This window comes from Phaenicophaeus curvirostris, chromosome 4 (assembly GCF_032191515.1).
Source record: "Phaenicophaeus curvirostris isolate KB17595 chromosome 4, BPBGC_Pcur_1.0, whole genome shotgun sequence".
Lineage (NCBI taxonomy): Eukaryota > Metazoa > Chordata > Aves > Cuculiformes > Cuculidae > Phaenicophaeus > Phaenicophaeus curvirostris.
Window position 1 is genome coordinate 24,053,009 of NC_091395.1, and position 124,396 is coordinate 24,177,404.

Sequence of the window (124,396 nt, forward strand, 5' to 3'; positions counted from 1 at the left end):
TGACCCATGATGGTCATAGACAAAGAAAGGAAACCATATTTGGTAAGAGTCAGGCTTTGTTGCTAATGAAAAGGTTTTATTCATATAAATAATATATTTTATTGCTATAAACTATTGGCTAACAAGATAGGCATCCGCCAACAACAGAACTGTGAACCAGACCTAGAGGGTGTAAGCAAAGGAATGGGGTTGTTTTCATCCCGCATCTTTAAATGGATTCCTGAGATTATTTGGCGCTCTTTTAGCCACTAAAGTTCCCACTGGCGTCTGATTTGTCTTGATCTGGTCCAGTCCAGGCATTGTTTCTTAATCTTTTACATATTCCAAGATGTCACTTGGATTACTAACCAGACTCTGTTATGTTGTCAGCCATAATTTCCCATGGAATAACTACCTTGCTGCATCCCGATAACAATCTTCATATGAAGATCATTTGTTGTTGCCCAACATGGATGAATTCCAACTACTATTCAAGTTGGGATGATGAGATTTTTCCGACAGCAGTAGTAACCCCTACATAGAGGACTTACATTAGAAACATATTTATAATCTCCAGATATTTCCTATGGAAAGGGGGTTTTTGGACTGATGTTTTTCTCTAGGTAGGTGAGCCCATCAAATAAGGCTGAAATATGTTTAAGCCAGCAGCTAAGTGCACAGCTGAGCCTAGCCTACCTGAAGAGGGAATTCATGGAAGTGTACAGGTCAAGAGTTATTGGCTGGAAAAGATGTCAAAGCCTAATAATGGGAAAATACATTTGCTATGCTGCTTCTTGGTTTTAAAGCTGATAGCCTGACAAAGTAGTGAGTGATAGTCACTTGGACACAGCAGTTCTTATTTGTCACAAAAATATTCAATTAACATTTCAAAAAGGCATTTTATACTTCTCAAATGATGCCGGCATTATAAATTCAATATTTAATCTGTATATCAGAGGCTAATTTTCCTGATGTATTATGTCATTTATTGAGCATATCTAGAGAAAACTAATTATTATTGAACTTCTCTCTGTTTTTTTTTTGTTCTTGCTTTCAGAATTATTGTATAGTGTAATTCTTTTTAAATTATGGAGAATGATATACATTATCACAAAATAGGAATCACAAGTTCCATTCATCTGTAACTTGTGTGAAGTGAAAAGGACACTTCATTATTAGCTCTGGAAATAACAACAGCAAGTATTATTTTTTTCATCAGGCAAATGAATGATGCACTGAGTGGGCATGAATGAGCAAAAAGGAACGATGGCAAGCTTTGGGTAATCTTGTGTTTGAATCTAATCCTGTAAAGCTTTAAGTGTATGGTAAACTACACTCATGTGAATGGTGAAGCTGTTGATTGAGACCTGAATTACCCAGTCAGGATGAGAGAATTGCTTTAAAGCGAGAGCTGCCAGGCTGTGGTATAGAAGGCACACGTGGCCCATGAAACATTTGGATGTATTTGATGAAAGCCCACTGAAGGGGAAGGCTAAGTATCCAGCAGCCAAACATAGCATAATATAAACCTGCTGAGAACACTTTTTCCTCAGTACCAACGTGGCTCCATTTCCAAAGGGCTACTGTGTAAGAGGACAGATGATCTTGTCCAAAAGGGCATGGTAGAGAAGATCCATGCTCAGGGCCTCATGCTAGGAGATGTTCAGAGGTGTGCTTCTGTCTGCTTCACTCAATAGTGTGTAGGTAGAGAGAACTTATTTCCAAAACACAGAAAGCGCATCCACGCCGTAACAATACTGTGTGTATTAGTACCATTATTACAAGCTTCTGAATCAGTAACATCCTGTGCTTTTATTTCTCGGGTTAGGATTTGTTTTCCCCCAAGTGATATGAAAACTCTTATGAAAACAGTCTTCTACATTAAGCCTTTGGTACATAGCTGGAGCAACAGGACTTCTGTAGTTCCAAAGCTTAGATTTGCTTTAAATGTTTCTCGCTGGACTAGGTATTTGTGTTCCCTTATTCAGCAAATTTTGTTTCCTGTCCTCCAAAACAGGCAGTCACAGAGAACTATGAACAGATTCGGGAGGCTTGAGCCCAAAACACACCGAATACTTTTGAGAGAAAAATAGCACGTGGTAGTGCAAAGAACCATCCCTTAAATTAGAGGACAGTTCTCCACCTTGCAAGATGTAGTTGCTGTGGAGCTCACTAGAGGGCATTTGACCGTACTTTATAACCCCGAATTCTGATTTAAGGTGGGGTGGAAAAGGGAAGGAAAAAGGTAGAGGGAGGGAGAGGCATAAAACAGATATAGCTGTATTGCAAGTAGAAAATGTTAGACTTTCAGTCCACTTACGTCATTTACTCATTTGAGGACACTGGAAATGAAGTTTAGATTAGTTTTGTAGTATGTTTATAGTGCCTTTTCTTCACTAGAGAACAGACACAGAAGTGTGCTCTGCAATTCACTCTGAATTAATTTTATCCAGTTCTTTGCTCTTACATTTTTTTCTCTGAAGGAAAAAAAAGAAGTAGATAACATACTGATCCATTTTTATGAAAGCTGCCAGAATAATCATCTCGGATATTTGCTATAAGTATTTCAGAATATCTAGCATTTCTATTTGTAACCACTTAATCTTATACACATGTTAAAGGAAATCAATTTTGAAAAACAATTATTTTAGATTTAAGTTTTCTGTAGGCAATAGAACCTAAAGGACCTGGTTATTTTTAATATATAAACTATTCCCCTACCTTGGAGCTTTAAAATACAGAGGCATTTGGGTCAGTTGTTTTCATCTGCTGTGTAAACAATCCCTAAATCTTCTGAATTTCCTAAGTATTTCCAGTTGCTTTCAATTTTGAGGTTAAAAAAAGGCAGAATCAAATAAGTCTAGCAAACCTGGTTTGCCCCTCATATTGCGTCTCATATTATACCTGAGTGGAAAGCTATTCCTGTACTTTACAACTGTAACAACCTTGTATTTGCTTAAGTGAGAGGGCATAGGTGTGTTACTGATTGGTTAAGAATAAATGATGGATTAAACATGGCAGAAGACATTGTTTTGGGAGTCCTGGGCCAAATTCCAGGCTTCGTCACTTTTGGCTTCAATTCAAACTCCTGTTGGTACAAACAGAACTGGTTAAGCAGTATTCCATGCTTTTCCAAAGCATTGTTCTTTATCATCTCCTAGCTTCAAGAGCTACAGTTAAAAACAAAAATAAAATTTCAGTGATTCTCTTGGACTTGGCAGGGAAGAGCCCTGCAGAGAGACTCTATAATGTCATTGTTTGCTGAGGCTGGTTGTTGCATCTCCTACCCATGTCTAAAGAGGCAAGAGGTGAAATGTTTGTGTGGTCCATGAATGGCTGCAGAAACCTGCCAGCTCCCGTCTGGCAGGCAATTCTGTTGAAACACATCTGCTGTGTTTTGCTGTCTGACCCATGTCACTGTTCATGGCATTGCAGTCTCAATTTTTCTTTTGTGTGCTCTGGGTATCAGTTGTCTGGTTAGCATCCAGACCCACCTGGACTTCCAAAGCTCTTCATTTTTCCTCCCACCCCGATGTGTACACTCTTTTTTTCTCTGAGCTTGCTCCTTTGTTCAGCCACTGAGTCACCCTGGATCTGCCTTCATGCAGTTTACGTGGGTTTTCTCTCCTGCACTGCCAGTATTCCCTTTGTGAACTGAACACCACACATTTTAGGCGGAGAAACCATACTACCTCAGTGTAGAAAACGTTAAAACAGATAGGGCATAAACAGTTGCTCTTTGGACACATAATAGCTAAAAATTAGAATCAGTTATCCTCTTCAGCCATTCCTCGAGATTCTCTTTGGCATCGGTTCCTATGAAAAGCCTCTGAAAGATGATATGGCTGAGGCTCTGGGGGGACTAGATAACGCTATGGATCTAATTAAAGTGTAAAAAGCTGTAGACCATAAAACATAAACATCAATGGCAATATAATCCTTGCTTACCCTTCATCTGTCATTTTAAACAGTCTTCTGTTTGGGTCAGAACCCATGGTGATGTCTGCCCTGCATGCTGCAGCCTAGTGTGCAGAGGTGGCTTTGAAACAATGAGTGCAAGCATCAGTCTGGTGCTGCTAGCCATCTAGGTGGGGCAGCTGTCAGCCCAGGCAAACCACAGAACCACTTGTATAGCAGGCCAGGTTAACCTGCTGTCTTCTGCAGCCAGCACCCACCCAACTTGTTTAAAAATAGCTCTCGTAATTCGATATGAAACTACTGTGTGTTTGCTAAGTCACATCCACCATCCGTAGAAGGGATGTGAAGCTTATTGCTACTGCCAGGTCACATAGTGGCAGCAACATTAAATAAAAATCTACTCTTTGAGATGGGGACAATTGCTGCAGAGACTCTGTGAAAGCTGGTTTGTCATGTAAGGAAAGTCCCTCAGTACAGTCTCTGTCTCATCTGCATTGAAATGGAAAACAGCTGGGGTTAAGAGGATGCATTTCAAAATTGTATTTTAAGTCAAATAGTTACATTAATGAGGTATTGATACCAACCTTCACCCTAAATTATCAGATATTTTGACTCTGTAAACACAACAAACAACTCTGTTCATCCATAATTAAGAAAATAAAAGGTTAAAACCAAGAAATTGGCTCTCTACTTAAGAAAACCAAACTCAATATATCAAACCAGCAAGAAACACTTTTTTCAACATTGCTTCCTTTATTAAAGAACCCTATTCTGCATCTACCATGAAAATTTGGATGGTGGGTTGAGATCACACTGAAAGTCAGGGTGGCCTACATCAGAAAAGCTGCATTTCACAGAACATTTGCTATTGATATGTTGGGAAAGTGTCAGACTTGTGGGAGGACTGGAGAGTATTTGCATGATAAATTAATAAGAAACAGTTTAGTATACTAGATTACTAAAGCATGGTTAATTCTGAAGCCAAAGCCCACACATTCTTAACTTTTTCCCAGCTGAAGAGCCAATATAGTCATGTATTTTACAGGAACTGTAACATTATTCTTTGAAAGCAAACCCAGTGTTCTGAAAATCCAAAACTGAGCTAACAGCACAGCATATAAGCATCACACAGGATGTTATTTTAAGCTGTAATACAGAAATGTCAGCACACTTGATATCTTTATTTGCAGCAGTGTGTTTTGAGAATGCAGGTTACATACATTCTTGCTTTACAAGTCCTGTGAAACTGAGATTATTTAATTTGTCTTGGGAAGCTTGGTGTCTGACAGACTGACAGGAGGTCTACTCAGAAGTCCTCAGGGGTTTCGAAAGATGCAGGGACACATGTTCCTCTCCCTCAGTTTCGAGAAGTAGCTGTTTTTTAAAACTGCTCTCCTCATCCCAGGAGCATTTTGAAATACCAGGTAGTTTCTGAACTGCAGAGTTTAACTGAGTTTAACTCAATTTAACTGATTTGGCTGTACAACATCCGCAGCTACCACACTCGTCTTCTGGAAGCTTTTGTCTTCTTTCCTACCTTGAAAAGAACAATGGACCCGACCTATAGGAATATATTTCCTCTAGAGCTAATTTTAAATGTTGCCCTACTAGGCAACTCAGGAAGACTATAAGGATGTCGTGAGGTTATGCAGGGAGCAAATCAGAAGGGCCAAAACCCAACTAGAACTTAATCTGGCCACTGCCTTAAAAGACAATAAAAAGTGTTTCTGTAAATTCATTGGCAACAAAGAGAGGGCTAAGAAGAATCTTCATCCTTTGTTGGGTGCTGGGGGAAACACAGTGAGAAAGGCTGAGGAAAAGGCTGAGGTACTTAATGACTTCTTTGTCTCAGCCTTTAATAGTAAGACCAGTTGTTCTTCAGGTACCGATCCCTCTGAACTGGACAACAGGGGCAAGGAGCAGAATGAAGGCCCCATAATCCAGGGTGCTACACCACTTAGACACACACAAGTCTATGGGGCGAGATGGAATCCACCCAAGAGCACCAAGGCAGCTGGTGGGAGTGCTCATGAAGCCACTTTCCATCATTTATCAGCAGTGCGGTCTAACTGGGGAGGCCCCAGTTTACTGGAAGTTGACAAATGTGACACCCGTGTACAAGAAGAGCAGGAATGAGAGTCTGGGGAAGTACGCATCTGTCAGTCTGACCTCAGTGCTGGGGAAACACTGGAGGTGGAGCAGATTGTCTTGAGTGTCATCACATGACACGTACTGGACAACCAGGTCATCAGGTCCAGCCAGCATGGGTTTAGAAAAGGAAGGTCCTAGTTGGCTAATGTGATCTCTTTCTATGACAAGATGACCTACTTAGTGGATGAGGGAAAGGCTGCAGATGTTGTCTACCTGGACAGTAGTGACAGTAGTAAAGCCTCTGACATCATTTCCCACAGCATTCTCCTGAAAAAGTGGCTGTCTATGGCTTGGATGAGCGTAGCCTTCACTGGGTAAAAAGCTGGCTGGATGGCTGAGCTCAAAGAATTGTCGTGAATGGAGTTAAATCTCATTGATGTCCAGTTGTAAGTGGTATTCCTCAGGGTTCAGTATTGGGGCCAGTTCTGTTTAATCTCTCTGTTGATGATCTGGATGAGGGGATTGAGTGTACCCGCACTAAGTTTGCAGGTGGCACCAAGTTGGATATGAGTGTTGGTCTGCTTGAGGGTAAAAACCCTGTAGAGGTATCTGGACTGGCTGGATCGATGTGCTGAGGCCAGCTGTATGAGATTCAACAAGGCTAAGTGTCAGGTACTGCACTTGGGTCACAACAACTCTATGCAATGCTACATGATTGGGGAAGAGTGGCTGGAAAGCTGCCTGGCAGAAAAGGACCTGAGGGTGTTGGTTGACAACCAGCTGAGTAAGAGTCAGCAGCGTGCCCAAGCAGACAAGAAGGCCAATAGCATCCTGGCTTGTGTCAAAATGATATGGCCAGCAGGAGTATGGAAATGATTGTTCTCCTTTACTCAGCACTGGTGAGGCCAGACCTTGGATATTTTGTTCAGGTTTGGGTCCCTCACTACAAGAAAGACATTGAGCTGCTGGAGCATGTCCAGAGAAGGGCAACAAAGCTGGTGAAGGGGCTGGAGAAAAAGACTTATGAGGAGTAGCTGAGGGAGCTGGAGGTTTTTGATCTGGAGAAAAGGAGGCTGAGGAGACAACTTATCACTACCTGAAAGGAGGTTGTAGTGAGGTGGCGTCAGTCTCTTATTCTAGTAACAAATGACAGGGCAGGAGGAAATAGCTTCAAGCATCACCAGGGGACATTTAGATTGGATATTAGGAAAAATTTCTTCACACAAAGGGTTATCACGCATTGAAACAGGCTGTCCAGGGAATTGATTGAGTCACTGTTTAAAAGATGTGTAGATGTGGTGCTTAGGGACATAGTGTAATGGTGGACTTGGCAGTACTGGGTTAAGGATTGGACTTGATGATCTTGGAGGTCTTTTCCAACCTAAATGATTCTGTGTGATAAAGTAGTCCTATTTCCTAAGATCATGTGAAGAATTACAACTAGAGCAAATTAAGTGTATTCTCAGATTAATCAGTGCAATCAAAAAACAAACACAATCTCCATGTCAAAAGTAGGCATCTAGACCATCTAATCACCTCGAATTTTTTTTTTTTGGAGGGTATTTTGTCTCTTTGATAATGAATGCATGGTAACATGCATAGGCTTTCACTGAAGCAGCAGAGCTCCACCTCCCAGCCACTCTGGGTTGGACACTTGCCTTACGGTTAATTTCACCATTGGTCCCATGAGAATCTCTTGAGCCACTGATGGTGTCCTCTAAAAAGTGCCCTAGATTCTTACCCCTTTTATTTTGTTTTGTTTCTGAAGAATACCTAAGTCTGATAGTAACCATCTGGATTGCTTTGATGGTTTGTTACTGACAGTGTGGGCTGTTTGTGGTAACAAATAAAAAGAATAGTCTCAGCCTTTAACTGGGTAACAAAAAAATGCCATGCAATTTGGGAGGGGGTAATTTCCACAGAGATACTCCTCACTCCTGCCACAGAGGTGCTGTTGATAATCCTTTGTAAACCAGTGGGAACAGAGATACCAAAAAAAGACATGTAGCTAGACAATATGTGTGTAAATAAAAGTAATAAAGCAGTATTAATTTCCCTTTGATTACTTATAGAATCACTGTGAAGAACCTTCTCTCAGAGTTTCAGATAAAATATTATTGTGATGCGTGGAGACACGGATATAAAGGACCTTTTTTCAGTATGTTTATACAGAATTCAAAAATTAATATAATATTTGATTCTTTGCTTTAATAAGAAGCCATACATAGATGGTCGCACTTCATTTTTCTTTCTTTTTCATTCCCCTCCATTTCAATATTGCAGACTATATACTGTTATTTTGTATATAAAACAAATATTTTTGTATATTTTTATTATATAAAACATGGGGTAGAAATGAAGTAATCTTTGCTCATTGGCAATCAAAGCCAAGTTTAGGTAAATACATAGAAGTAAAAAAATTTGAGATTTTAAAATGTATATAAAGTGTCCTAAACTGAACACACTGGCAAATGAAAAAAAGAGTCAAGGTAATAAGCTACAGGTTTAAAACTTTGGGTAAATACTTATTAAATAAAAAAAACCCAAAACATTCGTAGATTATTATCTTATTTAATTCTTCCTGTTGTCTCTCTTATGTCTTGCTCCCTTTCCCTAATAGTTTTGCTCTCTTCCTCATAGTTTAAATTCCAGTGTTCTGACAATGTAATCATTCATTCTTTCACTACTGCTACCTTATAAAATTTTGAGTTGGCTAGTAGCACCTTTTGTTGCAGTCAAGTACTTCTATGGGCAATATGAGCACTTTTCAGAGGACATCTACTGTGTCAGGATACAAGTTAATATTTTTGACTATGAACTAATGCTTCAAGCCTCTAGAGAAGCCTAAAAGATCCAGCCTTAGACTGAAAGAATCAGAAACATGAAATGAGAATAATTCTAAACACTAACATTTCCATGCTTCCATTAATTCATTATGTTTTACTTTGAAAAAAAAATGGAAAATCAAATTCAAAGATCAAAATCCACATAGCTTTCTACATACAAACTAGCATTTCATCTAGATTGCACATGTAAGTAAAGTTGCAGCTTGCTCCTAAGATATAAAAACCAAAGGTCAGATGATGGAAATAAAGGGGAAAACATGCAAGACTTTTTTTCTGCCTTTCTTGGCAGTGAGTATGTTCAGTATCCTGGTATTTGTTATGCAGAAAAATAGAGCTGCCTATGTGGGTAATAGGAAAAAAAGGCAAAGGACCAGTTCTGTTCCCCTTGTAACTCCACTGGTGTCAATGGACTTGCACCAGGAATTTATTTGGCAGGGGTCTTCAAGTCACAGCTTGAGGTTCAAGCGCTAACTTCTTCCCAGAAAAATTATGCTGAGTAAGGCTGGTAAAGGGTCCAATTAACACTTTCAGATGGAATAATCTGGGGCAGAGCAGGCCCTGGAGCACTAGTGGTAGCAGAGCCAAGCTTTGGGCAGCAAGCTCAGGCTGAGGTTTGCATAGTTATTTTCTTTGAATTACCAAAGGCCAGAGTGGGGCTGAGTTACCCAATGCCAGAATGGGAGTAAATTTAGATGCTTCCTGAGGCATGTGTGTTTTGAGCAGTGAAGCAAAGCACCCTTCTCTCTATCACACTGGCTGGACACTGCAGAGAAGAGACTCCCCTTCCTTCACCTTCTGATGATCTTTGTCTCCTTCTTACACTGAGAGAAAAATGGAGAAACAACTGCACTGAGGGAACAGAGCATAAACATACACACAAAAGAGGAAAATGGCAATGCGCTGTTCTTACTTGTAACCCTTGAGCTTCACAGTTGCACTCCATCACCTGTGCAAGTAGCTGGAGTGCAGCCTGCATAGATCGTTGAATGGCTATCCTAATTTCATCCTCTTTGAAGATTTTGGGAGGCAAAAAAGTCCCGTAATTCTGGATTTTGCTGCCAATTTATTTAGGAGCCATATAGACAGTGACTTTAAAACAATATGGATTGAACCTCTCTTTTTCCATTCACTTTCAACAACAGATAAAGAGAGGTGGGATTTCTTCAGCGCTAGCTTAAGATTCTTTTTCTCTGCTATGCAAGGATGGGATACTAATTATTTTCTTTTCCCCACTTTTGTGACAATTGCATACAGAATGTTTCTCTTCTTTCACAACAAACATCATGTCCCCTCAAAACATACCTTTGTAGGTCATTAGAAAACAGTCATTAAGTTGGCTTTTCAATGGTAAAAACGTTTAATTGAAACAATCAGAATTCTAAAAGGTCACAGAAATTAAATCAAATTGCAAAACAAAATATTCCGATTTTTTTTTCAAAATTACTTTTTAGTTAGACATTTATGTTATTTATATTATATATTGCCAATTATTGCAAGCATATTTGAATCAAAGAGCTAAGTTGATCAGGAAGAACATTTAAAACATTCTTTCACTAAGAAGAGAAGTGAGATATCCCTTATTTTGGACAATTATTTATAAAGTCTATTTTTTTAGAACATAACCTAATTGGAGAGCAAGCTCATAAGTGATCAGTACCAGATTCTTGTTTAATCAATTGGAGTCATATTAGCCTGTAAGTAGGACAGATTTTGACACTATTTAATAAATTTAACCGTTCAACATAAATTCTTATATTGCAGATAAGGATTTTTTGCCATGTCATATTATCTCCCGATTCTACAGCAATATACTTGTGCTAAAAAAGCCCCTCTGTGTGTGTGTTTAATTTCTAAAAGACTTATCTCTCCATCTTTTAGTTGTTTTCTTAAATACAGATGGTGAGTAAAATTGAGCAGTCACACAGAGCAGGCAGCAACCTCCCTAACTCTTTTTTTCTTGCAAAAGCAGAGGCTTTACTCTTTCTCTGAGAGTGGAATATTTATTACAGCCTGTAGATACGCTATCCTAGTTCCAAAATAATTTATTTAAGGTAGGTTTGCAGGCCAAAGCAAGTGATTGAAAATAATTTTAAGTGTAGATGTTTTATACCATCTTCAGATGTTTATCATAAAATGCGAGATAAATGTAATAAACAGCAATCAGCTTTTCAGTACTTATTATAGCTAAGGTTGCACAATGATTTCCATTCTAACTCCTTTTTCAGCCTCATAATTTTCTGCTGCTTTCATTCCCAAGAAGGGAATTTTCCTTACGGTTATTTTTCTTTGGAAAGTTTGAGTAACTTGGCTCCAACATTGCCAAGAATATTGCAAAGAAAATGGGTGTATGTAGACTTGCTAATTATAAGTATTTTTATTGTTTTAACAACTCTTCAACATATGTAGGTGGGAGAGGAAGGCTAAAATTTCAGCTATTCCCATATCAAGTCAGCCATCTTTCTGGGCTACCGCGAATTTGTGGTTTGTTTTTTGTGTTACAATCTTCTGGAAAACCACTTGCTGTGCATGAACAGCATAGCTCGCATATGTCTTCCTTGTGGTGCATTGTGCTGGGGAGTTCTTTGAGAGGGCCAGCAGCAGTCCTGCATGAGGACACAGAAGGAGAAAATACTGCCTGACCACTGCTGCTTCTCTCACTCTGCCTTTGTGACTCGCTCCAGTCAGGGAGATCAGAGGGCTTAACTTGTGGCCTCCTGGGCATGAGACCCACACTTTTGCTGTGTCTTGCTGAAACCTTTCCTTTTGGAAAGTACTTCTTTCTTGGACTGACATTGAAATGTATACTGCTCTGGGAGTGGGGTCAGGCTGAGTTCAGTTCAGTGACACAGTGAAGATATTTTGGAGAAAATAATGAAGTGGCTTAAAATAATTTAAATTGACTGGTTATTACGTTCGGCTTTTGAAGAAACATTTGTTGATGATTATTAATTTGGTTGGGCTGGGAGTGTTTCCCTTCGCTTTCATCATCCGCCCAAGAAATTGGTGATTCCTACTCCAAAGGGTTAATCATTGTCAGAGGGGCCGATTTAAATCCTGAACTTCGAGCAACCAAACCAGTTGCAGCACACTGTGTCATTCATCAACTGTGACACCATCCTGGACTGTTTTAATCAGAAAAAGGAGTTATTTATGAGGAATAACAGTAACATTCAGTACTTGTCTTTTTGAAAAAAAAAATAAAAATCATCAGGACAAAAATCATAAATACAGACTTCAAAATAGTTTTATTGCATCATTTGCCTTCCTGCTCATGAGGAACATGGCATTAGGAATTAGACTCGAAAATACAAAAATCAAAGGATGTGATATTTCTTCTCCTGTTTCCGTGACTGGGGTTGCACACTGCGAGCCTGCCTTTCTCTGGGCTGCGGTCATGCCTCCTGCTCCGGCTGCAGCCGGGGCTGCCTGTTGTGTCTCAGCCAGGCCAGGCAGTAATTACACCAGCAGCTGCGCTCGATGACAGTTTTGGGGAGAGAGTAACCTTTAGAGGGAGAGGTGAGCTGGGACCTCTTGATGTGGCCTGACTAGGCAGGCGTGGCGTCAGCCAGTGGATGATCCGCAGCAGGCGTCAAACCCCTGCCAGGGGTTGTTTGTGGTGGCAGCCCAGCGAGTGCTGCGCTAGCTTGTGCTAATTACTGGGTATGCCAGCGGTCCTGAGGAGTGATGCTGAGACACTGCTGCCAGAACTTCGCTCCGCCATCTCCACAGTGAGCTGGCAGCGTGTCCTGCAGCACAGAGCTGTCAGGGATGAAGGCTGAGGAGAATAGAAGAGCTTTACCTGCCTGGTATCCTGTCCCAGCAGCTGCAGAAGGGGCTCTCCTGCATGTTTGATTTGCAGGGGGAGGACTGCAGCTTTCACGTGTCTTCAGTCAAAAGGAAAAGAGGAGGAGGTGTGGGCCACCCATTAGGGCACTGGTCACATCTGCGGACTTCAGTATTGGTAGAAACATGGCATAAACTCTAATGAGTGGCTCCCCTGATGCTAATACAGAAATACTACCTGTGGAAAAGAGTTTGGTGGTGGCCATAGACTTTCTTAGCATGGATTTCTGGAACTGACACCTACCTGTCATGCTTTCAGGTATCACAAACACCAGCCTGTCCTCTGGGTGTTTTGCTGAGGCTGCCATCACAGCACATGGAGCGTTTGGTGGAAATGCCAGAGTAAGAGGATTCCCTTACCCTTTATCCCCATCCCACAACCAGTGCCTGTGCTTTCTTGCTCTTGTACTGCCATGCAAAACCTTCTCTCTGTGCGTGTGTAAGTGGGTTGGACGTAGGCTGGATACAAAAGTGGTGAAAAAGGAAAGAAACTACCCCAATATGTGTCCCTACAGAGAGCTGGAGGACAGAAGGGAGGGAGGAACTCCTAAAATGTGCTTTTTAAAAGAAAATGTTGCATTGTTGAGCTGCAGCGTTAGCAAAACTAGGTATTGCTTGATGGTCCTGATTGAATGTTTTTAGTCAGAAATAAAATAAATGACAGAGTAGACCCGAGGGGCAGTACTAAGGGAGATTTGGCCATATCCAAGTTGTGAGAGTTGCTGTAATGGGCAATGGAAATTCAGCGCAGCTGGTGAACTTAAAAAATAATAACAAAAAACAATACATCCCTGTGTTATAGAATGTATTTCATACAACAAGTATCCCAAAATGCTTTGTACAGAATTAAAAACAGATTTAATTTGAGGAACAGGTAATTTTGTTTATTTAAGGGAAAGAAAAACATAGGATATTAGACTGGACTAAAGCTGGTATAAATAAAAACATGGCTGAACTGAAGTCAAGTGTCTTAGCATACAGATGCTTTAAAATACACAGGATTATACTCTAGCACACAATGTTTTGCATTTAGAGTATGGCCCTTTGGAGGAGGTCAGGTTAAAGGATCTCCTCATTTTCTTTGTGTTTCCTTTTTGTCCTTAAATTGAACACATTATTTTGTCATGTTCCTCTGTTTCTTGATTTGTTTCTGGTAAGCTTTGGTTTTTCCAAACATTTCCTCATTAAAAAAATTTGAAGACAAAAAGGGGGAAAAAAAGCAAGAGGGAAAAAAAAAGAGAATACTCCTCCATGACTTTCCTGCCCTTATAAAATCCCTTTTTCTCCACAAAAACTAAAAAAAGGGCTACAATGAACCTGGTGGAAATCCCTGGCGAAGAACAAAGGGGAGGAGTACACACAGAAAAATAAAAAAGATAGTAGAAAATCAATTAAAATGTCAATATTTTTCAGTGGAAATGCTAATATATTGAGTTTTCTTTTGCCCATTTTTTATTTTGGCAAGGATAGGCCTTGAAATTAGAAAAAGTCTGTGAAAATCTTTGTTTAAGGCCACAATTTTTTTTTTGATTAAATTTATAAACAAGCATAATTGGATGAAATGCCAAAGGATTTGTAGAACAGAAATATGTGTTTAGAACATTTAAATCTCCAATATTTATTCAGGGTATAAAAACCTGTTTTAGAAATAAATACAAGCTTTACTACTTTGTTGTGAATTTCCTCTTTATGGGTGCAAATAAGACAGAAAACCCTGCTTTCTTACATAAAGCACACTAGCTTAGACTCAAAGAGCATCTTTCTGTACTGAAACATATATATTTTAAATATTAAATCAGAACTGAGTACTTGTGGCTCACTGATGTAGTTCTCAGTGTTTGCAGCTGGAGGTCTCACTGCTGTTTAGTGAATTTTTACCCTCGTGTCTGTTGAGCTTTGTGCACACAGGCTGTCACCAGCACAGGCTCCCCTTCTGCCATCCAGAAATCTGCAGGAGAAAGTAATTGTTAAAGCTGAGCGTGGGGGTCTTCAGACAATCTGCCTCCCAAAAGATGGTCTAAGTACAACCTCTGGAGGATCCCAGGAAGATCTGTGGTTATGGATGCAATGAGGAGGTTCGATCTCTGCAATATGGAAATTGATAAGAGATTTCTAGTGACCGTCCCAATTGTTATGTAGCATTGACCCCTGACTGATATTAGGGGTAATTCTTCTTCCATTACTCAGTCTGGTTAGCTGCAAAACATTATTTTAGGCAAAAGACTATATTGCTCTGAAATGTTTAATTAACCATAGGCACGCACACAAAGTATGTGGTCCTCAGCTTCTCCAAAGAGGGCACCTAAACTTAGTGGGGAACCTAGTGATAAAGTCCCTTTCAACCAAATTTTTAGTAGAGTGACAGCCTCTTCTTAGTGCGCTTCATGCATTTAACAACAACTGGGTTTTGTAGCTGGTTCCTCTGTTAGGTCCTCCACAGCGCTCAAGTGTTTAAGATATTCTTGGTGTTTGTCAAAACCTAGGATGCAGTGGAATAGTCATAAATCTGTAAACCAGAGATGCTTCTTGGCATTTTTGCCTCTATACCATCTTATCTGAGTAAATATTGTGAAGTAAATCTTGAAAGGATGTAAAAGTTGCTCCAATGAGGAACATAGGAAATCTGTACCTAGATTTGGAAGTCTATATTTGATCATTTTGAAGTACACAAAGCATGGGCTAAATGCTATTTAAAGTGGAAAAAAAAACCCCAAAACCCCAAATAGCTTGTTTCTCTACAAGTATATCTATATATCATGTGGGGGAGTGTGGGGGAGTTCCTCCCTAACACAGGTTTAGTGTTCTGTCCATCTGCTTCTGATTTCGTTGGTCTGGCAGCAGTTGCCCTGCAGTGAAGTTGGTTGTTGCTTCCTCTGGAGGGAACCATCTGTCAGGGTAACAAGGCAAAACCTGTTTCCATTTCTTCAGAGATGCTGCAAACTGTCTTCAGAGCAATGAGTTACACAGTAGGTCTTGCCCTGTTGGAAGGATACTGACTTCCATTCCCACTAAATTTAAATTAATGGCTGGAAACTCAGTTGAATCCATCTGACTGATAAATTTCATGTTTAGCTGGATCCAGACTGATTTGAAAAAATTTAGTTTGGGCACCTGTTCTTAAATATCTGAGAAGCTTTGAGAATTCCTCCCTAGTTTTCTTCAAATTTCTAGAGGTTATGAAGATACAGGGACTTTATCATTTACATAAAAGAACTTGGAATGTGCCTTGCTTTTTACATTTATTAATTTAATTAATAATTTTAGTAATATTCATTGGTATATATGTAACTAATTTAGACAAAATCTCCTTACAGTCTGGTCCTTTAGGTGCTGTATGCCTTTAATAGCACATAGGTCCATTTATTTCAAGAAGAGCTGAATGATACATGAGATCATCATATTGTTCTTTTTTATTGTCATGGATTCTTTTTGTACATCTCACAAGTTTATTTTGTTCTGTCTGTAATCCTCCCTTATTCAAAGCGACCCTGGTGGAGAATACTTCACCAATGACTTATAAATTTCTCTTCCTTCCTGTGTAAGAGAAACACAGGTGGATATTTTTTGTGGGGTTTTTTATTTAAAAGAGTATCTGTCATAGCCAAACACTAAAACAATACACCGTCTCACAGCCCTCAGTGGAGCAAAAGACAAGTGGGTGGAGGTCTTTCTTGAGTGCACACAAGAGGTAACATCCAAAAAAGTTATGATTTCAGGCGGGTTTCTATTCGGAGCCCAGTGAAGCCATTCCAAGTGCTGCAAAATATTTTGGAGAAATGGACTGTTTGAAGTGAATTGATCAATAGTTCAGACCCACCTTTAATTTTATCAAATGTCTCAGGAGTGAGGAAATGTTTGCCCAATTTTTGTGTTAATCTTGCAAAACATGTTGACTTCATTTTATACAAATTTAATACCATCCACGCAGCAGGACTGATCAGGACTAAGGCTCTGTAGCGGCATGTATGGAGAATACCAGGAAGAAAGATGTGAAATGTAACTTAACTGTTCTCTGCAGTGTATTCATATCCAGCAAGAAAACTAAATGTGACTAGGGCAGTCCTAATCCCAACTGAAAGAAGAAACTCAGGATTTATTTGTCATTAGAAATCAGGGAGCTGTTAAAGGTTTGTGTTTCTCCATCTCAGCGTGATCCTATGTGAAAGTGTAGGTGGACATCAGCCGCGCTCTGTTTGTGTGTGAGGCTGCCTGCACACGTCTATATATACACCATGTATGTACGTCTAATTCTGTTAGTGTATGGTTTTGTATGGTGTTCATGTGGCTTGCAGCCAACTTCCTATGAAATTATCTGTTAGAGGTTTTCCTGTAGCACTAATACCTGTTTGCTTTCTGGTTTGGGAGGTGAAACACCAGGAGGGCTGGGTGTCCAAACCAATTAAAAAGTACTGGCTATTATCAGTTTCTTGTGAAACCACAGTTTGTTTTCCAATCTTTTAGAAACATTTCCTTACAAGTGTCTTCAGGCATCATCAGTGATGAAGACAGAAAGGTAATTTTAATTTATTTAAGGCTGTGAAAAGATGGATAAACGGAATGCTGTAAAGAAGGCAAACACTGGCTTTTGTTTTCTGTTTGTGTTGTTTTTAACCTAATTTTCTGAAATAAAGTGCTAATAAAACTGCTTCTACTTCAAAACCAGTAAATGTGAGCTCAAGTCAGAGAAAATGCCGCGCTCCATAGAACAGCTTAAAATCCAGCCTTGCAGGTTGATATGTCTTTTTCAGTTGTTACTTTAGAAAAACCAACTTTGCCTATGAGAAGGGATTAAACACTGCCCTCAAAATTCTAAGGTTTTAGCTGTGGAAAAAGATTTAAGTTAATCTACTCTTTACAAGATGCTGTGTTTAATACAGTGCAAACACTAACATTAGGACATGCTGCTAGCAGTTGTGTGTAAATAGATAATACTTTAAAACCCTTACCCAAGGTGGTGTGGCTTATGGCATATTCCCTTCAGAGAGCTCCTGCGCCTTAGGAAGGATTCTGCTCACTGGGAACAGGAGCACTGGGGGACAAAAGAATGCTCCTCTCCTCTCTGGTAATTCTTGCCCTAACAAATTCCTTCTGTACAATTGATAGGTTAAAAGATGAAATTTCAGGTAAGCATTTATTCTTCACCCCTTCTGCTGTATAAAGATGTAGAGTAACATAAAAAGACTGATTGCTTGCAGGAGGTACACCTCAGAAGAGGGGTAAACAGGAAAGTTCTCTGAACTCTTCCCAGACGAGGTAATGTTTGTACATGAAAATGTGGGGCAGCAAGAGAGCTGTTCCTCTCACCCTCTTTTCATCCCTCCACCATGTCAAGGGGAAAGACAAAGGCTTGTAGATGTTACGCTGCAGTGCCCCATGGTGATGTTCGCTTCGCTACATCTTTTGCAGATAGCAAGGAAAAGGGAAGAGCTACCCCAGTTCAGCTAATTTTTACAGTCCGTGTCCCCATTTACCTTCCTTTTTCTGAAACACAGTGTTTTGGTGTTGCAGCAGGGAGTGTCTAGAGTGTGGCTGGAGTTAGCAGCACCTGGATGTTTCACAGCAATTGGGTGTGTGCTCCTGCCAAGGAGGTGGAGAAGATGAACACAAATTAAATCTCTCGGGTTGCTTATGGCACTGTGGCACTGAGAGGCTAGTTTAGGACTAGTGCGGTGCATGCCCTTTACCCAGGCCGTGGACTTCAGAGGCTGGATGAGGGGGATGGAGGGGGCAAAAGTTTGCAGGGCGCAGGGCAAGGACATCCACTGCTGGTGGCTGTGCTAATGAAGGGTGCAATGAGAGGCCACCGGAGACCCCCAAGTGCAAGGGGCAGCAGCACAGGGGTCCTGCTCCTCTGCCTGTGTCCTGCAGGAGCAGCTCAGGCCTCCCCTGTCCTGCCCACAGAGCCCCTCGCCCCGCACCAGTGGGGCTGGAGGAGGAGGAGACAGAGCACTTTCGCTCCCGCTGGCTGCAGAGACTGAGGCAAAAGACAGAAAAAGGAGGAGGAGAATAAAATGTAAAGAGAGGGGGAGAGAGAGGGTGAAAGAAAACTAAGCCCAGCTTTTGCCGGTGCTGCTTGGATTGGATCTGGTTTGAGTTTCCTCTCTGCTGGCTTGTGCAGCAAGAGAGGAGGAGTGGGGGGAAGTAACTCGCTCACTCTTCCTCTGAAGCTTAAGCAAACGTGTTGGTGACTGCACTGGTGGGAAGCTGCCCTGGGTGCAGTTGCCTCGTAGCTTATTGCTCTCAGTCACTAAAGACTTGCCGGGACTTCTCGAGGACCTGGAAGAAAAAGCTGTGACTTCTCAGACCTGATAGTTACTCAGTGCCTATAGACTTGACACAGTTTCTTCCTTTTTTTTTTTTTTTTTTCATTTTTTAGTTATTTTTCTCCTCCTGTGTCTCTCAGAAGAGCAGCTCCTTGAATGTGTGGCATTGAAATCTATTGCTTTGTTAACAACTTTAGGAGATATTTTTAAATAGTTATTTTTTTCCCTTTCTTTTGTTTTATTTGCCTTCAAAAAAAAAAAGAAAAAAAAGAAAATCCTCTTGGGGGGAGGGGAGATGATCGTGCTGATGTGGAATAAGTGCTCCTGCTGTCTCCTCTTACTAGCCGCGGTCCTGATCGTGGAGAGCTCCCAGCTAGACAGCTCCAGCTCCAAGGTGAACTCCATCAAGTCCACCCTGATGGGGGAGGCTCCAACTCAGGCAACCAACAGATCTGCAGGCATCCACCAGGGATTGATGCTTGCTAGCAGTAAGAAGGGCAAAATGCTAGAGCAGATGGGAAAACCTCCCAAGCACTATCACCGCCAAGGAGAGGTAGGACATTGCTTCATTGCTCAAGTGTCTGTCCGTCTGCATGCTATATGCAAATAATTCTTAGTCCTCCCTTCACATTGTTTGTAAAGATTAACTCTGCTTAATTATTTAATTTACTTCATTGGGGTTGTCTGGGATAATATAATCTCATAATTGAGTTAAGAACTGTGCAGCTGGCAGTTGGAAGGTTTAAAACCTTTCCTTTTTCTTTGTAGGATTAAAAACTGATGGAAGAAAGAGTAATCTAAAAAAAAATATATATATATAATCTTCAGGATTTCTTGTTTTGAATCCTTCAAAAGGCTATTAGAAGAAAAGGAAGAAATTTCTTGGTAATTCCCAGACGCTAAATGAATTGAATTTGAATAGGTGAGGAAAATTTGGGCATGAAGCGAAAACTTTATTAACAGTGGTGAAACAAACTCTAGCAAGCCGATCTCTGATATCTTTCTCCATGGTGAGAATGAAAAAACATGCAATCCTAGTTTTATAGTTTAAGGTAATTTCATTTGCTTAATATAACAGAAAATAAATTCTAGGTTTATTGTCCAGAATATACTCCAGTGGTTGTGAAAGTTTTTTTTGGCTACGTCCAGATGAGATAAGCAAGGAGTAACAGCCCTGAATACAAAGTTTCAGTGTAAGGAGGGAAAAAAAAGGTTATAGAAAATTTATGAAAAAAGATTGCTGACTTGCTTATGCAGTCTTTTCCCCTCTGCCCTGCTTGGAATCTCTGAAGTCTGATAGAAAATTGTCTTCATTCAACTATCTTTGTGGTAAACTATAAAGCAGCATTTTAAGTTATCAGTTCTCTACTTCCCTATCAAGTCTCAACTTGGAGGGTATAAATGTTTTGCATTGTGGTGTTGAAGGAGGTAGACTACTTCAGAAAATATAGATTTTATACTATTGGCTATTACTAGTACCTCCAAATACAGCTGCTTTTCATAAGCAACAAATAGTGTAACAGCAAGGGAGCTGCCAACATTCAGCACCAAAAAGGCAAAATACTCAGTGCCTGAAGGGTCTGTATCTTGCCTACATTTTCCTAAAAGCAGCAGAGAAGCTGCAAATACATGCAATCCACAGAATTTGCTAGTGTTGCAAATCAGCTTCCTAATAAATCAATATTATCATTTGGTTTTGTGTGCAGGCGTAATAACAGTAGGCTAGTTTTGGTTTTGTATGTGAGAAATTTGTTTTTAAACTCTTCCAAGATTTCTTTCCCTAGCCACTCAATTGTTTTATAATTTAGCCAGAATTTGGTTGCCTCTCCTTACCTCTGAGCAAAGTTTAGTAACAGATGCTGTACTGAAGTTTCATATTACTGAAGAACTGTGTTCTTTCCTAGTGCACATTGTAATAATTACTATGTTAAATCACCTTGAGGAAATACAGGAGCATGATACGCTTTCTTATATGCTCTCCTTGGGTTTTCTTTTGTTTTCTGTGTATTCAGCATCAGTATGTAGGACCTACTTTCTCACCAAGTGTTATCTCAGTCTCATGAGTTTTAATCCAGGCTGCACTGTCCAGCCCCAAAGACAATATATAATTTTTGCTTTTTGAGGAAGTCTTGCTACCTTTATCTATGAATAATATCCGTAGAACTTCAATGTGTGTTCAGTGCAAAGTTGTGAATGATTATATTATAATTCACTCAGTTTGTGGAAAACAAGTTGCAGTGCTCACTGATCGTATTGGCAAGATTTCCCCCTTATTTGCTAACATGAATTGTTTGCCGGGGGGCGTTCTCACTGGTGTGAACCCACAAGGTGCACTTCAAGTCAGAGACAACACTGTGTAAGTATCTGTACTGACAGAAGAGGTGGCAAGCATGTTAAAGTGTCCTGTTTGTAGCACAAGCAAAGACCCCTTGAGATTCTGTGAATTTGGCTTCCAGGGAGCAAAGCCTGACCTCCTGTAGAAGGCTGTCATTGATGGTTTCACTTTCTTTCCCTGGGACTCCATTCCCAGCTCCTGCATGGTCTCACACCAATGTAATCCCTGAAAATAACCCAGATTTGCTACCAATAATTGTAGATGTTACTTTCGGCCACCTTCCTGAAGTAACAGAGTTAATGCAGAATTGCAGTAAAAAGAAGACACAGAAAAAAAATAATTTAAAAAAAATAGTATTTTTGTGATAATGCTTTACCTTTTCGGTACTTCCAATTGCAGGGTGAGTAAGCTGCTTTGTTTTTTATGGTGGTGTCACACATCTCAAACAATTCAGACATGGCATTTTCTTTTTTTTTTTAAAGCACTCCCTTAATAGATTAGTACTTGATTTATTTACATTATAGGAGTTTTTGCTGAAGTTTTGCATGCCATTTGCTAAAAGAACAAGCCTTTGCTTTTCTTTCTACAACAATCTGTTGCATCAGTGCAATATATAATGTGTCAAAAGTAGCAGTACCTTTTATATCTTGTAACATTAAATGTGGCTTGAATGTCTTGTTTACAACTATGAAATAGCATTAGTGAAAACCAAGGACATGCAGCTTAAAGAACAGCTAACAGAATTTTGTTGTTGCAGTTGCAACAGCTATGAGTTGCATCTTCGACTGTTTGCAGATGCACATAGTACAAATTAGAACTCTCACCAGCACTGATGAAACGACTGTCAGGCAGCAACCTATTTACTTATTCAGCTTGGTAGAACAACACGCTTCCAGAACATTTCTTTACTATGTTAATATAACATTTTCAGTTATGTTAACTCTCAAGACTAGAAGCAACTTGGGAATCTTTAATCAGCAGTAAAACGTAGAATCATAGAATAGTTTGGGTTGGAAGGGACCTTAAAGATCATCTTATTCCAACCCTCCTGCCATGGGCAAGGACTCCTCCCACTAGATCAGGCTGCCCAAAGCCCCATCTAGCCTGGCCTTGAACACCTCCAGGGATGGGGCATCCACAGCTTCCCTAGGCAACCTGTGCCAGTGCCTCACCACTCTCATCGTGAAGAAATTTCTCCTTATGTCTAGTCTAAATCTTCCCCCTTCCAATTTATACCCATTGCACTTAGTCCTATCGCTACAAGCCTTTGTAAAAAGTCCCTTCCCAGCTTTTTTGTAGGCCCCTTCAGGAACTGGAAGGTTGCTATGGGGTCTCCTGAGAGCTTTCTCATCTCCTCCGAGACTTCTCTTCTCCTAGCAGAACAACTCCAGCTCTTACAGCCTGTCCTCATACTGGTGGTGCTCCAGCCCTCTGACCATCCTTGTAGCCCTCCTCTGGACTCGTTCCAACAGCTCCATATCCTTCTTATGTTGAGGAATCCATAACTGGACACAGCACTCCAGATGAAGTCTCACAAGACAGGAATAGAGGGGCAGAATTACCTCCCTCAATCTGCTGGCCACGCTTCTTTTGATGCAGCCCAGGAGAGGGCTGGCCTTTTGGGCTGCGAGCACATGTTGCCAGCTCATGTCAAACTTCTCATCAATCAGCAGAGAATGAGGAGGAGATTCCACTGTCTTTGCTCTTCCTCACTGGCTGTTTTACACTTTCTGCAAAGTGTTAATGTTTTCCCAATTTCACCAAAAATCAGAACGTCTACAGCATTTGCACTAGGGAAAAATATGCTCAGAAATAGGACTGTACAATGCATGTTAGGTTAACTTACTGTTTGGGGGGGGGTGTCAGTACTATACACTGTCTGCTATCAATTTCCTTTCAAAACTTGATTTAGAGAAAGGCCTTCTAGGAACAGCTAGCACACCAGCCTCTCTAGGAAATTGTTCTGGACATATTATCTCTCTAAATGTATACAACACAGCGGTTAGAATAATAAATTCAAAAGACCAGAGTAGCAGTGATGGTGGATTAACTTTTCTGCATGTTAGATACAACTTCCACCGAGTTAGGGCAATCTCTCTCACGTGAATGGTCTCGCTGAACTATAGGGATTCAACTTGAAAGGAAAAATCCTGCATATTTTAACTGATTGATACGCATAGCCATTCCATAGATTTCTGTATTATGGTTCTGTAGCCTCTTTAATTCACTTCAACAGCTTTCAACTTCCTTGCCCCTCTGCTTTATAGTCCGCACTCTCCTCTGAGCCGTGTTCCCTCTGTAAGTGCTAGGGTTTGCACTCCTTTACACTCAACCGCTGATAATAGTCTGGTAGCTGAGACCCACCAAGTTTATTTCCAGCCATTTTCCTTCTTTATAGGGCACTATTACCTTCTGCCCTTCCAAGCCCTGGCAACAAGCCATTCTTTCAGCTTTTTTCCACAGCAAATTATGTCTCTCATTTCCGGTGATGCTGTGTGGCTGGTTAGGTTTGTGCTTCCCACTGGGACTGTCTCCCAAGCTTCCCCCATGCTCATGACAGAAGCAGCAGCAATAAAGGGAAGAACTGGGATAGCCAAGAAAGGAGATCAGCACAGCTATGGGGCTGAATAAGAGATAATGAAGTCTGGAAGATGGAGGGAGGAGTGAGTGAAAAGCTAGGACAAATTTTAGCATTTCAGAGGCATGGTAGACCAATAGCAGCTAAGGCTCTGTATTCCAAATGTACTTGGTTTAATTTAAAAAATGTGGTTTGTTTTTTTTTTTTAAATCTATCACAACTCGAGCTAAGAGGCTTGAGACCACAGAAGCCAAACCAAAAAGGCATTAATGCACTGGCTAAGTTGACACTGATCTCATACTTATCAGCGCATGGGCATCCATGTGTTTCTTGAACAGGACTTAGTTACCCTCAAGAACTTGCTAGAAAATGCTTGGATGATGTTTTGTTGCAAGTAAAACAGCATGAGATGTAGTAATTGGCTGCAGTGCCCTGAGAATGTTACAATAAATTGTACCAAAGACACCAAAAAAGTAACTACAATATCTTGAATATCTAGTAGCCAGCATGGTATAAATGATTTCTCCATGAGATTAAAAATTAATTACAATGCCTACAAATTACATACAGCAACAACTTTTTTTTTTAAGTAAATAAAGTACTGCTGAATCTGCAGAAGTCACCAGAGAATGTGTTCTTTGCTTTTGCTGTTAGGAATCTGGGGGAGACACTGGTTTACTGGCAGCGGTCTTGCTACACAGCTGAGTGGCTTATTTCTTGATTGCAAAATTGAGATGCAGAGTTTTATCTCCTTCCTGGGTCATGCTTGGTATCCCCTTAAATTTGTTGTTTATTTGACTAAATAATGTAGAGCAAAAGTTCTGATAAAGGGTCTTTATTACAACTATACCCTATAAATATTGCAAAAATACCTAGGAATCTTCCAGGACTCTGATGAGCTATCGGGTGTGCAAATACTTAGGAAGAGCTGGTTTCTGTCTGGCAAGTCTAAGGACAGCACAAAAGAAGATGACTACATTTTGCCCTCAGAAAAATGAGTCTGATTTACTCATTATATTTGATTAACTGACGCTTTGCAGATGCAAATGTAGGATAAGTTTAATTTTTATTTCAATTATACCAGCACCGTATGTATCTTGAAAGCACTTCATATCTGAGGTATTGTCCTTTGTCCTTTTACAGCTGTATTTACAAATGCTTCACCCTGGAAATGTTATTCAGGAGGAATTTAGCTCCACAAAGGAGAAGCCCCATAAAGCTTCTGCTTCTGTTTGTTCTTCAGGCAGTTCTTTCCTCTTTGGGTTTTGTTTAATGTATATGTAAAAATGTTAATTTGGAGAACACCTTCAAAGCAGAGTCCTTCCCTTCCCACTCTGGATTGCAGAAGTCCCTACCAAGCTTATGCTACCCCCACATGCACAAACTGATCATGGCTGGCAAGAATCAGAGTGCAGTGGGCCAGATTTGGAGCCAGCAGCCTTGACTTGGCCCATTGTTGGTATGTGGCTTGTCAGCATGACCTGCTGCAGCGCTGGGGAGTTTTGTGTCAGTGTCAGCACTGCATTTGTTAGGCTTTTATAACAGATCTGAGGACCTGAAGTTTGTATGACACTACAGAAACAGGGAAGAAAGATAGAAGCCACCTCTCTGCTTTTCCTGCATCAGTGAATCTCATAGTGTGTTTAGGGTTTGGGGGTTGGGGTTTTTTTTGAAAGAAAGTTTTCTTTGGAAAACTTTGTGTTTCAGTGTCATGTTCTAGGCTCTGTTTCTGGTACCTTTAGGTTGAAATCAGCTTCTATGAGCTTCATATACTTGGATATGAAAGGCCCATACAAAAGTCGAGATGATCAGGTTTGTCATTGTTTTAAAATTAAATTTGCTTGTAAAAGTCTTTATTTCCATTACAGAACATGAACATTCATCTCTTCTCTTTTGATCAAATATAGGATGTTCACTGACATCCCTGACTGAAGGGCAGATATATTTTAATGGAAAATTTCATGAACACAAAGCAATTTTCAGATCACAATGAAATGTAAAAAAAGGTGAAGTTGTGGTACTTCCAAGCTCATTGCAGAATCCTCTGCTATAGAATGAGCTACAGGGAGAGAGATGATCTAAAAAGATATATATGGTCGGGCTAAATGACCAAAGCACAACAGTTTTCAAAAAAGAGAGTTTTGTTCATCTTAGTTTCAGTTCCTTGGGATTGGCCCTAAGTACATCTGTGATTTACACATTTGCATTCACACAAACAGAACTTCAGTTATGAGAATTAAAAAGGATAAAAACACACAGTGGGAACATGGAGTTCACTCATTTAGCAGCTATTTTGTTCTTAGTAAAGGAAAGGTTGGGACAATGTTACAGAAAAGAAAAAGAAGGTTGAGTTGTTGTATTTTCACCCCTCACAGCACGTAAGCACACAGTTTATCCCTTAAAGCTAAGCTTTGATATGATTGAATTTTCATGTGCACAATAATGAATCTTGGAGACATGCATGTTGCACATATGTACTGCAAATGGCACTGGTTTAGCATTTTTAGCAATAAATGAAGGTGGACTGTTCTGCACATGCTCGGAAATGAGGTGTTGCTTCACTCTGCAAGCCCTCTGCCTCATTCCCTGTGCATCATGTAAGTGTGAAGCTGGGTGTGCATGCTTTTAAAAGCGTATTTATCGGTCCAGTGAATGAGAGGACAGGTTTCAGTTCTATGCATTTTGGCAGATTGCATTGAGTGAAGCAGTGACTTGCTGTCGGTGAGATCTCCTCCCTGCAAGTCTGAAATGCCTAAAGTGGAGATCTCTTAAAAGGAATTGCAAATAGAATATGTTTATATTGCAGCAGGAAAATGTTATTCTTGGAATCTTACTCTTAACTAGAACAGCATCAGGGAGACTAATGTATCTGATGGGGCAAAATCTCCTTTAGTTTTCCTTTTGCACAGAGCAGGATAGTTTCCACAATTGTTACTTTTGCTGTGTATTCCTGCCGAAGATGGCGCACCTCCTCTTAACAGCCTGCAAAGATGCTAAAGCTGCACAATTTTCTGTAAAACAAGATCTCTGGAAGCAGAGGAGAAAATTGTAAAACCACAAACAGAAATGCAATATGTTAAGCTAAATAATCTCATTTGCGTTAACTTGGTTTGATTCATTTTCAGAAGTATCAAAACAATTTAATCTGTCAAAAAAAAATAATGGTAGTGACAGATACCACCTTGTATCTAATCTATGACTTCCTCCACTACTTTTGGTATATTTTTTTTAACAGCAAAACTCTAATGTTTCATGAAGTACAGCCACTGTATTCTGGATGGCCAGTGTCAAATAATCATACCAACTCAAAAGAAGCCACAGAAATCCAGGGCCTGTGTGTTATTGGGATTTGGGTCCCCTCTTAAAACCTATTGCTTTCTGAAGTCACTACTGGAAATAGATTTTGGGCTTCCCAATGTTGCAAGTTTTAAGGAAGAATCCACCTTTTGCATGCCCTTACAGCTAGATTTACTGGTGTGCTGGAGTGATTTCTCTGATTTTCTTACCATGTGTTCATGTGGAGTGTAACACAGAGGTGCTTTGGCTTGTATGGTCACTGTTCAGGGTGAGTTTTTATGGAGCATGGGTTTAAAAGGAGAAAAATCTCTGCCCATTTTGACATAGAGCAGCAGGCAAGCGATGGTGTTAGAGAGCCTTGGGCTTGGCAGTTTGTCTTAACTGTGTGTCTTCAGTAGCAGCTGAGTGAAAAATGGTCAAAAGAAACTTCTGTCAGCCTGAGCTGGCAGGGCTAGTACAGACTGCACGACTTGCCATATTTATTTGTTTCTTCTGGTTTGGCTTGAAAATGAGAAAGCAGAGCCTGCCTCCCATCTGATTCATTGTGAATTTCTTGGGACACTCAGGATCCTGTTTTCTATCTTAAAAAAAAATAAAGTTTTTGTTTCTCTCTACCTTGTGGGGCATTAGGTTGTCCAGAGCACAGAGACTGATGTGTGAGTCTCCTGCTTCTCTTTGGTAGGAGGAGTACTGGATGGATACTTACTCTCCTATACAAACATCATCTCTCCTGTCATTCTTCAAGTAGGAGGGAAGGAGAAACATGTCAAATGGCCATTTCCTCTTTTAGATTTAGATAGGACAATGGCATTCCTTACTAAAGAAGAGCTACAAATTGTGATGAAATTGTTAACAGACAGCTTCACATAGAGAAAGACCATGCGGGGCAAGTAACATGAAGGGATAATAGTTGAAGAAGCAAAAGGAAAGAAAAAACTGTGTTTACACCAGGATGATGACCATTTGTCATGCTAGAGAAGGTGGCATGGCTGTTGTGTTATCTGATGGTAAGTTCACAAGCATTTATGGAGATAAACAGTCTGGCATCATTAGTATTCTCTTTGCAGGGGGACTGGTTCATTAACTCCTTGAGATAATGGAAGCCACCAAGCACATGTGAAGACTGTTTTATGTATTTAGTGTCGCCCAAACATTTTACCGGAACTGTCTTAAATTTTGACTTGTCACCTACTCAGGTACTGATAATGGTGCCATCTGACCCACATAACCAAACACATACCATCGTCATGTAAACTGAACACTATGGGGTTGCCCAGTGAGACTGAAAGTTGTTCTTCCAGACTTTCAGATTACCAGTTACTCCCAACAAAGCTAAATTTGCAATGTATATTATTGATGACCAAGTAGTTGAACCAACTGCTGTGTTGAGGAGAGTGAGTGGGTGTGGGTCAGAACTGAAGAATGGATACTCTGTGAGGATATGGAAGGACTGGGAAACCAGGAGGTTGCCATCCTCTCCTTGCAGCTTCTCCAGTGTAAAGCCAAATGTTGATGTTGCCTCCTGTGTTGTCTTAGGGGGAATGAGGAAAACTGCCTATCAACAGTTAAGCTTAAAAGTCTATTTTATATTTTGATGGAGGGGCTAAACTGCTTAGCTGCACGAAATGTTTTTGTAATTGTTTAAATAAATACAGGGTTTTTAAAATGCTCTTCAGGAATGCTTGTAAACTTCTGTGCCTGGTTTTGTCCCTATTACTATCTTCCAGACATCCCACTCCTCGCCAAGGAATGGCTTTTTAACAAGAAGAATCCTCTGGAAATTACTTTCTGAGGGGGTCCTTGCCACAGCAGCTGCAACAAATTGCAACTGAACTTCAGTCCCAATTGTTTTTCATTACTAAAAGGATAAGTGACCAAGTTAATACTTGTATTATATCTCGTTACAATTTATTAAGTATCAAAATTGTAGTCTGTGGTGTTGTCTAACCAGAAGATTAAGGTTTTCTCTGCGAGCGAAATTTCTCTCAGACTTTGTACCAGTGCTTAAACTCAAAGAGGCTGGGAAGCTTTGCCGATCCCAAACTGTCCTGTGGTTAGGCCAACATAGGGTTTTTCTTCCACTGAGACCTCAGTGCTGGGGCCGGGGACTTGCCAGTAATGTCAGTGCAAGCGGAGCATAACCAGCATGAGGCAGCTGAAAAGAGAACTCACGGCACCGCAGGCTAATGCATGCTGATCCACTGCCTGCTGTGTAAACAAGTCTCCAGGGGACATTTTTTGAGCAAGCTGTTTTTGGAGTAACAGCATAGCTTTAGCATAGCTCAGATTATGCTAATTAGGAAGGATTTTTTGGCAAAATTTTCAAATAAGAAACACAGAGTCCAGGGAGGTCAAGGAAGGATGGAGCGAAACCTGGCATGGTGCAGGCTGCTTCCTTGTGTCTTTGAACAGGGTTTGCCAGCTGTGAAGGAGTCACAGGTCTGCTCGCCTTCCCCTCAACCTGTCTGTTCCAACTTTGGAGCCAGCAGGGAGGATAAGGAAGATTGTCCCTTCATTTCTCTAGAGAAGTAACTGGAATGGGAAAGAAGATGAATCTTTTATTATGTGGGAAATAGGGGATTCTATGTTTTGGTATTGCAGAAGTATATAAAGTGCTAAGGAGTGCAAAATATTCTTAGGGTTTCAGAGGTAGAAACTTCAGCTTTCTTAGCTTCTGTATTTGTCTATATGCATATGAAGAACTTGGTTTCAGTATTATCTAAACCACAGTGATAAACAGACACAAATGACATATTAAAAGGTGTTATTATTATTAAATATGAAAGACCTTTTTATTTTTTTTTATCTTTGCATTTCACTGGACATGTAGAAGAAACAACTGGCTGGAGGACTAAAGAGGGATGGTTATCAGGTGGTTGGAAGCGTGAGCTTGAAAATCAAAGTTTCATATTTAGCTTTTCCTTGCTTACTTTCCATATTTGCCCGTCTGGGAAGCACATATTTGGCCCTGTGACTGACAGGTATTTTGGATGTCTTTATTAAAAAAATACTTGTAAAATGTATAAAGACCTTCAGGCATGGAGATTCATGATAGGCAGAAGATGTTAATTTAAAATACGGTGTTAATTTAAAATACTATTCGTGCACTTCAGTGAACTCAGGTTGCGGAGGGCTTAAATACCAGACAGCAAAACTAGAGGCACTCCTCAGTCCTTGGGAAGCAAAATTCTAATGAGCTTCGTGGATCAGGTTCCCTCTTTCTCTAAGCACACTGCCACTGGCCTTACTGTCACTGCTGTAGGTTTGGATTTGGGGTCTGGTTTGTCCATTACAGTCACAAGGATGGTACTTTTTCTTAAGCACTGTCCTTTTAAGTTATCAATGAGGGACAAATAAGAGAAGCACACATGTGCACTGCAGGTGTGAAAGGAACTCTTAAACTGTTTATGAGTGCACAAAGCCCCATGAACAAAGAGGGTAAAAAAGAATGTTGTTGTTTTAAGGAAATATATGTTTGAAGGCCCTGTTAAAAATACAGCCCAAAAGGACTAGCCAATGGGCTGCAGATTGTCTATGTAACAGGGATTAGCACTGCGAAAATATTTCATTTTTCTGAACAGGAATGTACTGCAGACAGGCCTAGCTAGCTGAGATACCATTCAACACTGGAGGGAGTATCCACTTTCAGGTTCTTGTCTCAGTGAGCTAGCTACAAAATCCCCCTCCAATAGGAACAAACAGACAAAGAGTAGGATAGCACTGTCTTAAGTCTGTTTTAAAGGTTTTTGATGAATAGAAGCCAGTGCATGCGTTGTGCAAACAGATATAATAGCAATGTATGAGTTCCAGATCTGAGGTGCAGTTGTCACTCATGAATTTGGTGGCTGAAGTCTACTTTGCAGCTAAAGGGTCAAAACAGAAGGATCAAGGATAGGGAAAGTGAAAGAAAACCCGTTATCTTCTGTAAGAGCCACACAATGATGTCTTCACTTGTTCCAGAACAGCTTTCAGGTCCACTGAGGGGAGTGTCTGTAATTGTGGTGACAATTCAGTTCCCAGAGAAGTGATGTAATTCACTCCCCTCCAGCACAGTTTCCCTGCAGATGCACCAAAAATAATGTGGCCACAGATGCAAGTTCATGCTGGCCAGAAATGACAGACTTTGTCTCTTTACTCTGCAAAATGTGCTGTCTCATTGCCTGTTATCCAAGAAGTGCTTCATGATTCTATGTAGAAAGCCATTTCAAAAGTTAGATCCTGTTTATTAAAAGGATGAATTTAGAGGCTATTTACATAGTTCCTCTGGCCCTTTTGTGTGAGTTTTGATCTCCATCTAGAGACATTCTTTTCTTAAAGTGGTGTAATTACTTTTTGTTGTAAAACTGGACAAGGATGCAGAGATGTTGCAACCAGAGCTGTAGCATTTCTTTTTAATGAGCCTCTTCCTGACCGACCCTGTGTAACGCAGTTGACGCATCATGTGTTGTGCAGCTGGGATGGCTACCCTGGCACATGTATCTGACACATGAATTGTGTTGACTTTGGCCTTTTGGAACCACTGGACCCACACTGTTCTCCAAAGATGTGTCTAAGTCACTTCCCAGGTACTGTGGATATAGTGACAATGGGGGCAAAAGATGAAGTGGAATTCACTAATTCAGATTTAGCTGATTCTGTGAAAACAGATTGCTCAACAGAGACTGACATTCAGTTTCTGGATTTTATTTCCTCTTGGAGGTCTTGAAGTGCTGCATAGTTGATGCAAGGCTGAATTTCAGCTAGGGTGATCCATGCTACTGAAATAGCGTAAGCAGATAAGACCAGCCGTGAACACAGTTCAAGTGCTCTCAGTAGTGTGACATGTGTCTCTGTTACTGCAGGACAGGTTGCTCAGCTGCTCCTGATGCTGTTGGCTTCGCTGGGAGTCTTTCTGCTTGTATGCATTGACTGCTTTCTAGTAAAATTTCACACTGCTTTTACTTTTGATCCCCTTCTCTCCTAAAAATCCTACTGGCAGGAAATTAGTTTAAATGGTAGCTACTAGAAGACATTTTGTGAACATTCGCTTCTCCTAAAGTTTTTTTATAGTATGTTTCACCAGAATTATTTCCACAACCAAAAAACTTTAAATGCTCTGCTGTCCGGATAACATGTGTGAGGCTGAGGGTTCCCTCTTCCTTCGTCTACCTCACAAAATACTCTCTTAATGTTCAGTATTAATCATATTTTAAAGACAATATAAGGTGAATGTTTCAAACAGCACTTTCTCACTAGGCTAATGACAAATCAAAATCAAATGAAAACCTTCCTGGCAAGTAATTTACCACCACTCTTCAGATATCTGAATGAATGGAGCTATAGCTCAAGTACAAAAACTTCAAATAAACAGAATTGCCAAGGGATAACCCATTTCATAACTGATTAGAATAACTAATAACTGATCAGTAGACATGAAAAAATAACCAGGACTACACAGCCAGCTTTCACAATGCAGGGACACTCTAAGCAAAGTTTCACACAAATCTTTTAGAGACTGGTTCTGTTCATCTTATTGGAAACAGGGTTTAGTGAGGCACAGAAGTTTTTGATGAAATGTATTCAGAACAGTAAGAACTTAAATGGGCCACAAAGAATTGTAGTAAATGTCAGTGTAGTGACCATCTAAGAAGTAAAACCCACAGGTAAAATTCCATTTCTACAGGTATAAAGCAATGGGCATGGCATACTGTGGTGTCAATCAGGCATGCACAGTGATAACTCCTAGGTTAGAGTCACTTTAGCTATCAGTTAATGGTGAAGCAGCAGGAGAGAGAGACAAAAAATGAATATTAAAATAAAAAGCCAAGCAGAATATCAGGAACTGAGAACAAAACAAAGGGTAATTTTACACTAGTTCTAATTTTATGGTGCTCAATAAAAATATATAGAAGCAGCCGGGACTAGATGGAGGAGGACAACAGCAGGGAAGAGAGCAGCAGAACTGCCTTAACGTAGGAGAAGTTAAAGAGGACACGATGTCCCATTTTGGAAAATGTATGCCCATGGGAGGAGAAGAGAGTGAGCTATAAAATAACAAAGAATGAGTGGGGAACAATCACTCAGTATTCGCCCTAGAAGAAGAGCCAAGAGGAGACAGTGTGAAATTATCAGACAGCCAGGAACTAGTTTTTCATATTGTATATCTCATTGCCACATGATGCTGTGAGGGCCATATGGAACTGCTCAGATGGAGATGAGACAGATGCAGAGATGAGCGATTGCACTGATAGGTACTAAACACAGTGGTAAAACTTCCAGCTTCAGATATGTCTATGATGCTGTTGCCTAAAGCTGGGAAAATGTATCTGGAAGGAATATTTCTATACTTGCGTAAGTTCTTTCTCCTTGGAGTATTTGCAGCTAACAGGACACTGGCCTAACTGCTTTGCTCTGGTATGTTATGGCAACTTTTATGTACTTATGTAGTTTATTATTTATCAACTGCACAGGAACACTTCCAGGCAGGTATTAAATATATCCAGAGGAGGAGATTTCACAGCCTCCCTGTGCAGCCTGTTCCAGTGCTCTATTACTCTCACAATAAAGAAGATTTTCCTCATGTTGAGGTGGAACTTCTGGTGCTCCAGTTTGTGCCCATTGCCCCTTATACTGTTGCTGAGCACCACTGAGAAGAGCTTGGCCTCATCCTCTGGACATCTGTCCCATAGGTATTTATAAGCACTGATAAGATCCCTTCTCAGTCTTCTCAAGGCTATATGGACACAAATCTCTCAGCCTCTCCTCATAAGAGAGATACTCCAGTCCCCTAATCATATTTGCGGCCCTCTGCTAGACTCTCCTGTACTTCCGTGTCTTTTTGAACTGGGGAGACCAGAACTGGACACAATACTCCAGATGTGGCCTCACTAGGGCAGAGTAGAGGAGGAGGATAATGTCCCTCAAACTGCTAGCCACACCCTTCTTAATGCACCTCAGGATACCATTATTCTACTTGGCCATGAGGTCACATTGCTGGATCATCATCAGCTTGTCGTCTACCATGACTCTCAGGTTCTTCTCTGCAGAGCTGCTTTCCAGCTGGTCAAACCCTAACCTGTATTTATGGTTGCCTTTGTTGAACTTCATTAGATTCCTCTTTGCCCAACTTTCCAGCATTTTCAGGACTTGCTGAAAGACAGCACAGCCTTCTGGTGGATCAGCCACTCCTCCCAGTTTTGTATCATCAGTAAACTTGCTGAGAATACACTCTTTCCCCTCATCCAGGTCATTGATGAATACATTGAACAAGACTGGGCTGAGTACAAATACCTAGGGAACACCACTGGCCGCCAGCTTCCAACTAGATTGTGCACACACACTCTGAGCTCTGCCATCCAGCCAGTTCTCAATCCATCTCATTGTCCACTCATCTAATCTACGCTCCCTAAGCTACCTGCATCCTTGCAGCTCCCTCAACATTCAGCATCCCATTGCGGCCTATAGATTTGTGAGTGTCAAGTTTGTCTAGATGATCCTCCTAGACCAAGAGACTTTCTCTCTTTCCTCCGGAGTCTAGAATTCCTGAGGGCCAGCCTTAACAGCAAAGCCTGAAGCGGAGGTGGCCATTCAGCACCTCTACCATCTCTGCAATACTTGATATCGTACTTGATGTCCTTCTTGCGGTCCTTTGCAAGATTTAATTCCAAGTGGGCTTTAGCCTTCCTCAAAGAGAAGTAAATACTTTCACCAAAGGGTCGGATTTTCAAGTCATTCATTACTCAGAATGAGGGGGTTTTTTTAGGGCGTTATGTGTGCTCTTTTTGCTTTCTTATGTTACTTCCTCAAGCTCTTTTGTGCTTGTGAGTAAATTTTTCCCTCCCAAATTATCTGTATAGGTAGGACTAAGTATCTTCATACTTTATGGAAACTTCATAAATACATCCTACAATTTTGTTATGACCTTCTATGGTAAGTTCTGTATAACTCAGTGAATTGACTCAAATTATCCTTCAGAATCCACCTTCTTTTTTTCTGCTCAAATCTCTCAGCCTTTCTGTACACACAGTTTTCTTTGAAGGCAGAGTTTGCTATAGATCAGGTCAACAACTTGGACTGGATAGCAGAGTGAGTGTCTCTTGTGGGTTCATAGCACAGTCAATACTTCTTCCTACCTCTTGGTGGTTTACTTTGCTGACGAAAATATGCAATTCAGGAAGGCAAAAGAGATTTTTCTCCTTTAAATACTTTCTGTATTTCAGTGATGCCTTTATAGAACACTTACTAGTGCAAATTATACAACTTCTGCTTTCTGAAATGTCTACCAGTATTCCAAAGCTGCTACAATTTTGATGAAAACTACTGTCACACCAGACAAGTATAGGTTTGATTTGCTCCATTGACAAAAAGATATAGACAGCTGAAAGAGAGAAAAGAGAAAGAGCAGTGCAGGATTACAGTCAAACACAAGAATCTCTTACTTTATCTTTCAAATGGATTTGACCAGAGATTTTCAGAAGCCTCAATAAAAGAGATTTTCAGAAGCCTCAATAAAAGCCATGGCATTACAAGTGCTGAGGAGGTCGCTTTCCTGCTTTCACCGGATCTCTCTCTGTATCAGGCAATAGTGGGAATTTATACTATGTAAAAATATTATGTTCCCTTCACTGCTTCCGCAAGCTGCAGTCTCCAGTTACCAGCTCTAATTTAATGAATATTCTTAATATTAAAAAAAAAATTAGAAACTGTCCTTTGATTCACCCATGAGTGTAAACCTACTGATTTTACTCCAATATTTGGTCTGCTGATGTTTTTTTATGCTAAACTTTTATGGCATTGATTCCAAAATTCGTCATATGCTGTCTGAATTTCCCCCTTATGTGGAAATGGTTTTCTCAGAAAAAAAAATATTTGATATTTTAAGGAACTCCAAACATTTGGAAGACTGTAACCTAAATCCAAACATTTACACAATGGGAAGTAGAGTATTTTTCAGAGAAGAAAGATGCCAATGAAGTTAATACAGATTGACGTTAAATGTCATAAAGTTTAGTAGGAGGTACACAGGTTGGAAAAGATACTGAAAAAGATTCCCCTTAGCATCAGTTTTTCTAAACTTGCCTTATAAATATTTGTTTTAAAAAGATGAATATCTAACATAGTTTCTACTTTTGTAACTCCATTTTTTTACAAAATATTCTGGTTCCAGAATTCCTGGAAATCTCAGAAATTACTGAGAGCTTTTCATGCTTAAGAGAGAAAAAATTCAATGGAAACTGCAAGATTTCACTGGGTCTGCTCCATTTTCCCATAAAAATTCTTCAAATAAAAAGCTGCTTTTTTTTTTTTTAATCATTCAATGAAAAAAATGTGCTGCATTCACAATTTGTACAGATTCTAAGCAGAAGAACATCAAAATTTATTGCAGATATGAATAGTATTTGCTTTGGGAACCTGTGTTTTCTCTTGAATCTGCAGGTTACGGCTGCATTTGTTTTCCATCCTTCTCAGCTTTCATGCTCTATCATCCATCTCCTTGCAAAATTATATAGTTCAGTTTAGTAAACTCTTGAGTGTATAGGAATCTAAGTTCCCAGGACTCTGAATTAGACTGGAACTCAATTCATCTAACAGACTTTTGAAACTGGGGCTGCAATTCCCATTTCATTTAGATATTTAATGATCATCTAACCCTACTCCCTGCCTGTACTTGTACTTGCTGACTCATTGCTTTTTAGGCAGCAGAAGTTAGACAATCTTCAGATCAGAAGCACATGGTGCCCCTCCAGCAGACAAACATGTCTCACTAATGTTTTGAAGAGAATAAAATTCTAAATAAATAAATGCCAAGGTTGAAAAGCACCAATTAACCAACACTGGTAAAGTAATTCTGCAGAAAAAATAAATTTTCAGCAAAGTGATCTTTCATTTGAAAATTGGATCCAGGTTTTACAAACTGAGAAGGGTGAACAACCGTGTCAAATGTAGAGCAATGCAGTTTGTCCACAGTGTTGCCACAAGGTACTAATGTTCTGCTTATGGAGAAGTGCAATCTGGGCAAAGAAGTGCATAGTTTGTTTATCAGCAAACTGTTGAAATCACTGTACTGTGAAAGCCATTCCTTATGTGATATATACAATTCATGTGTATGTACCACCTCCCAGCTAGTTCAGAATTATATAATTCTGGACAGATTCATCTGGCAACCCATAATTTTGAAAATGAAGCTTTCTGTTCTTTGAAGAAAGATGGTAAAAAAGTCATTATGTCCCAACAACAACAAAAATAGATCACAAAATGAGACTTTTTGGAAAGTGAAGCATTCCACTTTCTGTTTATCTTTTGTTCTGTCATAGTTGTTCCTTATTTAAATTCATCATTGCCTTTATATTCTCCTTTCACAAGGAAAAGTATTCACTTCTACCAAGGAACTAAGTGTAGTAGTAGTAGTAGTATGTTATCCAACCATGAAGTGTAGGGACTTAGCAGCCAGTTAATCCTGTTAAAATGAAGTGTTGGATCCCCTCGCCTGTTCAAGCAGCCACACATATTGGAAAAATCACTATAAGGAATTATAACATGGAAAACCTTTTTCTCTCTTAATAGTACTGATTTTGTTCCACCTGCAAGTCCTCTGAATTGAAAGAAAATTTTAGCAATGCAATGCTTGTAAGTTTACAATATTTGTAAGAGCTAAATCCAAAGTCTTCGTGCTCCAGGATAAGGTGAGTTTGTCCTGCAGTTGACTTAGCAAGTGATAAGGCAGGCTGTGGAAAAAGATTTTTATAAAGCAACTAAAGCCTTTCTGCATTTAAAATCCTTCCAGGACTTTAGCCAAGAATATAATTTTAGGGATGATATAGTAAGGAGAATGTCTCTGGCTTTCTCACTGTAATAGCATATCCTATTTTGGACCCATATATTATTTTTTACATTATATCTGACATATATCTGCATACACATGCATATGTATACTATTTATGGTATGTCAATTAAGCAGGAAAATGATAATTTATTTTCTCTCTAATGCTATTAGAACTGTTTTTGCAATTTCTAGTTCCAGGAAAAGGGAAAACACCATAAAAGAATGTTTTCCTGAGAAGTTTTGATAAAGATATAAAACCTTCAGTTCTTGTTAGGGGGAAAAACCTTCTAGAAATCAGGCATCTTCAAAACTTAGTTATTCACAATTCTAATTTTCATTATTCCATCTTGTTCACTGCTCAAAACATAGCAAATTTCCTTTTCTAAATAGCTTTTGAAGACAAGTTTAAAATTCATAATTAAAATAAAATTATAGTGAAACAAGATTTTTTAGAAATGGCATAGTGCACTTTTATGAATATTGTTTATGCTTAACTTTAGTCAGTTCACAAACAGAACGAAGATTATTTTGTCTGTTGGAGATGAAACCTTTCCTGGGATCAGACTGTGCACTTTTTCTGGTTCACTCATCACCAAAATTCTTTTGGTCAAGAACTATGCTGGTAATGCACATGCTAGAAGTGATTTTGGTTACTTTAGCTGGATCCAGACTAACAGAAGTGAAATATTTACTGTATGAAGGAAATTCAGAAACCATCTGGTTCTAAATGGATCTGATGGGACACAATCCCTTACTTCAGCAACCTGATTACAGGTGGAAAGACTGAGTTTTTTAGTGCAGACACTAGCGTTTGTGACACCTGTGACAACAGTTACGGCTTTAATCTTGGAAAAACATTGTTGTTAGTATGATGCCAAGGAGAAAAATTAATATTTGAATATTTGCCATTCCATTTCCCCTAAAATGTTTGTCTTGCCATCCTCCTCAGTTTTGTGGGCTGGCCTTGTCTTCCTTCTGTAAGGTGGAGTTCCTTCTGTATTGTGTTCTTTGTTGTAGCTACGGGGTTTCAAGTGTAGACTCTTAAATGGGGCTCGCTGGAGAATAGGTCATTTTCTCTGCATTAAGGTTTTGAGGAAAACCAGAAGCAGTCGAAGAGCTTCCTCAGCAGTGTTGAATCAGAATATGATTTGTATAGAATTGCAACTTATTATACTGCCTGCTGTTTTCGAAGAAAGCTAGCACAGGTGAGACTGAAGATCTGTGAAATATGTATGCTCTGCCCCAAAGCTTGTTGAAGTTAGCCTAGTGCCAACTGATCTGAATTTGCAGGGACGACTTTGACTAAGATCTCCCAAAAGAGATTATTATTATTACCACAGTAATAATAAATGTAACATTGCTCTTGTACAGATATGCAAGAAATCTGGAATGTGAAGTAGAATCTACAGACTTACTACAACTTGACATACTTCTGTGGAAAACAGTGGAAATAAATTTATCTTCTTCTAAGTCCCTTCAGTCTTGAATTGTAATGCCACAAACCAAATCTGCATCAATTATTTCCTCATGTAAGTGTGTACCTCAGCATATCTGACACAGAACAGTAGTTAGGGATATAAACCAATCTTCAATGTTTCAATTTTTTTTTAAGTGTGTGTCAATTGAACTTGCCATACAAATACATGTTGTCTTTGTCCTATTCCTCAGCTTTGGAGAAAAATTTTAAAACACAGCTATGATGCTTGTTTGCTTGAGTAGATCTCTCAGCTTTTGTTGTTTTGGTGTCATGTTAGTTACAAGTACACACTGAGAAACACAGTTGTTGCTTATATAGAATTACTTCTAAACCTCTTCCAACTTGTAAAGGTAAGGGTGGGATGGTAAAACAAAGAAATATCCATTTGAAATGCGATGTGACTCACAACATCTTATTTGTGACTTATTTGTGTGGTGTGACATCATTAGGTTTTCAAACTACATCAAAGAGGTATTAATCAATACTGTTATTTTTCTGTGGCACTGAGAAAAGAATAAATAAGTGTAATGAAACAGCTTTTTAATGTTCTTTTAAGAGAATTTAAATTCCATATTTCCCAACAAAGTGATTGTGGCTAATTCAAATGGTAAACCAGAAAGGTTTATAGTACATATGGTACCCATTTCGATTTTTTAAATGTCTAATTTCTGCTGTGGAAATGGAGGCCAGCTTGCATTATTTATTGTGGGATGCAAGAGGAAATCACGACCCTTTGCAGGGACACTTTAGAATCCCTGTGCCATTCAGCCAGTTTTCTCCTGTCACACCTACTTAAATTTTCAAAAAGATACTTTAATGTATTGAGTGTGCTCTAGATCATACTAGTTCCTCAGCACTTATGACAGCTTTCAGGGTTTGCTGGTGGCTCCCAGTAGATTGTAATTCTAGAAACAGGAGCCTGATGTTAAGCATCACCACCTGTTCTCCATTATTTTTCTTCAGAAGAAAACAATGCAAGGATAAGATTACATACTAATGGAACCCATTTTCGCTAAATAGGTACATTTGGTCACATGTAATTTGGTGGCCCATAAAAGAAAAAAAGAAAATAGTAAGCTCTTTTCAAAAGGGAAAAGCAAATAAAACTTAAATGAAGAGTTTCCTAACTACGTTAAGTAAACCCAAATCTTACATGGCAGGTATACCAATATGCAGTACGCAAGTACATACAGATCCCTTGTTGGAATCGCTGTGTTTTCAATTTGATTTGTTGACATATCCTAAAAGACTCTGGACCTCATTCAGCTCTTTGTAAATCCACTACAGAGCTAGATTTGAACCCTTCTGGCATTTACGCTGGAATTCCTATTTCTTCTTTGCTTAGAACAATGCAGCTCTTGTCTGTAACCAAGATTCCGCTGCTGCATCTCAGTAGAAAAAAACCCCAAAACACTGTTATAACAATACTTGCAAATTATGTAGTTGTTTGTAATATTCTGTTACCATTTGCCATATGCCAGCATGGTTCCATATTGCATCTCTGCTTTACATTTATGTGACAGATAACTAGGTAAGTGAAAGTATTTAAAAAAATAATTCGATAATTCAACATGCACCTCTATATAAGTTTTAGCATGTGCGTATGGTAAAAGTAGGTGGTACAGTTTTCAGGCATGAAAGCATACATATGTCTCGTACTCCCAAAATCCTGAACACAGTAGAATCCATATAGAATCTGGGATAGCCTGGCTCATGGCAGTCACTAGTCCTGTTTATTGACTCAGACCATTCTCTCGGTGGTACCTAAATATGCTGCTTAGTACTTTTTGTTGTGTTTTTTTTCTTTTGCCACTATGTTCTTACTAAGACTGTTATAAAAAAGCACATTATATTTAAAAAATGTTTAAATATGTATATTATACATATATACATAGATACATATATAAAATGTGTAAATATGTAAATATGTATATTTAAATATATGTTTGTGCTGTGTGGTGATTGTTCTCTGAGAGCCCACGTCAGACTGCTGGTAGCCTTTCAGTAGCACTGCTTCTCGCAGACTTCTTAGTAAAAAGTGTTGAGGTTTTCTGAAATAACATTTGTTTTCTGAAGTGTGTTAGTTCCTGAATTTTGAAAGCACAATTTAGCAGTTAATTTAAAGGCAGCAGAGGAAAGGTCACTGTACTTTACCCATGGCTTTGCGCTTTTGGGGAAATAGTGTTATTAGCTATATTTGTTTACTGTGTGCCAGCTTGGTAGGTGCTCTCTACTAGTGCAAGCCCTGTTGCCTGTAGTGTTATGCCCTGTCACCCTGGTCTGGAGCAGCTCCAGAGCTCCTTTGCTGGAGGACAAGGATAAGTTTAACTCCTCCCAAACAACGATAAAAGTTTTACCTGCCATTTTAGGGCAGGAGAACTAAAATGTTTGTAGTCAAGACTTCCTGTGTGATCTGTGGGAAGGAATCAATCAGGGACCTGTGGAAGAACAACACCATGAATGGAAGTTAGGAGTTACAGTAGATGGTAGAGATCCACCACTCTTCTCAGTTGGGGCTTAACTTCAGACCTGTGAGTCCTTTCTATTTTCCTGTAAGCAGCCTGATATTCAATGTATAGAGCTCCTATATTCACTCACTTAGGGCAAGACTTCCAGTCAGTAATCCCATCAGAATCTATGGGGCCATGTATACTTTGTAGGACACTTTGTAGACACTCAGACCATTTTCTACTGTAGGTTTGGTGGCCTTATGGAGCAGCCTAAATGTAAATGTTGTCTTACCCATAATTACCAATGGTGAAAGGCTTAGAATCAAAAAGTAATCTGATTTATGCTCTCAGATGTGTCTTTTTTATAATATCGAATTAGAGTCTTAACTCTGAAATTGGAACAGGTTTTGCTCGGAGAAAGTAGAAAAAGTAGATGTATGGAGTGTTCTACAGCTGCTTTTTCTGAATGTAATAATCTTTTTTAAAGTATTTTTAGATTTGCAAACATGTCTCATGACTTAAATATTTATTGACTTGTTTGGTCTACAAAAGCAGATTATTTAAGCTTTGAGACAGTTTCATTTCAGATGTACAAAATGCATTTTTGAGTGTACTGTCAGACCACGACACTACCATATGCATAGGTGAGTGGATGAGATGTTTCAGAAAAATTGACACACACAAGTCTTAGCTTTTCTGTGAACAAACCAGACTGTTTGCATGCCTCTTTTCAAGAGTTTGGCCAAGTTGCTCTAAATTAACTTAAAGTGAATGCCTCCAACTAACGCATCCTTAAATTTCATAATTTTATGATGTCATGCATTGATGACCTGCAATTCAAATCTTTACTCATATGCTAAGTCTTTAAAGACTAAATCCATTTTTAAATCCAGCCAAAATATGGGATTATATATCACAAAGAGGACTACTTGCATTAGATAAAGATTGCAAGATCATTCCTTTTTTAGCTTTTTGATTTCCTAAATAAATTACAACCTTTGTCTGATTTTGGCTGGGAAAGCCTCTTTGTTGGCCAGCCACAAAATTTCCATTCATTTGCATCAGGTTTTTGTTGTTTTTTGGTGGGTTTTTTTCCCTCACAGAGCAGATAACAGCAGTGTCGGATTGAACCGAAAAGATGGCATGCTGGAAGAGCTGGAGCATGCAACCGAGCAACAAGCAGTGCACAAATATCTTTGCTGTTATTCACGTAGCTTGCTAATGAAAACAGTGATCCCAGAGAGTCATGAACAGAGTTCTGCCTAATGGAGTTTCGTTAAAACAACAGTTTGCCTCTTTCTTTTGAACCTTTGAAAAGTCTTCCTTGACTTACACCCAATAGGAATGATAAGGGTACTACTACACATTCCTCAGCAAATCTGTTACGTACAGGCGTTTTTCCATTCAGATGTGTGTGTATACTTAAAAGATGGGCCTAAGAGACTCTCATTTCCAAACCAGATGTAGTTTGATTTGAAGACTTTAAAATAATTAACTTGAAGTTTTTGCTATATGATAAACAACTCTGGCTTAGCTGTTAGTAAAAAGAAGCTGACACTGAAAAGAAGCAAGGAAGGGAGGTCAACAAAGGTTTGTATAAATAACTGAATGAGGTGCTGGGGAGGATCCAGGCATTTGTATTTTGCTCCTGGCATGCAGTCCCTACTGGCCATCACTCTATGAACAGCTGGGTTTTCTCGGTGTGACAGATGGCTGCACTGCTGCTAATGCTGATATTTATCAATGCCTTCGATCTCCCTTCGCTGATTTTTTTAACCAGGACTTAAAAATACAGGAGAGAAATAGTGAAGTCAATGATTCCAAAAGAGTGCGCATAGACAGACTTTGTTTAAAGAAAAATGGACTAAATACATTAGCATGTGCTTCTTCCTTTATTTTCCAGATCCTATGATCAAGCTTTTTAAATCTTGTTAATAGAAAAGGAGAAATGAGAAAAGATTTGGAGAGGGATGTTTTGGAACAGAGTGATTATGTTCTCTCAGAATCTCCTAGAAAAATGTCATAATAGCAGTGCAGTTGTATTTTAATGTGCAAGTATTCTCAGGTATGCAGAGGCCTGACTACTGAGAAGTACTTGTATGATAAGGCTTACTGAGGGAACTCATTGAGAAAAAAATTATTCTATTGAATAAACCTAGATGAAAGTACTTAAATTAGATTAAATCTTTGTAAGTATGCTATATGCTATCTAAAATTTAAGTACTTAGTAATTCATATCACCTGTTGTTGCAGCTCAGGATAGCCTGACACCCTCAAACTAAGAACTTTAACTGATAATTTTCATAGAATCATAGAATCATAGAATAACCAGGTTGGAAGAGACCCACAGGATCATCGAGTCCAACCATTCCTATCAAACACTAAACCATGCCCCTTAGCACCTTGTCCACCCGTGCCTTAAACACCTCCAGGGAAGGTGACTCAACCACCTCCCTGGGCAGCCTGTGCCAGTGCCCTATGACCCTTTCTGTGAAGAATTTTTTCCTAATGATATTCATGAAAATACATGTTTTTCCTTTAACAACAAAGCTTACCTCTCTACAGTATATATCTTAATTGTGAACTCCTGAAGGTAGAGCGCTGACTTGCTTTTGGGACAAGTCTCGAAGTGTGACGTTTAATTCTGTTGATTAAAATGAGAACAGTGCACCAAAGGGACTAAGTATAGGTTTTCAGGATTAAAACCAGTGTTTGCTATGCACCATGCAAATCTATGTCCAAAAAAATATAACTTGTAACAACTAACACTAACAAGGCCTCAGAGTAGAATAACACTGCATGCTGGCTTCCACACGCGGAACTGGGACTCTGTAGCAGCATTTCCTTTCCCTGCAGGTACTGGGGTGGACAGAATCATTTCTCCTTCCTTTACCCTTTGCACCCACACTCAGGATGTAGAACATCAGCACCTGTAAAGCAGGCTGCAGTAGAAGCTTATTGCTTCTGTGCCATGGATACCAGGAAAGATGAATAGCAATGACAGTGATACTTCTTTATTTTCTGTGTGTTTTCACAAATGTTGCAAACACTTGGGTGAATTTAAACACTTGTACACACAAAGAGCTGCCCAGTGTTTTTTTGCAGGTCTTTCAGTACAGTAGGTGTGTGACCACTGCTGATGTAACTGTGGGTTCAGATACAGGTGGAGAGAAATCAAGCCTGAGCTCTCTTCAGAGCACAGTCCTAAAGACATGGTGCAAAAAGCACTCTACCAGGGAACTGTGTTGTCTCACTTGTTTCAAATGAAAAGTATTCTGCACAGTCTTGTCTCACAGAGAACTGAAGAGCAAGAAAATTAAAAGGAATTGGTTGACTTGGGAAATACCCTTCCCATGACCAAGGAAAGCCATCTAGTGTTACTTCATTACTTTTCTGTGAGGAAGTACTTTTCATTCACGTCAGTCTAGTCTGCTTTTCTGCCTCCTCATGATGTAACTAGAAAATAATCTCTTGCCTAAGAGGTGAGTCATGCTTTGTGTACAGCAAACTATTACAAATATATTTTTGCAGGTGTAAACATATAGATAGCATCAATAATTTGAATAATTTAGCTGCTGCTTTTAGAACGATCCAAGACTTAGTTATAAATATTTTTATCTGCTTAATAAAAACTTCCACTTTTTTTTTTTAACATCTGGAGTGGCACATGAAGTACATGGAAAACAATAAATCACATCTTCTTTACACCTTCCAGCAAACACTCTAGCAAAAACGCAAGGAAGGAAAAATTCTTTTGTCATAATCACATAGCATGGTTAATGATTGGTTTCAGCAAGGAGTTTAAAGAGAGCTCTGCACATATCCATACTCCAATAATTTTTTTGGCATTTATTAAGTAGGCTGAGCAAGTTCATCAATAAAACATGCTTTAGGTAATCAATTTATTTATGTACTTCTGTGGGTATGACTACAAAGGGGGACTACTTTTTTCATAGTTGACTGGTACATGTGGCCACTTTGATTTGTGTTTGTATTGTGTTTGAGAGGATAATTGTTAAAGTACATCTTATATTTAGTACATCTCAAAGGAAGAGTACAACTGCAGAAAAAGAAAATACACAGTTAAATGGATGAGGGTTGGAGATAATTACTTGTTTACTGTGTACTTTGTACCTGGCCTTGACATAGCCAAGCTATTTAATCTCCACTACCTTGGGTTCATCTGTTTAAAAAAAAAGAAAGAAGAAATAAAAAACATAGCAAACAAAACCAACCAACAAAATCCCTTAGACTCTCATTTGCCTTTGTTTGGTCTTGCTTATGTAGGCTACCTAGCAGTTAAAGAACTGATCATGTAGAATTGTAAGAAAGTATTGCATTTAGACACTGCTTTGGGCATGGTTATGATGAATAATACCAAATAATACCAACAAGAGCAGTTCAAATATGGGTTGACTATGTGACAAATGCCTGTTAATGAAGCATGCAGTACCCTGGAGGATCCAGCTCATGCAGAATAAAAGTCGTCAAGAAGATGGTGCAATATTACCATGATTCCTGTTTCTTGGTTTTCCTAACAAGTATCAGATATTCATGGAAGTTTTCATTTTACAATAAAGTTGCATGAACTAAAGAGTAGTATCAGGTTGCTGCATCTGGCTTAGCTTTAGAAGTGGAAATATAGTAACGGGATAAACGAAAGGGCCACCCACTTTAAAGTGTGGGTGACCCATATAAGGAAAAAAAAATCTTTAATGGATATTTATTCCAAAGGCTGTTACAAAGAAACTGCTCTCAGACTGATGTAGTGCCAAGCATAGAGGATTAAACTTTTTAATGACTTTTTGTTGATCAACATCCAAGACATCTAGGAACAAAGAAGAGATTCCATAACTCCACATTAGGAATATTCTTTTCAGACAAGAAGAGAGTACTTGAAAACATAAGTTCAGAAGATAGAATAAAATGTAGCAGGGAAGAGTATAAATAAAAGTCTCAGCTGCAGAACAGCTTATTTTGAGGGTGGAGAACGGATTTATTGTAAATTCAATGTTAAATGACAGAATCCCAGGTAACTGCATGCTGACAAAGACTAAAATAGGGCAATGTTCATTTTGGCTTGATTCAGAAATTGCATAGGATTATTCCTGTTTCTTTGGACTTTTTTGGGGGGTACCATTTTCAAGAAATGACTGTCCTTTGTAGGTAGTGCATCTGAGTGACTTTTTTTTCCTTTTTTTTGTTTTGTTCATTTCTATGATATGAAGTTCTTTTTTTTTCTATGAATTAGATATTTTTGGAAATCTTGTTGTCCTTTTTCTTCTGTGTTATGGTGCCTAGCAATGAAGAAAGTCTTGCTTGAAAATACAAAGGGGCCAATAATATTGAGAAGAGGGTGTAGTCAGAATACAACGTCTGGAATGAAAGATGGTCCCTCAGTGGCTATTGCAAACTGAAACTAAGACCAGTCCCTACTAACTCAGGAGCTGCAGACATAAATGTAGTCTGAAGCCACTCTGTTCTTGCCTCCTGGACTGCATGTGCTCAGCTCACTCTTTTGAGAATTGGGGCATGGGTTTGTTTGAATTAATAGTGAAGTCATTACACTATGTAAATATGTTAGTGTTCATCTGGTTTTACTCATAAGTTATTCTTGCCTTGCTGTGTTGTTCCTGTTTTCTTGTTTGTGCAAAAATAACCAGGAGCATTTTAAAAGAAAAAGGAAAAAAGGGTAAATAGTGTTGAAAAGTTGATTGCTATGTTATTTACTACAGGCTGAAGTTGGGTGGGCAGCTGTAACTTAATTGTATAAGAGTACGACAACTCTTTTTAATGATGTTAGGGGTCCTTTCCTTTTCTGCTATGTTTAGCCTCCTTGGCTAAAGTGTGATTATATGCCTTAATAGCCTATAATTCTAATTTTTCCTTTTACTCTTACTGAGAAGTCAGCTGAGCAGCAATATGAGTTTAACCACTTCAAAGAGGTTGCCTGTGCCCTCAGGGGGCTGTGACCAAGCCCTTTCCCAGGACAGCGGCTCTTTTGCAGGTAGTCCCACTGCATGAGCACTGCTGGCTCCTTGTGCAAGCATAACTGCTCCTTGAATGAGTCAGGATGAGGAGCTGTGCTCTCCTATTGTAATTACTCCTGTTGTTATGAAGGGGAAAGACCCAAGTTGCCTTATTGACTCATCCCATTTCTCATTTACGCAAACTAAATGCAAGAACTGAAGAAATATCACCCATTCCTGCTCCCTCTCCCCCACTCCCCCTCCCCCCTACGCTCTTCCCTGTCCTCAAAAGTCATGAACTTCTGTGGCTGCATCTCTGAATTCTCTGTGGTGCATGAGACTGGAGAGTTCAAGCTGGTGCGGGTGCCCCAACATTGTTTGCTTGTTTCAATATTAAAGTTAGGCTGGCTGATTTCTTTAATTTCAATGCTCTGTAGGTACTTTGAAGTTCAAACGATGTGGTCCTTCTCAGTTCCCCTCACAATGGAACAGTCACAATCATCACGTTGCAGAGGGGCTCATGTAGAGCAGGAAAAGAAGGGAAGTGTTTTGAATGTCACATGACAGTGGTGGTTCCTGATGCATGGAGAAAGAACTGGGGATTGGAAAAGGCATATGAGCCAGGTGTTCTCACATAAATGACCATCAGGGAGACAAACAATAATGCTGACATTCAGTAACAATGTTAGATTGCAGTCAGCAGACTGCTGAGGTGGAGACTGCGGTTCGTCGTTCTCAGACATACAGCATCTGGCTGTCTCTCCAGCTGACACGACTCATGTTTTCAGGGACATCCCTTTAAACATGAGGGCCAGAAAACCTTCATTTTGAAAACTAGTGTCTTAAATGCTTTGTATTCTGCAATGCAAAGCATATTGTGAAAGAAATCACTAGAAGTCATTTCAAGGGTGGGGATCACAGATGCTGCACAAATGTTTATAACCTGGAAGCATTCTCTCTCCAGGCACTGTAGCAGATAATGGGAGTTTCTGAGGTTTTGTGCTGACTTCAGTAAGACAGTGTTTCCCCCATGCTTTTTCTAGATTTTGTGAATGTTTAAAAGCAAAGGAAGCTTATTTCCTGAAGCTGGCATCTTATCTTTCTTGCTGTGAATACATACTGGCAGAGATGGCTCCCAGTAAAAGCTTCACCTTGGAAGGGCACCATGATTTGGTGATGTTCAGATCTACATGTTAGAAGAGTAACCTACTGACAGTTCCTAGCAGTTTCATTCTACTCCCAACCACAATATCTGAGTATCTACCTGTGGTTTAATGTTTGCTGCTTCGTAAGCCATAGGATCTGCTAGCTGTTTCCAATTGGATAGTATTCTTAGATAAATAAAACCTCCATATTTCTAAAGTTAATAGATCCAGAGGGAAAACTGGTTTTGGCAACCTACTGTTCATTCATTGCAGTAAACATGTTGATCAAAAAGCCAGAAGAATCTTACTCTGGAATAGACGATAAATAGCCAATTAGAGACAAAATTAAAAAGCAAACCATCAGAAAAAAGGAGGGGTAAACACAGAGATAAAAGGGCAAGAACAGTCTGCTGAAAAGGCTGGACATACAACAAAGTCCATGTTAACAAACCTTTATTCTTTGAGCAGTCTTTAGTGATGCATTCAAAAATGGCATAAAATTAAGACCTAAAGGCTTAATGTCACATTGATTTACAACTACATTGTTTACTTCAAAGATTACCTAACATTGTTTTGATGCCCTCTGTTGTAATGCTGCTGCTGGCAGTTTACCAGACAATATGAATCGTACACATTGAGACATAAAATTTGGGGTGAAATTGACTGTCCCTCAAAACTTCTGAACATTCTTTAATTGTGATTTCTGTAAGGTAGCAGTTCTGTAGAGCAAGAAGCTTCCTTCAAAATCAAGCAGCATAGGAGGCTCATGGTCTCTTCAAATGTTGAAAACAAAGCACTGATGTATAGTCCCATGGTCATGGTATATGGCAGGGAGGGAAAAATTGAACACCTGTGTTGCACAGTATGTGGGGGGCAGGAAACATAGTATGGTTCCTTTGAAATGACAGGATTCAGCAGAGTGACATCAATATGGATCTGTGGTTGACAATTTACCTTACAGGTGTGATAGAACCAGAAGACCCATAGCTGTGCTGCCTTGGGAACTACAATGTATATGCTGCATCCTGGTGATAGTTTTGTGCTCTTCTGTGGTATAAGCAACATACATCTGTGCATATTTTGGCCATTGTGTGCTGCCTTTTAAGTAATTTGGAAATATAACTCAGTCCAGGTTTTACCTAGATGAAGAACTGAAGGTGAATCAAGCTGAATAAATTTATAAGGTGGATTACTTCAAATGCCTTACAACTTTGAGTTTATACTTTCATAATTCATATAAAATATGCTAAATTTAGTCCCATTTAATTCAGATAATAGTATCTACCCAGGAATTTAATTGATGCACTTGCAGTCTTTAAAATTTCCTTCTCTGTATGTCTCCTGAAGCCAAGGCCAGTGTTAAACAGACACTGCCTCCACCCATTTGGACTCAAAATGTAGATAGTTCTGTAACAAAAGGTGTTGAATTGTAAGCTGATGAATAAGAGGTTCTGCTTTAGACCTAAAATGCTCATTGGAATCTACCCTATGAGCCAAGAGATCACACAGGGCCACAGTATGATTTGAGACTTCATACAGGAAAAGACTTTGGATGTTTTCTGCCTGCACTGGAAGAGATTTCACACGTGCTGGCTAGTTCTGCATGCAACAGGGTAATGCAGGTTCTGTTTTAATTTTAAGATGTTTGATTCTCTTTCCACCAGGTGCAGCTATATGCTCCCCCTAAGCACAACTCCCCACACAACTGCCTACTGCTTGCAGAACGGGAGGTAGTTTTCCATGACATTTTTGCTGAGATGAGGAAAACTTGATTCAGGACCCAAGTGTGTCCTGCAGCGTTGTCAGTTCAGAGAGATCTCAGTGAAGTTTGTTTTTTGGTTAAGTCTGTTAAGCTTGTCTGAGTTTTCTTTGGCCCTAGCAAATCATGAGAGCTGGACTACTGCACGTTTTAGAAATCTTCTTCCCTTGGTGGTCTAGCAGTGGGTGGAGCATTACTTTGAAACATGAATATTTATTGTCTTAATAATGCAGGCTTCAGGGACTATTAGCCAAACAGTTTGAAGGAGTTATCTTTGGAGGCTGCAGTATACATATCCACGCTGTAGCACTCTGTGAATCAGACCTCGTGAACAGCAGTGTTGTTTTAAGCTGAAGAGTTAAAAATAAGTTATTGCTAGAAGAAAGTGCCTGTTCTTAATCTAGAGGCAGAAGATGGTGCTTTTCTCTCTGGGTCTGGCAGAGAAGTGGGTGAGAGATGTATTATTTTAACAAGAAGCATGCTCAGTGAGAAAAATTGAATCATTAAACTTGTCATGGCAACTGAATGAAGTAAATCTGTTTCATTTGCAACTACTGGGAGTTTTGCTTTGAGGAATGGTCTGTGCCACAGCAGTCACTGAGAGTCAAGAGTTTCTGGTGAGATCAGTCTGAGACAGGATCCATGTCTGGAGCTGTCTGAGAGCACAGCGTGATTTCCTCCATGGGATAAATTAACCATGGCTTTCTGTTCGTGCACAGCGAGATCCTTTGCTATCATCTATGCTTGTGTTGAGCTAAGAATAGAAAAAAGCAACATCAGCAATGCTGTGGGAAAACTGCATTTCTCCAGATGGTGCCTGATAAACTCTTTTCTCATTTGGGATTAAAAACAAAATAGAAGTAAATGATCGTCATTTCCCATCCACATCTTAATGTACATGTTTTCTTAGCAGCTATGAGAAAGATAGGCTGAAGTTCGTCAGTTAGATGTGGATTTGTCTGAATACACATTAAGAGCTATCAGAAAATATTTTAATTCCCTTGCAAGGAAAAAAAAACCAACCCACAAATAGCTAAGAGTTTGTTTGGACTGCTCATTTGTTAAAGAGATTTGACTCCCCTCCCTTCTGACCTCCATTTTGCTTTATCACATTAATGGGGTTCTGAATGAAGAGCTCTCATTTCCATTGTTGTGAAGGTTTGTATTATTATTGAGATTGTGTTAGGTCTTCTCCTTGACTTTCAAAGAGGATCTTCATTGTATCTCCAAAGAGGTGAGTGGGACTAATCTCATGCCTGACATATCTGTCTAGCCCTACAGCCCACATGTTGCGTGCTACTGTCCCACCAACGTTGATCTGCTAAAAGCCAAGATAAATTTAAGATCTCAACTCAGAATCAAGCCCAACCAAGGAGCCAAACAATGACTTGCATTCTTTGTAATTAGTCTTGACAGCAGGCTGTTTGGTTAAGGCATGTTTGCATTTTCTAATAGATTGTCATGCTTTTACTTTGGATGAAGTAATTCTTCAGAGAGAGAGAGAAAAAAAAGCAAAAGCAGACCTGGCACCGTGTGGCTATTTCATATGTTTGCTCTATGGACAAGTCCTTGCTCAGAAAGAGAGTTCTTTCCTGTCCAAAGCAGGATGGAAAGGAGAGGCTTTCACCATGATTAATTGAGTTTATTGCTTCATTATGTCTGGTGGCCGTGGAATATTAAGCAATATGCGCAGTCCGAAGATTGAAGGACAAACAAGCTTTCTTATTCCTCTCTTATATGGAGGGTGGAAACTCTGTCCTCTTGCCTATAGTTGAGCCCAGATTTGGTCATCTAGTTAGCACACTGGCAGTAGAGAGGTCAACTTCCTCCTCCTTTACAATCTTTCTTTTAAAATTTATAAAAGTATAATTAATTTAAATAGAGAAAATAAACTTCTTTCCTTAAGAAAGTGAGTAATAAACTAAGTTGCAGTACCAATTATTTTGTGGTGAGCTGTCTCATAGGCATGGTGTGAATATAAAATTTTATATAGTTGTGATATACAAAAGAAGCCTTTTGAAAGCGGAAGAAAACATTTCTGCTGGATGTGATAGCATAACATAGTGGGACAGATATTTGCACAGGGTATAAATAACTAGGGATTCGATGAGTACAAGATTGTGAGTAGCAGCCTTAATTTGATTTCTAAGACACTGGTACCGAGACAGCAAGACATTCCTGGGGTAACACGTGTCTATTTTCTTGAACAATTTGTCTCACCATTGCAATAGGTGCCAGGTGAGAGAGTGCTGAAGGCATGACCTGGCAGCAGTATAGTACTCTTACTTTCTGGCTGTACAACTAGCTGTGGCTTTTGTCTTGTTCTTCAGGTCAGTCCTCAGTACTGTCATGGGATGCTTGTATGAGACAGAAGCTGGCCAAGTGTCTAGTACAGTAAGATCAGTGATATTGTCATTTATGTGGTGTATGAGACTTTAGTTCTCTTCTTGAGTGCTGCTCAGCTTCCACAGTAAAAGGGTAATGAATTACCTCCAGGCTCTTTCTTCTGCTGTGAGTGGTAGTAGCCATGATCTCCTGTCAGGACCAACTCTGTGCTTGGACTTTATGATGTGTTAAAAAAACCCCACAAAGTTAACTGCTTCTGTGGGAGTCACTGCTGATATCTGTTCCACCAAATCACTTATTTAGGTACAGCTTCTCTCAGTGTTGAAGGTGGGTCTGGAGCCAGTAGTGTTTAGGACTGCTTGTGCTGGACAAATGATGACAACCTAGGTAAATAAGCCAGTAGCTCTTCTTTTCTTTCTCTGAAATAGTTAGCTAGTACAGCATGGAGTTAGTCAAGCATAAAAACACATGAAATGTAATATGAGCAAATGAGAAACCTGGTGACTAAGACACTGGCCGAGAATATTGTCTTCAAATATTTGCCGGATACCACACTGAAATTCAAGCCCTTATCTCCCAAAGCTCAATAAAGTGTCTGCCATCAGTCTACTGTCTCACCCTCCAACACACTACAGCATCTGTCTTACTCTCCCTCTCCACTGCTTCTCCATTACATTCTACAGTGCCAGACAGAGAGATCTGAACTGACTGACTTCATGACGCAATAGTCCCACTGCTTAGTATTGCTCCAGCTTGAGGTGAAACTCTTTCCTTCAGGATGACTGTATTAAATACACAGGATAGTAAATGACTGTAGCAAAAATATCAAGAAAACCTCATTGTACTGAGAAAAGTTGCTGAATTAGATCTCCTCTGCCAAAAAGAGAAGATAGAGGTAGAAATAAATTCCTGCACAGTCCTCAAATCAAGGATTTGGCATTTAGCCACTTAGTCACAAAAGTCCAATAGTCAGTCCCTTTCTAAGCCTCACTGTGAAGTTGATAAAAAAGGAAAAGCCTCAATAGTACTCCTGGAAGGACTTGTTCAGCTACAAAACCCCCAAACTTTTCTCCTCTATCCTCTACAGAGTTTTCCTTGAGTATTTCTATCATGCATTCTTGCCATTTTGAATATAAATCCAGGAAGGGCAGGAATAGAGATTCATATTCTCTGTCTCAAAAAGAAATGTTTACCATTTATGTGTTGCTATGACCTGGCTAGCAAAGGTTAGTCTCAGTGGACTCATGAAGGGGGCATCCTGGAACAACATGAGCAGCATCCATTTAAATATTTAGCCTGGAGACTCCAACAGTGCAAAAAATCCAGTACATCTTTGAGGTGTATTTTAGAATCATAGAATCATAGAATAACCAGGTTGGAAGAGACCCACAGGATCATCGAGTCCAACCATTCCTATCAAACACTAAACCATGCCCCCCAGCACCTTGTCCACCCGTGCCTTAAACACCTCCAGGGAAGGTGAATCAACCACCTCCCTAGGCAGCCTCCACCAGTGCCCAATGACCCTTTCTGTGAAAAATTTTTTCCTAATGTCCAGCCTAAATCTCCCCTGGCAGAGCTTGAGGTCATACCTTCTTGTCCTGTCCCCTGTCACTTGGGAGAAGAGGCCAGCACCCTCCTCTCTACAACCTCCTTTCAGGTAGTTATAGAGAGCAATGAGGTCACCCCTCAGCCTCCTCTTCTCCAGGCTAAATAACCCCAGCTCTCTCAGCCATTCCTCATAAGGCCTTTTGGACATGCCTTCAACAGTACATTTTATACAAAGATACAAAAGTAGTTGGAATGGCTGACGAGAAAACTGCTCAGTGAGAAATGCTCTTAATCAGACAACACATTCTGAAAACACAATTCATTATCATAGACAAATCTAGTTTATGTCATGCTATGGGTGAGTTGATTGCCTATACTCTGGGCTAGCAAAATTAAATAAGATTGTTTAAAATACAGCTTCAGGGAGTGCTACATATTTTATCTTGGTTTCATCTGGTTTCCAATGATATCAAAGCTGTGTTTAGTGGATAGAGATTTATGACCAGAAAATGATATGTATAGCTGAAGAATGTGAGGGGATGATGTGCCTTGTAGAATTAGTTATCATTGTTGGGGAAGTTGAGCTGGTTTACAGCTTGCTTTTTTCCCTCTCCATCTGGGTCTGATTTGTGTCTTTGCAGTGTATATAGGAAATGTTCTCTGCAATTCTCTAAACATAAAGACTGTGTTTCAGGCACTATGGTGTAGGAAATTCTGAAAACCTTGACTTGTGCATAGACAATTGTTAGCATGAATATTTTTACATGTATGTTTTCTTTATCCTGTATTTTAGAAAATACATATGTATTAATACATAGATTAGCTCAGCTACTGCCAACAATGGGATGATTATGAATACATTTTCCCTGCTGTTTTCCAAGGTTATGCACACTATATTATTTTATTTTTGTGTTTTAATGCCAAATGCTGCGCAGCTATAGAAATTACTTTCCTAGGAGCTAGTCCAATGAATGTCTAGTGACTAGAAGACAGACATAAGAGTATGTAGGCATTTTACCAGTTGTTCTTTGAGCTACATGCAACACAAAATTATTTTTTAATGTGCTGCAGTTATATGCCTTAGGTAGGTGAATGGCTTTTTTTTTTTTTTCATTTCAGAAGTGTCCTCTTTATTCAGGATGAGGCTCTAGGTTGAGACAAAAGGCTGAGTTATTATACTTTTCTTGGCAATTTTTAATGTGAAAATTGTCTTTGATTACTTTTGCCATTCTTAAAGACAGGACTGAGAGTTGGCAATTAGATGCCTATCTTAAAACATCTTTTACATGTCACTCAGCCTAAAAGCCAAAAGTAAACCAGACACTAGATAGGGTATGTAAGAGCATTCATTAGCACCATTCAGGATCAGGGAAATCTCTCTTTTTTTTTTTTTAAAAAAACCTATTTGAGAAACAAAAAAGCCGTGCAAGTAGGCTTCTTGCTGACAACTTGCAGGTGTAAGCCACATGCCCATATTGGAAAAAAAAAAAAAAAAAGATGCGGTTATGAAGGTCTTGATGACAGACAAGGGTCTAAAATGCCTTCATCTCCAGGTTTTAGCTAATTCATCTGGTTTTTATTTCCATTTCCGCCAGTTAGCAGTGTTAGTATTTTCCAGATTCACCATAACCATGCACAGGTCTATATAAAATCACTATTCTGGGTTGTTAGATCCTGAGTTTAGTAAGGTCTCATTTAAGTCAAGGAAGCCTTACTTTTATGGTAACTATATCATAAATTGTAAGTCAGTCTTAATGAGGGGAAGGAGTGATGACATTGAGGGGGAAGGAGTGATGACATTGAGGGGAAAGCTCTTTAGTTTCACTTTGTTAGAGTAGGTAGAATCCATTTATGCCTTCAAAGTATGAAACAGGTGAGTATTTGCATTTGTGTCTTACTGCTACTCCTGGCTAAAAAAGCTGGTCATCTTTGATGTTCATCCTCTCAAGGTTGAACTCAAGAGGAAATGTTTATTTTTAAGAGAGAGGGACTTATACATACATCAGGTTACACCAAGCAGCTGTAGACTCAAATCATTCTTCAAAGACAGATCTTCAGAGGGTTAGAAATAGTGGGGCAGCAGCAGTTATAATCAAGCCTGAATATAAAATATTATTAGATAAGTAATCTGCCTACACTGAAAATTAGCCAGTTGAGCTTTTTGTTTGTAATGAATAATTCAGTTGCAAGAGTAATTTTGAAAACTGTAAAAATAATAGTTTGATTTATTTAAAATGCTGGAGATAATTAGTAGCGGAAACGTAAACATCATTTCAGAAAGTGCCCAAAATGTATTCTCATCTTTTTATCTAAACAAATTCCTCAAGTATAATTTTGAGGAATTAAAATATCTATGATTAATTTAGTAGTCATTAAAATTAGATGGAGATAGGTAGCATAGTTGTAGCTCTGTGGGAGTCAGCGGAAAGTATTTTGGAATGTGGCTGTATGTGTTGCTATGTCTCCTTTAAGCATCATGTCTTTTCCTGTTGTAGGAATAAACTTTTCTGTCCCTCTCTTTATGGGAGAATGCAGCGTTTTCACACCGGTTTTTTTTCAAAGTCAGTTTTACTGTAAGAGAATGCTGGTTTTGATGAATACAGAAGAATTGTATACATGTGCCTCTTCTTGCAGGGAATCATATGTTCAAGACAGCTTGCGCTCTGTAATAAATTCCAAGCTGCATAGCACAGGGTGCTGTTTAGCAGGTGGCAGGTGTAAGGGGTACACTAAGCCCATAAGTGAAGTAAAGGTTCTCAAAGTGAAATGCTGACCAGTAATGTTCGTTCACTTCCAAGGAGTCCAGCTGGTGTGGGCCAGTGGGGAATGGTGCAGTTGCCAGGGGGCTTGTGTGAATGTGGTATAGGTGTTCACTGTGAGAACCATGAACTTATTATCCATCAGTGTATTTGACAATTATCAAAGGAAAATACCTCCTTGGAATTTAAATTAGAATGTTACCATCTCAAGGGTGTGTTTCTGCATTTTCTTCTAGTTTTATGGCTCTATTTACTCTTTGCTGTGGAGTTTAAGCTCTTGTCGATGAACTGGGGGGGCTGAATCCAAAAAATTATGAGCTGTCTTGTGCCAACATCTGTTTGAGGCAAGAAATGATGAAACCACCAGGGAACTGGTTGTAACTCCTTAATTGTTTAAGCCGATAGATCTTCACCAGCAGCATGAGGTTAGAAGATTGCTAGACATGGTGGAATAGGGCTGATAGTTGGACTTCATAATCTTGGAGGTCTTTCCCAACCTTAATGTTTCTATGATTCTGTGATTCCTGGCTCCAGTGAATGGTATCTCAACTGTCAACTTCTTTGTTTGTTTAGGTTTTGGGTTTTTCTTTTGGTGGGTATGGGGTTTTTTTTTTGTGGTTTTGTGGGTTTCTTTTTTATTCAATGGGTTGCATACATGCCTTGTATATAGGAATGCTTCACTGTAAACCTTTCTTTCACTCACCAGGCTTATCCTTGCACCAACGACAAGGAATGTGAAGTTGGGCGATACTGTCACAGTCCTCATCAAGCAACGTCTGCATGCATGATGTGCCGGAGGAAGAAGAAGCGTTGCCACAGAGATGGCATGTGTTGTCCTGGGAACCGCTGCAACAATGGTACTTCAGTAATTTCTTGGGTGTCCTCCATAAAATCAGCATTTTCATAGCATCTATTTCTCTGAGTGTTCCCAGCAACAGTGTATATTTCTGGGTGACTCCGCATCTTTTTCTAATCTAAGAAAACTTCCATTTTCTACTTCATCCCACTCCACTTCCTTTTCTTTATTAGTATTTCTATGTCTAAAGCTTCTGTACTAGCTTATGCTTTTTCCCATTTTGGGGTAGGCAAACCCGAAAATGCTGCTTCTGCTAACTGAAAGCACAGCACTACATTCTAGTTTGATTAACTGGAAGACTGCACAGAACCCATAACTTTAAGGAAGCAAAAGAGACTTAGCGAATCCTTAATCTTCTCTTTCTGGAGTGGGTTATAACAGTACTGTTTGTATTCCCATACTTTCCTCTGGAGACTGGGGAGTGATGTGTATGAGGTAGTCTTTGAGTGCTCAGACCATAAAACCAAAGCAACAGCAAGACTATCTGCCAGTGACTGAAGCAGAGCTATAGTGAAGTTAGGCGCTGGGGATCGGAGACAGAGGTATGATTAGAGCCAAGTGTTGCTAAGGTCAAGCCCCAGCACTTTCATGGTGCTAGTCTTGATCCTAGTCGTTTTATGTCTTTTGGTTGGTTTTCCTCCTGTTCAAATTCTTTGATTGACTGTCTTTTCTTCACAGGTATTTGCATACCAGTAACTGAAAGCATCCTTACACCTCACATCCCTGCTCTAGAAGGGCCACGTAACAAGAAGAATGGTCATTATGCTAGCAAGGATTTGGGATGGCAAAACCTTGGGAGGTCACGCTCCAAACTGTCACACATAAAAGGTAAGATCACATCTGTACTACATGTCACGAATCACGTTATTGCTGTTAAGATACAGCAGTGCAAACCAGAAATAGATAATTTCATAGGTAGTGAATATCATGAGAATTCACAGCATGATTCAAAAAGTGATATGACTTCAACCAGCTCTTCTTATGATTGAAGTAGCATCTGCTTTCTTCTCTGTGTCAGAGGTGGACAGACAATCTATTTTTGAGTTGTGCAAGACTGCACACATCTTCTTCTTGTAACTGTCATGTCAGAATCATCAGTTTGGAAAAGACCCACTGGATCATCGAGTCCAACCATTCCTATCAATCACTAAACCATGTCCCTGAGCAACTCATCTCCCCATCTTTTAAATACCTCCAGGGAAGGTGACTCAACCACCTGCCTGGGCAGCCTCTGCCAGTGCCCAATGACCCTTTCTGTGAAAAAAATTTTTCTGATGTCCAGCCTGAACCTCCCCAGGCAGAGGTCTCATTAATTACCCACTTGAACTGTCCTAATTAATATCTTCCATTGTGCCTACATCTTTCAAATAGCCACAGGTGGAAATATCATCTCTCCTTTTTCTGAGCTTCATTTGCATTAGTCTGCAGTGAATCTGTACATTCTCCTATGAGGTAAAATAATTTGGTTGCTCTTTTTAGGACATGAAGGTGATCCCTGCCTACGGTCATCAGACTGTATTGAGGGACACTGCTGTGCTCGCCATTTCTGGACCAAAATTTGCAAGCCTGTGTTGCATCAGGGGGAGGTGTGCACCAAACAGCGCAAGAAAGGTTCCCATGGACTGGAGATTTTCCAACGATGTGACTGTGCCAAGGGGCTGTCTTGCAAAGTGTGGAAAGATGCGACCTCCTCTTCTAAATCAAGACTTCATGTGTGCCAGAAAATCTGAATGATGATAAGGAAGATAGTACTAAGTGACTGTGGCTTTATGTATTTAATGCATTATGGCATTGTGGAAAATGAGGACTGCAAATGAAAGCAGAATGGCTAACATAACAGTTAGGGTAGTGGTAGAAGTCACACCAAAAGCATTTATTTTTGAGCTGATGGTAAACACAAGTGCAGCTGAAGTTCTCCTACTGTGCAGCTCTTCTGTAAATAACTTCTACAGTTTGTGGGAAATGCTAGGATGCAAACAAGTACAGTGGACATTAATGTCACTTACCTTGCTGTGTTGTCCCGTGATGTTTCAGGGGTTCAGTGTTAGGGCTACAGTGGGTGTCCAGCATGGTAATGGCTGCTAAATTAATTATATACATTGTACTCCTATAGGAAGCAGTGCCTGCCCAGAAGGTACATCTGTCGACTTATTCAACCACATTGCAGGTGTGAGAAATGGAAATAAAGTTACTGTGAATGTCCACAGGTCCTTGTCATTCAGGGCTGACACTTCAGCAAGAAAAGCCCTCCTGCAGGACAGGAGTGCTATGTTTTGCAGGCCCTCATGAAAGAGGTGAAAACTTGCCATCTCACATTTTCAAGAGAGCAGCAGTTTCTCTAAGAGGAGACATTTAAACAGGGTTTTGTTTCCTTTAGATAGGTAAATTGAAATGCTTTATGTAGTTCAATGTCATAGTATGGCACTTAATTGCTTGTATTTGCCTCAGTTTACGGTTAGCATACATTGCGTTGAACAGATGAAGCAAATATGTGCATGCTGAATCCAGAATTATATACAGCAGTTGCTCATTAGTCATAAATATACTTTCCTTGCCTAAGCATGCTTGTATTATAGATATTTCCAAAAGAAATAGCAGAGTGTTGAAGTGCCTAACACAAAGAGCTACGAATTTGTTTCGCCATTGCTGTTATAAGAGATGATACAAATATTTGTTGAGGTGTTAGAAACATACTGCTACAAACTCAGATTTTTACAGCATATTAATGGCAACAGGCTACTGATGGCACTCTGCAGAAATATAACAGATTTGTTTCTTAGAGGCAGCAAAGAAAAAAGAGTTGGTTTTTGTGAGTACCTCCTCTCCTGCAGAAAACGATGTGAGAAGATGGTATGACATCAAATGACCCCTTAAACATCATGTGATGTCACAGCATACCAGCCTCCAGCATGTATTCATCCTGAGCTTGGTGTCCTCTCAGTCTGGACTGTTCTGTCAGGAATGATGGAAGTATGTGGACTCTGGAAACAAGCTGACAACTCTACGTTGTTTTTGTACTTGTTACAAAAAGGACAGTCTCCTTCCCCTGACTTATCTCTGAGTTTTTTTTTCATTTTACTTATTTGCAAGTATTCCTTTGTATAGACATTGGTAAAGAGACTTATTTCTTTAAAGAAGTCTGATTTTATAATTGACCTACTGCTAAGTTTTAATTGCCCATTTATTATTACCCATTTTCATGTTTTGTAATACAAGGGACTTTTCTGTTTAATCAGATATGAACAATGTGGGTAGACCAGTATGTAGTTGAACTTAGACCCTGTCACTCCTAGCTGACACCTCTTTCTGCCAGTCGTGGTTTGATGACTGGTAGCTTAGCTCCACCACCATACTAATTCTTCCCAATTAGGACAGAGACCCCAGCTACATTGCCTTTATCTTTCATAAGAGTCTGAATAAGAAGAGTATTTCACATGTCTCTTTCCCCACTGGAGTTGGATCTATTTTCCTAGAGGGTCTTCTGTTTTTTAATAGTCTCAGTCAGAGTATTATCTTGCAGTCCTGTCATTGCAAATCTGCTATTTCAGAGTTTTTCTAGTGTCACTGAAACAGGAATAAGGCTCAGAAATAGTGGAATTTCAAGACATTAAAAAAGTACAGGAACTGATTTTGCAAGAGTTATTTACACTGACACACTGCATACTCAGAAGAGGAATTCCATTGCTGTCATTGTGATTACATATAGAAGAAAATGATACACAGCATGAGCAGGGGTGTTTGCAGAAATATGGTCTCAACAATTTTTAGCTCTTCTTAATATTGGCCTACCCTTTTTCTTCCTGCAAAACATAGTTATTCGGGATAATTTATTTACAGGAAATGTTTAATGAGATGTATTTTCTTATAGAGATATTTCTTACACAAATCTTTGTAGCAGAATATATTTGCAGCCTGTTGACTTTAATGTAGAAAAATGTATAATAAGATTAAATATATTAAATGTCCTTTCCCATTCCTCCCCAAATATTTTACCCATATTCCTTTCCTTACCTGATGCTTAAGAAGAGAAGTTCTTTCTGGAAAACTATGCAGGTCTATTGAAAAAAAAACAAACCCATATATATTTTAGCTGTACAAGAAAAAGCATCTGACTGTACTTGTGTCTCAAAGCACTGTGTAGGCTAAGTCTTCGTAAAACAAATGAAGGTCATCTTAAAATCCCCATGTGTCTTTTCAACAAAACTGGTTTAAGTGGCAACTCTCTGTATGCTTCTCTTGGAACACTTTATACCTAAACATTTGAGAATAATTTTTGAAAATACATTATGAATGAATCCATAATGTTCAATCAACCAGACTAAATCGTAAAGGTGCCCAGACACATTCCCTAGATAAATATACATAGCAGAGAGGGTAAAGCTGGTATTCCAATTACCTGGTATTTTGCTATAGGTTATGGCATACAAATGCACTGCTTCAAGATCTATAACTAGCAACTCCGAAATAGCAGAAAACAGCATTCAGCTCTAATAACATGAAACAATCCATATGACACAACTGAAACTATTGCTACTAAAACCAGCCAAATTCTGACCCCACAACCCCCCCCCAGAGCTCAATAAATATTGCAAAATAATGGTTGTGCTTATTGAGCAATGGTCTCAATATCCTTGTTACTTGTTTCTGTTAAGTCTTTGCTCAAACAGATATACATTTGGAGGGTGGAATGGGCTAAAAGTCACGCTAGTGTTTGTACAAAATGAAAAGGTTTTGCTACTGTTATTTGCAATATTTGGTGGGTAAGCCTCTGAAAAATTCTAACACTTTTAACAAGAACATAATAAAGTTGTTTGGTTGGTTGTTTTTTATAAATCACACTAATAATAAAGCCATGCTTTCTTACCTAGCTCACTGGTCTGACGTATCACATTTTTCTGATGTTGCATTAGGCAGGAGTGAAGGAGCAGAGTTAGGCTAGGAGTCTGTGCTACTTCATTTTAATTCATACCGTTTCACTGAGATGAACAGAAGTTTTCTGCTTTATTATCTAGTCTGGTCTTTAACATGCTCACCCCACCAAAGAGTGCTTACAGTTCAACACAGATCCCACACCAATTCTTACCTCCTGGTTTGCCTTCAACTTTATATGACTGTTGTCCATTGCTGAAATGTGGCAAACGTCTGCCCCCATTTATATTACTGCTCTGCCAGCATTTTACAGATGCACTTGAGCCCACAGTTCAGGTGGTAAGGAGGAAGCACAGAAAATGGCAGTGGTTGTGGAGAGGGTGGACTGGAGAGAGCCAGCCAGGAGCTTGAAATGGACAAATGGACCCATTACCAAGAATGGACGAAGGGCAAACATCCTCTGTCTGTGCCACATCCCCACAGCACAGACCCAAAGGGAGGAGGCCTGATTAATTGAGTGATTCTTGTCTCTTAAAAGCTGAAGTGTTGAGCATATGTCCCCCTGACAACAGCAGGCATTGGTCCTTGGTCCTTTGCAGACCCAAATCTTACTAATTCCAGAGGCTTTGATTTGGCACCAACCCTCAGATGCATTGTTCGTTGCTACAGCTCACAGCCCGGCTGTGCCTAGGCATCCCACTGGAAGACTGCAGCAAAGGAAGGAAAAGACAAAGCCAGGAGACAGCTGCTGCATTGCAGAACTCCAGCTGGTCCCAGAGTTATTATTTTGACCACCACTGATGGGACTGACCCCAATGAATATACAGCATTGGACAGAGCTCATTGAAAACTTGTTTATTCTGGCAGCTCCCTGTTTTTTTTGGAATTGCTTATTGTTACAGCATGAGTGTCAATTACTTATTTACAAATGTCTGTTACCAATAAACTCTTTGGTTTTTTACAGTACTGGTTTGCAGCTTGATTTAGAAGTGGTTTGCTGCATGCCAACTTCCTGAAGTAGAGGAAATAAACTTCTAAAGGAAATCAACATTTTAAGAAGCACAGGCTTTCCCTCAACGTTTTCCTTCTAGGTAAAAAAACCCCTGCTTTTAAAAATAGGAGGAAAAATACTTAATTAACGCAAAAACATATCCTGACACAGTTTTAGTCTTTGTGTCCTTAGCAAAACTCATACTGTAATTTTCCACTGTTACTATCAAAGCTGGACAAAAACTTGTCAGAAAACAGAAATGTACAATTGTGTGATTGCTATGGCGTGTGTATTCCTGTTTTCTATTCCATATAATCTATTCTTTTTTTCTGAGGCTATGTTGTTCATCAATATTCACTTGGCAGGTTTGCTTTTTTTTTAAAAAAAATCAACTATTATTAATAAAACATTCAATAATTCAGTACAATCATAAGCACAGACCTCACAAATACTGTGTCTTTCCTTAAGAACAGTAACTTAATGGACCCATCAAGGTATATAAATACACACAAAGTAGTGAATGACATAGTTCTGGAAAAAATTGCCAGGAATTTTGGAATGCATACATTAATGAATCAAATGGCCACCTGAAGCTATAGGAAAATCCACATCAAAATTTTCTGGGGAATGTCTTTATCAATACAGTCTATTTCCTGAAATACCTCTCTGAAACTTAAACACTTTTGAGTATCTGGAGGCTGATTTACCAATGATCCACTAAGCATAAAGTCCTGTAGAAGTCCATGGGAGCAGCTGAGGTGCAACACTTTGGTAGTGTTATCTGATGTCCTTGTGGCACCTTTGCTGAAAAATAAAAGCAAACCCAGAAAACACTCACTGCAGAACTGCAAAGACTTCAGAGATCATCAGTAAGAACATTGTAGCAATGGAAAACTGTTACAGGAAAGGAGAGTCACAGAGAACAATGAGGTTTATTAGTTATTTTAGAAAGAAAATTATGGTCAAGGTTATTATTAAGTACTATGAAATAATGAGGAGTTGAGAGAAGGTAACCTGATGCAATAATTTAAAATTCTTCAAACCAGAAAGAAAGAGTAGATCATCATTGTATTCTTGTGCATAGCAATATACTGTATTTTACCCACTTAGCCCTATAAACACAGTGATGAACATTTTCCTACAGGGCACATTGCACATGGTGTCAAATAGTATTTCCCTCAAAACCTTCTCAGTTTGAAGTCACAAAAAGAGAAGGTGGCTTGTTCCATGTTTAAACACACCTGGCTTATCCCCATTCATTTTTATTTGGATTTATTTCTTTAATTTTTCTGCTGAATGAAGGAGACATGTTGTAGCTCCAAATTTCTCCTCATTAAGGTACTTCTACACTGAAAGCAACTCACATTTTGATCTTCTTAACAGTCTTTGTATCATGATCCTTTTTGCTGAAAGCACACATTAGCCTTATGGAACACCTAAAAAGACATAGCAGAAGGTTTTTGACAGCTGTACTGGGGCCATCTGAGGTTCTTGCATCTAGGGAAACTGATGAGACTGTTAGGGATTTTGGGACAATCACAGTAACTGCTAAAGTGATCAGCAGTTAAATGCTCATATCAGCTTTGTTTCCATTTAAATCAGTACCTGTGGAGGTACTCAGATAAATGCTGTGATTTAATGTTCGTCAGAATTAGAGCTAGTAGGAAACCTATGCCATTTCTTTTTTTAAATTACTTCTTCCATTTGGGGGTAGAAAACTTTCTTGATCATGGATTTTAACATTTGGTCACCTCTAGATAAAAATATATTTTGTACTAACAAAGTGTTCATTATTAATGCTACATCAAAAAATGTTTTTCCAGTTCTTAGTACTCAGTGGTCTTGGGCCCCAAGGGACACCTCCAATGCCTGCCCAAGAACATTTGGCTCTAGCTCCTCAGTTCATGATTCTCCCTTTGTTGACTGCTCATTAAATTTTCACCAGGACACCCACTAGCACCTTTGACAGCAGCTGAATGACCAGCATGTACCCTATTGCTTTGTTTTACCCAGTCCATCCCCACCCTGAGTCTGCAGTCATCTACCTGCAGTTGAAATTTGAAGTCTTTGGTGCTGGGACTGACTTTTTGTCCTGTATTTGTACAGCACTTAGCACAAGAACATGCTAGTCTCTAACTAAAGGTCTATTAGCTTTACTATTTTTACTGCCATGTATGACTGGAAACACAAACATCAGATATAGGATTATTCTGTTAAGACTTCCTAATGCGAAATGAAACACAGCACTGCCCTGCCTCATACTACAACAGTTTTCAACTTGTTGAAACGAATCAACACTTGTGATTCATGAACCCCCCATGTTCAGAGAGCTTAAGCTAGAAAGCAAGCCTTGTTGTCAGTAAGTCAGAAAAAAATTAGGAGTTTGCAAGTCAAAAAGAGGCTAGAAAAATACTGTACTGAACCCAGAGTGAAAAAAACCTCATTCTTTGAAAAAAGGTGAGCCAGTTACAGACTCTGGGAAGTTATTCTCTCTTTTCAGTGAGAATGTGAATCAAGTGGCAAGTATCTGGGACAATACACACCCTGCAAATTCAAGCAAGCTGGTGACAGTGCTTCATTGTCCTCTCCCAGGAAGGTAGAATTGCTGTTTCTGTGGCTGTACGTTTCCATCTATGACAACTATACTTTAAATGATATCTCACCATCACACTTGATATCATGCTAACTGCAGAAATCCTTGTTATCTGTTGTTCTCGTCCCATGAAAAACATACGACTATGCTATACTGGGATTACAAACTGCTTCTAAAGTAACATGATAATTTAAACTCCATCTCTCAGATGGGCAAGGCAAACAAGCACTAGATGGGCCTTCCAGTTAGTCTTTTTTTTTCTCTTTTTCAATAAATGGTGCGTGACGGTCATATGCTAAACTCATTTGTCAGTCTTATTTTTTTATCTATTGCCTAGAAAATGCATCAGCCTACTGATGGAAGGGAGATTTTGGGGCTGTGAATTAAAACCAGCCTGCTATGAGGAGTGAGGACAGGTGCAGTCTTTGGCCAGCTAAGGAGGTAGAAGAGTTGATTGTGAGAAGGATCTAGACAAGACCATTAATTAGGAAAGAGGGAAGAACAGGGCACTTTGTCAAAACAGTTTCCAAATCCATGATCTTTCACCTGAAGCACCCTGATCCAAGTCCAGCCACGACCAAGGGGATTCCAGCTTGTCCTGATGATGTGATAGTAAAATGGTCTACACACACAGTGGTTGGTGGTCTTGGATTTCTTCCCGGAGTAGTAGAGTTCCCAGCTCAGCTCAGCTCAACTTTGGTCCAACTGGCAATCCTCATTATGTTATAATGAGGCCTGAATGGAAATAAGCTGCAGAGGCACATTCTTTCTTTCCTCGTTTCATGTGCCTTTCTGAGAAGATGCTGGCACACTGGTGGGGCTGCATGAGATGTGTCATAGACATTAGCTCGAGCTGTATCACGCTGAGCAAAGTGGCACAGTCGAGCCACTGCATGGCCCATGAAGAGGGGTTTCATCAGAAAAAGAAGAGGCCGTGTGCACCTGTGGTTTTACAAAAAACCCTGACCAGGCCTCCAGGAGCACAGTGCATCACACGTGGAAAGTCCAGAGTGATTATTTTTCATGGCCAACACAAGGCAGCCCTGAAGGAGATGTGATGGATAAACTGAGTGGTGGAGTCTACCAGAGTTGTTCATTTGTTCTGGGAGAAAAGAGCAAGCACCTGCCACATTCAGAAGAAGTTATGGACATGTGTGTCCCTGCTCAGATGAAGGGACAACTCTGACACTGACAGCCCCATACAAATATGATTCTACACAAGTTCATAAAAGTTGGGCACACTAAGCCCTGTTGACTCATGCCATGACACCTATTTGATCCCCTGCACACCAGGCTGATTTTTGTGGTTACTAAGAGCTATTAATCTATGAACTCAGGAAAAGAAAGTAAGTTAAAGTAAGGTTTATAATACAGGAATTCATTACATTATATGAAATATATGGAGATCTAAAGGAAAACAATACTTGCCACCCATAACTTAAATGATGATGCCATTCTTCAAAAAGGTGAGCTGGGCATGGAAACTCTTTTGTGTATGGCTGTCATTTTTTGGTTTTTTTTCTAAGTAGAAGATCTTCTCTCCTTCCTCCAAACGCTATCAGTCTTTCCTTTACTAGCCAATACCAAATGATTAAAACCTGAGAAGTCTCACACAATATCACATCACTCCTTCCCCTGAAGGGACAAAGTTTCTGATCAGGTTAAGTTTCTTGACTCCTTTTCCTTGAAATTACTTTATTTTTAGTTTTGGGGAAGTTGCTTTGCCTCAGGACAGTTTCTTTCTCTGCTGTTTCGTTGACTTTGCAGTGGAAAGGGAAGGGGTGTTTGGACTTACGAATTGGGAAGGTCACTGCTGGGGTGGAAGGGCTCTTCAGGCTTGTTCTAGGAGGTCAGACTGCATCTGTGCATTGTCTTTTGTTGGCTGGTATTTACTAACCAAGCCTAGAGCTCTGGGGCAACTGGACTCTGCTATGCTAGGACAGTAACGGGTGATTGAGCTTTTACATATTATCCTTTACCTGTTCCTGAGTTCACAAAATTTTCATTTGTTAAGGGTGCTTAGCAGAAGTCTATGGTCTAGAAAAATGTGAAATTCAGTGAGTTTATCTGGAAGCATCCCTTACTCTTTGCAGCCATGGTCTATATTTGTTACCTTCGCTGTCTTCAAAAAAATCCTAAAAGCACTAGAGATATACAGGGGGACAAAATCCACAGTTCATTTCAGATCTTGAGGTAATTCACCTTCAAGATAGAAATATGTGGGTATTAAGGGGTTTCTTTTGTTATTTTTTTAGTAAACTGTACCATCACACACCTATTTATATCACTCTTTCTACTGAAAAAACTAAAAATCACTTTTCATTTTTATTTGCCCCTTCCTTGAGGACCATGCTTCTATATAATTTCAATTGCTTTTGAAATACTTCAAACATTTACATCATATTTCTAACTAAAAGTATAGTTCTACTTGTATAATTTTGACCCTTAGAGCACTTTTCACTGCTTTTCATATGCATCTGAGATAGGAAAACCAAGGAGAAATAGAAAAAAATCTGTATTTATTGACACAAATTGTGAAAAAAATAATTTGGAATTGTTTTTGATTTGTGGAGGGAGAAAGACAGCCTTTTTAATATAACATTTAAAAAAGTTTTTGGAATATAGTAGACAATGCACAGGATGAAGAAAGGTCTGTATGCTACTCAGCTTCTCTCATGCAAGGCACATTCTTAGCCAGAACCTAAATGTACAGATCCAGCAATCTAATATTTATAATTTGAACTTAATAAAAAATCTTAAGCATTTAAGTTAGTTTAACCTTATATATCAAACATCAAGGGCTAGATTTCTAGTCTTTTTTTTCCTGTATATTCAGTAAGTTTAATATTCTTGCCTCCAAACAAGATTACATTAAAATGCCCATAATGATTAAACTAAATTTACAATTCTAGGAAAATTAACAAACTTCCCAGTATTCTTTCCTACATGATATAAGTGCTTGGCAGAGACAAAACACTTAAACCCTCAGTTGCCAGGGTTTATTTACTGAAATGGGGGGTATTATTGATTTGTCATATGACTGAGCTGTCTAATGAGGAAAAATCAAGTTCTTAGCAATTTTCTTGGATTTTCAATTGAACTTTTCAACAATTTTCATTTAATAAATTCATATTATTATGGCTGTAATTGGTTTGTAATTGCTGTTGTGACACTCACACCTGTCATATAATTAGCAGATATACTTTCAGAATTAAAATTTGAAATTAAATGCTATTGATAAAACTCTAATGCACTGAACATGAAAAGAGTCTGTTTCCTTTTGTAACACATAAATGCTGCATAACACACCAAGTTTTTTGCTCAAGTGCAAGATAATTTCTGTACACTTAAAAGGCTTGAGGTTTCTCACTCAAGCTGTAAGAACAGATTCCTGAGGTTCAGGCTGGAGAAAAGGAAAAGATGGGAATCTGGGCTGCCACAGCCTGTTTGCCTGTCCCACAGCATTCCATGCTGGAGGCTTGGACAACCCATTGTGAAAGGCAATATGTGTCTCACAGAGGTGATCTCTGACTTGAGTCACGCAAGCTTTGTAGAAGAAAGTGTAAGGAGGCACTGAGTGAAGCAGAGTAGCTATAGAAAATGCTAAAGCAGGGTCTGCTGATACCAAAAATATTTTCTCGATTCTGACTGGATTGACAACTGGCTGCTTGGTCCAAGCTTGTTCCATTCTCATCTCATTCCCTTCACCTCTGCTATGCTCCACAGCTTCCCTTCTTATTTTCCTCTCCTCTTCTTCTTTTTTTTCAACATAACTCCCCTTTTCCTTGTCTTTCTAATCCCTGAATAATTTTCCCCTGGCAAAAAGGGAGAATTAAGACGTAATTTATCATCACAACATTGATAGCTATGCACTACCTCTCTCAATTCCCTTCCCTTTTCATGTATATATAAATGTGTTTAGATATATATATGTATTCTGTCTCTTCAAGGCAGGGAGATAGTTTCTTGCCCTACCACTTGTACAGTGTCCAGCAAACTGTGCCTGGTTTTAATTGGTCTCTCGTAAGTTACAGAGTCAGCAAAACCTCTGCAAGAAGAAAAGGAAGGAAACTTCCTCTCCAAGGACTTTTGACAGTGATGAGATATTTTCTCAACCTGAACTCTGACAGAAAGTACCACAGTCTCACCATGTAGAAAATTCAAATCATTAGTCATTTGACTTACATGGAAGAACTGTATATACTCCTATCACAACCTATAGTTCTTCACCCATGGCTTAATAAGATGCCTCCAAACTTTTCTCTTTGAATTTCTCATTACTACTCAGGTAGCGCAGCTATAATACTTGGTTTCTTGTAAATACATAATACAGAAAACAACCCAGATTTCCATATATCCCAAACTCCTGCATGATGTGGCTCACAGTGTTTCAGCGGTGGTTTTAAATTGAATAAATACACAAAGATCCAGATAATCTTTGCAATGTAGTTGTGGCAACATCTCAGATGATCTCAGCTGTGCCAGGGACATGGTTATCAGCATATACTTTTACCACAAAAACTTAAAAAAACCTTAATTTTTAAGACACGTGGGGTAAAGATAAAGATCACTAGAATGCTACAGATCTTCTGCCTCAGAGTCAACAGAGCTTGTCAGATTGTTGGAGAAATCTCTGGTTTATGTTCAGTCTATAAGTTAAAAAAAAAAAAAGTTGTATAATGAAAAATTAGACAGTATGGGAAGAGCACAGCATTCTGGAAACCTGGGAAACTTCCTTCAATAAAGCTATAAAGCAAACTCCCAGAAGTGTTTTCCAGATTTTGTAATGTTCTTACCCATTAGCTTTCTGAACAGGCACTTAGGGCCTTTCAGGGATTCCATTTGCACCAACCAGCATTCTTCTGCTTGGTCATTTGCAGCAATGACTGAAGCATCTGTACTGGCAAGTCTCAGTAGAGATTTATTACTCTGTCACTGTGCCTTCCCTTAGCCATGACTGACACATGCAACAAACCCTATTATGCCTCTCCATCTGCCTCCTCAGCCTTCTGTTTTCTTGTCTTGTCCTTTCCTGAATCATGTCCTTTACCCTCCTGTTGAACACCAACCCCCTGCAAAAGCCACAAGCCCTGTGGGTTTTATGCTTTCGGCCTGGTTTCAAGATTCAGTGTTTCCCTTGCTTTTTGCCCTCCATGCGCTAATCAGGGATCCCCTAGTGGGGTCCAGGATCTAAGTGCCTGTTTAACTTCTGTCCTCAACATTTCAAAACCATTAGTCAGGGACTGGACTGTGGCCATCAGAATACTAGTATTGTAAAGTAAACAGTAACTCCCATATTGTCTTCACCCCCTGCATATGGGAGACAAATAATGAGTCCCACAGTGTAATTTTTATTTTCATTCCATATTAATTTTAGTTATAATTATAAGCTAATAGCTGTTTCCTGGCTATTAGATGGAGCACAGTGAGGTACCACAAAACATGAAGATGGGAACCCTGAGATGGGAGGAAGGTACACCTGTGCCTTCATGTACTTCACTGTATTCTGAACTTTCTCTACAATTAGTAAGCTTGGTAATTTTCACTCTAATGAATTACCTGTGGCAGTCTGTATTACCTGCAAGATAATTACTTGATCCAGTAATGATCCAACTCATTGTCAATGCAAACTTCTATGAGTAAAACTCCATTAAATCCCCAGGGGATTTATTGCGGTAACAAAACCTAGTTCTCAACAAGTGCCAGTGAGATTTAGGTGCATGTAAATGGGTTGTATTTCATTAGTATAGTACCTATTCAAGTTCTGGTACACATCATTGTGATCTTCATCATAAAAAAAAAAAATCAGTGAACATGTGAAAATGGAAACGGATGCTTTTATAATAACTCTAATTAAGAAGACCAATTTACAGACTAGAAATATTTGTTTGCATGATCAACAACGATGTAACAGATCATGTATCTTCTGCATATATGCACAAGTGAATGCCTTCCTTTTTGCTTTATGAAAAAGCATAAGTCTCTAATGCAAATCAGTTGAGGAAAGACCAGTGAAAGAATTACACAGAAGCAGGAAAGAAAAGGTACTGTAGCATAAAAAAACCCAACCTGTGAGGGGAGAGTAAGATGACAATGTTTTTATGTGAAAAGAAAGACAAGACAGAAGTAAATAAATCCTACCAGAAAGTACTTATCTGAGGCAAAAATATGTGTATCTGCATAGCCTTCATACACAGATACATTACAGAGTCTGGCTCAGGTGTGGGCTTTTGAAGCATTTGTGCTTCGGTTTCAATTTGAGAACAACCTGGATAACTTTTGGATGCAATTAAGGTGGCAAATGTACTCCAACGGCTAATGGGGAGTCAGTCTATAGAATTAAGTTAGAGCTTATCCAAAGTAACTTTGTGGACCGTAAAACATGGCCATCAAATCCGCAGCACCAGTTCCTTGTGCAATTCTTCTCCTACTGGGAGCATTACTTGGCAGCATGGAAAGAACCAGAAATGAGAAAAACCTTGCAAGGGACTAAGGGATTGGTTAAAATTAGTTACACAAGAGGCACTGTCTTTTTCCCTACTTCAAAAATGAATACATAACTACAAAGGAAGCACACCTTTACATAAAACCAAAGAAAATATCAGCATGCACTGAAGTATGCTATAGATGTATAGTAATTTCAGAGAACAAATCATGAGCATCAAACTTCTCCATCCTAAACATCCTCTTGCAACCCAAACTGAACTGTCCAGGGGTCACTGGGGGAGACCTCCTAAGCAGCAGCTCAAAACTATGTATCATATTTGGTGATCCATTAAAAAGATACTCTTTTTTTAAGCTTAAATGTTTTCAACATTATAATCTTTGTCATCCACCTGAAAAGAAAAACAAAAGCGAAGTATTATAAAGGATGACATCCTAAGTCTATTGAAATAGGTGGGAGTTTTGGTACAGATGAAAATAGCCAGTGTTTGCACTAAAGAACTCTGAAATATATGCGCAGAAATTTCGTGTGTTACCTTACGTAGTGTTTGGTTGAAATTATTACAACAATAGTATTAACCACTGACAGGAACACACACTTTTCTGTTGGGACAGTTTTGTTATTTCAAGATATGCTGAGAATAAGACAAGAAAATTTTATGCATGAATGTAAATTTATAAAGTAGTCAAACTTCACGGCCATTGACAATTTCCCCATTTTTAATAATCTTTGGAGAATCAGTTTGCTGAAACAATTTTATTGAGTAAGAAAAGAAATCTTAATGATGCACTGCAATAACAAGACTAACCAGTAGCTTATGTGGCACAGAAACTTACTGGAAACATTGATATTGGAAAAAAACCTATATTGCATTAATGCTTATTCAAGGAACAGGCAACACTTGTAAGGAAAATTCAATTTGGTTTTGATGGGGTTCTCTAAGTCAGCTAATCCCTCACCTCCCATTTTTTTTATTTTTATTTTAGCTTTGCTTCCTTGTTTACAATTTTCTGTGCTACACCTCAAAGTCTGTAGGCTACAGGAGTATCATCCTTTTATCATCACTGAATCTTTATGTATTTAAATATCACTTCATTATTAGGGACTAAATTTCTTCCTTCCTTTCATGCTTTTTGGATCTTTGTTCTTGAGGGTTTTTTTTTGTCAGTATTTTTTCCCCAATCCAGTGTCTAAAGAAACCACAATGCAGAAAGAAAGCTGTCAAGTATAGGATCACACCTTAACGTATCAAACAGTATTTTTGACACTGTCTACGACTATTATGAAAGTTACAGAACATAAAAATCTTTGAATCTTGACTTGTGCCAGTACGCCACACTAAAGATTTCCTTTGGTTGCGATGGGAATAAGTCCTTTCTGAGGATACAAATTCTTAATAGATTATATGTTCCCTTGCAACATGGTTCAACACTGGGAGTTGCTTTTACGGAAAATCAAAGAAACAAGAAATGAAAGGAGTAGAGAAATGTAAAGGTATCTAGTACTTCACCAAGATGCAAGATAAGGACATGATTCAAGACAGTAAAATCTAAACTCCTGTCACATCTTACTCACTCGATAAATACTCAAAAAAATAGAAGAGTTAGGAGTATAATACCACAGGTGAAACCAGGTTTACTGTGAAGTTTTGCACAGAAGAAAGTTGTTTCAAGGAGGAATTTGAATAACACAAGGAGAGTTCCTTAGTGTTTGATAAACTGAAAGTGCCAGGAATCATATGAGATCACCCACTGGAGATGTTAAGCTATGAAAGAGAGAATACAAATAGAAAGGAGTTACTGAGGAAGGAGAGTAAAGAAGAGCAAGTAAATACTCTGTAGGGATGCGTGCCCTCAAACCCCTTGAAGTTATCAGGAGATTATATTAATCTCTGAGTAACTGCAGCATAGACTGAAGCCCAATAATTTTGCTCTTAGATCCAGTGCTTCCAGGACTTCTGCTGATGTCTATGTATCATAAGCCCAATAATAAATCTAGCCTTGGTGGTAAACTGCTCAGTCCACACTAGGAAACATCATCCAGAATAAAACCTGATACTGAGCTCTGCTGAATTCCAACATGTGCAGATCCATCAGTTTCAATTTCAGATACAAATCTTCAGCTCAGAAGTATCAGATGAATCCATTCTTCCCACAAAGCATCTAAATCAAGACCTTACATTAGGAAGCCGTGCTCCTGACAGTCTTGGGACGAAGATAAACCCTTAATTTAGGTGGTTTGAATCACACCCTGGAAGGTCTTTTGGCTCTGCAGGAAGCACCAGGACTGAGGCTCAGCAGCCGCTCTTGTCCTGTCCTTGGAACACACTTTGCACAGCCATGGAGGTAGCAGCACATCATGCTGCTCCTCAGCTTTTATTGAATGCCTTGGCTTTTCCTCTGAAGCTCACTTTCTCACTTTCACATCATAAGTTAAAATGCATTAATGAAGACACCTATATAAATTAATTTAATATGGAAGAGAAATGCAGTCAGCACTCAATTATACAGTTTGAACATTATGTAGCTTGTGCACTGATCTCAGAACAGCTCTGGCAGAGGCATTTCATTGGATTTCCTCCCCTAAAGAGAAGATTCACTCTCTCAGTACTCCCCCCAAATGGATGTAGTAATGAAATAAGGTATCCAGGCCAGAAAATGCAGATGTGCTTCTCTGCATGCTATTGACACCCAACTTCACAGCCACTGAGAACAAAGCTAGAAATGTTCACCACACCCAAGCTAACTCTGAAGAATTAGACAACTATGCCACTATGCCCTTTCTCCATCAGTTAAAGCATGTAAGTCTCTCTGGTTTTGTTAACTGCTTTCTCCATTTTTTCCTTTCTTCCCTAACAGACTGTTTGCCTGAATGAAGGCCCTACTAAGCATTGTTTCTAATGAAAAAAATTCTTTCAGTGGTACTTAATATTTTTATCCAAGAATTATACTTGGGCTACAGCATAGTCCTTCTTCTGTTTTGCACACAGCTCCTCTTGGAATGAGTAAGAAGTGACAGTGGTTGTGGAGGAAGGAATGCTCAAAGAATCATAATGGAAGAATTCCAGAAAAAAAAAACCCTACTTCTTTAGGTATGAGTCCAGACGCTCCTCTCTGCTTTGTCTCCCTCCCTGCCTGCTCTATCACACACACACACACACAATAGAGTTAGGGTAAATTGCAAAGTTTGCACAGAATAAAGAAAATTTATTGTTACTGACAGGCTATATGGAGCCAGTAACCAGGAGTAACTGGGGCCAGGCCCTTAAGGAAAATGGCCAGGAATATTCCAGGGTATTTTTCCTTTCAGCACTAAGCAATCTATAGGGAGTCAAAATTTATCAATATACTAGACTCATGCTTGAACCTATCAATTTTTTCTTCCATGAACTTTGGTCCATATACAAATACAGACTACAGACATCCTTACATGCTGAAACACTTGGCTTTTGTTTTTGCCACAGGCATAAGAGAATGAACACGAGTAAGTATATATGGATATAAGAGCAAGAGTGCATAAGATGCAAATCTATGGTCTAAGTAAAGAATTTGAGCATGAACCTGATTTTACTAAGAAGTTATATTTATGCATTTGACATTTGCATGCAGTATTGTAAAATTAAAATTCTTTATAATATAAAGATCATTGTTCAGCCATAGGATTCTGTGAAAACAGATTCAATGGAGACACAAGGGACAAAAAATCAAAGCTCTGCCTGTAACTGTGCACATAGTCAATAAGCTAGAAATTGCACACAAGGCTTCATTGATAATGAAAGCATAATAACATTAGCCTGCCATTTCCCTTTCATGGAAGAGCAGCAGAAGAAACAAAAGCTGAACGTTTGGCGAAACACCCAGAGAGCAAACACAACAACCCCACAAATACACACACATTCCCATGGTACAAGGCATCCTGTGTACAACTGCCCATCAACTTTACTCTCTAACTCTTTTTTCCCCCCCATATTGTAGGACTTTCCTTCACAACTGTTGCTTGAAACACGGAAACTCCTCTCCCATTTGAAAACCAAAATCAATCGCCATAAACTTTCTCAAGTTCTCAGTCATTCTGAACCACGAGTCAGTCATTTACTTTTGGTTCGGCATTAGTCCAGCAAAGCACTTACACATGTAGTTAACTTTAAGCACATGAGCAGTCCCATTGATTTCAGTGGGACTTCTCACAGATTTGACATTAAAGCAAGGGCAAAAGTGACTTGCTGGACCAGTGCCATAGACTGAAAAGCTCTTACTGCAGAGACTGAATATTTTCATGCATGGAGTCCCTGTCCCATTTTGTGTGAATGGATACCTAAAGATAATGATAATAATCACAACAGCCTCTGCTATTTCAGGTACAGGAGGGAATGGAAGATTTTTGTTGGACAGAAAACAATCATCCATCCAAAGTGGTATGACAGCTGCTATCAGGTGTTGTTTCTGTGTTTCCTAGGACAACGAAAATAACATTATTCTGTTTCCACAGCAACACAAATGTATTATGTCATGATGCAAAATACATTCACAGCATGCAACGAGAAAAGAAAGGCTTATATATAGTAACATAACAGATGAAAGGTCCCTATCCAGCTCAAGTAAAATTTTTTCTCCAGTAACCTACATAACACAAAATCAGTCTAGAATATATATTTCTCTGTTCCATCACTGTGCACTGGCACTGTTCTACTTCACATCAATGAAGTGACTGCATTTTGTTGGGTTTTGAACATAGATTCTTTGCATTGTATGATTAATCATGGGTATCAGCCAGAAACTGTCTTATTCTTCTACTTACTCACGCTTTTCTGACCCATTTGTTACTTATCATTTGATAAATGTGTAGTACTACAGAATGGACAAAAAATGAAGCTTGACACAGGACGCACATTGGTGATTGACTGGGTCTTGGCTGTCTGACTCAACCCTAAAGAAATCACTACTGCTTACATGCAGACCAGCACCATGACTCATGAACAGATAACCTGCAACATAGAGGGAGTGCAGCATACACTGGTTGTGCTAAACTTCCTCAGTACACCAACATGAATCCCACACGGCATGCAAAAGACTCGGTCCCAGACTGGATATTTGGACTCATTAAAACCATCTAGCAGGGATGATTTACATGCACAAATGCTGTCATGCATGTGTGATAACTCTAACCTACATCAGATACACAAAGGCAGCTGTCCATGTCCCATGTACTACAAGCGCCTGCATTTCTCTTCAGGATGTCTCTGATAGAAATATAAAATGATGATACATCATAGATGAAAACCTACAACCAAAATTGTCACTCAATCCTTAGCAGAGGCGTGTGTCACTGAAAGGGCTGTAGCTGGAAGAAATGATCTTCCCTACAAAAACACTGAGTTAGATGATGACTCTTGGAGTTGGGCCAGCCACTGTTATTCTAAAATTTGTGAAGACCAGGAGAAACTGTGTACAGCACTACCAGTTCACCCATGGGTGAATCCATGCTCCAATAGAGGTTGATCAAGTGTGAATGGCACATAACTGAACCAAATTTATCTCAGCTTTCAGAAAGTCATAGCTGGCATCTTGCTGCCAGGAGTCAATTCTTCATAGCTATCTTCTTGATTTTACTATAAAATGCTGTCTTCAGCTTACAGCAAAACTGAAATGGAACTGGTGGGACAACGTAGGAAATGTTGGCTGACTAGCCTGTTTGTGAAATATAACTATTTCATTTTTGATGAGTAAAGAGAGATCACAGTCACAGATACAAGTATTTACAAGTGCAAGCTATTATCTTAAGAACTCTAGGATTTAGCTAGGGAAAAATACATTTACTGGAATGAACACTGACAAGTAAAATATTTAATCCCCAAAGTTTTATTTCCCTCAAACATAAAATAATATTACTTTGAATGGTCCATAAATAACATTAATGGAGAGATTTTGAATGGGAAATCTCTAATGATATATGAGAGAGGACTTTAACAGGATAAACTGGGCTCTTTCTCAAACTTGGCAACTGTATTATAAACAGTTTAGGTTTTTTAAGCAACATTATAACCTGTTATCTGTTTGGATCAAATCCTAAAGAAGCTTTTTGTTCCAAATTTAAAAACATCTCCAACGCAGAAGCAACTATAGGAAAAATAGTTTCACTGACCTGCCAAATTTAGAGAAAAGATTATTTTAGTCCTCTGTGCTGTGATGTGAGCTCTCTGTATATGCTAATGGACAATTATGCAAAGCCTCATTTGTGTTTTAAAGTAGTGTACATAAACAAAGTCTTCATAATGAAGTCCTGCCTGCATAACTGCGGTCTGAGCGTACATCCAGAGGCCAAATGGATTAAATGCTGCACTTTTAAATTAATGTTTTCATACGATGCTATTTGGAAAATGTTTGAGATAGGTAAGTGCTACTGATCTCTTTTTGCAAGTTAAATAAGCAAAGCAGAGAGACAGACAAGCTAATTGTCCAAATTAGCATAGGAATGTTTCCCCCCCATCTGTAGTCCTCAGCTCTATGCCTCAAGCAAAAATAGTAATACTGGGACATAAAATACAGGTCAAAATTTAAGCTATTGTAGATTGACAGCATTCTCCCAACATGGTAATTGTAAGCAAAATTAAAATTCCATCAATTATGAATCATTGACAGAGGTTCCATTTAGGAATAAAATTGTTGCTGGAGTGGGGAAACAGACCTAAGCTCTGTCTTTAAAAACATACAATGAATTTATGTGGTAAAGACCTTAGCCGCTCACATTCATACTAAAAATTGTGCATTAATCCAACATTTTCTAGTTTGTATGCTGAACAATTTTGAACCAATAAAATAACTTTACTGAACTTATGATATATGTATGCTGTAGCTTACCCCACTGAAAAAGGAAAACTGTATCTAATGTAATGTAGACAAACAATTCAGAGAAAGTATGTAGAGTATAAGTACTAAATGTAAATCTTTCTAACTAGGAAACACTTATACAGAAAGTTTATTGTTCAAGAGTATAATTATGGGGGACAATGTCATTATGCATAATAAAAAGTCTTAAAATAATTCCATCTATTTAAATCTATATTTAGCATGTATTATCTCAGTTGAAACGCCATGTGCAAGATTTCACTAAGTCAACATTAAGATGCCTTAATTGCAGCATTGGTAAGAAACAATATTAAAAGCATTCAATGAGATTACTACTCTGCCATAAAATTTTGAGTTATCGACATTTTATGCTTGATAAATCTTTCAACTCTGTGAATATGAATTAAGAAATAGATCCTAAGGCTATCCCATGAAGTACATGGATTTAATGCAACTAAGCACGGACATTACATTAAGCACATAATTACTCCTTTCAAAATTGGCAGAAGGAGGTATATTTTTAGAAATTAATTGTCCATTTGCATGATCAGGAAGATAAGCAATTTCCATATAAATCAAACTCCTGTGCAAGGTATTCCGTAACAGTAAACATAACAGTCAGGTCAAATGGGATCAACTTGTACTTTTACCATATAGATGTTTTCTCTCCTTCAGCAGAATTTCTTATTTTTCTATTTCAGTGTAATTAATGATCTAGATAAGCTAAACTCTGTCACCAATGAAACTAGTTCTAGGTTAGCCAAAGTATTATTCAGTGGATCTGTTTCTCCAGATGTTGGCACTCAGAAAAAACAGAATTATCCAGGTACACAACCAGCACAAATAAAGAATCCAAAGCCAGTGTCTGAACAGACTTCTTGCAAACAGGATATCAGTGATGTTGATATTTTTCATGGTGTGAAATGAAATTTGCAAGGATCATTTTCTCTAATAGCCACTGTTAAATAGAACACTTTCAGTGATATTTTTTTTCTTTTTTTAGTTTAACTGCAGAATGGAAACAAAAAAAACCACCTGACCCTCAATTACAACTTCTAGCCATCATATAATTTCATATTCATATATAGTCTCCACTACACAAGATGTCATTAGTTGCTGAGCTTCATGTAATAAGGACAATAACTAATAAGAGAGGCTTAACTCCCATCTCAAAAGTGAAAACACCTCTCAGAAGCAGAATTAGAGGTATTGGAGAAAATGTGTACTACAAATCTACTATTAAAAAGAAAGAACTTCTATGTAAGCTTTAAATATTCTTAGGACTTCTCAATCTACTTTTCACTTCACTTTTCACAAAGTTTTGTATTTTCCATGCTTTTACCATTGATCTTGCTGTTTATAATAATTGCTCACTTTCAGATAAGGAAAAGCATGAAACACCTTCAGAAAATTTAAGTGTTTAAATCCAAAATGCAGGCACATGTCCCACCTCTCCAAAAAAAGTGTCTGCAAAGCCACTTATGGAAACAGATTTAGAGGGGGAGTTACATATGGCAACAATGAACTGAGTATTTGAGAAGGATGTAAAGAGAATGAGATTGCACATCTTTTGGATAGGGCATGGAGAACGCGGACAGAAAAAAAGAAAGCAGGCAGTACACTATGTTGAATGAAAGAGCCATAGAGCTAAGGAAAAAGGTTGCATTTCTTCTTCAATAAAAGAAACTATACATCCAATATTTGGATGAAATCATCAGTGTTGCTTTAAAGGTCAACCTACTATATGAATTTTATCTCTTACTTGTGAGAACTTGTAATTACTCCTACTTTTTTTCTAACTCAAAAGACATGAAGTTTCTAAAATTAATGTGTCATATATTAAGCTCATGTTCTGACATTTTCACCTTCATTCCCTTCAATGGAAAATATTGATTGTTTTTATCAGTTATTGGAGGCAGTGTCTTTCCAGCTAAGTACAATACACTTATTTTTGTTAACATTTAAATGAAAATACATAAATGGAAAGAAACAATGAAAAATTAGCTATACCAAATTGCTACCATTCAGGTCTTTTTGAATCACACTAAGTTATTACCCCACAAGTCCCATGAATGATGTTGTGTGACTCCCTGCAAAAAGAAGTTATATGACTGAAGCAGTTCCAAATGCTTTTGTAGAACAATAAAAGTCTTGCTTGTAACTTTGGAAAAAAAACCCTCCTCTTTTTTGTGTGTAAGTTTGGCTCAAATTAATGAGACATTGTTATAATCCTGATATTAATACCTCATTTAATGGAAAGTCCCATTAAAGTCACTTTATATGGACTAAAGAAAACTGTTGTGCCAGAGGAAATATTAGAATAAAGCTCTTTTCTCCCAGTTCAAAGCCATTGTGAAGTATTTGTTGAAGGTTCAATTCTGCGACATCAAGAGCCTGATTCAGTTGGACCTAAATTCAATGAAATTGCACCCCTTTCTTTAGTTAAGTGTTGGATCATATCCCATCACAAGACAAATTATTCACTATGATTAAAACGTGGGAAACAGTGGTCTCTCAGTGCTACAAAAAAATAAAGAATCGAAATACTTTCAAGATATAAATAATGGAGCTTAAAACAAGATGGAGATACTGTTGATCAAATATATGGTACAAATAAAAACTTATTTTTATGTATTTGTTTTGATTAATCAGAAATACTGATCTGGTATCCCAGAAGATTAACGTTTCCTTACATCTAACTATGGCAAAAAATCATCCATATTTTTAACAGAGAAATGTTTTGTAAAAGTGTCAGATTCCCTGTGCCTCTGTCACAGAAGCTCAGAATTGTCCTGCATTTAAATTAATGTTTGTCATTTCAAGCTTCCTTCAGGAATCTTTTCTCATAGATCAGATTAAGATGTTTCTAGTGTGCCAGAATTATCACCTCTTTTTGTTTGTTTGTTTGTATGTTTGTTTGAATGAGCATTCTTATAGGAATTCTGTAAAATATTAGAGTATAAAAAAGTTTACTTCTATCCTTTGATTGGAGCTGGGAAATTCAACAACTAGTAATCTCTTCCTGCAGGGATTCCTGCAGTTCTTCTATTCCTTGATTTCACTTAATTTTTAAGATGTCACAGATACTATTTTATGAACTGATATCTTTACAAGTCATTTACATGCATTTTGTGGTTTAGAATATTTTGCAGACTGAATCTTCCTCTTTCACTCAGTTTCAGAAGCTTCTCACATCTTCTTGCATAACTATTTATTTAGCTTCCCAGATACACTTTTCAACTACTTAACTAGAAAAAGCCTCAAACACCACACCTCACAGTGAACTAGAGTATGATCTAACACACACTGTGTAAATCATAGATAATAATAGCAAAATTAGTGCATTAATACTGCTATACATTCAGTTAGATAAAAACGGACTCTCTTTGTATACTTCAGTTTAGTGACTCTGCTTGCTTGTTTAAGGCTCGCCTGTTAGCTGATGCTTCAAATCATACTCTGCTGCTGACTTGTCTTTCAAGAAATCAGCCTGTCTCTTTTACTTGCTTTTGTTGTGCATTTCATTCCACTGTCAGCCTATAAGCACACTGTAAATACTGATGTTTTTTGAGTGTACTTTCAGTGATGACTAAAGATGTACTGACGAAGCAGAGTCTGGAGCCCACACTGAGTGGAGGAGTGGGAGAAACAAGGCTGATAATCCTGACTGAGGGAGCCTCGTTCAAGGGAAGTCTGCTCATCCTACTGCTTTTCTGTACCCGTCACAAAACTACAATGAGCTTACTCCAAATGTAAGTTATTTCTTCCTACTCAGAACCAAAGACTTCACATCTGCTCTGAAACAGTCAGCTCACTAAAAGAAGCTAGTCATAAAAAAAACCTAAAAAAGAGGGGGGCCCACAGCATCCAGCTTTATACCCCAATCCGAAGCAGCTCTGGGTTTGGACTCACTGTCACTGTTGTTCCAGCAGTGCTTTGGTCTCTGTGTAATCACTGTCCCCAAGATAACCACCCACATCTAAGGTGATGACTCTCCATTTGCAAAGCAGTAAGAGTATTTCCAGCGACATCAAAAGGCACTGAATCAGCACTTTAATGAGAAAAACTACTAGGATTGTTAAAAACATCCTCAGTTCTATCTCTAAATGAAAATGCCCTAAATTAAGGTATATTTCCTTCTTTGCAAAGGACTTGCTCAAACTTGTGTAAATCAGCACAGTCCTTGGCTCACACTATTTTAATAAGACCCAAGTGTATTAAACCAGATTATATCACATATGTTAAGGTTCATGCTTGATATCAAATTAAGTATCCGGATGATTTATGGAAAAGAGTTCACCTCCCTATCCCCCACGTGAGGTTTAAGACTAATCTTCAACCAGATCTTCCAACACTTTCTCCATTTAGGCCTTCCCCACTTGAAACCTTCAATGTTGTTTTTATTATCACAAGAGACTGATACCCAGCCTAGCATCTGTTGTTATTCCCTTGCCTTCTCTCCTTGGGTGAATGTATGAACCTAGCATATATCACTGTGATTACTGGATGCTGCTAAATCCTTAGAAAAAAGCAGCACTGCTTTCCTCTGCATTGTAGAAGGATTTCTTCGCACTGTTACTCTATGCACTAATGTGCTGCTTTGCTATAAAGAGAATTGTTGAGTAGTTTCCCTTATAAAAAAAACACCATAGCAATAACCCCCCTCCCCCCCAAAAGCTACATAAACAAACACCCACCATTAGCTTTTACCCAAAAGGATCAGCACGACAGCTGTACTGATAATAACAGACATTTGGCTAGAATCACGCTGGGAGTCAAGAATGTGAGTTACACCTCCCTCTGTCCACCAAGATGCTCTGCATTAGCATCTGTTACTGAAAGCAAAGGCAGGTGATACTATAGGTCATTCACCCAATCCTGTCATTTCCACTGACAGAGAAGCTTCACAGTTCACCAGAGACATTATCAGAAATAACCTCCTCAGGCTGAAACAGGAATTCATTATTTCAACAGATAATCCTCAGCTTGCCTGTTTTACTCTTTTCATGTAATCAGCACCATGCTTTGAAAAGCACTTACCCATTGTGACCCTAAAAACACATTTCCATTTCTTCTTCTTTTTGATGCCACAATAACCTAGCTCCTGATGCTTTTATTTCGGGTTTCCCACTGTAAATTCCAGCCCCGGCCCTTCTCCTACCCCCTTATATCATCTTGCAACATTCAACCCAGTTCTCTCTTTCTTTAAAAAGAAGCCCGAACATGTTTGTAGGTATCTAGCCAATACCCTAATGAAATCTGATTTTATTTTAGCAACATAAGCACATTTGGTTTTCCACCATTTACTGTTTTCTTTCAGTGCAGAAGCAAGGAGGTGAGGACTTTGATGCATAGTTTTCCTTCTTCTTTGGAAGGTGGTATAAATGGTTACAGACAGGTATGTTGCAAGTTCCCATAGACAGTGATCCTATCCACAGAAAGTATTTTCAAAATAATAGCTATGTCCAAACATAAATACACCTATGGGCTTGTGTTATGAACTTGAATCAATGCATAGACTTGGCATTAATTAACCGTGTGTCATTAGTTTCAATGGACCCTCTCCTCAGCAGCTTCCAGCAAACTCTAGTTATACTTATTATCTGAGCTATTATAGGCCAAAAAAGGTGTTCCAGAAAGACTTATTGCCTAAACAGTCAGGCCGCACTGAAGCCTTGGTATTTACACAGGATTTCAGTATATGTATATCACAACCCTTCTTTTACAGGTGGCTCTTCCAAAATAGTTTGACAAGGGTTAAGTTGTTTACATGCTGAGATGATTTGCTGTTCTGTAGACATATTCTTTTATTATTCTCCTCTACTACACACATACATTTTTCTACGTCTTAAGCAAAGATGATAAATTCTTCAGGTCACAGATTGTCTTTTTGTCCTGCACTTTACTGTACTTCAAGCAATGGGAATACACTAAGGAGGATGTACAGGCCAAACAAATAGTGTGGCCAGCAGGATCAGGGAAATTATCGTCCCCCTGTACTCGTAATACTGTGTGCAGTTTTGGGTCCTTCACTACAAGACAAGCTAAGGTGTGGGAAAGTGTACAAAGAAGGGCAATGAAGCTGGTGAAGAGTCTAGAACACAAGTCTTATGAGGAGTGGATGAGTGAACTGGGGTTGTTTAGTTCGGAGAAGCGGATGCTGAGGGGAAACTTTACCAGCCTCTGTAGCTAAAGAAAGTTGTAGCAGGGTGGGCGCTGGTCTCTTTTGCCAAGTAACAGGCGATAGGATGAGAGAAAATTGCCTCAAGTCGTGCCAGGAGAAGTTTAGATTGGATATTAGAAAAGATTACTTCACAAAAGGGTTGTCAAGCATTGGAACAGGCTGCCCAAGGAAGTGGTTGTGTCACCATCCCCGGAGATATTTAAAAGACGTGTATATGTGGTGCTTAGGGACAGGATTTAGAGGTGGACTTGGCACTATTAGGTTTACAGTTGGACTTGATGATCTTAAAGGCCTTTTCCATCCTAAAGGATCCTGTGATTCTGTGAAATTCCTAATAAGTAGAAAATTCAAATTCCTTGACTGAGAACACATGAACAAAACCTAGTGAAAAGATTCCGACAGAAAAACACCTTCGTCTGTGTTATACATGCATATAAGCTGCTTCTTTCCTCGATGCACTTCAGAGATTTGCCTCTTCTATCCAGTAACTTAGACTGAATTGGTCACAGAATGATTATACAGAATCATTCTACTCCATGAGACATAAGCAGCCTTTCAGCTGATGGAACCACTTAAAGTGGAATCCTCAGCCTTTAGGTTTATCTGCTCTACAAATTCTATAAATATGTTTGCTTTAAAAAAAAAGTTAGAAACAGCCCAACAAAATTTTAGGAACATTTATTATGTGAGTTTTCCTTTCATATCTCCATTAAAAGCAGCCGCACAGTTAAATGCTATCTATTTCTGGTCCTGCCTTTCATTCAACAGACAAAGCCATTTTAGAACAATGTTCTGTTACTGATAACAATTTTATTCTACAAGCTTTACTGATAAGACTTTAAATAGAGGATGACAGTGCATATTACTAGCAATATATCCAAAGAATTACAGATGATGCGTTATCTGTTCACAGAATGCTATGCACATTTCTTGAAACTATCTTTAAGAATCTAGTCATCATCATCTAAATATTTTTCAAAATCTTCTTTTAATGAAACACATTTAGAAGCTCGTTTTAATGAAACACATTTTACCTTCACATGCACTGAAATAAAGCAGGGGTTTGCTGTACTTCATGCTCCTCTTAAAGGAATGAAATGCAGAAGACAATTCCATCACAAAAGCAGCAAAACCACCTGCACTTCCAGTTTTCTATCTCATCCCTCTTTCATTTCCTCTGCCTGACAGCAGACCAATTTATATGCCCCCAACATGAAAAATAAAGACAAACTATTCTCATTCTTTGAGATCAGGACTTAATTTTGCTTACACTCCTATGCACTGGACTTTCAAAATCCAGTCAGCTAAGAGAAGGTCTCATTTTCCACTGATGCCCTTCTAGCCAAATGGGTAGCACTTAAGCTGTGTGAGTTAAATATTTTTAAAACATAGTTGTAGCTATGATGAAGTCACCTGCCTCCTTCCAAATCTGTCAGCCACTGAAGAGCTGCTGACTTCATGTCCTCTATATGAGAGGTGCAATGGTAAGGAAGGAGGCTGTCCCCATGTCCACTGGGAACTTCATACTTACACTCTCAACAAACAGACAAATGCAAGAAAGACAGGCATGACAGCAGGCTCCAACTCTCAAATGCTTTAGCATGTGTATAACTAACCAAAGGCAACTACTCAAGCTTTTGCAGAAACAGAGCCTAGCTGCTTAGAGTCAAATGTGATTACAATCTACCTATGGGCAGTAGGACCAAGCCTGCCACAGTTTGAACAATACTCAGCCACTTAATTTCTCCTGATTTGTTCCCCAAATACAAACATAACCTAGAAAACATATATTTCCTGTCCTTATGTAGAGTGCAATTAATATGAAATTAAATACAGAAATTTTATTTTAATAAAATATTTGAAATTTTCTTTTTCCAGTCAAATTCCTACCTGTTCCATTTGCAATTTATTACAGTTGTAGATAGGAAAATTCTAAATAAAAGTAGCAAAAAGATTTAAAACACAAAAATAAAGAAAATATTTCAAACAAGCCCAGTGTCAGGCAGAAAAATTTTGTGAATGCTCTTATAAAAAGCTCTGCAAACACTTGGTAAAACCAGAGCATTGCCATCACTTCCACTACTTCTCTACTGAAATGTCCACAATGAATGGACTAAAGCTAGTCATAAGCTATGAAGATCTACTAAAAGATACAACTTAATCAATGAATAGAAAATAAGAAGAGATACAAGGGTGACAAATCAGAACTTCACAGGATGCAATAAAGACACATGCTTACATTTCTCAAACAGGTCTTCCACAAGGAGCGCACAATGTTATCATGGATTTAAATGGGAACAAGATCAGACCAAAAGGCAGAATTTAGAGATCCTACCCTCTGCAGAAATTCCCTAGAAAATTTTTTCCTTCCTAGGCAGAGAACCGCATAGAGCATGTCTCAATTTGTGACCAATCTTTGGTATAAACTTTGTCTCCAGTCACCAGATATGAAAGATGGATAGATCTTATTTATGAAGGTCACTATATTCATTATAGTTATACATTCTGATATGCACCCATTAGTTTTTATAGCAAGAATATTATAACTCCACCCAACTTTCATTATAAAGTCTTCAGTCTTTCTTATTGTAGGTCCAGAGGACCTAATCAAACTCCAGGAAAGAAAGTTATCAAGTGATTTCTGTAAAGAATTCAAAAAACCCCAAAACATCCAAAAGCTCACTGCTGAACACACCAAATGAACTAAATAATGGGAAACACATTTACAATGTCCTTTAATGGTAAGCCTATCCAATTTGTGATTTAAGAGGTCAAACCATTGGTTATTTTTACATTCCTGGTAATTTAAGAAGCAGCAGACTGGGAAATGTACACTCGCAGGCCTTATAAAACTGACTTCCTTATTTTGAATAATAGACATCTATTGTAACAAGCTTACCAGTGGAAAAGCCCCCCCTCCATGTTTATGTGCTTTGGCTGGAGAGCCCACTGCCCAAGAGGCTTGCAATGGAGAATGAACATTTAAAGAGACAAAAGAAATCAGCCACAGAAAATGCTGCCACCCATGTGTCCGGAAAATACGAATTGCTCCAAGAGTCAGGACAACAGGAATTGCTGACACCACATGCTAATGTTCCCTGCGAGAGAATTGTGCCATGATCTTGTGCTGAGAATACGGGGGTTTCTGGAGGGCCTGATGCTAAGCCTAATTATGGGTCAAGCAAGAGGAAGGAAAGGATGAGATGAGAACACAGCTACAGCTCTCAGCTGGGGCAGCCCAAAAGACTTCAGCCCCTGATGCACCAGCCCAGGCTCCAGCTAGCCCACCCACAGAAACCACCAGCCTGGTTCTAGCCAGGCTAAAGAGTATTTTATAAGAACTGAGGTCTGTTACATTGACTTCAGTGGATTACACCCTTCTATGTAAAAAAAAAAAAAAAAAAGTAAATTGAGGCAAATTGGCACACATTTGTAAGATAAACGAAATTTTTAAATTGTATGGAATGCTTGATTTCTTTTCCTATTCAAGAAGGACTACAAAAATAACTTGAACAATAGACAAGCACACATGCTACCTTCTAAAAAGGCACTTGTAGAGCTAAGAAAAACCTTGTACAAACCACTTAGCAGTTTTTAGGGAATGGAAGTTGATTAGGGAAATCAAAGAGCAGTTCTTCCACATTTCCAGTATAGGGAAAGAAAGCATTTCAGTACAGGGACACAGCAAGCATTAAATAATTTCACAATTTGGCTATACAGCATTATAGTTCACTGAAGAGTGCTAGCTGGAACATTTGTAATTAAATTTCATTTAGTCACAGCCACATTGGACATTGTTCATTTGAGGTTTTATATTCCAACATGAGTGGAATACAATAGGCTGGTGATTGTGTCACTAACTTCGGGCATGGGAGAGTGCATTTCAGCTCCATGTGCTATCTCCTTAGGGTTGACCCAGCTTCAGAAGAAGCAATCTGCCTGAAGTTAGCCATAAAAAAAAGCAGCAGGAAATGGAGCTATGTGCACTCTGTGGCTACACAGCTACACATCTAAAGTCAGTCTTATTCTTCAAAAAATAAAGCCAATGGATTCTGTAATGGATTCATCTTTAAGTAATTTCCAGGCCAAGTATCAAGATAATTTTAATGTAATGGCTGATAAAGCTGAAATTTAAGCAGAAGGTAATTTTAACAAGTTCAGAAACACTCAGACTCTGAAATCATATTAGCAATTCAGTCTGTGAGAGTTAAGCAAAAACATGGGCAAGAGGAGAGGCAAATACATCCTTAACTCAAGCAAAAGTCAAAGTCAGTGTTGCCTTCTGTGCATTTTAAATCAAGATCAAAAAAAAAATGCTGCTCTTCAGACAGTCACTTTTCACTTTACTGCTTTAACCTTGACCTCTGTCATCAACCTTGGCTTCTGAGAACAGACTGTGTACCCAGGGGAACTGTTTGTTTCTTCCAATCTTATTAGCTCATCTAATGATACCACGCCCTAATGAGGTCAGACTTGCTAAAAGGCAAAAACTAAGCCTAAACCAAACTCAAACCTCAATGCTCTCTTAGGTGAACTCACATGACTGGCTGTGGGGATTTGTATATGTGAATGGTGGGAAACACCTACTTGGGTTGTGCTTCTTGTGATTTTGGTAGATTTCATAGGGGCTGAGCCTGCCAGCAGAGAAAAAAATGATTATGCACCCATTATTTATGCAGGAGGTAGATCAGGAATAGCTCTTTCCTTGACTTTTCCTTCAAGCTTAACCAGAAAGCCAAGCAAGATGAGTTTCAAATTGTTGTGTTTATCAGGCAAATATTAACAATGTACGTAAAGGTTCTTCATTGCTAAACAGATGATATTTCATATGCATTTTTTGCCTTTTTTCACAGTACTGGGTTTTTGTGTGTACATGGGTAAGCTAGTCTCAGACCTAGGTAACTAAAAGATTTCCTAAAGTAGTTAAACAATCTTTCCTGATGTAAAGAGATGATATAGTAATTTAATAGACATAAAATAACCTAAACAGATTATGAGATTATAAATCCTTAAACTGTTGATATCTGAAGTAGATTTCTTTGCTACACAGAAAGTGTGGCTAGAGATTATGTGTGAATAATGGCAAAACTGCATTAAGGCAAGCAAAAAAAGTTCACCTGTTGTCTGAGTGATGTACAGGCTGTTTACTTAGAGTAAAAGCCCACACCTAGGAAAGGTAAGCTGGCAGTAACTTTCTGTAGACTGAGCTGCATGGGTGCCTTTCATTGACTGCAAAGAAAAGGAGACTTAATTCTTTCTCTTCCACACAACTCTGGCCAAGTTGTGTCAAGAATCCGAGGGAAATAAGATGAACTTACACTCGTTGTTTCCAGTTGCAAGGACAGCAGGCAGGAAGCTGAGACGCACACTTCGTTTTCACTTCTCACTAAGTGGTAAAAGCAGGGTTCGATGTCAACATTACCAGTTGCTTCAAGACAAGCAGAAAAAGAAACATAACCCATCCTTGCTGCTTGGAGAGCTGACCATCATTTTGTGCTCTCAATACACCTGATACGTTCCAGCTGTTCTGACCCCAAAAAAATTTACAGTCAAACACAGCACAACTTCAGTCAAGATAACTTTCTGCAAGCTGCATCTGCAGAAATGAAATTAGCAGCAATATATCCTTTGCCTCAAAGGACTGCACTGAGTCTTCATTAGTCAAGTTTGTACAGGGTTAGAGAATACTGGATAGGGCCTCTGTACAAGCACAAGGCATTATGACATTACATAGTGCAAAACTTCATAGAGCTACAATTTTTGTGGTAGCCTGGGGATTGTGGTGGTCAGAATCAATTATGTCACTCTGTACTTTTGGTTACAAAGTAAAATAAACTATTTGATTTCAGCGAGTTTTACTAGTCATTTAGTTCACCCCTTACTAGCTGTCCCTCTCTTTTCTGCTGTCCTTTTTTAGGATCAGAGAGCCTTTCAGATTGGAAAGGACTCTGGGAGGTCATCCATCCGGCACATCCTTCCAAACAATGCAGTCCTAAGTCTGAATTCATCCTGTATTTCCAAAGGTTTTCTCCAACCCTATCTCCTCCAAAGAAAGAAACCACACAGCATCTCTGGTCCAATGCTTGGCTGTCATAGTAGAAATCATTTTGTGTGTCAAATGGGAAACCGCTCTGTTTCAATTTATGCCCACTGCCTCCCCTCCTCTTGCCATGCCCCTGTAGGAGGCTGGTGGCATTTCCTTAGTAGCTTTCTCGTAGGCATTGTCTGACATGGTTTCCTCCAAGACTGTCTATCCTCCAGGCTCAACAAGCCCAGGTCCCTCTCCCAGAGCAGCTGCCCCTGTGCCCTGATCATCTTGGTGGCCCTCAGCTGAACTTGTTCTAGTCTATTAACATCTTCCTTGTCCTCAAGCCCCAAAGCAGGACGCAGTACTCCAGATGCGGTCTAATAAGTGCTGAGTAAAATTTTCAGTCTTCGCCTCAAACCAATCTAACATTTCCAACATCGATGGTCACTAGTTTCAAAGAGAAAAAACTGCAGAATTTCCCACTGAAACAGTTTAAATTTTTCCAGTTCTTTAATGAATTTACCCCTGGAGAACTGTTTCAGACTCAATAGTTTGAATTTCATCAAGAGATTATTTTAAGCTAATACTTTCCTTTTTTAAAAAAGGAAAAGGAAACCCAAACCTTGCTCTAAAGTGTGCTTGTTTCTCTGTACACAAGCGCACACCATGGTGACGTCTATGCCACCCATGAGTGGCGGAGTCACTTTCACAGTACACTTTTGAAAAACTTACATGCACTTTGCCGAGTTTACCAGCTAGAAGCACTTCTGCCTGTCCTGATCCTTGAGCAGCATTACTCAGTTGCCATTTCTAATATCCTGTCTGATTTATGTTTTTCCTCCAGGGCAAAGACTTCAGCAATTGACTTTGGGTTTGGGCCTACAATCTGACATATGTTGGACATTACCTAATTTTCAGGTGTTCTGGGGTACAGGAACTGTGCAAATAATTACTTTTTTTTGGATCTGTGACTGAAGTTATTTTTAATAAGACTTTGTTTGATTTCTCAGCATTTGGGACTATTTGTTTTCATTATGCTTGTAATACATTTCTGGCAACAGCATACGCCTTCACATATATGACAGGAAAATTATCATTGGCTTGATCATACAGAATTATTTAGAAATCTGTTAATGAGTATTATGGATGACTTATTGTAATCCTAAGGGTTAGCTGAGCTATAAATTGGCACAATGAACAAAGAGAACAAAGATATCTTAAAATAGTAGTTGTTTATTTAGTTTTAATATAAGCTGAAATTAAATCCTTGTCTGTTCCTTCGGTGTATTTTTAGGACTAAGATGGGTGGTATACAATTGTGAATTGGAAGAAATTGCAGATATTTGCATTGATTTCAAAGGGTATTAGGGACCTTTTAAAATTCAACCTGACTCTTCCTGCTCTCAGAATACATTTTAATTACATTACATCCATTTATAAAAGTCATTTATAAGGACAAGGATAGGAAAATATTTGCAATAACACATTGGTACGCAGATACCTCTGCTCAGCAGTGCCTTTTCTTTGCTGAATTACAAATGTACATTAAATTTTCCTGCCATTTAAAAAAATCATTAGGAGCAATAGAGAGAACATTCTTATGTTCAGAGACTCTGCTTCTGTCTGCCTGCTGTACTTAAGCAGTTTTCATCTTCTCTGCCAGACTGCCTGGGTTTCAGCAGAGAAAATGTTTGCTAGTTTTGTTTTCATATTTCATGGTCAGTAGATTCTCAAAAGATCAACCTCCTCAGCATCTTGTTTGGAAGATGAATTAGTTATTTTAACAAAAGCAGAGAATGTGTTTTACCTTAATTCAACTTCGAAAAGATTCAGTGTTGAAAAGTTAGAAATAACTGAATTAATTTTCCTGAATTTTGTTCTTGAACAAGGAGGGTCAAAGGAAAGAAACAAGGAAAGGCTGGGAATTTCAACTCAGAAATCTTAAGTTTAGTGAAGAATTTTTACTAAGAGGAAGAAAACCATCCTACCCCAATTTTAAATGCAGTGGTTTAGTGTCAGTGGTAAAAAATGCAAAGCCGGAATGTTTCCTGTAATTCATTTGCTATCCAAATGTTTGGAGAAATGCTTGTGTAAGGCCTGGAGCAATGAATATTGAGTGATGAACCTTTTCACTGCTCACAGCTTCTCCGGTTCCATGAAAGCTGGATTCTCCTCTGCGGTTAGGTTCTAGAAACACAACAGGACTTCTGCTTAATGTGGGTGGGATAATTATTCTATGATCCCCCAGAGATGCAATCTAACCAGAGGTCTTCAACCCACGGGACAGACTGTAATTGTATGTTTTTTAGTCTTGAGGAAAGGAGACTGAGGGGAGACCTTATCACTGTCTACAACTACTAAAAGGAAGTTGTAAAAAGGTGAGTACTAGTCTCTTCTCCCTAGTAACCAGTGACAGAACAAGGGGAAATGACCTCAAGATGCACCAGGGGAGATTTAGGTTGGATGTCAGGAGGAATTTCTTTACTGAAAGGCTTGCCAAGAATTGGAAGAGGCTGCCTAGAGAGGTTGGTGAGTCACCGTCCCTGGAGCTGTTTAAAAGACAGGTATGTGCCGTACTTGGAGACATGGTCTAGTGGCAGACTTAGCAGGGCTGGCTCAATGGTTGGACTTGATCTTAAAAGTCTTTTCCAACCAAACCTATTCTATGATTCAATGATCAGGCAATAATAAGCAGAACAGGTTATTTCCTCTTTACCCATGCAAAACAAATAGAGGAGCAGGAAACTGGCTAGTTGCATGTTTTCTTCAGATTCTGCATCTTTCCTTCCCCTGAATCCTCATTACCTGTAGGATCCACAGAAATTATGTTTTCTTGGGTACGCTAAATTTCATATATGGCTAACACTGAAATATAACTTAAAAAATATTTTTCTCATGTGGTTATTCTCTTTTGAGCAGAAATTGGCAGTAAACAGCCTATTTAAAATGTAGGCACAGCTCCCTGCTACTGTTCACATCACACTAGGAATGTCAGGAGCAGAATTCTTTCATACCATTTGAAACTGTCAAATTTATTTCCTAAATGCTAGGAACTGCTGATTAATTTTGATCATCAAAAAGCAATTTAGCATGCTCCACAGTGTGTTTTATTGCTTTACTAGGGACACACCTGGAAAGCACATTTTGCCTTAAGCTTTAACGTAGAAAAATTAGTGCAATGTGTAGGCTAATGCTATATTTAGCACTAGTTTCATAGGCTGTACAATATTTAAAATTTTACTGGCATTTTCTAGAGCCATGTGTAGGAACGATATATCAGGAATGCTTAGTATCACCTCCAAATGAAATAACTTCATCCACCAGCATTGCAAGTTTGTCTTGAAGCTGTGATAGCTAGCAAAGGGCTAGAAACTTTGAAAAATAAGGTACCTAATCTGGCATTTGCACAAATAGATTACACATGCAAGACAAAGTATGTGTCAATCATAAAACTGGAAATATAACAAGTTTACCTTTTGATTCACTGCAGGTGAAACCTCTTTACAGTGTGTTTCATATCACTACTTCTCATCCCAATTATCAAAAATCCTTTCTTTGCCTATTCACTACAAGCACGAACACTATAAGAAAAACCACAGGTGTTTGCCAAAGAAGCTACTTCATTGCTCATAGTTTCAAAATTAATATTTACTTTGGCTTGCCTTAGGCTTTTGTTTTTATTTTTTCCCTCATCATTTAAGACAGACTGTGTGTACAGAGTCACCTCAAGACAACATAAAAACCTGTTCTTAAACTACACTGGAAAAAAGAAAACCTCATCAACACTAAATAAGTTTGCCTTGGAAAGAGCTTTCAGGTTAGGTTCGCCCACTCCTCCTTTTCTCCCAAATCAATTATTGGGAACTCTTACGGTACATTTGTTTGTTAGATTCTGCTGTATATTAAGAAGTTGAAGAAAGCCAAAGAAAACTCTTTGACTGACAATTATTATGCAAGGTGATTTTAAGGTGAGTAGATTTTGTTATTTGCTCATATGGGGTGGGGAATGATAAATAGAATGGCAGAACAAAAACATGAAACCGTAAACCATTAATCTATGTCTCTCTAACTGAAAAGTGGTTTCTTGCTTTCAGTTTTTATTTCCACACTTCAACTGACAGCCACAGGATTCAGAAAATATTAGCAACATGAACATTTTAATAATAATATTTTTGTGGCTTTTGGAATTTACCAGCTTTAAATGCATCAGTCACCTGCTAAAGCACCAATGTAGCATTAAAACTGACAAATCGCCTTAAATACATTGATTTATTGGATTGTATTGGTAAATATAAATGTCCTCAGAGTAGATGAAACATCAGGTGAAACCACAGACAGAGCTTGAGAGAAGCAGGTAGAACCACATATAGTGTATGTCAGTTAGCTGGCTCATTTGGATAAGGTCCTTTGGTCACACTGCTGCTGTGTGATCATAAAAAGAAAGCATCTCTTTCTGCATCACCACCAGGAATATTGTATTTAGTCATTAACCCTTTGCCTACTAGGTGGCATTTCCTGATGAGGGAGTGTTAATGGCTCTCACATTAACACATGGCGAGCATCCATGAGTGATGGGCAAGGAGAGGGTTAAAATTAATTTCTTTATGCATATGGTTCCTGTCTCAGCTGTGAGATTAGTTATAGGTCCCTGGCCAAAGATAACAGCTAAAATATACCAGATGCTGTTGCTTCCACAGCTGAGGTGAAGTATTTCCTTTCATCCTCACTAGTCACTGATAATGTCCCAATTCTCTATTCACTGGAAACGTCAAGGGCACGAGCAGGTTATTACAATGTGAAATGAATGGACTGTTTAAATTGAGCCCACGTCTGTGCATGGTGTGATATTTCTACAGTCCCAAGAGATTAAAACTCAGAGCAGAGAAGACAGTGCTGCACTCACAAAGGCTGTCATTGGACACTGAAAAGCAGGGTCCTTTTAGTAAGGTACCAGTGGGGAAGAGGGGTTCAGCTGTCATAATCCAGGCCTTCCAGGCAAAGCCATAAGTAAAGGCTGGTGCACAAATACTTTCTCCCTGTGGCTTCTGCCAGTTTGTCCAGGTCTGTTACTTTTTTAGCCCAGTTAAAACACAAGTACTTGCGCATGTAGCCACCCACATGGACATAGATACTGTAAGAGGAACTAAATCAACTTCACAGAATTTGTACTTTCCCAAATACGCCCAATATTTTATAACATTACCCAGCACTCATTCATACTTCTCATTTTTACAGTCATTTGAATACATCTTAACCTGTAGGATTTTATGGGGTTTCTGTGCTTTAAACATAACCACAAAATGTTTACACATCTGAAACCTGGTCTACATAAAACATTTTCCAAGTTAATGACCTTAGGGATGTGTTATGCCAGTAGTTAACTATACTGGCAATCATGTTGCTCTTCAACAGTATAGTTGAAATAATTTTATAAGATATAGTGTTGGCACTAGCAGAAAATTCTTGCTCCTGTGCAAAAAAAAAAAAATAAAAAAAGCTCAGTATGTATGCAGAAATATATTCATACATTAGGGGAGTTGGAATATGAATAGCTACACAGATTTGGAGAGTGACTTTTTGCTATTTTCCTACACAAATACAATCCTTCTTGCTTTTTGCTGCCATGAAAGGAACTAAATCAAAACCTGTAACATTACTACACTATTAAGAAAAAAAAAATAAAGTCAAGCACAAGATGCTCCACAATAAATAAGGATACATGTTTCTGTAGTAATGATATCCTGGGGAAATGTGGTTTTCAGTTACACTCATGCATGCAGCTCTAGAGTGTGGTTGTACAGAACTGCTATGCCGGGAATCAGGACGGCATAAGAATATTGAAGTAAATAATATTTCCATAAAAATTACTTAAAGAGAAAGAAGAGTTTAAAGAAACAAATAGAAACTAACAGGTTGTGGTGTCTATTTTCCTTGAATCAATGAAAGTGCATATTTAGAAGAAATACACAGAATATAAAGCCTGGATTGCAGCCTAAAGTGCTTTCCATTTGCCAAAAAGCCACAGAGATGCAATGGTGATGTGTATGGTCCTGGATTTCTCCGTATCATCTGGCCATCAATTTTGTATACATCTCAACCTCTGTTTTTGTTAAATATTCATCTCAATTGCTGACTTGAACTAACAGAAAAACTACCTATACAGATAAACCAAACAAAAGAAAGAGACAGCGAAAACTTAAAAATAAAAAAATCCAGAAAGTCTAACATTCACTAAAAATAAGAAAATCTTATATTAAATGTAATGTCCTGGTAGTTGGAGACAGCTCTGTGAGCTACAGATCAAGATGGATCTGTATGGATATTCATTGTCCTTAGGCTTTCATAGGGACTCCCTGTGTATATAAGCTCCAGGCAGCATAAAATGTAGCTACCTACTTTGGTAACTGACTCCAAAAGACCAACATTTTCAATGGAAAAACATTCATTCAGCCTTAAAACTCTTGCTGACAGAAGTTTAATTTTTCAACTAAGGAACACATTTCTGCAAAAACTATCAGCTTTCCACGGGAAAATCTGGTAGGTAACTAGAAAGCATAACAAATTAAAACCTGGAAGCAAATACAAATCGGTAAAATATTAGATTTATTCTTTTTGTATGTATGTAACTGTGCCTTGTGGAGGTTACGAACCATATTCCTGTCCAGGCTGGACTGCATCTGTCATCATACATCTGTTCTCCACACTAAGAAGAGATGCCACAATTTCTCGTGAATACTGTAGTATAACCAAGAAACTGAATCCATAGAGGAAAATGAGATCCTGAGGCAGCCAAAGTACAATTCTCCACTTGCAAATTAGGCAGTATTTCAGAAAAATCTATTAGTGAAAACATGAAATATTCTCAGCTTTGTTACTTTATTTTCTTTTTTAGCAACAAAACAGAAAACTTAATCTTTTTTGACCTTTTGAATTAGTTTTTATATTCTAGATTGACTGTGTTGGAGACCACAGTATGTAAGCTGAAGGACATCTTAATTCAGAAGAACGAAACTTCATCTTTTTTTCAGGAAAAGATTACCCTTTAACTTACTCATTAGAATTTAATTTGCAGTACAGGAAATCTTCAAAATTTAGAATTTCTTAAAAGCATATCAAAATAAAAGGAGGACGCAAAAGAAATATAAGTGAAAATTAATGTAAAAGCCTAAGTATAGTGTCAAAAGCAAACAATTTCAGAAAAAGGTGGGATTTTTCTTTCAATGTTTAAGACAACATCTAGAAAAGAAGTTTCAAGCTATTATACTTATAAAGCACTTTAATGGAAGATCTCTATCTGTACAGCTGCACTGAGGTTTACCTGAATCTGTAAGAGAAATTAGGCTCTGAAAACCGAGACCTAGCTATTTATTTTGATGAATTTTAACTAAGATGACCAGTAACATAAAAGTCAACATTTTTATTTAATCCTTTACTACAGCATAGCAAAATAACACCCTTGCAGCCATAATGATGCTCTTATACATGAGGCCATGCAAGTTATTATATGCCACATTTAACTCCTGTGTCACAACAGAATTAATTTTTGGTAGTGTCCAGGTATCAGAAAGTGAAAAGTGTTCAGAAATTCCTAGGAGGACATGACAATGCTATGGCATTTTGCTTTCTAATGGACTGAGCAAAGCCAAAGAAGTTAAACACCTGCGAGTCCAGAGCTGGTACAAGAAGTGGTAGGTATTTCAGAGTGAAAGGAACACAGAACTGTTCCTTCAGCCACTCTGTTAATGAGTATTATCTATTGATCAAATACTTGCCTGAGAATTGTACCAGAACTTTGTATCACATTACATCATTGGAAACAACAAATGCATGAATACCTAATGCTTCATCCATGGCAATCACTGACACGCAAAATACAAATTCTTAAGTGTAAAGCATCCTTTCTGTGCTCCAAATGACACTTCTATTTCCCCTTTTAGTGATAGCTTGTTAGAAGTTGAATCCCATGGTCATTAGACTCACTGAACGTGGTCAAAAGAGCTCCTTGTTACTTTATTGATACCTTAAGTAAAATCATCTATTTCCCCAAACTGGGGGAACAACTGGAGCTCTTCTAAATTTATTTTTGATAGAAGTCTGTTGTGGCAGACAGAGATGAACTGTCTTCCCCCTCCATTTTTTTAAAGCAACATGTGTTAAAGGTATTTCATAAAATACATGTTTATTATGCAGTTATCTCAGCCTGAAGGCTTATGGTTTTCCAGCATGTATAAAACAGTACATAACTATAATCCACAGAGACACTAGGTTTATTTAAGTCTCCTGACTCTCAGCAAAAATACCAAAATAGCATAAAGCTAACAGAAGAGTGCCTGACTATAATAATCTTAAAAAATAAACAAGCACATGTAATAAGTAAGCACAAAACAGCACTGTTGTCTAATTTAAGTTCCAAAACTTACTACCTCTATCCAGATAGTGGTAAGAACTGTTCACATAGTTGCAAACTTACTAGTTTCAACCATGCTTTCAGAATAAATCATGTAACCATATAAAGATATTTTAATAGCCAGATGTACTTTGGTTCCTCAATCATCTGATGTAGTAAGAAACATCTGGTAAGGAACCTGTCCAGAGAAGCACAATTTTCCTTCCCATAACAAACATACATACACATACACACAAAAAGATATCTTCCAGCCTCAAATATGCAGGTCTACCGCTAAGTATCACATCTTCTCATGTTTAATGACTCTCTGCGGTTCGATATTTAACTGTTTTAGCTTTTAGTCACATGGACAAGTGCGTGTGCTTTTGTATTCAGCAAACTATAAATGATGAAGAATGACATTCTTTACTGATTGTATCTGAACCAAAAACTTGATCAAGGAACCGAAACAGATGTCAACTTCTAAATCTCAGGAGGTGGATGTAGGGGTAACCTTCTGCAAAAGCCAAGCAGGTTTTCACACATAACACTTGCACAGGGAGCTTTCAGTGCTCCTATTGTCGAAGCTGATGCACACAGAGTTAAGTGCTTTATTTGTAAGAATAATTCTATTGCATCCAATTATAGTTGTCTGCGCAAACTGTTTGTGTTTTCCCATGAAAATGAGAATGTTACTCAAAAAACCCTGGAAAGTTCTTGGAAAACATGACAGTATTTCAGACCCTGTTATGACAGGGATTTGGCACCTTGAACAACACTGCACCACTTCACCATAGATGAAAAAAACGAGAGATGATCACTGAAATCTAATTTATCCAGACTAATTTTCACCAATGTAACAAATGGCTCCGTTCTTCTTCATCACTGGGTCTTGAACATTAGAAATATCACAATGGTGTTAACAAATAAAAGCATTATTATAATTGTCACTGAAATCTATGAGGTTTATAGTGACAGTGGTGACTTCAGTTGGTGGGTTTATTACTATACAAGGTAGTTTACTTAAGTGGCTGTCGACATACAGGAATTCATATTTTGTTCACTTGAAGTGTGATAGGGTGTTTTCTGTGATTTTGGGTTTTTTTTTTTTATTAATCCCTGGAAGAAAGGATCAATACACTTGAAATATTTCCTTTATTTGCATGAATTACACTGATGCAATTCTGTTCAGATCTTCATGAATAAACACTTGCTTTTCAAAGAATATGAAGTATGATACTTGGCTACTGCCAAGCTGATAGTTGCAAACAGCTACTGAAGAAAACAGATGGACAATGGAAATAATTCCTCTGAATTTGTCAACAGAAGTTTATGTCTGCTACCGAGACGTAACAGAGTGATATTTCCTTTTAAGCTTCTCTGTTAAAAGACTGAGAACAAAGATTGTGCAGCCTTAGGACAAATAAATACTGTGCTCCTTAATAAACACTTCAGTAGTAAATTTGGGAGGTATGATGACTCAACTAGATGATGCAAAATCTACAATGCAAGTCTTATTTCTAGAAAAGGTATCAGAGAAAGTAAATCAAAAGAGTGGAGCCAAGTAGTTTTTATTAGTTATTTTATGGTCCAAATAACAGTAATAGAGATTTTTCGTACTGCACAGTAAAGTGAGAGAAACTCTTCTAAACATTTTGCATGTTTTTCCTCCACTCATACAGTAGTTCTTATTATATTGCCACTGGATATTCAAGTATAATATGTAGTAGACAAAACTCTATGAAAATGAACTCATGTGGTTAACCAATGTCAGTAAGGGTAAAATTTAACAACATAATAAAAACAGATTATATGTAACATTTAGGCAATAGAAACAACAAATATTCAAAATATTCTGTTTGAGGTGTTTACTAGCACAGTTCTTAACCAAAAATCAGCAAGAAATATCCAAAGTCAGTAACTCATAATCCCACAGATGGTAGCACTGACCCTTTGACTCTTCAGCCAAGCTTATAAACATGTTTCAGACAGCTAGCATACTTATCTTATCTGATAGGGCAATTACTTTTCTAGACGAATCAAACACAGAAAATCTAATCCACTGGATTTAACTAAAGCATTTGATATTGTGCCATATGGGAAGTTATTAATTCCACTGGTTAAAGTGAGATTAGCACCAGAACCTTTAAAGAGATCATGCACAAGAATTGAAATTACGAGGCTAAAATGAAATTACTAGTGCAACTCCTCAACTGTTCAATTTTTGAGCCAAATATTTCCACTTAGTGACATTTGCACAAACAGGAGTAATTTGCTAGTGAGTCTGCCAGCAATGTTAAGTGCATTGAAAGTGTGGAGTATCCAATGGGAAAAAATATCAATGATCTTAAGGACAGACATGATACCAGAAAAATTAAGCAAAATAAGCAGGAACAGGATTACCACAGAATTCTACTGTGACATCTCGACATATGGAAAAGGCAGAGGACAGAGATGACCTGGCTACATTTTCCAGACACATGTGACTCTCACATGTTTATGGCATCTAGCCCTAGATGTACCTCAAGGAATTTCCAGCAGGGATAAACATTTGTATCCAGGTATAAGACATTAGCAAAACCTCTTTTGGAAGACTGTGTACACTTACGGTCAGCCAAGCTTATAAAATATATATTTAAATGAGAACAGAGCTACCAGAACAAATAACAGAACAAAAGTTTAGAATATTAAAAAACAAGACTGTTTATTCCACTTAATTAAAAAGAGGGAAAATAAAGAAAAAACAAAAAAAAAGGAAGGTTTAAAGGGACTTCAAATTTTCTCTGCCAGCAGTCAGAGTGATTAACACTAGCAAGGGATAAAGGACCTGTTGGCATGGGCACAAATAGAAAATTGAAGCATTATATATTTATTTTTACCATCACATCCTACCCTCTTCCATTTCTTTTTAAGTTTGCTGCATTTTATTCTTACTATGTCTATTTAGCCCACATACATGGAATTTGATTTTGCAGTTCTTTGTCATAAAACACACTGCCCAGTTATTAACAATTCAGATAGATGTCTAACGGATGCAGAAAAAAATCAATGGTATATACTATTTTTCCATTCTGCATCCAACAAAATTGTGATTTTTTTCCTTATTTTAAAGCAGAACAAGTACAACAGATTACTTTTGAGCCTTTACCCAAAAAAATAAGCCAACAGTTTCAATACAAACACTGACAGTTTAAGCATTCACAAGAGCATAGCATTAGTGTAGCTCAGTTTAGTTTCAGAACATAGATGAGGAACTCCAACATACCAATCTCTAAATAAGTCATTAGGGGATGCCATTGCAGAAAGATGGAAAAAGATGGCTAACTAAAATGTGCTTTTTTGAAATTACTGCCATGTTTATATGTTTTCATAGCTATTTAAAACAAAGTTTGTTTTAACCCAACAGATACATATAAATGAAATTTAAAATACAAACCCTCCAAATTTTAGGGTCACAGAGATTAAGAGATTTTTAAATACTAGAAGTAAACTTGAATTAAATTGAGATCTTCAGCTGACTAACTACTCTAGATTAAATACATCCTAGAGGACAGCAAATAAAAACTAAGTGGTGGCACATAAACCGAAAAGCCCTGTATTTAAAATCAATTTACATTTTGTTCCACCTGCTCAGAACTGAGTTCAGGTTTTTGATTTAACCTTCTAAGGATACCACATTTACACTACTACAGGTGCTAATTATACTACAGATGAGAACAAACATAATATGGTTATGTTTCACCAAAAAAAACCTAAACCCCCATAACATAAAGAAGTGGCTTTTATAGTCACTTTACCTTTCATTTTTAAAGTTTTGGGTTAGAATCTTTACAATATTAATTCACCATGCCTAAATTACAGCACTTTGGGAAACACAAGGCAGGTGTAAACCTCTCTTAGCCTACTTGGCTATGTCAATGCAAAGAGCTGGTTTCAGAACACTGAGACGTGGCAAGTTAACCATACCACAGCAAAGAATCCAGCCTGGTAGCCTCTTCTGTAACATGATAATGCCATGCTTGTGCATACTTTATTCCTACACCAAGGCAAAAAGCTTTTGCAGCTCCAGGAATTTTTATATAGCCATGCAATAAGGAAGGTCACCAAGGAATATATTCAGTCATAGGCCAGTTAAGATGTAAGAACTTATTGTATAATTATACAATGATTTGTGGAGCATTTTGTGGTACCTTTATATTGGCTTCCTTGGTTCTCTTTATACTGTCAATAAAGTGGCTTCCACATAACCTGCATTAGTAAAGCTCTTTTCCCAGATAATTGTTATAAACCAGATTCAGACTATCAAAACATGGCAGTTAATCTACTTTTTTTGCTCTTTATATTGTCTTATTACTGACAACAACATAAAAGCAAATGACGATGAAGTATCACGCTTTTATTATTTTCATTACCACTGAGTCCTGGAGTCCCACCATTAGACAGGACCCCACTGTGCAAGGCATTCTACTAACAGAGTGAAAATGGCTCTGGACAGAAAAAAGCATTCTGCAGAAAACCAGACAGGGCAGTTAAACAATAATAATTTACACTGGGACAAGCAGACCCAAAGAGACAGGCAAACTAAAGAAAAGAACGAGCAAGGAAGAGGCTGTAGAATGAAAAAGAAGTGCTCTTCTGAAAGGAGAACAGAACAGGTGGAGAAAGTGGCTAAGGGAAGCCTAGAATTAGGACCTAGTAAGACTTACAAACATATTTATATTCATCTATTAGTCCTAAATACTCTGCTGTTACTAGCTTAGTTCTACTACTATTTCTCTTAGACTAGGCAGGAAAAGTTCCTCATATTTTGGGGTAAGCAGCCCTGCTCTGTGCGGGTGTAATTCCCTATAACGGCCTCTTCAGAGCAATATACCTTCCAGTAGGACATAGTAATCTGTGTGACTAATACCAGTCATATGCACTTAATTCCCTCTCTCATCTTGCTGCCAGGGGAACAAGTGAGTATGCAGGGTGTGTTTTGTGTTAGCAAGATTTGGGTTTTCCCACCCTTGCATACAACATAGAAGACAAAACTAGCTGAAGAAATGCATTTTAACTTTTGAGCAGCCGCTTATGAATGTTTTATGTTCCTGTGAAAGTATATTTGAAGCGCATACCTAGCCTAAGTACAAATTACTAAAAATTCTGGTTTTGAACATGGCTTGTGTGTTTAATTGGAAATCACTAGATTATCTCACCTTCTATATCTCAGAGAGATCTAGACCTAAAAGGGTATAATCGTGACAGACACTAATCAAGAAAAACAACAAGATGACTACATGTTCTGTGTATGCATGTGTGCAAGTAATCTAAGACAAAAAAAGATCTGAATGCTACTTCTCATGAAGCCAGTAAAGGAAAGGCATAACAGAAATTAAACCAGGCCTATAGACAGACTCTCAAAGCCAGCAGAAACAGTACTGTTTGCTTTCAGTGGATGAATAATCCTGCTGCAGAAATAGGCCAATGCCTGCACTCTCATCAGCCCTACAGAGCACACAGAGATGGCCCACAGGCCCCTTCACTTCGCCTGAAGTAAGTTTCTCCCCTCTCAGTGCCGTAATAAGCACTTCTGCTTCTAGTAAAAATGACACCAGGGCATAAAGGCACAGATGGCAACCAGGGGCCGCGCTGTTTCTCGTTGAGTCAGTAGGTTGGGATACTCAGGTAACATTTCCTTCACTGTACAACCTCCTCACCTAAAACTTCCTCCCAGTGTGCTTTGTAGCCACATTGTTCTAGCTGTGATAGGCTAAGGATATAAGCAAGGCAAAGCGTATAAGGAGAAAGGCACTGGCAACTTTTTTATTGAACCATCTGATACAGATGACTACCTTACCTTAGCTGTTCTTTCATTTCCTGTTGTTCCACTCTCACAGCCTGTTTTGGTTTAACGTTGTTCATTCAGGCAAGAGTACTTCATATAGGTGGTACAAGGTTTGTAAGACACAAAATGTGTGTGTGCATGCACATGCGCACTTGCCCATTATTGCCACATCATCCATATCTGTAGTCTAGACAAAGCTACAAGAACCAAGTGGGAAACAGGAAAGGGAAATAAAAGATGCGGACTGCATCAGTGCACCAGAGCCTGAACTGGGAAAAAAATCCCGAAGTGAAAACTTGCATATTTCTTGCTAAGCTGGGAAATGACCTTCCATCAACCCTGGCCCACATATACTCCAAAGATCTTCCATCACCTCTGTGGCAGGAGCCCAGTAATCAAGAGCCACAATCCCACAAGAATTAAGTCGATGGACTAATTTGCCTGTGGGCTGCAGAAGGGCATGCTTTCATGATACAAGGTCTGAGCAGCAGCTGATGCTGTGCCACAAACAGCTGTGATGAATCTACACAAGAAAGACGGGGCATCAGCAGTAGTAGAAAGGCTTCCAGAGAATGGTTTAAAGTCTACAAAATCAATGACCCCCGTTTCTCTGTTCCCTAAACATAGGACAGAGGGGCAAATCATGCAAGGTGGAGGGCATAGTGTTAAGGCATGCTCATGAATGGCTCCAACTCTGACCTTGGTTATGGAAAACGAAATTTTTAAAAAACCCCACTTATTTTCTATTTATTTATTTGATTTACTCTGCTGGAAAAATAAAATAGGCAGTACAATTTCCTAAACCACAGGACTTTACCACAGACCATCTCATCTTTGTGCTGGTATCCAAACATAACAGGCATGAGAGATACCCCTTCATCTCTTTGGGTGGTAAATTGTTATTCAGTCCATGGAAAATAAAAGGAACAGATGCACAAAACAAAACTGCGGTCCTCAGTTTTGCAGGTTGGATGAGGCAACCCTATCCCCACAGCACCATGGCTAACCCTATGGAGCAAATCCTTGCCATGAGGGTGTTGGTGTGAATGATTGACAACTGTGCTGCGGTAAATACACATTAACACTTATGGGTTGAAAGAAGTCAGGTTGACAAGAGCCCCATAGTAACAGATGAGTCAGCTTTGAATGGATGCTAATTGAAGACAGCGGCATGGCTGGACATTTTGCACCAATGTGCAGGCCACATGCTGGCAGAGTAACAGAAATGCAAAACGTGGTTCTGCGCATCTTGAGAGGGGAATATTTTTCAGATGCTAAGCAAGACCATGGACGGAGTGCCTTCATCTAAGCACAGCCATCAGATCTCAGATTCATTTTAGCAGAGCATCACCGAAGTATAAATGCTGCTGTTATTACAGAATATGTAATCCATTATGTATGGGCTGAAGCACAGAGGATTAGGCTCTTTTGAAACCAATTTAAAATCAAGCCAACTCATACACAGCAAAAAAATCCAGCCATTATTCTGAATTTGGTTGCTTTGTTTGTATACAAGACTTTAGGAAAAGTAATGACTTCAGGTTTTTAGTGGTTTTTCATTTAAAGGCAGAAGGAATTGGACAAAATTTGACACAGTGCCTTACTGTCTTGTTCGGCCATTTGTTGTGGGGATGTTTATTGGTGACAATTTAGACATGTTCCAGATGTAAAAGAAATGTTCACTCATTTCTAAGATTCCTCTGCTACACAAAATACATGCAAATAGAAATTCATACCACAGAATGCGTTATTTATAATTTTCCAGTCCAAAAGGCAAGAAAAATGAAAGGCATCCAGCACAGACACCACCATATACATGGCTAAGAGAAAATAGTCTCACACAAAGAAAGATTTAATGTTGGTGATTGCACCTACTGTAAGATTTTCTTTTTGCTATGTATTTCATTATTAAGCATACCGTAAGCACTCTCTCTAGGCCTTCTCCTTTAAATTGCATTGCCTCTTTGATTTCATTGCTAATTTGAGTTTTGAGGTCTTACGTTCATCAACAAACTCAACTGCATGCTCAAACAACTAGTTTCATCTGTACAGGAAGAATAATATTCTGAGCAAATAAAAATACAACAGCACATATTTTTCCTCACTTACACAATCATATTTAATAAAAGAGCCAATAATTATACTTAAAAAACAGCAGCAAAAAGGATTCCAACTTTCACCATCTGAAAGATTTTAAAAAATGTTACAACTATTAATTTAATTTTCATTTATCATCTTACTCTCCAGGTTGATTGAAATGCATTGCTTCAAAAATGACACCTCAGAAGTATTTTAGGGCTTTGAAAACATCTTCCCATATAAGTGACTTTTGACATATGTTTCAATGATGCAGTTTCTACAGACAAAATTGTTTTGTAGATTTTCTCCCTAATTCTTCCCTCTGCATCACACCTGAATTCCTTTACATTCATCATAGCTAACCCACAGACAAAAAGCTTCAGATCTGGGATCCATTTGTGCAATTACTGTGCACAGATTTTTCAAAACACTATATTCCAAACTTGCCTGAAAAAGAAGAGGTAGAGTAGGGAGGGGCAGGAAGTGAAGGAGAAGGCCTTGGATTTTCACCTACAGGAAGGGAGTGGATTCTTAGCTTTAATTTACCTTAATTGAAGCTTGTAACTTAAGTTTACCAGATATGGTTTGAATACATGGATAATTCATTAGACTAAAGCCAAAGATGCATAACAGATGATCATTTTGTGCTAATACTGAAAGACCTCCTAATATACTGAGCCTAAGCCCACATGGAATTCAATTTTCAGCTAAGATTTCCAGGTAGCAACCTTTCTCCCTCTTTCTTTCACCTCATTGCTTGGCAATTACTGCAAAAGCAAGGTGCTGCCCAGGGAAAGTAACACTATTTTGTTTTAAAATGCCAGAGAAATATTTGAAAAGATGATTAGAACAGCAGTCACTACCACAGATGTGCCCTAGGTAAACCCTCTTACCAAATAAGTGTGAAAATTTCCAGACTTATACAACGAAAATGTAACCATGAGTGGCTCTCCCCAGGTCCTCATCCACCCTGAAGCTACAAAATTTCACTTACATATATAAAGTGAGAAATATGCAATGCTGCACTTTCTCCCTAAATTGTAAGATGGAAGTGAGAGTTGCTGTGGGGAGGTATCTGCTACACAGCAATTATCAAAAGGTACAATGAAAAACAAATCCAGTTAAACACAGATGAAATTAAGGTTTATAGCTGATTCCCATGAGGTCATCCAATTTTCTTTAAACTGACAAGGACAAATTGGCTACATTTTTTTGCTGTAAAATATTATTCTGAAATATCTCCAGAACTTATTGGGCTTGACTTCAAGAATCAATAGCACAACTGTTTTTAAAAGGTGTAATTCGGAACAGCAATACTAACTCTGTGGTCAAGGGATTTATCACAAAGATTAAGCTGCATATTGTAAAAAGGAGCAGAGATTCTCATTACATGACCCTGACTTTAAAAGTTACTTCAGCATTTGACTATTCTTTCCGAACTGGTGCAAAGAGGTGTAAGGTGTAGATATCAGACAAGGCAAGGACAGATGTACATGCGAGCATACTTACCTGTGCATGCTAGGTATCACAAGGAGCATACCCATAAAAGCCCTGAAAAAGCTTGCAGAAGACAGCCTTCTGTCCATCCTCCTCCCCAGACGTACAGCAAGGTGTAAGGAAAACATATGATGGGCAAGGGTCTCCAGAGCACCAGCCCAAACATATTGGCATCTGGGAGATTCACAGTTCCTGCTTACTGTACCTGAATTCTAACTAAAGCTTGGAGGTTTTTTTCTCCACATCTCCTTCTGCTGACCCCTAAGAGCTGAAGCTGCCCTTCACAACAAGGTGACGATTGCCAACTCAGTGTTTCAGAGCAGACATCTACCTCCCAAGTATTTTAATGCTGTTCTGAGGTAGCTCATTCAGGGGAGACATTTCTTATCTGTTCCCTGCCTTCACAGGGCTTCTGTAGAAGTGAATCTGGGGTAATACTCCCTGCTCCTTTCCCCCTGATCACAGCAGGTATAGGAGTATTTCTATTTCATATTTGCCACTATCTTTCCCAGTCTTCAAAATATTTTTTTTCTCTTTCTACAATTTACTAGACCTAGTCCACACTTTCTAATTTATATCTGACAAAGAAATCTGAGAAGTGCCTCTAAATTCAAGATCTTGTTTTAAAATTGCTTACAGCTTTAGTAAATTGCAAATATTCAGATTGAAATTATATAAACCTGTTTTAAAAATACTAAAGCCCCAATTCGTATTTGCAATACACTGATGTAGTCCTAGAGTAGCAGTACTTACATCAGCACAAAACCAGAATACGTTCTATCAGAATCCTCTTTACCAGGCTGTATTCTTTGAAGCATTCATTTTTCCCACCCCAGATACACTGACCTTAGTTTTATTAATTATCATTAAGAAGCCTGGAATTTAGAAAAATACGATAAGAACAGAAGTAACACAATCAACATAAAAGACAAAAATAATTTTTACTTTCATTAAATTGATTTTTTCTTAGATGGATTTAAAACACCATATCAGAATATATATGTGAGGAGACCTTTCACTGCATGAACAAATAAACAGTTTTGGTTTTCTTCCTTTATTTGTATAGGCAACTGGCTACCCCACAAACAACCAAACAACCTGTTGTACTACTTCCAGGAAGCACTGAGACATCCACCAAAACGTTAAAGGTTGTAATTGCACTTTCATCGTATATTCCAACTTGTCCAAGAATAGCAATAAACACTAAAGACAGCAGTCTCATCTGAAGCTAATCACTGACAAAAGGCTCAATGTTGCCTACAGAACTCATCATCTTTGATTTTCTTCATTAAAGAACAGTCTCATCAGTTCCCATATTTCTCAAAGTATTTCTTGGAAGGTTTATAATTTAGTGGTGATGAGTTACAGGTCTTGGATTTGCTAAATTTTTTGCCCTCCTAGGTTCTTCACAGAGGGTCCAAGTTTGTCATAACTCTATTGACATAACAACTGGCTGAGAAAAAAAAAAAAACACTCAACAAAAAAGTGGTGCTAAGTTCATTGAAAGTTGGGAAGTTTTTTTCCAGAAAATAAAGGAAAGATTTTCCAATCAAACATGTTTTATGGTTTCTTTTCCCACTCAAATTTTCAGAATATTTAATAATTTTATTTTTCCTCACAAAACATCTGTTCTAAAAATGCAGTTTCTCACATTTTACAGGTAGGGAACTGAGGCACTGTGGAAGTCTATGGCAGAACAGGTTTTAGCCTGGTCTCAAAAATATTGAGCTGGTCTTCAAACTACTGACAATCCTTTCCTACTGCTGTTCTTAAATAGCAGCTACCATAACTTCAGGCTAATCAGAGTCTGGCTGAAGCTGTGCTGGAAACCAGACTGATTGAACCAGTGGAAAAATTGCTGAAGAGTTTTAACTAACAAACATAGTCAGCTAGTTTTCAGATTTTTCCTCCCACAAGAGATGTTGAACAAGTTACTTCAAGAGAAGTATTTCAATTTACTACAAATACTAATCACATTTTTCAACGGGATCAGTATTTTGTTCAAAATATAATAAAATGAGTAAATATGGACTTACTTTTAGGTAATAAGTGTCAATAGCAAGTATTACATGGGATCTTAAACCTAAGAGACACATGGAGGGCTGAGGACAGCAGTGTAGCCTTGTCAGTATGGACGTAGGATGATCCCAGATGTCCTATGGCTATAAGGTATTGGGAACCAGTGGTCAGTGACTAGGCAGGAGAAGGGTGAGTCTTTGGAAGATGGGTAAAATCAGGTGTAGGGGTCATCAAAGAGAGCAAAGGACAAGTCTCAAACATATGTCAAAACTACCATGTGTAGTAAATTCGAAGGTAATGTGGAATTACAGACCAGTAAAGAATGAGGTAGGTGCAGACTTTCTTAGCAAACAAAAAATGCCTGTAAGTGGATCCTAAAGGGAGGATAAAGATTTCTCCCAGAGATGGACTCAGGATACAGACAACTCTCCAGCAACTTCCCCTTCCACCAAGATTGACAATATTGACCTCCAGACCCAGGGTGCCTATGGAAGGATAAGTACAATAGTGAAAGCGATGGATACTAGAAAATGCGCATATGCGTTATTTTAGCTGTATTTACTTCCAAGTATAGGTGTCAGTAGTATTGTAACTGGAACAATAATAGTTCCTTGATTAGAAAATTAAGATTTTAGTTATACTAATGTTAAATTCTTGGCTTTGCATACAGGGTATGTCCTTTTTGCCTGTAACAATATCTTGAGTGTGACAAATTGGTGGGAATTCAAGGAACATATTTTGTAACTAGGATGCAACAATTTCCTAACAGCAACATGCTCACTGGTTTTTCAAATTCCAATTAACTCTTCCTTGAAAAGGGAGCAAGAGTGTCTTTGAAGAGTCAATGTATTTAGTAGGTGTCGGTACAAAGAAAGTGAGACATAGGGGAGTAAAACTGTTGACACCAAATTTTTCCAGGTTTACAGCCTCAGAAACGGTGATATTTCAAAAGTGATGGATTTCAAATCAATATGAAGAACCAACTCATACAGCACTCAAATCCCAGGCAGATGACACATATCACAGAGCACTATTAACATATGGTTCTCATAAACTATACTACTACCAGTTCATATTTGGAGAGGTTTATAGTTATGTTCTACATGGAGTTATCTTGTCTTGATGTATCATACAAATGGATCACAGTGACAAGATCCACACCAAAGAGAAACCACCAGTCCCCTGGCCAGTTTTGATTGGTAAAGAAACAATGCCTTTTCCAAGACATTCAAGCAGAAAGGGCTCCATGAAGTCCTCAAGGCTATGCATCTGAACAAATGTCATAGCCTGAAAGGGAGAGGTCAGCCTCATCCACTACCTGTGGCATTTTTTTTGCATCACATTTGACTTGATTTGGGTTGAACATCATTATTAGATGATCCGTTCTCCAGTCTCATTCAAACAGGGTGTGCAGTTGCTCCACGCAGCACTTGTGAAGTTACTTCAGCAAGAGAATCTGATCAGACCTAGAACCTCAAAACTGTGAGACAGTGCTCTCAGGAAGCCCAAGGACATTTGCTGTTTTGCCAGGATTTTATACCACACACCAGGTGCTGCCAATTAAATACCCTCAAAACAGTGGAATTCCTGCAGTTATATGATTTACAGGAAGAATAAAGAAACTGAATTCATAAGTATGTTTGTTGAAAAAATGAAAAACATCAATCTATAATGCTAAGAAAAAATGAAATCTAAGTTCAGTGGAAGCTGATTTCTAACATGAGTTTTAGTTCTGATTTCAGAGTGAGAGTTCTACATTTCTGAGAGTTTTTTTAGAATAAGTCTTTATTAATTGCAGAATCAAATTCTCTCAAAATCACTCACTTTGCTTTTACCCTTTGTTTTATTGTTGGACTAAGACACAGCACATTTTGCCAAGAAAGGGCAAGATCCTGAATAATAAAGCTGCTCTAGGGATGGTAAGAGGCAATATAAATCTCCCAAAGGAAGGGATTTGAGTTTTTCATAGAACTATAAATATAAAGCAAATGGAATTGCTTAAGACTTGCTATTTGCCCTGTTGGTTCCTGTTCATCTTGTAAACTAATCGTAATAAAAGAACAAAGACTGTTTTCCATTTTAAGGATTGTTTCTCCATCAGAGCTGCTCAGACACAGTTTATTTTCTAGTTAATTAATTCAGTTTTAGGAGGCTTCTTTCCCTCGTCGCTATACTTGACGCAACATCTCGGTTTTCAAAAATATAGTGTCATGTCAATGTTTACGCTACAAATTTAATGCAAGGTAAGGCCCTGAGCTCTGCCTGCTGAGGAGCATATACTAAATGTTCTTAGAAAACAGCTACAGAAAAATTTCAAATAATTTATATACTCCTTTATGAGAGCTCTTGAGGAAGTATTTTAAAATAGCAAATACAGTGAAGAACTGCAATATGTGTTCAACAGCTCACTCCTAATTTACCTCATCTAGCAGATATTTTTAAAGGAAACCAACAACCTACATGACAAATAATTTAGTAGGAGTTGCTGAGTGCTTTCTACAGAGAAAAAAAAGAAAAAGGATTTATTTATTTACATACTGATTTGTGGATAAGGGTGAGTTTCTATATTTCAGATCTTCTCTAGAGTCCTTTGCAATCAGACTGTGATTATTTCAGGCCATTGTAAAGACATCTGTATGAATTTATTAGACCCCTATCTACATTCTTTTTCCATGTATGGGGACAGAGTGAAAATGAAAATCTGAGTGAGAATAATTTCATAGTATAATACTTCACTTGTAAGCCATGTCATTACTTATGAGAATTTTACAGAAAACACATTTTCCTCTCTACAGGTTGGAACACACACAATCCCTATTCTTGAGAAATACCTGTCAGTGAATTTGAAGGAAAATCCGTCAGACTCATCCTCACTGGCATATACTGTTTGTCCTTGGTCTATTTTTTAAAAATATGGGTGATGAAACTTAGCAAAATTAAGTCTGTTGAACATGATTCTACACATAACCACCCAGGAAGAATTTCATCTATTGTGAATTCTACTTTATTCCTTTTGTATTCTTTTACAGAGCTCACATATCAATCTACATAATGTCCCATACATAGTGAAGCCATCACGTATGCTAAGTGAGAAATAGGAAGATTTTCATAATACATACTACTGGACACAGTAAATTCCTGTACTTTTAAAAGTTGAAACGTTATGACACACCTTTCCCAGAGATACCTTGAGAAAGGAAAATAATTTTTTTATTCAATTAGCTGCAGCAAGACCTTGCAACCTCTTTGTAACAATTTGTTATGATCTTTCATAAATCAAACCAGTATTTTTTAGCAGCTCACAAAAATGTCTGTACAGAGGACAAAGAAGTCAGTCCACAGTCATAGGCAAAGATGATTAAATTAATATTCAGACATCAGTAACCGACCTCAGGTGCCCCTCTATTCTTTGATCCTTAGCTTTCAGTTATCACTGATGTAGCTAGATGGTTAAAAAGTTAGGGTGCTTTGCAAGGTGACCTGGCAAGTTTCTAAAAGCTTTTAAGATTCAAATGTACAAATTCATGCAATAAACATTGTAGAAGCCACAACAATTTAAATATTGTACTTGTACTCTGGACCATTATGGACCATGCAAATAGTGACAAATTGGAGATGAAAGTTACTGTACTTTTTCTTTGGACACTAGCCTAAGAGGAAAGATTTTTGTGACAGTCTTCAAACAGACTTTGGAAGTACAGTGTAAAGGCAGCAATATATTTCAATCATTCACTTTTATGAATATGCAAATACTTCAAGATGACAGGGTTTTTTTTTACTTTCCATAAAGTACAGATTGTTCAACAGTTAAAGGATAGCAATGATCAGATTTATCAGCTGAGAAGTATTATGGGTTCATAACAGACTGTCTCAATTCTTAGCTCTATTTGCTTGTTTATTTTTACCATTTCTTCCTGTTTTCAAAGCAAACAGATCAACTTGTTACACTCAGGGGCTATACTAATAGCTATGAGTTGACATCTAAACAGCAATAAACTCAAGGTCACATTTATTCTGCCAAGAACTTTCTCATGTTACTAATGTACATTATATTACATAGAATCATAGAATAGTTGGGTTGGAAGGAATCTTAAAGATCATTTAGTTCCAAACCCCCTGCAATGGGCAGGGACATCCCACTAGATCAGGCTGCCCAAGGTCCCATCCTACCTGGCCTTGGGCACCTTCAGGGATGGGGCAGCCACAGCTTCCCTGGGCAACCTGTTCCAGTGTCTCACCACTCTCATAGTGAAGAAATTCTTTCTAATGTCTAGTCTAAATCTGCCCTTCTCCAGTTTATATCCATACACCCTTGTCCTGTCACCACAAGCTTTTATGAATAGTCCCCCTCCAGCTTTCTTGTAGGCTCCTTTCATGTACTGGAAGGTCACGATAAGGTCTCCTCAGAGACTTCTCTTCTCCAGGCTGAACAAGCCCAATTCTCTTAGACTGTCCTCATGGGGAAGGTGCTCCAGCCCTCAGATCATCCTCGTAGCTCTCCTCTGGAGCTGTTCCAACAGTTCCATATCCTTCTTACGTAGAGGATTTCAGAACTAGACACAGTACTCCAGATGAGGTCTCACAAGAGAGCAATTGAGGGGCAGAATCACTTCCCTCAGCCTGCTGGCCAGGCTTCTTTTGATGCTGGTTGGCCTTCTGGGCTGTGAGCGCACAATACATGTGCCAGACAGGAACAAGATGGAGAAATGTTGTTTTAAATTCTTAACTGCTAAACCAAAACAAAGATTCTACCAAACCAGAAAGAATGCTGGTTACTGTCTAAGACCATTTTACATTAAGATATTCTATTTAAAAGGGATTTGCTCATAAGATGTTAAATGTCCATCCTTAGTTTTTCTACCAAGTACTAGCTCTGAATTCATTGAGGGTGTGTAGCTGTAAGACAGTAATTTTAAGATAATGTATTTAAATACTGTATGTCTGTATACCCTGACCTGTACATTTTTGTTTGGTTTTGGATTTGATTCATTTTTTCAAAGACTATCTTCCACTGCTAGGTTTACCACTGTGAATCCATTCTTGGCAGGGTTTTTTTTAGGGCTCCACAGTTAAAGGAAGCGTACCCAAAACAAGCGTAAGCAGTGATGGCCTGTTGTTGTAAAGATCTATAGCCTTGCTGTAATCACAAGTCTGAAATAAATTTACAAGTCCAACTTACGCAAATGTCTCATTTCTTATTTGCTTCAAAATGGAGGCAGAAGAGCAATGTTCCTCATTAGCTATTTAATTAGCTGGAGAGTCTTTCTCAGCAGGTCTCAACTATAGAATAAATGATTAAAACTGAGCGTTTCCCTTCACCTCTCCTGAATTCTTGGCTCTTTTTTTCTGGTCTAACCCTCACCCTAGCACACAAAATGGACAAAATTTGAAAATTGTAAAAATAAAAGAGAACAACTAGGGAGTTCCTGTGGCTCTCAATGTCCAATGAATCTGCTTTTGTCTTGTGTCTCCTATGCCTCCCTTTGCCTGCTTGTCTGTCCCACTTAGGCTGTAAAGCTCTTAGAGAAGAGAATTAATGCCTTCCTCCTAATTTTATTAAAAGCTTAGCAAATTTCACAACTCTGGCGTGCCATGAGGTGGATCACAACCAGGATGCCATCATGCTCATTCATAATCAAATAAAGACTCTTATTACAAACAGAAAGGAACCTACGAGGGTCAGTACCTGCACAGCTTAGCCCAGCAAAGATACTGGATCCACATGGTGACCCTCATGGTGACACAGGTCTCAGTTTTGCTTTGCAAGGCATGTTCTTGGTTCATAAGTTAAAACTAAGAGTTTATCGAAATTAGCCTAAGGAGCTCATTTCCCTTTAGCTGGAAGTTTTACAGTCTTTCCTGATAAAAGAAAAGCAGACATGTGGAAAAAGACATCCAGTGAGACAGAAATGACTGACCTCAACAGACAATGTCACTGCAGTAAGGCTTACCATCACATTACACTTTCTGTTATGAGGGTGCCAGCTGAGGGAATTTGCAGTCTCCCCTATTTTTCCTAGAATTTTTCACAGGAAACCTGCAACCCACTGTGCCTGGGAATAGTAGGCTGAACCCAGCCAAAACAGAAAACAAATAATAGTCCAAATTAACAGCCAAAGGCAAAACAACCAGAGCTTCTAAGTGGCAAAAAATAGCGTCATATTTGTGTCAAGTGTACTTGAGATCTTTAGCTAATGCGGAGAATAAAAAAGAACATTAATACTTCCGACATTTCCTTTTGCCTCACAGGCCACACAGCAGAATCTCACACAAGCACTCCAGAAAACAGTAGCAGAAAAGGCTTGCTGTGGGAAGCATTTCGTCATGTCGAAGGCCACTGTGGCTTATTTAGAAGAGGGACACATACATCTTGCTGGAAATTCTCAGTTGCTCTTTTGCAGTAAAGGAGTAAGCGCAGGGTTACATGTGAATTTAAAGTCACTGCGTCCTAACTTCACAGTCGTGACTGTGCTGGCAGGTTCCAGGCTCTTCTGCTTTTCAACATCCAGCTGGAACTTCATACAGAGAGGCAGATTTACATGAGGTAATTAAAATCTTGCTGAAAATGAGATTTTTTACATACTTCATCAAGCTTAAAAGCAGAGGCATTCAAACAGACTGCATATTTTTGACTCTTGAATAATACAGTCTTGCTTTCTACGAGCTCTCATCATTATCCTCTCAGAAGTCCCCTACGATTATCATTAAATTAGATTAAGTCCATGATCTTTATTGTCTGATCAAAGTAGGAGCAGATGTTTAGAGGGCATGAGCCATGGACTGCAAAAAATAGGATGGTGGCTGGAGCAAAATCACAACAGCACTAGCAAGTAAACCAGGTTATTGGCAAATAAACCTAACACGGAAATTATCTGCTCTCAAGAATGTATAATTTCTATTTACTTTAATTTGCACTTGATTAATCTTACAAAAGAGAATATCCTAGGTCTCTTAAAAACATTTGTCATCATTTTTTGTCTTTGGAAATAATCACCCAAATAAATATTTCTTTTTTACAGCCATAATCTTCTGAATAGTGTCATCTAAATCAGATAATCCTTTAGCCTTTTCATTCCTCTATGTTATTATCTAGGAGGCTCTCATCATGTCTTTCCATAAATGAGGACAAGAGTTTTCCAGAAGCACCACTAGAGCTCACGTTAGCCATTTTTTAGTTATTGTTTTCAGCCCAGAATATGCCTGCAATGCAGCATATAAGCATTTAGAATGCACAGAAGAGTTAGGTAAGACTATTCTACTCTTTTTCTTCTTTTCAGTGCCTGTTCTCAAATTCCTGACAGAGTTAATTAGAGAGAAAATAAAATTAAAATAATAAATTGCACTGGCATTTGGTATTCTGAAGTCCCTGTTCTTAATTTCCTCCATTCTTTCATGTAATAATAGTTTTGGTTACATGGTAAATTGGACTGAGTTTGAGTCCTTCCTCTTAATACCTTTTCTTGTAAAAATATCCAATTTGAACAACTACAGTAGGTCCCATTAGTATGCAAGGTACTTGCAGGGAAAAATATAGAGCAGAAATTTATTAAAACTTTGGAAAAGATTTGCTGTTTTAGAGAAAATGTTCATTTAGTTCTCTGCTCACCTGCCCTGTGATGCACCATAATGATTCAAACACATCAAGGTGTTCACACGGAGCAAACCAGTACTGGTTCTCCTCTCTTTTGGCTCATTATATTTGAGATGTAATTAACTCTTGAGCAGAAAAACTAGATAGGTGACTGATGACATTACATGCCTTTTCAGAACAGGGGATGGCATTGCACCACAGGCTAAGAATGAGAAACAGCTTTCTACAACTAGTGGTGAGAACGGGTAGACAGTAACATACCTCCCAACCACAGCCAAACACTGAGAAGCTGATCCAAAATTTTAGGTTCCAGGTGATGACAGGACCTAAATATTATTGCATTTCCAAATAAGTCTATAAGTATTTTAAATTATCATGCTTATGTAGACAACATTAACATACAAGTTTCAAAATGAAAATATATCATATGTGCATCTACAATAAGTCACAAGAGCATCCTAATTCTCATAGATTCAGGAGCCACCCCTGCAGAGGACAGACAACAGACACATCAAAACCCTATACTGATAGAACATGGGTTATTTTCCCCACTTTTAACTTCTGTTTTCCTCTTTTAATGACCTCCTTCTTACCCCACCCCAGAAGATTCTTTACCTTTCCTACCTGCCCCTATAACTCCTCATGCCTCTCCTTTGCTTTGTCTATTAACATCCATGCAGCTGTTGACCCATTTAGTTGCTTGGGGTTTCTTAGTAGCATAGCACCTGAAGAGGTTACTGTCTCCCAAAGCCTGCTGCTGCTGGAAGTTATCCTCCCACTGATCGACCTGTAGGAGCGTTGTCCAGCTACATTCAATCAACATGAGACAGGTTACCAAAGAAATACAATTTAAACTAATTAACCTAGCCTATATCCTTTTTACTTAACCAGATGTGGGGTCATCCACATGACCAACTCAGCTGGCAGCTGTGAAAGGATGAAAACCTCTGGGAGGAAGGATATGATGAGCAGCTGGTAAATATTGGACTTCCTCTTCCAGCTGCATCCACAGCTTTCCCTCTTAAAAACCGTCCTGATCCCATCCTGATCGTGCTTTCCTTTGCGGACTAACCTAAAGCACTGTCATTACTATCAAGCTGAAATCTGAGAAGAGCAACTCCAGTAAGGCTCATCCTTCTGCTGCCCGAACTACTCCTAATATTCTCTGAGGATCTCCTCTGGCTACAACTTGGCATTTGTAGGCCATCCGTTTTCTCCTGCTTTGGTGCACGATCAACACTATTTGATTGTTTCTCTTCCTAATGCTGTGGCCTCCCCAAGTTTCCATAACTCTGCTCTCAACCTTCTTCCTCCCTAGGTACTCTGCTCCTCATTCAGCTAAACTGCATTAAGTAAATGAGATCATTTGAGTGTTTTCACACAGCAGTGCACCATCATCATTCCCTGGGACAGGCTCCTGCATTTGTTCAATTAAACTGAGAATAATTTGAAACAAAACCTGCATTGACAGTGCTTGTAAAGTACTAGCTGCTCGAAGGTTTGTGACTACTAGGCAACCCTGAAGAATTACCACGCCTGTGTTGGCTGAACTATCCTTTGCAAATCCACTCCCTGCAGTTTCCTTCTGTACCTTTACAACATTGTATTTCATCCTTAAGTGCCTTAGTACTCAAATGCATCACACTTCAAAAAACAGTCACGTCAAATTTTTAAATAGAAGTCCTCTTTTCCTACTTCCAAATAGGTAGGAGAACAAAAGTCTCCTTTTGCCATATATAGAAACTCCTATTTTTGCCTCTATTTTTACAAAAGAAAAAAAAAGAGAAACATTGCAAAGTGTGCCCCAGATGTCTCATCATCCAATAACATTTCACATGTGCAAAAACCAGCCTTAAACCAGACATTCTATACTGACAAAATTATAGCTAGCAAGAGGAAACAGAAGTTAGTTATGTACAACTTATGAATATTGTTACTAAGCACTGAAGGAGAGTCCAGGGTGTATTTTAGAAGTTCAAGATGATGTCTCCTGGCCAATATTGTAATAGCAGTCCCAAACACATCCAAACAAGTTTTTATTTCATCTCGAGGAAGCACTGTGACTGTGCTTCTTCAGGTCCCACTACATGCCCTTCAACCACCCAGTGTCTGCAAAAAATATTTGTGCTACAGACCTGGGGAGGAAAGACCTAGAGAGCACCTATCCACCATGAGGGCTGGGAGGAAACTTGAGCATGACAAGCTACACAGGAAATGTAAGCAGTCTTTGGTGTATTTTGACCTAGCACAGGCGTGGTGTCATCAGTTTTTACCAGGATTTATGTATGTGTATGATTTTGATGAACCAAATTTAATTATCAAATAGCGTAGAGGAAAACTGTTCAGCAAAATGCATAATTACATAACCAGATATGCTTTACATATGGTGAAGAAATGCAGCACCTTGCCACAGACTTTGCTAAACCAAAGACAAAATAAGGTTAACTTTTATAATATTTCTGATGCATCTTTTTTTTCTTCTAGGTCCACTGCCTGTAGAATGCTTCTACAGGAAAATAGTCTTATAGCTTTAAGACACTGTCATCAGACAGGTCATTTTACCAGCTGAGGAGAAATAAAGTGCCTTTTAATTGGTCCTGCTGACAGAAAAAAAAAAGTAAAGTTTGCTGAACTAACATGCTCTGAAGCCAAGCAAAGAGTATAGTGCTTTAAAGATAAAGGCTGTTGGTACCAGTGTGAATTAAATATTTTTCCCCAAGTTTTCTTCAATTTTCAATGCAACGTTTAAAGGTCTTCATTAGCTGGGAACTAGTAGGAACAAGAACATAGGCCAAGCGTGAAGTAGCAAGTGGTGCAGTGCAGTAAAAATGTATTCATAGAGCGAAGTATCTGGTAGTGAAGATGAGATATCCCCACTTTTGGGCATTCAGCAACTTGCTTCTGACTCCTAACAGTCTGGTTCTGGGGGCTGAGGTCCTGCTAGCAGGTTGGAGTTTTTTTGTTTTGTTACTGCTGAAGGCAATCCAGGTTGCATACTGTCAGCCTGCTCCACAAAGCACACCAATGTGTTTTAAACACACATTATCAGGTGATGCATTTCAAAGCTTGATAACACAATAATGGAAATGTTAAACATGGAGGAGCATCAACCTACGCCTTCTTCAGGGCTTAAAATCTCCAGCCCACAAGATATGTAGCTTTCTTTTCTGATTACTGGCCGTCGTGGCATGTTTATGGATTTCAGTGATAACTTCAGAAGTGCCTTCAGTTTGGAAACTAAGCCATTTTTATTTGGTATCTATTTTAGAACTCTATATCTGATAATTTTTTTTTACATGTTTGGAGAAATGCAAAAGTGTAAGTGAGGTGAAGACATGTGGCTAGACTGCTTCAGATGCCCAGAGATACAGGGGAAAGAAACTGGATAACACTGTTGTGTTACAGACCCCACTGGGAATAAATTATAATGAATTAGTTAATGATGAATTATGAATGAAGTATGTGTCATGAATATTAACCACACACACTGTGTACTTTATGAAACTGTCTCCTTCCAAAAGGATAACTTTGTAGCCACAAGACAGTGTCAGTTTATTTAGGGGAGATGGGAATACTGTGGGGAGTAAGGATCCTACAGAGCTAAACAAATTGTCCAGTGTTGTGAAAAGCAGAATATTATTCCTGACTTATGCAGTACAGTAAATAACAAAGACATTAAAATTTTATGGCACTCCTAGGGACGGATGGAAGCCCATTTCAAGAGCAGATTTAATTCTCCCCAGTTATAAAACATTAAGATTTACACAAACTCATGGAGAGGAAAAGCCAGGGAGATACACAAGAAACATCACATCCCAGTACAACATTAATTGATAAATAATGGAAGTGTCCTGAGACTCAAAAAAATGCGGGTAGAAGTATTAATGTCAGTAAGATGTATTTTTGGAAAGGATACCTATGTAACTTCAGAATGATGTGTTCTCAAATTTTGGAATGAAACTTCCACATGTCAACAGTAAAAATGAAAAATAAGTTGTCAGTTCAAATTTGCCTTGCTAGGTAAGCACCTTATTTCAGACCCTGTTGAGAGGGTGGGAGGCATGGAAGAATCCTCTTTTTGAACTTCTGGGGGGTGCACAATAGTTAGCATAGCCTATAGCTCCCCGTCCCTTGATAAAGTTTATATAATGCTATCAGATATGAAGAGCGTGCTGGCATGGGAATCTGAAAGTATAACATTCCTGACAGCCTTTCTGAAGGCTGTGTTTGTCATCAAACGCTTCCTGATGCAAACATGTAACTTCCCAGATTTCCACCACTCTGGCACGTCTGCACAGTAAACAGGAGGACACAGGCTTGGAAGTTCCCACTGGCCCCAGAACAGCAAAGAAATCACCCAGAAACTTGCCCGTGCCTGGCACAAGATCGTCTTTGAAGAAGGATCTCAAATTTGGAAATGAAATGGCACTGGTGCAAAGGAAGCAATGTCATAACCACGGGATGGCATGCTTTGCCTCTCTTGAATATTATTTTCCACTCCATATACAGACAAACAGAAGGATGATCATAGAATTTGCCGCTGTAATAACTCAATCCAGCTAACAGCAACACTGACTGCTCAGCAGCATAGACTTCAGTGTGGGGTTCTAATGGCTTAGAAACTAGTGGCTCTGTACGCGTGTTTGGATGGTCCACAAGACCTGAATCCTCTGTCACAGCTTCCTGAAGCCCTGCCACCCTTGTCTTCAACTGGCTGTAGAGACGTAGGAGCCCTGGAAAAGACCCACTGAGATGTCAGCATGCCATACTTTCTGAGCA

General features: G+C 38.7%; 1 protein-coding gene across 2 annotated transcripts; it reads left to right on the forward strand.

Annotated features, from left to right (window-relative positions):
• The first annotated feature begins 19,196 nt into the window (after nt 1–19,196).
• DKK2 (dickkopf WNT signaling pathway inhibitor 2) lies at nt 19,197–102,530 on the forward strand. Of its 2 annotated transcripts, XR_011337340.1 has the most exons (5): nt 19,197–19,493; nt 58,114–58,264; nt 58,942–59,091; nt 59,743–61,545; nt 102,519–102,530. XR_011337340.1 is itself a non-coding variant. In XM_069855520.1 (4 exons), exons 1-4 carry the CDS (start codon nt 19,236–19,238, stop codon nt 59,991–59,993), a joined length of 810 nt encoding a protein of 269 aa, XP_069711621.1. In that variant the 5' UTR covers nt 19,197–19,235; the 3' UTR covers nt 59,994–63,253. The 2 variants fall into 2 exon arrangements, 1 of the variants encoding a protein (XP_069711621.1); XM_069855520.1 differs by lacking the exon at nt 102,519–102,530 and having other exon boundaries at nt 59,743–63,253.
• The last annotated feature ends 21,866 nt before the right edge of the window (nt 102,531–124,396 follow it).

Excerpts from the sequence above, each read along its gene's own strand:
- DKK2 (XM_069855520.1), top strand. The coding sequence starts at position 19,236 with ATGATCGTGCTGATGTGGAATAAGTGCTCCTGCTGTCTCCTCTTACTA. Across the intron at positions 58,265-58,941 it reads TGGGAACCGCTGCAACAATG|GTATTTGCATACCAGTAACT; the intron begins GTACTTCAGTAA and ends TTTTCTTCACAG. Across the intron at positions 59,092-59,742 it reads CAAACTGTCACACATAAAAG|GACATGAAGGTGATCCCTGC; the intron begins GTAAGATCACAT and ends TGCTCTTTTTAG.